Here is a 109,989-nt window from a genome sequence, read left to right as displayed (position 1 = left end):
GACATTTGTTTTGGTTCGTCCATCTGCCCACCTCGTGCGATACCCCACGCGATAGAAAAAGAAACTGTCATCCCTACGATCCCCGTCTACTTTGAAGGAAACACATCGATCACCTGAGGTCACGTGCATGGAAAGAACGGCTTACCCTATATTCAGCTTGTTCGGCTTCTTTTTTCAGCCGGAACAGTGTTTTTCTCTCACAACAATTCAGCCGGAACAGTATTTTTTAGCCACTTTCAGCCAAGTTTCAGACCAGCGAATGGGGACAATCATGCATGAAAGGAAACAATAATCATGCATGGAAGGAAACAATCATGCATGGAAGAAAACAATAATCATGCATCATGCATAGAAGAAAAACAATAATCATGCATAGAAGGAAACAATCATGCATGGAAGAAAATAATAATCATTTACTCTTTTTTCAAATAGTGGTCTTCATGTCGGAGCCCTTCATGCAGTTTAATAATGGCTGAGGAGCTAGGTTTGCGAGAACTTACTCTTAATTGGGTTGCGAGCTAGGGATGTAGCACTTCAATGGGTGTCTTGGTTGAGTTCTACAATTGCCAAAAATTGATGGTGCTGATAAGATTGACAATCATATAACTCTGCAGTACCTTTCTTTTTTTAAAAAAAAGGAGGACAAATGCTACTTGTGGTCGAATCCATGTTCTTTTTATGGTTTTGAGTTGATGCCCACAGCCCACATGTTAACTTTCAGATATATTTGTAAAGAATCAAAAGGAGTTGACCTAATGCCAATCTTTCTTGTTGTCTTTTTCATTCTTTATATTTATACTAGGTAGCGTGCCCGTGCGTTGCTACGGGATAACTAACAATTTATACTAAAAACATACAGATCGCACGATAAGATAACAATACTACAAAAATTAAATACCAACGTTAAAGTGACATTTAATCCAAAAAGCAAAGTTTATGAATTTAACACAGTCACGGAGTGCGCGGCGTCGCAGGCTCACAAACTCTATTTTATAGACCTTTCTGTGATGCGGCTAAGATAATATTTTATATTGGTAGAAAGAAATCTCTTATATCCATTTCTTTCATTGTAATCCATTTATCTGGACAATGTTTAAGGTGATAGCGCGGTTACAGTTTTTAGTAGCTTTACGATATTGTCCGAAGCTATGAGATGATTGATGTCTTGCAATGATCCTTTCATTAATTTAGTCTTCTATTTATGTTTAATTGTTTATTCAGTCTATTTTATAGACACGCCGGTAGATAATGGATGACAAAATTTAAGCACCCATAATTTATCTCTTTGACTTTGAGCATGAGTTTTGTTTTTATTTTTTAATTGATATATTGTCCTTTTGTTTTTACCGCAGCGTTAGCACGGGCATGTATGAAAAACGAAGATGTCTTTACACTGCAGAAATCTTTCAAGAAGATCATGCATAGATTATTCTTGTATTGAATATTATATATATACAATCACCTAAATATTCTAATTAAACTACAAAATTTTGAATTAGGATACGAGGTAAGACATGCAAACAGATATTTCAAAACTACCTGTAGAGTTCAAAGAACTTAATAAATAAATCTTTCTAGAGGCAATGCAAATTCTCTTTAATCTTTCATTTGGTATAGTTAGTGTTATCATAGTATCCGCATGTATGCATGGGAAATAAATCGTGGACAAAACATTGACACTTTTTTTGCGACATTCCAACATGGGTCCATCGTCCTGCCAATATCCTTAAGACAGATCACATAAAGAATGAGAGTCCCTCTATGAGATTGCTCACAAGAAACTCAAACTTATATCCGATCATGGTAATATTGAATTGCTTTGCATCAAAAGCATTGACAATGATAAACGGGGACATAGGTTTTAGTATGCATAGTGGAGGAAAACTCAACCTTGGTCTTCTCAGCAGCTTTTCTGAGCCTTTGCAGTGCTAACTTGTTATTACTCAGATAGTCAAGAGGTGCACCATAAAATTATGCACTACTAAGAAAAGTGTTAACATTGGTTACCTTGACCTAAAAAATATGTCAAAATTAAGAATTACAACACCTAATTCAACATCTTGGAATAGGCACTCAAGTAGATACCTTATTCTACAATGTATATCTGTGTGGAATAGTCCTAAAGCCACACATATTTATACGGTGAGTATAACATATTTTGTTTTAAAATTTTATGAGAGATTTTTTTAAGACACGCAGTATTATCCATGTGACATGCATTAATATTTACATATATACTCGAACCTATGTGTATAGGATTATATGGAGATGCAGCGGAACTTATTCATAGATTTATTGGTGCATGAAAGAAATAGATATCAGAAAATTATTTCTGTCGATACAAAATATTATCTTAGCCATATCACGAAAAAGTCTATATAGTAGAGTTTATAAGCCTGCGGCGTCGCGCTCTTCGTGGCTGTGTTAATTTTATGAACTTTGCTTTTTGAATTAAATGTCACTTTAACGTTGGTATTTAATTTAATAGTATTGTTATCTTATCGTGTGATCCGTGTGTTTTTAGTATAAAAGATTTAGTTGTTCCATAGCAACGCATGGACACACTATCTAGTTCAATTAAAAAGAGTATAAAAAACATAGTCCTTTTAGATCACCGAATACCACGTACAATCTACTCCCTGTGTCTCAAAATAAGTGTCACTATGGATTCCGTGCGGGACACATCTTCTTAAGTTTAACTAGGTTTATAGAAAATATTTGCAACTTTTGTATATCCAAAAAAGTTTATATTACAAAAATATATTCAATGATGAAGCTACTAATACTTATTACGCACCATAAATATTAGTATTCTTTTCTATATCTTTGGTCAAAGTTAAAGTTTTTTTACTCCTCGAAAAACGAGAATGACATTTGTTATGGGAGGGGAGAGTACTTGATTATATAAGCATCAATTTTATGCAGAAGTATCAAAGCAATGTAACTTGAAGAAATGAGTATTACAATCATAGACTTCAATCCAAATTAAGGGCCTGTTTGTTTCGGCTCCCGCGGCTCCGGCTTCCACTGGCACCGGCACTGTTCATGAAGCCACTTCTCTCGCTCCTACACCGCAGTAGCACTGTTCATGAAACTGTTTTCTCTCTCCTACACTGTAGCAACACTGTTCACTGAAGTCGTTTTCCTATCTCCTACTTTTTGTCTCACTGTTCACGGAGCCGACGGAGCTCGTTTTTCCGGCTCCTGCGGCTCCGACTACAGTGCGTGAACAGTGACATAGCCGGAGCATGCAGGAGTGCTGCCAAAGAGGCCCTAAAGAAAGCAAGCGATCATGGTAGTCAAGTTCGTTACGACTTCCCTTCAAATTATTTGACCCGTGAGACCCTATCGTCTTTGATCCATGCACAGCTACAACTGAAAATACATTTTTTCTCATTAAGCAACGTCCTTATAGTTTTTTTTCATGTGCACCATGGGATCCTTCTTCCTCACTGTTGAAAGGTCCTAATATGGCTAGAGGGGGGATGAATAGCCTATTTAAAAATCTACAAATCAACTAGAGCAATTTGATTAGTATGACAAATAGCGTAATGCAAACTTGCTCTAGCTCTACAAGGGTTGCAAGCCACCTATCCAACAATTCTAGTTGCAATGAATACTTAGGCACACAAACTAGCTATGTAATTACTCACTAAGAGCTCTCAACCTTGCTACTCTAAAGAGCTCAACTAGATGAATGTAAATAATAAAGCAAGCTCTCAATTCTAATTACACTAAAGAGCTTGTATCAACTAGTTTGCAAGAATATAAATGAGTGAGTAGAGTGATTATACCGACGTGTAGGGGATGAACCAATCACAAGATGAATATATAACCAATCACCGGGAGAATGACAAAGAAGAGAGACAATCGATTTTCTCCCGAGGTTCACGTGCTTGCCAACACGCTACGTCCCCGTTGTGTCGGCCAACACTTGGTGGTTCGGCGGCTAAGAGGTGTTTCACAAACCTCGTCCACACGATTGGACACCGCAAGAACCGACCCACAAGTGAGGTAACTCAATGACACGAGCAATTTACTAGAGTTACCTTTCGGCGCTCCGCCGGGGAAGGTACAACTCCCCTCACAATCACCGAAGGCGGCCATGAACAATCACCAACTCGTACCGATCCTTCACCGCTGCTCCAACCGTCTAGGTGGTGGCAACCACCAAGAGAAACAAGCGAAATCCGCAGCGCAACACGAATACCAAGTGCCTCTAGATGCAATCACTCAAGCAATGCACTTGGATTCTCTCCCAATCTCACAATGATGATGGATCTATGATGGAGATGAGTGGGAGGGCTTTAGCTCAGCTCACAAGGTTGCTATGTCAATGAAAATGTGCAAGAGTTCTCCCTTGAGCCGGCCATGGGGCTATAAATAGAGCCCCCATCAAAAAGAGCCGTTGTACCCCTTCACTGGGCAAAACACGCTCTGACCGGACGCTCCGGTCAGACTGACCGGACGCTGGCCCTCAGCGTCCGGTCGCTCGATGTCAGCCACGTGTCCAGATTCAACGGTCATCAGCCTCGACCGGACGCTGCTTCTTCGAACTGACCGGACGCTGAAGCCCCTGCGTCCGGTCGTTTACAGTAAGCTCCCGAGCATGACCGGACGCGTCCGGTCGTTTACAGTAAGCTCCCGAGCATGACCGATTAAACTGACCGGACGCTGAAGCCCCAGCGTCCGGTCGTTTCCAGTAAGCTCCCCGAGGCATGTTTTTTCGACCGGACGCGTCCGGTCCACCTTGACCGGACGCAGCCAGCGTCCGGTGCTCAACCCTAGCCACTGTGCCGTCTGACAGCTCGACCGGACGCAGCCTTTCAGCGTCCGGTCGCTGAGTGACCCAGCGTCCGGTTAGTAGACCGACGCCAGCATCATTTCGTCCAACTCCACTTCAACTCTAACTTCTTCACCCTTGCTCAAATGTGCCAACCACCAAGAATTTTGCATCCGGCGCAATAGAAAATAGACATTTCATTTTTCCAAAAGCGCCGAATGGCTCCTACCCTGCAAACACCTTGTGCACATGTGTTAGCATATTTTCACAAATATTTTCAAGGGTGTTAGCACTCCACTAGATCCTAAATGCATATGCAATGAGTTAGAGCATCTAGTGGCACTTTGATAACCGCATTCCGATACGAGTTTCACTCCTCTTAATAGTACGGCTATCTATCCTAAATGTGATCACACTCACTAAGTGTCTTGATCACTAAAACAAAATGGCTCCTACATTTTATACCTTTGCCTTGAGCCTTTTGTTTTTCTCTTTCTTCTTTTCCAAGTTCAAGCATTTGATCATCACCATGCTATCACCATTGTCATGATCTTCGTCATTGCTTCATCACTTGGAGTAGTGCTACCTATCTCATAATCATCTTGATAAACTAGGTTAGCACTTAGGGTTTCATCAATTAACCAAAACCAAACTAGAGCTTTCAACTGTTCTCATTGCCCTAGGCATCACACTTCATCGATGTAGCTTTTTGAATCTAAGAAGTGCTACAGTTCACATCAATGAACCTTCTTTAATCAATCTAAGTAAAAATTCATAGGAATCACTTGATCTTTACACATCGGATGATACAAATATACACATACCTTCTTGGAATGTTAGTACTTAGTAGTTGTACATGATCAATCATTACCGGTAGTTCCACATATGGTTACTTTCAATCCTTGCTCCTTGCGCTTGCGTGACAACATACCGGCACTCACATAATTACTCCTTGGGTTACAACCTATAAGAGACCAAGAACCACGAGAGATTTCATAATTACAACACCAAAATTCCAGCTAATAATATTATGACCCCATCCTCCTCTTTTTCTTATGTCCTTACCATTTGACAAGTTATATACCACATGCGAGTTAAATATTTCCAACAATTCACGGCATTGTGCGGGGAAAAGGATATTTATGCAAGTGTCTTGTTGCATAGGGTAGAAAATTCTCAAGTTATGAATCAAAATAAACTACATTTTGACAGTTTTTTCTCATATGAGTTTACCTCATCGTCGAGTCCGCAGGTATCTTAGTCTCATTATCACTATCATATTATGGATGATAGGTTTTTTCTCATTTGAGTTTACAATGGACAATAAATCTATATTATGTCATATCATTTATCATTATTTTTGTCACCAGATTTTTAAGGAGTTTAATATCATATCAATAATATTATTACCTCACCTGTAAGTTTTGGGAGGATTCCAAACATATAATTGATCACAAGATTAGATTTGATCAAGGGGAGGGGTGTCAAGCACCAAATCAACAACGGTGACCTCATCCAATAGTTTGTCCACAGTTTGGTGACGAGCCTTTGTCATTGTCACCGATGTTCGGTAGTGATGCCTCTGAACGGTCATGCATGTTCCTCATGTCTCTTCTCCATGTATAAATAATATTCCATCAGTTCCAAATTATAAGTTGTTTTAGCTTTTCTAAATCTAAATACATAGAAAAAGTTATGTATCTAGAGTTCTAGACATGATGTATATCAAACGCATAACAAAAGTTATGAACCTAGAAAAACCAGAACGACTTATAATTTAAAGTGGACTTGGAATGGAGGGAGTATGTAACAAACAAGATCAATCAATAAAGCAATAAGGCACTCTTTCTCTTATTCTTGTGTTCAATCTATGTCTCTAGTTTACATTCAAGCACTCAGATTTCAAACAAGATAAGTCTTAATTAGTAATTGTCGACTGAATACTATCTTCATCTCAAAATTATAAGACGTTTTGGTTTTTTCTAGATACATAACTTTTGTAATGCACTTAGATATACACAAGTCTAGATACATAGTAATAGCAATGTATCTAGAAAAACCAAAAGGTCTTATAATGCGGGGGCGAAGGAAGTAATATGCACCAAATTAAATAAGGTCAATAAAGCAATCAATCGCTCTCCTTCTCTTTCTTTTTTTTCTCGATCGGGCATTTGGCCTGTTTTCATTAAGATCGGTCAGCAACGGTGGCGAGGGACCATCATTACCGAGTCAAAGCTTCCCTAACTACCATATGTTCTTAACAGTGTTAATTACATTGTAGTTGAGCTTTCTTTTTATGTTCAATCTCTTTCACATTCAAGCACTTGATTTCAACAAGATAGTATTAATTAATTAGTAACTGTTGTCTGAATACTGTCACTTGAACCTTTTTACGTTGTATGGCCCTTAATTTATTGTCTCCCAACCACTAATCCTATACACAAACACGACATACGGAGTATAGTACTATACCAGAGATACCGGAAAGGTCCTCTAGAGATTGCCGTGTTCCATCTTTGTTCCATCCTCGTGAAGATGGAGATATATCCATTTTTACCATGTTTCATAGAGAGAAGATGGAGACAACCAATTTACCATGTTCCATATGGAGACCAACTTTACGTTGAAGATTACTAGCTAGCTACTCTCTTCACCATACGCCTGTTAAATTCTTTAGGACCATCCATGGTGTAGATCAGTGGGGTTTCATTGGGTTTCTCATAGAAATAGTGTGTACAGAGAGGGACAGAGAGAGAGTGAGAGTTAGGGTTAGGCACAGACCATCAGTAGGCTTTGAGGAGACGGATCCGGCCATCATAGGTTCGCCGGTGAAGATCTGCGCTAGGGCAGCGACGGGCGATGAAGGAGTGGTGCAGTGAAGTGGTGTTGGCGTAGTGCCATGGCGGCGGCGGTGCTTCTCGTCACTGGCTGCGCCCCTCTGTTTGATCGGAGTAGGGTTTGCCAGTGGGGCATACGGCTCAGGCCAACCTTGTACAGAGAGCCGCCGACCCCCACCTCTATTTATTGCGCAGTGTGACGGGGGGCCGCCAGCCATAGATGGACTGGGCGCCCCCGATCAGGACGCAAGGTCAAGGCCCAAGTGGCCGTTGGGCTACTGTGGTTGGGAGATCAAACCAACAATCTCCCCCTTGATCTCAACTCATACTTTAAACTTTGACTTTAATCCCTTTTACTTTTATTTGTTCTATCACAGATTCGTGCATAGAGCATGTTTCATCGTCATGGTCAATCGCCGATAGATTTAACAACTATAATACACGTCTGTGTTCTGAAACAGATTCTTTAACTTTGGGCCCTTTATTGTCTAGAAATCATAGGCTTTCCCATAAACCCATGTCGACTGTGTGTTCTCTAAACATATTGGGTGGTAAGCCTTTTGTACGCGGATCCGCAAGCACTTGCTTGTTACTTATATGTTCAATACTTTTAGTATGATTCCAGACTTTCTCCTTCACAACGTATAACTTTAACGTCAATGTGTTTGGCAGCACACTTGACCCGTTATCATAGGAGCGAACTACTTAAATGTTATTGCTGTTGTATACCATTATCAATTCCGGGTGTAAGTTCTTTTAACCATTTCACCTGTCCTTAAGCCTCATAACAAGCTATACTATAGGTATGCATCTTTAATGACATGAGCTTTTCCACAATAAAACTCCAACTATGAGTGTTAGCTACTATGTGGGTTTCATTAAATATCTCGCTAAAATTTAACATTTGTACCCACAACTATTTGAGAGTACTTATTCTTTCTTACTCACTATGAGGCCTATAAATCTTTGCACAATTACAAAACATTCTCAACTCTATTCCAGTGATCTATATCTGGACTGGACTTCTACCAAAACATCCCGGATACATAAACTATGTCAGGGTAAGTTCTTACTTATAAGCATTCATTAAGCTTCCAACAGCTGAAGCATATAGGACGTCCTTTTGATCGATCTCACATTGGTTCTTGGAACACTAGAAGTTCCCAAAACTATTACCCTTTACTATAGGAACAGGCGCAAGTTTACTCACATATATACTTTATTTCTTTAGAATCTTCTCTAAGTATACACTTGAGATAGTTCTAATACCCCTTTTCCTTTTGTCTCGGTAAGTTCCAATTTCTGAAACGAATGACGCTTTACCAAGATCATTCTCATTGAAACTTGAGGACAAGAACTGTTTCTTCTCCAACAGTAGATTAACACCACTACTAGCGAGTAAGGTGCTACCCACATGCAAAATTAGGAAAATAAATTTCCCATATTTAAACTTTGCATAAATACAATTTTCCTCTACATTCTCTTTAAAACCCAAACTTTCTTATTATACTGTCAAACTTCAAGTACCAATGTCTTGAAGCTTGCTTTAATCCATAAATGGATTTCTTTAGGCATCATCCCTTATGTTCTTTTCCTTCCACGATAAAACCTTTTGAGTTATGCCATGTAAACTTTTCCATACAAATCCCCATTTAGGAATGTGTCTTTACATCCTTCTGATGTAACTGTAAATCGTAATGTGCCACTAACACCATTATAATTCTAAAAGAATCCTTGTATGCTCATTATAACATATTCCTTCTCTTTGTGTAAATCATTTTGCCACAAGTGGCGCTTTATAGCTTTCCATATTCTCTTTGGAGTCACATTTGTCTTGCAGACCCATTACAGCCTACTGTTTTGGCTCCATTGGGAATTTCTTCTAAGTCCCAAACATCATTGGTATTTATCGATTTCATTTCATCTTCCTTTGCTTCTTGCCATTTAGACGAGTGAACGCCTCTCATGGCTTTTTCAAATGAGGTGGAATTACCCTCTATTTGAATTTCTTTCTTAACATTGACTCCTTAGTCACCAGAAATATCTGATTTTTTTATTCTTTGAGACCTTCTGAGGCCTCGTGGCACTTCTTTCATATGGGGCTATTGTTACTCTTCATTGCCAAAAGATAATTGTTCTATAGCCTCCTGTATCACAAGATCCTTATTTACTTATTCATCTTCTTTAAGAGCTAACATCAGGTGTTGTATATGTCATACAACATCAATATGTATTAAGCAATTTGTTGCTCTAAAACACTGTAGTGGATATGTAATCCCACTTCTATTCAAGCCTTAGGTATCTACATACCATGCTCCCCTAGATTGCTCTATCTTCTATAAAGATGGTGTATCTTCAAATTTCTAATTTTGGGTTTAATCTGCTAAAAACTTATATGGCACGTTTAGCACTGCCTTGATAACTCTGAACTCGTCCAGTATGAATACTAGCTGACTATGCTATCTTTCTATCGAAACTATAAAAGGTCTAGAAATTTAGCTATTTCTTTACTTTAGGGGTATCGTTATTATAACCGTCTTACTCCCTCAACGATCACATTCATCTTTTATAGATCACTTTTACCTTCAATGCATAGTATGCATTGCATTATCTGAAGTATGGTGAAGTATCTTTCTTAATTAATCTCACATTTCTCCCCCTCGAAATGTGGTATGAACTTTTCTACCACAATTTCAAAAAACATTCAGAACTCTTGTTAATGAGGAAACTTTGATTACTTACTTCATCCACATGATTACATCATGCAAACAAAATTCGTATGGGAGTATATTTTCCTCGTTTCATTTCAAAACTCAACATAATCTATTATTATCAATACTTCTGCAAGTCACGCTTGCATATCATTCTTATCTTTTGGTTCACATGCAACTTTCTTTTGTTTTTAAACTCATTGAGTACTTAATGACCATGACACAATCAGAGTGTACGGTCAATACTAGGATAGCATAAGAGCTATCCCAAACTTCTCTCCATGTGCGGGATACACTTAGAGCACATGAGTCATCACATCCTTCTCCCGCCATGCGGGATAAGTACTATACCAAAAACTTTCCTGCCATGCAGGATTGGTTAACATAAGTACTATGCCAACTTTACTCCACAATACGGGTATTTTCTCAATCTTTTCCCGCCATGCGGGTACTATCGCAAACTTTTCCCGCCATGCGAGATAATTCCCTTGAACGGACATAATTGCCAGGATTGGCTCGTGTTCAATCATCAAATTCAGAAATAAATCTGAATATTCTTTTAACACACATGTTTAATTCAATGTTGGTCAATTTAAACATGTATATGACTTTTACAACTCTCATAAGTGAAATTGAAAATAAATTCTTCTTTACAGAGAGTACATAAAAGACATTTCTCAATGAAGACTCTCATTGATCTATCTCTTTTCTTGAATCAATATCCTAGAATTCTTTTCTTTTGAAGCCATTCTTTAAAGAGAACACAGTTCCTTAAGCAATGGCATTCATCATCTGAGTCACAAGTACCCAGCTTATTTCTCTTACTGCCTTCAAGAATGAAAGCATGGAGGTCTTTTGTCTGAAAAAATATTCAACAATAATGCCCATTAAACTTTGAAATCTTTATGTTCTATTCTATATCACCGTTGGACAGAAATAGAATAAAACATCATTCTTCTACATTAATTCCACATCACCGTTGGGTAGAAATGGAATTAATGTATGGAACCTCAATAATCTTGAAAACATAGAACTGCTCCTCAAAAATAAATTCTCTCGTTGGTTCGAATTTAATTAGAAGACAATCAACTTCATTGCAGCAGAAACATGAAAATACATTTCTCTAGTTTAAGAGCATTCCTTGATCTTTATCTTTTCTCTGAAAAATTGGTCACTTTGATGCAAAATTTATCAGAGATTTAAACTTTAAACATAGAACTCATAGAATTATAATATTGTTATCATCAACGTTGGTCAGAAAATAACAATACCATAATTCAATTTTAACTACCAATTGACTATTCCTCCAATTAAAATTTTCCCGTTGGTTCCAATTTTAACTGGAGGATCAACTTTTCATCATTTATTGAATAACTATAACTGCTCTTCAAATTAAATTCTTCCGTTGGTTCGAATTTAATAAGAAGACAATAAACTTTAACTTTGTAGAGGAAACATGTAAATCTTAAACTAGTGAATTTTGCCCACAGGAAAAAATTCTCTTTTCTAATTTTTCTTGAGTCATTAATCATTTTCCAGGAAATAACATTTTACTAAAAAAAATGGACTCATTTGTTCACTGTCTGCTCGGCCCAGCAGCAAAACCGGTCCGGCCTTGTTCCCTCGCGCGCGCTGCCACCCAGGCCGCAACGTGGGCCTGGGCCGGCAAAACACCGCGGCTGCGCACCCCGCCTGGGCCTCATTTGGCCTAGTGACTCCTCGCCGTTGGATCAAATCCGACGGCCGTCCGGCCGTTTCGCTCGATCAAAAACGCGGTCGCGGCCTCCGACCCAAAAACCCTAGGTCATTTGCTCCTTTGCTCTCTCTCTGTCGTCGCTCTCCTCTTTCTTTCTCTCTCAGCCGCAGCGAGGTACCGAGCGATGCAACGAGCGAGAGTGAGCGAAGGTGGTGGAGCGAGGCGGCCATGGCGCCGTCGCCGCCCCCCTCATCGGCGCGCGTGTTCCCCAACGGGTGAGCACGCCGCCGTCGAGCGGCCTGGCCGCGGCGCCCCTTTGGCCGAGCCCGGCGAGCAGCTGCCCCCCGGCTCGGCCCTTCTTCTCCCGCGCCGGCAAAGGGCTTTCCCGATGCACGGCGAGGTTGGTCCGTTCCCCCTTCCCTTTCTCCTTTCCCATCCCCTTCTTCTTTTCGATTTGGATTGATCTTCTCTTTTCTGAACCGGAGGTGGGGATTAGGGTTTCTTTTCTAATTCGATCGATTCGGTTTTTCTCTTCTTTTGATTTCTTTTCTTTTTGGAGTTCATCCGAATCGGGGTCTAGGGTTAGGGTTCGGGTTCCGACCCCTGTTCTTCTTCTTTCTTTGGATTTCCTTTCTTTTCTTTTCGGAGTTCATCGGAGTTCATCCGAATCGGTTCGTGGGTTAGGGTTCGTGTGCCGAGATCCTTTCCAAAACCGACAACTTTCTCTTTCTTTTCTTTCTTCTTTTCTTTGCCCCGATCTAGATCACACGCTAGCAACCTGGCTCTGATACCAATGTTAAATTCTTTAGGACCATCCATGGTGTAGATCAGTGAGATTTCATTGGGTTTCTCGTAGAAATGGTGTGTACGGAGAGGGACAGAGAGGGAGAGGGAGAGTTAGGGTTAGGCACAGACCATCGGTAGGGCAGCGACGGGCGATGAAGGAGTGGTGCAGTGAAGTGGTGTTGGCGCAGTGGCGTGGCGGCAGCGGTGCTTCCCGTCACTGGCTGCGCCCCTCTGTTTGATCGGAGTAGGGTTTGCCGGTGGGGCGTACGGCTCAGGCCAACCTCGTACAGAGAGCCGCCGGCCCCCATCTCTATTTATTGTGCAGTGTGACGGGGGGCCGCCAGCCATAGATGGACTGGGCGCCCCCGATCAGAACACGAGGTCAAGACCCAAGTGGTCGTTGGACCACTGTGGTTGGGAGATCAAACCAACAACGCCAACTAGAGCATATTCTTTTATCATTTACATGGCGCTATATATACACACGCGGAGCTACAAAATTTATTGTCCCAATTCGAAGGTGGTGTTCAATGCACCATCCTCAGGCTGGGCATCATCTGGTGCGGCGAGCAGCTACCGATGGAACCGAGCTTGAACACCTCCTCGAAGCATCCTACGGAGGGCACTCGCGGCGGAGGCACCGCCGCCGGCAGCGTCTCCGCGGGTGCTGCCGCCACCGCGTCCTCTACGTGGCTCACGCCCTCTCCTGCACCCGGCGCGGCCGCGTCGTCGTCCGCCTGTGCAACATTAATAATCCTGACGATGCCATCTTCCGGCGCAGCGGTCGTCAGCTCCTGAAGCAGCGGCGGCGGCGCCACCATCGGAGGATCGTCCTCGTGCTCGACGGGGCGGTCGCGGCGGCGCCGGGCGCGGATGCACTCCGGCCGCACGACGGGCACTATCCGGATGACGAGCCGCCCATCGTAGGTGCGCGTCCGCCTGAGCGCGCCGCGGGCGACCAGCGACGGGATGGGCGGGGGCAGCCGGCGCCGCGGGCACCGCCGCCCGTACGACACCCAGAATCCATCCAGCTCATCTTCCTCTTCCGTTCTCGCCTCTTCCCTATCCTTTGCTTCCATATTATCATCCTCCTTTGCTGTCTCGAGATCCTCGCCGTGCCCAAGGCTGGTTCCGTCGTCGCGTCTCTCTTTGACGTCCTCACGATGATTGCAGCCGTGCGCGGCGACGGCCGCCCGCGTCACGACGCATCCTCCGCGGGTGCCGGCGGCATCGGGCACGACGAGAAGGGAGCGGAGGCCGGAGATAGGGGCGCTGAATTTCTCGGCGGAGTGGGGCGCGAACAGCAGCATCATCGGGCGGATCGGATAATGCAATCTGATCGGATAGGATGATTACTGGTGGATGGATATATAGCGCGCCGAAGCCGATCGGGCGGGCGGGCGGGCGAGGAGAAGAGAGCCCTCGTCGAGCGCGTGTTGTTGTTCCGAGGGGGTGGGAGGGGGAGATTGGCGCGCGTTTTATACGTGGCGTGGGCGGGCGGGGTCGCGACGTCGCGTTCACTCTTCTATCTCCGGGAAGGCAGGAAGTCGCGGGCGCCCGAGCGTCCGTGACGAGACGAGACGCCTCGCCGCGCGCTTTGCCAAAACGCCCGTGCATGCACCCGGCCAATTAATAGCCCGCCGGCCCGGGGCCGTCCCTCCGTCGTTTCGCACCTGCCCTCGATCGCCCGGACCACGTTGGGCTGGCTGGATCGCCAATTTTTCTAGTGGAACGGAAAGCCGAGCGGCATGGGCGCGTGGAAGGAACCCGTGGAGCCGCGGCCTCGTACGGATAACGCCCATCGGTTGTGGCAGCAGCCGTTAGATCGGATGGGATCCGTGGGCTGCAACATGGAATCGCCGCGCGTTACGTGGGCGGACGTGGCAGCTAGCAGGACACGATGCTGTTGATCCGCCCGTGCCGCCGGTGTGGCGGTGTCCAACTGTCCATCTCAAAAGGATCGGCTTCATCCGCCAGACCGCCACCAAAGTCGGCCCCTCATAGATGAACAAGAAGGGCTTGGATACTGAAACCGTCAAACGATTAGTGTCAGGGGCTACGAGTCAACCACCGCCCGGAGTCCCGCTAGGTGCGCTCTGTTCTTCGCTTTCGTCTGATCGCCGGCCTGGTTGCAGAAAACTACCGCAGCTCGATTTCTAACTAAACTACTAAAAAACATGTCCTAAACTAACACACTGTTCTTCAGCACTATCAGCATTTTTCAGCAAACGATTAGTGTTTTACTCTCACAACAGATCAGCATAAGTTAAATTTTAGCGAAACCAATAGGGTCTAAATTTCTGATAACCACTTGATCATGTCATGACACGTGGTTCAACTCAAATGCCACTATGTGTTGGACGCGACTAGAGCTGCTACGTTAGAACATATGCGGTGGTGCATTGGTCGAGGAGAGAGGTAATTATGTTATCATTCGGTAAAAAAAAAGGTAACCAAGCCTTGTTGGCTTGAATTTATCAGTTTGGCTTATGAACCATGGAATAATATTTTTCTCTCACAACAAATCAGCTTTAGCCAGTTTATTAGCCGCAGAAACCATCAGCCGAACAGCTCCGAGACCGAATCGCTGGCTAGTGGTCACCAAGACCGAATCACTTGATAGCAAGATGTTATGAACTAAGGCCTCGTTAGGATCTTTGGAATTAAATTCATTTTAATAATTATAATTTAGACATATATTAATTAAGCTAATATGATTGTATATGGATTGTATTTGTATATCATTGTTGGCTATACGAGAGAAATACTTATGTGTTGCATTTCTACCATATGGAAGTGAGTTGAAGAGCGTATTATAAGTTGCAAAGTAGAAATATACAATGGTGATATGTAGAATCAATTTTCATCTTCCACAGTATGAATTTGAGATAAGCTTGTATGTGAACTTAAAAAAGTGATGGAATGTTAAATTCTAAGTCAAATAACTTAATTTATTAAGTAGATTTTAATTCCTCCAAATAAAAAAATCCAAACAGCACCAAAGGTAATATTTAGTAGTTATGCCTATGCCAGTACTCTGTGTAAATGATGATCGATTATTGCTTGTACAACGCAACAACCCACGAATAATAAACTAATTAATTGGTTATTCCTTTTTTGCGAAACAATTAATTGGTTATTCCTTAGTGCTTACCTTCGTCTAGTTGCTGAGAGACTATACAATGTTCGTGATGTGTTAGACGGTACGGTAACCTTATATACATTAATAAGAAATAGTTGGAACGCTTGATAATGATAACATCATCATGAATTCGCGTCGAGTTAACTCTAAAGTAATAATAGGTTTGTTTTATACGATGAATAGTACTTTTGGTATGGTATCCCCCCCCCCCCCCCCCCCCCCCAATTTTCAATAATTATATTAAAGAGCCCTAATTTTAGTTTCGCTCAAGGCCAATGAAACATCCGGACCAGGCCTGGTAGGAAGAAGCAGAATGGACGACGTTGTGGCGGTTGCATATAGCCTATATGCACTACAGTCTACAGCCTACAATTGATGGCGCGACTTAGGGTCTGTTTGGTTGGGCTTTTGGATTTGGCTTTTTGGCCCCAAAAGTCAAAAACACAAACAAATAGGCTGTTTTTTTAGAAGCAGCTGTTTTCCGTAGTATATTTTTTAAAGCTGGTTTGACCCTGCTTTTGGCTTTTGGCTTTATGCTTTTTCAAAATTGGTGGAATAAAAAGCTCTTCCATAGTTGTTTTAAGAGAGATAAAGATAGAAGGTATATTTTATACTTGTTTAACCAAACAGCTTTCAGCTTTTCTATAGCTCACAGCCCACAGCAGCTTTCCCACAGCAGCTTTTTCCTACAGTCACAGCTCAACCAAACACACCCTTAGTGTGCCACGTCTCCGCGTGTCCGGTTCCGTCTTGAGAGGCCAATGTGGCATCTCGAGTCATGCCACACATGCAGTGACATGACTTAGGTGGTGAGTTGCGCCATAACGTATGTCGTGACTTAAAAGGTTAGTTCTTGAAATTTTAGTTTGGAGCATATTTTTAAAATTTAGTTTTTTTTATTAAAATAAGAAAAAAAATTTGGAGCCCGAAGGCATAATCAAGGTGCTAATGTTGAGATTACCGGACTACGTCACTACATGAGATGGAGTTGGGATCACACTTCAAAAGTTTAGAGGCTCGAGGGAAGGCCTGGTCAGCTGGCCTGGATGAAGAGAGAAGGGAAGGCCTGGTCAGCTTTCAAGGAGGGTTTATTGTTGAATTTGGGAAAAGGTCTACTATACCACACTGAATTATTGTCTCGGTCCGACTTTTCTTCTTAAACTTTAAAACCAAACAACTTAGCCCCCAACTTTTAAAACTGTTCAAATTACCTCTCTGTTGTGGATTGAAGTGGTTTTAAAGGTAGTCGTTCTTTTTTTAGTTAATAAATTTTTTTGATAAATACTTGATAATACTTTTACACCACAAAAATGTCTGTAAGCTTAGAAAAACTCGTGAAAGTATCTTTAGAAGTTAAAAAAGTTAGATTTAGCTATAATAAAATGAGAAAAATATCCCAAAAAACATGGTAAACTCCTGAAACATTGTAATAAATATATAACATGTTTTATAAACTTCCCACGCTAAAAATATGAGATACAACTAGCATGAATGCAAAATACATTAATGTGGGTTGCATCTTACGGTTTCAATGTTGGAAGCTTTCCAAATGCATTTAGTAATCAGTTAGGATGTTTTGCGAATTTTTGTATATTTTTTAGATATTTGTTCATTTTACTAGAGCTAAATCTAATATTGTAAAGCTTATAGATATATTTTTATGAGTTTTGAGTTTTTATTTAGATTTCTCGTATCCCGGTCCATCTCTATGATTTTTATCAAAACTTTAGAAGTTTAGAGACATTTTTCATGGTTTTAAAACCTTATCACACATTTATCATTTTTTAACTAGGGGGGGGGGGGGGGGGGGGGACGCCTTCAAAACCACTTCAAATCGGAGTAGAGAGGTAATTTGAACAGTTTCTAGAGTTATATGGATAGAAATATCTAGTCTTACTTTTAGAGTTTGAGGAGAAAAATCATACCACGACAATAGTTTATATATAGAGGTAAAGTGGACTTATTTTCCAATCTGGGATGCAAAATTGAACCCACTCCCTGACACAAGTTCCTAGTCCTAGCCCAAAAAAGGTTCTCTAGGCCTTATGGTGTGGGCTTCCCAAGCATTTGAGATCCACATTTTCGGCCCGCCTGCACTCGTTTCCCACGAACCTTTTTTTTTTCGCCGTGATCCCTGTAACTGATCCACTGATTCATCAGTCTATTGCTCTGCAGCACTCAGCCACTCGCCTAGTGGCATCCCGCACCTGTTCATGTGTAAACGAACAAGCAGAATGCTAACGATGACCTGGTTCAGGTCGGATCAAAATTGGATGCCGCAGCAGACAAACTGACGTGCCTGTAATTGCAGAACTCATTGGAAAAACAGCAGTGCCTGGCTGCCTGCCATTTGAGCCGTGGCACTTGCTTGCAGGAGCACTAGAAGTAACACCTCACTTTACCACCATCAAACTGATAGCGATTACTCCTCCTTTGCACCTCGTTTCGACACCTGGCCTGAAATCGCCAATCAAACATGCAGTTGCAAGCGAAGGGCTTTCCGTCGACAGTCAAATCAAGCCAAGCCAAGCCAAGCCAAGCCATTCGGACACATACATAAAGCGTTCCATCCACCACGAAACTTGCTTGCCGCAGCAGACAACATCAGGTCCGCGAGTGGATCACCAATTCCTAGCCTCCGATTCCTACGCGGTCTGCATCCTCCGAGGACTGAAACCTGAAATTATTTCAGAAGCGCAAGCAGGGCATTTCTTTTCAGTTCACCCCACTTTCTCTCTCGCGGTTTTCATCTTCCACTTGTCTGAAAAGTTTCAGTGTTCTCATGTCATCCTTGGCAGATGCATCTTTCTACTGCTCTGCTCATTGGCGAGCACTTGGCAGCAGGGAAGGGAACAACTGAATGGGTCCAGCTCTCAATCTCTCATCTCAGTAGGCCCATGCCTCCTCCACTACGGGGTAGCTCGGGGCAAAGGCATAGGCATAGAGGTGTGACGACAAATCAGTGGCGTATCTGCTGCACACACATATCTTCCACTAACAAACATGCAGATTAGCACAAGTGCGGCCCTGTTCAAGATAGAGATAAAGTGATATGTTAACATGTATGTGAAAAAAGGAATTACCTGAGGATTTTTTTCTTTTTAAAAAGGAAGTGTAGCGGAGTGCTGCATACATCCAATCATCACTTTATGCATGGGATAAGAATAGAACCCCATAATTCCTAGTAAGTTTTTCTCTTTTTCTGAAGGCATGGGGATCAGGTTCCAAGTTGCTCATAGAATAAACATTTGCACATACATAAAAAGTGATAGGCTGTTGGAACTTTTTTTTTTTGAGAGAGATGCTGTTGGAACAATTTCAAGTGCTTTTGGATCCTCAAACAGGCCAAGAGAGCCGCTCTGACAGGTCATAATATGACTTCGATTTTTTTTTTTTTTGGAAAAAAAAACAGCTCACAATATGCAAATCGAACAAGAGCAATATGATAGTACAATGAGGGCATAAACAAACGAGGGTGTCGTGATGCAGACGCACAAGTATTAGTATACTAGCATCAAGCCATCAACCAGCAGGTGTTCTTACCTGTAATCAGGTAGTTAGGTAAAGAGTCCTCCCAAACAACAATTCGAGCCGGCCTGTAGCTTATCCATTGCTTCTAGTAACCTTCTTCCTGAAATTTTCAGCTTCTTATTTTTCAATTAAATGATGGCATGCTGTATCAACTAGGCTGTCACATGGAGCAATTAGATCACTGAATATTTTTGACAGTGATGAACTAATGAATCGAGTTAAAAGAAGTTAAGAAGATAAGGTTAGGGGGAGAATTGGAAATAGGCGCCTGGAAATATTTGATATTTTGCTTCCTCAAAATATTCTTGACTACTTTGCTTTTGCTTGGCACACATTACATCCCTCTATCTATCATTGCTTGCGGAGGCGAAAGCAGCAGTAGCACGGAATCTAGAGCTAGCTCCACTACACGACACTTCGGTGGTCTCTGCCTTTTTGGCTGATGTTTCATCTGGTGTCGCCAGGCTACCATACTTTTCCAGTCCTAAAAATGCATAATCCATTTTCATATAAGACACTACTAGTTCTGAACATTTGGACAGCCTGAGCAAGCTGCAACGTAATCACTGAATTAAATGCTTTGCAAATTAAGCATGGGTCGCTTCTGAATTTTTTTCGCCTTGAAATTCATCTGGGTGCCGTATTCCTTTGACTATTTTCGCATTGTTTTTGCATGTGCCTGTGACTTTGTGCAGATCATTGCCTGGAAAACTGGATGTTGAGCTGTTCTGGTTGGTGTGCAAGTGTGTGAGTACATCGCGTGATCACCAAATGGCCGAAACTCTGCGTTGGTTGCCTAGAATAATAGCCAACTATCGCAGGCCAGCTCATGATAATTCCCCAGTGGAATGCAGATGTTGATTGAATGACTGGCCTTTGGCCAGCCAGGGAATATACACTGCTCTCGAGATAAAAAGAGCTGCGTCTGCTACTCCGTGCTCTTATGCCTGAAGTCCTGTAAACTGCGATCAAGAACGATTTTTTTTTTTTTTTGACCATTTCACTTTTCAAGGTATCCGTTGATAATTCAGACAGAGCTCATGTTGAGTCAACATAAGACAAAAATAAAATACAGTCTTTAAACCCAGTCGGTACATCCAGGTCTAAAACTTTCTCCCAGAGCAATGCATCATTGGATTGTGCTGTGTATTTGTTGACTGTTTCTTTTGAAATGAAAAACAAGTTGGACCTGTACCAGTACCACCAAAGAAGAGACAGAGAGGGGAGAGAGATATTTCCACATGAAATGCCAAAAAACCATGACTCCGGCGACTACAGCAGCAGTACAGAACAGGGAAGAAGACCCTCGACGAGACCCAGGCAGTCAAAATGCCCGAGATAGAAGCCATCGCCGACGTCGAATCCCGGCCGGCGATTTGTTTCCGCCTCGCACCTCGCATAGAATTCCCCGCTCCGCCTCGGCCTCGGCCTCGCCACTCGCTTTCACGCTCCATCATCACCATGGATCGATGCCAAAACCGCAATTAAAAACTTCTGCTTGGGCGTATCCGTCAATACACGCACCGAGAGGAGGAAGCCCACTACCGCGTCTCTCTCTCTCCTCCCTGGCTCTCGTCTTCCTCTCCTCCCCCACCGAGTCGCCGCCCCCTCGCTTTCACCCAACGCGGAAGCAAGAATTCGTCGTCAAATTCCCACCTTGCGTGTGTTTCTGTGGATTTCCTTTTTGCCGCTTCCTTGCTCCTATGGGCCTTTGATCCGGGGCTTCGTGGATCTTGGGAAGAGGAGGTGTGGTCGGCGGCCGGCGGCGATCTGGCGGGGAGGATATGGCCGGCGGGAAGGAGCCGATCGAGGTCAGGTTCCGGCTCTTCGACGGCACGGACATCGGGCCCACCAAGTACGATCCCTCCACCACAGTCTCCTCGCTCAAGGAGTTCATCCTCGCTCGGTGGCCGCAAGGTGAGGCAGTGAGGCACTGACGAGACTTATTGATTTGGTAGCGCGCACGCCTGTGCTGTCCCGATCTGCTGACAAGCGACGGACGCATTTGTAATTTAGGTGCAGGGGTAATCTCCGAGTCATGAGTTTCTTGGATCATGTATTGCTTCTTTTTGCGCTTTGTGCTCATGTTTCGCTAGTCTTCCTGCTACCTCCAGCTATTTTCATCCTTTAGTTGCTGTTGTTTTCTGGATGCCTGGTCAGTTGAGTAGCGGGAAAACTATGCTTTAGTTTTCTTCTTCAGCTAAGTCCTAGAACCGGCTATGCCTTATTCAATTATTAGCTTCAGCATTATGCTTCGAGTGGCTATGCCATATTCGCTAATTAGCTTCGGCAGTGTCATATGACTGGCTATTCCATATTGGTTTATTAGCTTTAGAAGTATCCTGTGACTGGCTATGCCATATTCCTTCATTTTTTTTGGGTGTATGCAGAATCCTAGTACTGGCTGTGCCATATTATCAGTTAGCTGATACTTTCGGTTCTTACTCTATGTGGTATGAACTTCTCAAACGTGAATACCAATTGCTAATTTTGCGAGTGAAAGTGCTTTTTTTGGAAACAGTTATATCACAAACCATAAGTGGAACGGATGGAAAAACAAGGTCTCTCTTATTTTGTTTGCTGTAATAAAAGAAGCAAAGTGCACAAGCCATGTTAATAACTGTAGACCTTTTGACTGATTATTTACTCTCTTCAAATCTGTAAAGGGAGTTCGATAGCACTATGAAAAGCTTTTAATGTTCGTCTGTTAGATAACCTGAGTTTCTCTGCAGAAGTGCAACAGCTCAACCTTTCACCATGGATAAACATTCTCATTAATAATTTTGCCTATCATGTGATTTGTTCACCTTATTAGATGAGGGCAAACAATTCATTCTGAATCCTTAGCGGTCTGGTATTCAAGTGAAACCGTTTGGACATTTGTGCTGTTTATGAATTTAACCTTGGGCTGTATTAAATATTATGGCAGAGAGATATGATTTGGATGTCAGCTCACTTATAAGCATGTTGGTCAGCAAGCCATAGTAGACGCTAGTCCCGTGACCCGTGTTACGTGAAAGTTACTGAGAAAACATTGTGTAAGCACTAAGCAGCAGATTGATCTACACTGTTTCACTTAAACAGTCAGAGCATCTTTTGTAAGCCAGCAGAAGTCATTTTAAAAAAAAATCTTCAGAAATAATTAGTTACTCTTGTACAATCGAATAATTTATCTATATTGGATAAAGAATATTAATGATTTGGTGGGTAGAAAGCAAATCTTTTGATAACGAATACTTGGAATGTTAGTAATGACAGTTCTCTGATTCTCCCACTTGGTGAAAGAACTTCCCTTGGCATGACTTCATGAAAACTTGAATGAGGTGCTCCCACATGAGAACTGGACTAGATCAAGTAAAAATTGAGCCTTTCTGGCTGAATCAACATGTGGAAAGTGGAAACTATATTGATGCTTTTGCCTGCATTCACAACATAAGCAACATGTACTTGCACATGCATGCATGTGTTGATCCGAACATAAGTATGCAAATCGTCATGGACATGATATATTCCTTCTGTCATCTATTTGAAGGGTGTCTGCATCTATTCTGCTAGCTTCGTCAGTTTGCATTTCAAAATTCAAACTGGGAATTGTGCAATAGCATATTGTATTTTCTGTCTCTGAGACCCCTTGGTTGATTATGCTGGAAACTTACTGTGTTGTCATATTGTCCTACACATTGGAACTTTTCCCGTGCAAATTCTCTGTTTTGCAATCCATGCCTGTGGTTCTTACTTGCTGAATGGAATTTGTTATTTTCATTTTTGCTAACAGATAAGGATATAGCTCCAAAAACTGTTAATGATTTGAAGCTTATTAATGCTGGAAGGATATTGGAGAATAACCGGACACTTGCAGAGTCCCATGTTCCAGTAGGAGAGATTCCAGGAGGTGTAATTACAATGCATGTGGTAGTGCGACCTCCACAAGCTGACAAAAACAGTGGTATTGCCGACAATTTCAGCCCTTTGTTCATACCATTTTCTTAGTTCCTATGACAAATAACTTGAATTATATTTCCATTTATTTAATCGAAGTGTTCGCCATGATCAAATCTTGTGCTGGAAACATACTGTTCCCATTCTTGTGGCAGTGAATGCATCTAGGGATGGCTCTCTGTTATCCAAATACCACAGCCTGAAAGATATTTCCAGTTACTCCATGGGAATTTAAACCTTTAGTTTCAGTAATTTTTTCACAATACATTGCAGGTCAAATACCTGTATTCGAGTTATGAGCTGAGCTGCTTATATACGGGAGTAGTTTTCTCATGTGTACCTACAATGTGTGTGTGTGTGCGCGCGCACTATCACCACCACTAATGATGCCCAGAGATGCAAACTTTCGAACACACAAACCATGACACAACTTTCTAATAGTTTTCAATGCAGCAAGTCTTGAGGTGCTTAGGTTTCTTAAGATAGAACTTGTGCCTACATGAGCATTTAGTTAATGTGGTGGAATGTCTGGGTGGTGATAGTGCGATACGTGGCCACAAGCATACTAAGTAACTTCTATTTGTGGTTTAATATGATTTTGACTATGATGCTGAAAGCTATTGTGATTTTCTTTTGGCACTTGTGAACATACCTCTAACATGTCGTTCACCTATACTTTTCCAGAGAAGCAGCTTGCCAATTCCCCCAAGCAGAACAGATGTGGATGCACCATTCTCTGATAAGACGCCTGCTTGTTGCTGTACAATCTGTGTAGCCCTAGGATTTTGTATCTGCTTTGCTGTGTTCACACAAGCGTGAATTCATTTTGATATCCAATTCTTGAAGCCATTCGAATCCCAGAAACATACACACTGAAAATCCATCAAATACGAAGATTTCTGGAGGCTGAATTTGGATCGCCTTGTTCTAGAGTGGAGGATTGGATGCTTCCTGCTGTATAAATTGTGTTGTCAAAACTGAAAAAAGCTTTTTTTCTTTTTTCTTTTCTGCTATGTTGACTTTATATCGATTCTTTTTAGCTCGGTTGCTTTGTCTCGTGTAACAGAAATATTGTACTCAGATATATGTAACTTGCAAAAGGAGTAATGTATGGTGTTATGGTAAAGGGGAAACAAAGAGGTGAAAAGAGCATGGCCGTGCAATGGTTTTACATTTGATTATTTGGTGAACCTGAGCTGACCGTGCATGCAGTAGATGAAGGAGCAGTGATGACCGTGCATACACAATTTGCTCTGATTCATACTTGCATCTGCACACAATTTTTAGTGTTTGCTTGCCATATCTTATTAGTCTTTGCATAGCCGGGCTTCGACAAGCATATATCCTAATTACTTCTAATATTTATAGTAATTATGGCGTTTTCAATGTTTCTACCTTAAAATAAAAGATACACACAAAATTAGGAAATTGTTGTAACTTTAGGGGAAAAGAATGTGCTAGCTTAAAACAATATCTTTCAACTTAAGATGATTTTTTTCTTATAAATTTAAAACATGTTGTAGCTTCCTGAAGAAATATTCTAGTTTTATGGCCAAAGTGTTCCATATTTAGGAAATTTATTGCAACATCCTGAGAAATTATGTTCTAACATCACGAGACCAAAATTCCACCATTACATGAAAAGAAGTTATAAATTTGTGATAAAAATTCTATAACATATTTATGTGAAATAAAAAAATTATAAAATTAATTATAACACAAATTTAAAAAGACCAGTAAGAATTTTTGCCTTAGACCAGTGGCAAAAAATGAAAAAATGCTTCAGTAGTGGATCTGCAAAAGGTAGAAATGATTATTAATACATAAGATTAAGATACTCCCTCAAGCAGAAACAAATTGGAGGCCTCCCATTGCCTCTGTCACTGTTCACCATGACAACAAACATTGTATGTCATTGTAGCATACACTGTTCAACAATATTTAGTACTTGTTGTTCACGTGAAAAAAAAAACGGCACGGCAGAGCGCGCCACCCGTGCTAGGATACCTAGTCACTAATTGATATGTTGGTATTGCCTTACCACCAAATAAACTGCCAGAACTATCTTTGACGTTTGAATCAACAATCGCTCTGTTCGTTTGGGCTGGTTTGGCTTATAAGCAATGGCTGAAAGTACTGTTGGCTGATAAGCCATGGCTTATAAGCTAAATATGACTAAGCGAACAGGCTGAATGTTCGTGTTGTGAAATGACGCCACCAACAGGCATCCTTCTACAAACAATTTCATCTGTACGGCGTCCGTACAAGCAGTTAGGATTAGAGATTAAATTAGTAGTTAACAGTGTCACCGAAGGAGCATGTCTCTTTGTGACGAGATGTAATTTCTCCTACTAGTTATGTCCTTTGGACATACCCCTTCACATGTATATATTCTACGTGATCAATAAAACACAACGGTTGTTCTCAAATTTCTGTTCATTTACATTCACATTCAACACGTTATCAGACACGTTGCTCTCAGAAACGGGAGGAAGAGAACGACAGAACGACAACAGAGGCACGTATGCCTCTGCACCACCATCGGTAAGCATGGCAAAGATCAACTTACCGTCACATCTTGTTCCTGGTTTGCTCTTCGCCCTTCACCGTGTCGTTGGAATTCGGCATGGCCCGATCCGCCACCACGGCCACCATGGACAGCGCCGCAGCATCTTCGAGCGCCTTGGGCCTCGTGTTCACCGCAACGCTGGCAATGGAGGCCATGGTTCTTTCGGTTGCCTCTTCGACTCTGCTGTTCGTGGCCTCCGTGCAGATGTTGTTCCTCGCCGTCAATAGAGTCCGATTCGTCGTGGCCGCCATGCTTCTCCGCGCATCCTCCATCTGTAGAGCTAGCCACCGTCCCCTCGCCTTGGCGTGGACGGTGTCGGCCCAAGCAACACTGCGCCACCAGTCGATGAAGCCCCGGCGCCACCAGTCGTTGAAGCCCCGGCGCTGTCCGTTGATGAAGTGGTTGCTGAGCCCGTCGCTGTACCCGCGTACGTCCGCATGGAGCCAATGTTGCCAGCACCAGCACCGCCTCGCTACTGGTGTGACTTCTACAAAGAGTACACGCTGATGCCGCACACGCTGGAGTACAACTAATCACTGCCATCGCCCATGCCGGTCCCTGAGACTCAAGTGGCGGCTGGCAGAAGCATCCCCGGCGACGCCCTCGATCCTTGGTACTTCAACACCGTCGCCGGGCCGATGCTCCAGCAAGTGAAGACCGAGGACGAGGACGAGGAGATGGTGGCTGCCCCTGGCGTCGGCAGCCTCTTCAGTCCTGGCGGCACACTCGCGGCCAGGTCCGGTGTCCCGCCGTACACCTTCCTCGACGTGGCTGGCCTTCGACGTCTCCTCCGACAGCGGCGCTGCCCCTTCCCTGGAGTATCTTCGACACACGCGCAGGCACGGCGACGACCACAACACTGGCGGCTGCTTCTCCGGCCACGACACGCGCAGAGGCCGCCGCCCGCATGAAGGCATCGACCCTTCCGACTCCTCCTCCGGCCAAGACGCTGCCAACCCCGACGCTCCGGCGCCTCCTTGGCCGCAAGACGGCGGCAGTGGACCAGCGCCCCGGCCTCCGACGCATCGGTGCCTAGAACCCGGCGGATCTTGGCCTTTCGAGAGCGGAGGCGCTCAACGCGGTAGTGAACAGCAGCGGCTTCTACTCCCCCGATGAGGGGGAGTCCTCCTCGGACTGAAGACGGAGTGCAGCGGTGGCGTAGTGGCGAATGGCGATGGCGGACTCATGCAGGTGCAGTTACAGTTGAGAAACCCGAACTGCCACTCATCCGCATTTTATAGGCCCACGCCCGCAAATGGGCCAGCCCATGGCCTGTGCCCTGCCATTCCCTTCTTGCTGTCCACTGTGCATGCCCGATTGGGCCTTCCTGGGACCGAACGTGATGAAGACTATGTTTCTAATCCCAATTGCCCCAGCAGATTTGTTATTCTATCTTATATTTTCAGCATTATTAATTAGTTAAGACTCTGTTAGTCCAGTAATTAACTCCTCCTATGGTGAGGCACCTTTGGTGTCCCAGCATAGCAGGTCCCAAGCCCTAATAAAGGAGGAGAGTTGTGTTAGATGCGGCGAGCTAATATAAAAACTTAGCCACTTTAATGGAGATGAAACCCAAAAGAATCCCGTTGGGGCGTAACCCTCTTAGCGACGCGCCATGTTGGAACTCGGGTATGGTGTTAAATGAGCAAGGGCCGGGTCGTCACCCCCGTGATGCACCATGTTGCGATCTAGACACGGTGTCAAGTGAGCAAGGATCGGGTCGTCGCATCCTTAGTGGCGTGCCACATTGGTGCCCGGGTGTGGTGCAAAATGAGCAAAGGTCTTTCAAACCAACCTCGGTGGGTGCAAAGGGTAAGGAAGCTAGTCGAGCCAACTAGGATCCATTTAGGTAGCTGAAATGTATGGTTTCTTACAGGTAAGTTAAGAGAGTTGGTGGACACAATGGTTAGGAGGTGTCTAAATATCTTATGCGTCCAAGAGACTAAATGGAAGGGGCAGAAGGCGAAGGAGATGGACAGTACCAGCTTCAAGCTCTGGTACACAGGGACAACTTAAAATAAAAATGGAGTAGGAGTTTTGATTGATAAGAGCCTCAAGGATGGTATGGTGGAGATAAGAAGGCAAGGGGATAGGATCATCTTAGTTAAACTTGTCATTAGTGATATGGTCTTAAACGTAATTAGTGCGTATGCCCCCCAAGTAGGCCATGATGAGAGTGCTAAGCGGCTTTTATGGGAAGACTTAGATCGCTTGGTTAGAGCTGTCCCTAGTAGCGAGAAGCTCTTTATAGGAGGTGATCTTAATGGCTATGTAGATACATAAAGTGCAGGTTTCGAGACGGTTCATGGGGGTTTTGAATATGGTAGTAGGAACCAGGAGGGAGATGAAGTCTTAGACTTCACCATAGCGTTGATCTGATGATAGCTAACACCTTCTTCCATAAGAGACATTCACATTTAATGACCTTTAGTAGCGGCCAGTACTCTAGTCAAATCAACTTTGTCCTTACAAGAAGAAGGGATAAACGAACATGCATGGACTGTAAGATGATACCTCGAGACTGTGTGGTCGCTCAACACAAGCCGGTGGTGACTGACTTTCGCTTTCTAGTGCAAGCTCGTGGGACCAAACAAGCTATAGTTGTTAGAACGAAGTGGTGGAAATTAGAAGAGAAGGCATCAAAGGTCTTTAAGGAAAAGGTCATTTAGGAGGGCCCTTGGAATGATGAAGGCGATGCAAACAACATGTGGGAGAAGATGGCAACATACGTTCGGAATGTTGCTTCAGAGATGCTTGGAGTGACCAAAGGGAGCGGATGTGACTCGAAAGACACTTGGTGGTGGAATGAAGATGTACAAAAGGCTATTAAGGAAAAGAAGTGCTATAAACGCGTGTATCATGACAGATGTGCAAACAACATAGAGAAGTACAAGGTGGCAAAGAAGAATGCAAAACGAGCGGTGAGTGAGGCAAAGGGATGGGCCTATGAGATCCTTTACCGATGTTTGAGTACGAAGGAAGGAAAGAAGGACATTTATAGAATGGCTAGGGCTCACTATAGGAAGACAAGGGACTTCAACCAAGTCAAGTGCATACAAAATGAAAGGGAGCAGCTCTTAGTGAAGGAGGATGAGATCAGACATAGATGGCAAGAGTATTTTGATAAATTGTTCAATGGTGAGAACGAGAACACCACCGTTCAGCTGGATAACTCGTTTGATGACACTAACAGGTGCTTTGTGTGGAGGATTCAAGAATCGAAGGTCAGAGAAGCCTTGAAAAGGATGAAAGGGGGCAAAGCGATGGGCCCTAATGGTATCCCAATCAAGGTGTAGAGATGTCTCGGGGATATAGCTATAGTATCACTAACCAAGATGTTCAACAATATCTTTTGATCGAACAAGATGCCTGAGGAGTGGAGAAGAAGCATATTAGTACCAATCTACAAGAACAAAGGAGATATCCAAAGTTGTACTAATTATTGGGGAATTAAGTTGATGAGCCACATTATGAAGTTATGGGAGAGAGTCATCGAGCAGCGCCTGCGAGGAACGACGCAGATATCAACAAACCAATTTGGTTTCATGCCTGGAAGGTCAACCATAGAAGCAATCTTCTTAATAAGACAGGTTATGTAGCGGTTTAGAGAACAGAAGAAGGACCTCCACTTGATTTTCATTGACTTGGAGAAGGCTTATGACAAGATACCAAGAAATGCTATGTGGTGGTCTTTGGACAAATATAAAGTCCCATCAAAGTACGTGACCCTCATGAAGGACATGTACAACAATGTTGTGACTAGTGTTCGAACAAACAATTGTAACACAGATTACTTTATGATTAAAATTGGACTTCATCAAGGGTCAGCCTTAAGCCCATATCTCTTTGCCTTGGTAATGGATAAGGTTACCAGGAACATACAAGGGGATATCCCCCTTGGTGTATGTTGTTTGCGAATGATGTAGTGTTAGTAGACGAAAGCCATACGGGAGTAAATAGAAAACTAGAGTTATGGTGGCAGATTCTTGAGTCTAAAGGTTTTAGATTGAGCAAAACTAAAACCAAATACATGAAATACGACTTTGGCGGAGTTGTATAGAAGGGGGGAGATGTGAGTTTGGAAGGTTAAGTAGTGCCTAAGAAGGATACCTTTCGGTATCTGGGATCGATGCTACAGAGGGATGGAGATATTGATGCGGACGTTAGCCATAGAATCAAAGCAGGGTGGATCAAGTGGCGACAAGCTTCTGGCATTCTCTATGACAAGAGTGTACCACAAAAGCTAAAAGGCAAGTTCTATAGAATGGCGATTAGACCGGCTATGTTGTATGGAATAGAATGTTGGCCTACAAAGATTCGACGTGTTCAACAACTAAGTGTTACAGAAATACATATGTTGCGATAGATTTGCGGTCACATAAGAACAGACCGAGTTCAGAACGATGATATATGTGATCGCCTAGAGGTAGCACCAATTAAAGAAAAACTTGTTCAACATCGGTTGAGGTGGTTTGGCCATGTTCAAAGGAGACCTCCAAAGGCATCAGTGCATTGTGGAGTTCTAAGCCAAGCTAATAATATGAGAAGAGGTACAGGAAGACTGAAATTAACATGGAGAGAGTCAGTAAAAAGAGATTTGAAAGTTTGGGATATACCTAGAGATCTATGTTTGAATAGGAGTACTTAGAAAGCAGCTATTAAAGTGCCTAAATCGTGACTTGGGGCTCTTGATGGGTTTCAACTCTAGCCTATCCCAACTTGCTTGGGACTAAAAGGCTATGTTGTTATTGTTGTCTGTTAGTCTAGTAATTATGTGCTATAAATATTGTATGACTATGTTTAGTCGCCGACTTTAATTACAGTTGTACTTTTGATGTTTTACCATTGTAAAATATCCGTTTGTGATATTATTCAAAGCATTTGACCTTGTATATACGACAAATCCAATAAATAATATCCTTGTTATTACGACCATTGATCTTGCAATATATTTATTTATTTATCTATATCGTAATCGATCATTTTTATTTAAACCCGTATACGCTTTTCAACTTTAAAGCACTGTGCACTTAAATAATAGATGCAACATTTTATGTGTAATTTTCTCACCAATTGTATAACGCGCATGTTCTCTATTTGTTTGTTGGCCATATATAAGGTAGCACCATAGTTGCTACTGTGGAATCTACACTAAGTAAACACCTAGTGACTATTCTCAACGTGCGTACCCAATTTCACAAATTAGAATATTTGGTATACATCTTTTCACAAAGATGACTACCAATAATTCGTATTCCTATTGGTCATACACAGGATAGCACCATAGTTGCTACTACGGGATCTACACTAAGTAAACACTTAGTGACTATCCTCAACGTGCGTACCTAATTCATTTGCGAATTAACTAAGGTCTACATCAACCTTGACGACTACCTTAAGACCCATTCATACAACTTGCATAAATCACTTGGCATCTACTGTTAACATAGTTTATGCCCTATTTGAGGTCTACACCTTATGGTGACTACCTCCATTTTATAATTTATGCACATGAGATCTTTACACCATTAATAATACAAGATTATTTATCTTGTCTCTATTTTGCATCCTATAATTACAACACATCATAACATTTTAATAACTTAAAATGTTGCGATGGTTTGCCTCATGTAGGATCAATGACCGTCAAAGAGTTTGAATTATTAGCTCTAGACGGGCACAATTATTCCACATGGGCTGTGGACGTAAAAGTTAGTCTTGCGTCTCGTGGACTTTATTGAGCTGTGTTACCACCCGAAGAGGGTGTTGCACCACTTGATGATCAACATGTATACACGACCCTATATCTCATTAGGAGCCATATTCATCCTGACCTTAAGGCTAAATATTTAATAGAAGAAAATCCACAAAATCTATGGAACTATCTTAAGCAATGCTATGAACAACAAAAGGCACCTGTCTTGCCCGCAACCAACTATGAGTGGACGCAACTTCACTTATAGGATTTCAAAACTATGAGTGATTACAACCATGCTGTTCACAGGATTTGCTCAAAGTTGCAATTCTGCGAGAAAGAATCTACATATGCGGATAAGATTGAAAAGACTCTATCTGCTATGCTTTTTTCTAAAAGGATTCTTCAACAACAATACCATGAAAGGCGTTTCCATATTTATTCTGAGCTTATATAAACTTTACTTGAGGCTGAAAAACATTCTGAACTTATGGTTTCGAATAATCAGCGGCGCCCCATAGGGTCTGTTCCATTGCCTGAAGTACATGCCTACACTCAGAATAAACCCAAATTAAATGATGGACTTTCGAAGACCCATCATTAGGGAAATTCCAAGAAGGGTAAAAACAAATGAAGACGCAACAAGAAATTCCAAAATCATGTTTCCAATAATGGTAAGAACATTTTCAAACATTGGAATAACAAACCTGTATGTCAGAAGTGTTGTTGTTATAGCCATGCTACAAAGAAATGTCGTACCCTAAGTCATCTTGTTGATCTCTACTTAAAGTCTATGGGTCGTGGACGTGCTGCACCAGGACAGAAGTATGAAGCCCACTTCAACATTCAACCTGACACCACCATAAATAAGGATGGTTGTTCGCAACAAGTTCCAATAGAACCAAGCAACAACAACATACGAGGAGACGAGGATCTTACTGATACAGGGAATATGATCATGGAATATGCATCCAACGACATATTTGGAGACTTTGAATAGGCTCCCAATCCCTTAGATTCTAATGTCTTTATGTCCTAGTGATTGTAATAATAAACACAATTTATGCCCTATGTGTTGTAAATATTTAATTATGTCATCGCTATTTAGTTTGGATATCCAATAAATATATTGTCCACATTTGATATTCAATAAATAAAGTGTGTATTCTATATATCATCAAAGAGTTTCATATTAAATTCTTTATTTATATATAGTTTCTACGGGGGTCGACTTGATGGAGGAGAAATTATGCCTAGTGGACAGTGGCACCAATAATTCTATACTTAGAGAAACAAAGTATTTCCAAACTCTTACAAAAAGACAAGGAAATATTTTGACAATCGCCGGACGCGATGCTACGATAGTTGGCTCTGGTCGTGCCACTATCGTACTCCCTATGGGTACCAAAATTATAATTGAGGATGCATTATTGTATCCCGATTCAAAGCGTATCTTGTTAAGTTATAGAGATATTCGTCAAAATGGTTTTCATATAAAAACTCGCAATGACAATAATGAGGAAATTCTCCTTGTTACTAAAAATAGCGGATATAGCAAATAAATTGTTGAAAAAATTTCCTCTTTTCTGTCCGGATTGTACTACACATGCATCAAACCTGTACCACATATTGCGTACAAGGTAATTTTTTATAATGTTGATGCATTCAAAACTTGGCATGAACGCCTAGTGCTAAAGGCTCCCACATGAGTGGGGTCTAGAGATAATGCAAAAAATTATTAGCAATTTTAATGGTCATGAGTTAAAAGCTGCTAAATTCCTAAAATCTTTAGATTTTATGTGCACTTCATATACCACAGGGAAATTGATTTTACATCCCTCGCATGTTAAAATCGAAAATGAGCCACTCAAATTTCTTAAACATATTCAAGGAGATATTTGCAGCCCTATACAACCATAGTCTGGACCGTTCATGTACTTTATGGTTCTAATAGATGCATCTACTAGATGGTCTTATATGTGTCTTTTGTCCACGCATAATCATGCATTTGCAAAAATTATCGTTCAAGTTATTAGACTTAGAGCACATAATTCTGAACATCAAATTCAATCAATTCGAATGGACAATGCTGCTAAATTTTCCTCAAAGGCTTTCAACGATTATTGTATGGCTTTGAGAATTCAAGTTCCGCACTCTGTCCCATATATCCATACACAAAATGGTTTAGCAGAATCTCTTATTAAGAGAATTAAACTCAATGCAAGACCGTTATTACAAAATTGCAACCTACCAACTTCATGTTGGGGTTATGCAGTCTTACACGCTGCTGACTTAATTAAATTGCAACCAACTGCATATCACATTGTCTCCCCAATGCAATTAGTACGTGGGAATATACCAAATATTTCCCATCTACGAAAATTTGGTTGCGCTATATACGTACCGATCTCACTGCCTAAGCGTACATTTATGGGCCTATATAGGAAACTTGGTATTTATGTGGGATATCAATCTCCATCGATTATCAAATACCTCGAGCCTCTTACAGGAGACTTATTTACGGCCCGGTATGCTAACTGCATATTTAATGAGGACCATTTTCCAGCATTAGGAGGAGATTTCAAGTACTAAAGTGAATGACAGGAAATCAACTAGAATGCCTAAGGCATTTCCTCCTCAGATCCACGTACTCAAGAGACTGAACAACAAGTTCAGAAAATCATAAACTTGCAACATATTACAAATAACCTGCCAGAAGCATTTACTGATTATAAATGTGTCACTAAATCCTCTTATCCTGCTCGTAATGTGCCTGAAAGAGAAGAGGTACCAATAAAAAGTATTCAACTCTCACTTTCAAAGAAGAGGGGGAGAAGTATGGCCGCTCCTAAGGATAATGCTCCAAGTAAGCGTCAAGGATATCGAGGGCTAAATCCTTCAAATCAGTAAATCCAAGCCAACCTCAAGTTGTAAAGACCCAATAGTGGATAAAAATCCAAAACTAGGACAAAATCCACAGCCCGGATCAACGGTGCATCTAAATTCTGATCCTGGGATATTAAAACACCATGACTCCATAATTTTAGAAAATGACGAGTCAATTAATGGGGTGAAAGAAATTTCCATCAATTATATCAATTCTGGAAAATCATATGATCGTAAGACTACTGTTGTCGACATCTACTTCTCCGTAGTAATTGCAAAAATTTTTCTCAATGATCTAGATCGCAAGACCATGGCAGAGTGCAAAAAGCGCTCGGACTAAGCTCAATAAAAAGAAGCAATTTAAGCTGAGATAGCCTCACTCACTAGAAGAGGGGTATTCACATCTGCAATACCTATACCTTCCAAAGTCTTTCCTGTAGGCTTTAAATGGGTTTTCTTCTGAAAACAGAATGAGAACAATGAGATGGTGAGATATAAAGCGAGGCTAGTAGCACAAGGGTTCACGTAGAGACCCGGCATTGATTACAATGAAACCTATTCCTCGGTAATGAGTGGAATTACTTTCCGACACTTAATATCATTGGCAGTTCAAAATCATCTATCTATGTAGTTGATGGATGTGGTGACAACATATCTATATGGGTCACTTGATTCGGACATATACATGAAGGTTCCTGATGGAATCTAAATTCTGAATCCAAACATAAATCGCAACATGTATTGTGGAAAACTACAAAAGTCATTATATAGCTTGAACCAGCCGGAACAAATGTGGTACAACCGGTTGAGTGAATTCCTTCTAAAGAAAGGATACACTAATAATGATGATTGCCCATGTGTTTTCATTAAGAAATCTCGAATGAGATTTTGCATTATATCTGTATATGTTGATGATTTAAATATTATTGGCAGTCCAAAGGATATAAAGGAAGCATGCAATCACCTAAAGATGGAATTCGAGATGAAGGATTTGGGTAAGACCAAATATTGCCTAGGCTTACAACTTGAGCACCGTCCTTCAGGGATTTTAGTGCATCAATCACTCTATATCTAGAAAATATTAGAGAAATTCAATATGGATAAATCATACCCTAATAAAACCCCGATGATTGTTCATTCCTTATAAATAGGAAAATATCCATTTAGACCATGGGATATTGGAGAAAAGATATCGGGACCGAAAATCCCATATCTCAGTGTCATTGGCGCACTTATGTATCTTGCAAATTGCACCAGGCCTGATATCGCATTTACAGTGAACTTACAAGCTAGGCATAGTGCGAACCCAACTCGCCGTCATTGGACGGGAGAGAAGTGTATCCTTAGATACCTTAATGGCACAAAAGATCTTGGTTTATTCTTCAAGAAAAATCATGATCCCAGTATGATTGGTTATACTGATGCTGATTACTTATCTGATTCTCATAACGGAAAATCCCAAACAGGATTTGTATTCCTGCATGGAGGTATAACTATTTCATGAAAGTCTTCTAAGAAGACTCTAACGTCGACCTCTACTAATCATTCTAAAATTATTGCTCTATACGAGGCATCATGAGAATATGTATGGCTTCGCAAAATGGTTAACCACATACAACAGTCATGTGGTATTGGTTCAATTGAATCACCTATAATTATCTATGAAGATAATTCTGCTTGTGTTAGACAAATGCAAACATGTTACATAAAGAGCAATATCACTAAGCACATTGCTCCTAAGTTGTTTTATCCCCATGAACAAGAAAGCGGGGAAATAAACATCTTGCAAATCAAGTCATGTGATAATCTCGCTGACCTATTTACTAAGTACTTACCAACTTCTGTGTTTCAAAAATTGGTACATGAAATTGGTATGCGGCGACTTCGAGATTTGCCAGAATCAGGGAGAGACATCTCCTAAATGTTGACCTGTACTAGCATCATATTATACTCTTTTCTTTCACAAGTTTTACTTACAAGATTTCTTGTTAAAGTTTTTAATGAGGTAATATTAACATAAACATGTGTCATATTTTCTATTTTTCCCATTGGGGTTTTTATGAAAAATATCAAAGACACATATTGTCCTCACAACTCATCCATGGTTTTTCCCTAAAAAATGTTTTTCATGTAAGTTATCCTAGAGGCAATACCAATAATATATCGTCATATTTTCTCCTAATTTTTTCACCGAGTTTTTATAGGAGTTTTAGCGGTATATCACCTTATATTGTTCCTCATATTTTTTTCCTGAAAAGGTTTTTAGAGGAGTTATCTATATATCGTATCTCTAATATTTTTCCCCACTAGGGTTTTTAATGGGATATCAATGACATATTGGTTTATTTAAATCACACATACATATGCTATTTTCTCCTTATATCCTATAAGGTTTAAATGAGTTTTTATAGCATATCTATACATATATATTCCTCAGATTTTTTTCACAGGGTTTTTCGAGGAATCTCAGCTTACAGCTGCATTGATCTCAAGGAAGATTCGATCAAAGGGGGAGTGTTGTAAAACGACGCCAATACACCAACATGCATCCTTGTACAGATGATCTCATCCATCCATATGGATCTGTACGGCGTCCGTACAAGCAGTTAGGATTAGAGTTTAGATTAGGATTAGAGTTTAGATTAGTAGTTAACTGTGTCATCGAAGGGGCATATCTCTTGGTGACGAGATGTAACTTCTCCCATCGGTTGTGTCATTTGGACACACCCCTTCACATGTATATATTCTATGTGATCAATGAAACACAACGGTTGTTCCCAAATCTTTATTCATTTATATTCACATTCAACAGTTCAGGCAACATAAGTTAAAAAAACATAACCTTTTATATACATGAGTTTTAGATGAAGATAATTTTTATATAAAAATTATATAGCTCGACGAGATTTACAACTCCATAGTTCATAACTTTGCTGTCTAAAGCTATCTTGATGCTAAAATAGTCGATACAATACTCGGATCTACCAATATACATTTGAAACTTGTATTGATTATTTCGGCACTAATATGACTTTTTTACATATAAAAATAAAATTTATATGACAATTGTAGAGGCCAATGAAATCTACAAAATTTTAGTTCATTATGTTTTCATTTGGAGTTATCTTATTCCGAAATATTCGATGCAGGTTTCTATCTGAGCATTGTACTGTATCAATTATTTAGACATCAAAATGGTTTCAAATGGAAAACATATGAACTACAAAATTATAGATCTCCAAGCTCGAAATTTTCATATAAAATTTATCCCCATCTAAGCTCATATAAAGAAAATGTTTTTTTAGACATGTTAAAAGATTTCCGCCATTTGAATATGCGGTAAAGGTAATTCTGCCGATTCACTTGGCGATAATAAGTTAATAATAATCGGCGATGGGTGTACAAATATACAATTCTTTGCAGGATATTTTTTTGAAAAATAAATTTATAAATTATATTAAAATAAAAACATTCCATGCGCGTGCTGTCTGCAGGGGAAAAAAATTTGTCGGAGCGGTTGGTCAGCTGAGCAGGGCTCAGGCTGCCCGCCCGCGGTTCGGGAGACTCCTCCGTGTATTAAAAAAAAAATTGTCGGCCAATTAGCCAGGGAAAATTGCACTCCCGTTTACGCACTTCCCCTGCTCACCTGCCTTAGATAGCTATAGGCTCGTCGTACGTTCGATTCGGCCGTTTTCTGCATCAACGGGCCGAACACGCCCTTGCCGACCGCCGCCGCCGCCGCCCTACTCCCCGCTGCCCAGGTCTTCGTCGGACTCTTTGCCGGCGACGAGCACTCGCCACGCTGGTATGCCCGCCCCTCTCTCTTCCCTTCCTTCTGTGCAAAACGGAGTTCCCGAACCCTGATTTATGCTATTTGGCTATTTGTATTCGGATCTGATCTAATCACAAGTGTAAGTGTATGCATGTATTATGCATTTATGCCACTAACTTTGTTTTTGTTTTTGGCAAAAATTATCGGGTGTACACCCATGCCCTTTATTGGGTCCGCCCCTGATCCGTCTAGTTAATCTCCATTAACTTGATTTCTTGAAGCTCAGCGTATGACTGTTTGAGGTGGACCATTGAAATACTAAATGACTGAAATTTGTATTCTGAAACTGTGGTCACTTGACAGATAACTGAGGGCATTGAGAACGGAAATATTGTATTACTTTTTCAGACTATGTTTATCTTAGAACTATTTATATTGTAATTTATGCAGGTTTTGAACTCAGTTTGTTGAATTCAGATATTATGAGACCTTCTAAATATATATGTGTATCATGCTTTTGATTAATTATTTGTATACTGGTTTCTTTGTCAAATATTGTATCTAATACCGAAATGTGAATATGGATTATACTGAATTGCATATGTTAGTGCTGGCTAGGACTAACAATAATCTAGGTTAAATCCTGGTTCTGTCACTACCATTGTTGAACCAAGCTAATCTGCTTTAGTTTCATCTCTTTATCAAGTCAGAGTTGTTGTCAACCACCTGCGTGGTTAATTCATATCTCCTCTGGCATAGGGCTTGCATGATACTAGTATTTTCGAGGACAACAGCAAGAAGCCTTCATAAAGCCATACCCGCTTCTCATTCACATTCTTCAATCTTTTGGATCAAAGAATTCTTTAGCTGTAAGCCAACATTTCAACATCTTAGCACTAACAACCTGATGAGCCCAAATGATCTGTTGGAGGCTCAGGATATGGTTCCTGCTGAGGGAAACCACAGTTGCTCCTCAAGTGTTCAGTCCACCCCAGAAATTGAGAAAAAGTATGTGCATCGTGTCTATGATGCCATAGCTCCCCATTTCAGTGCAACAAGATTTGCTAAATGGCCCAAGGTTGCAGGATTCTTGAATTCCTTGAGGCCTGGGTCGATTGTACTGGATGCTGGCTGTGGTAATGGCAAGTATTTGGGCTTCAACCCTGATTGTTTATTCATAGGATGTGATATAGGCCCACCGCTTATTGAGATATGTGCTGGGAGAGGGCATGAGGTGTTGGTTGCTGATGCTGTCAACCTCTCATACAGGAATGATTTTGGTGATGCAGCAATTTCGATTGCCGTGTTGCATCATTTGAGTACTGATGATAGACGGAGGAAGGCCATAGAAGAGCTAATACGTGTTGTTCGGAGAGGTGGTCTGGTGCTCATAACAGTCTGGGCTAGGGACCAGGAAGACAAGTCATTGCTTAACAAGTGGACTCCCCTCTGTGAGAAGTATAATGAAGAGTGGGTTGAACAGAGCAGTCCTCCAGTACGTAGTCAATCTGGAACTCTTCTGGAAAGCATTGGAGAAACTGATGAAGACACTGGTGTAATGAAGCAAACAGATGATCGATTAAAAAAATTTCATGATGGGGTGGAGGATAAGATCATTGACTTTAGTAATTCAAAGACTGATGAAAATGAGAAAAACCAGCAGGAGTACTTTGTTCCATGGCATCTACCATTTCACCGAGCTGAAATTGGTGCTGCATCTGCTGCTCTGGAGAATGGATTTGCAAAGAAAGATGAGAAGAAGGGTACAGTGGTCTACAATCGTTATTATCATGTTTTTGTTGAAGGAGAACTTCAAAGGTGGAGTATTCTTACTCAGCAACTCTACATTCACATGAAAAAGCTTACTTCCTTCCCCTTTTGTTTCTACCTGTATACCTATATAAAGTCAAATTCTACATTTGACCAATAAGCCATAGTATTGATGCCTCATAGAAGCTTCCTGTTTCATGGGTTTATTCTGATTTTTTCTGTCTTGGTCAATGTTAATATGTTTGTTTAGTCGCGAAAGATCAGAAAAAAATGGAATAACTAAAGATGGTAACTAGCTGTAGAAGGCAGTTTGATGCAGTTGACATTCTAGCGGCTATATTTACTCCTTCACTCAATCTTTCTTGATTAGAGGTTCACCAGAAATATTGCCTTTATACTTATAGATATCGCTACTTGTCACCTGATTGCCTTATACAGGTTATAGTTGCAAAAATCTGGTAACAATAATTATAGGGAAAGAAGAATATATTCTGCTGCTTGCACTTCATAAGCATGTATTACTTTCTTTTTGCTGAATGCCAACTCTTTTGATTCGGAATATCTCATATCATTAACTGTCTTAATTTCAGATTGGTTTCTGGCATAAAGAATGCTACTATTGTTGACCAGTTCTACGACAAATCCAACTGGTGCATTGTTCTCGAGAAGCTTTGAGCTGCAGGCAAAGGGATGTCACAAGAAGCCATGTGAAGCTGATATTTGGGAGGATTCAGTGGTAGGCAAGCCAAATGTTTTGATCCCGAAATGTATGATGCATTGTTAAGGCTTATGCGTCAGGTTGCCTGATATTTTGTGGGCCATCTGGACTTGTAGAAATATTTGCTGTCAATCTGGTCAACATTGTATATTAGATGATTGCTAGTACTGTTTTTGATACAAGTATGAGCTTTCATTTTTTTTAACGCAAAATGAAGGTGCCGTTACCCTTTGTTTGATCTATCACATCATGGACATACTAATCCTGCTTGGATCTGTTAGTGGCAACGATTAGTTTGGGGGCTCCAACAATAGTTCATTAGCTGGTGGAGGGATGCTTATAGTTCATTTGCACCTCTAGCCAACTATTCAACCACCCTATTAGCTGGTCGGGCAGACTCTTGCTAATAGTAGCTAGCTAACTAATCGATTCAAACATGGCCCTATGCTGCTTTGTGTTTCACAAAAGCAAACTTTTTTTGAAACAATGTGCAGCATGCATGCCATTCCAGTTCCCAGTTTTATGTATTGGGAGATGCTCAGGAAACAGAGATGACAGACCTGTCATAACAATCGAAGAGTACAGAGAGCCGGAACTTTTGTGATGCCCAACGATGACTAGAAACAAAAATACCTACTGCTAATAACAGAGTACATGTACAAGCAGATTTTGCCGAAGCACAAAAGGTCTCAGCATTCTTCAGTAGGGAAAGGAGCATCCTGTTGGGAGCAGAGGAACTCCTGTAGCACCAAGTACACTATATTAACGGCTCTGGTGCAGATCAAATGTTTTCTTCCTGATGTCAGGTAATTTGACGAGCTTGTTCAAACCAACAGCCTTATGTAGCAACTACTTGCCAAACGCTTACCTCTGGCTTGTTAGAAGTACCGGATTCTGAATCACCAGCAGAATCTGCACTTGGTTTGCTTGCAGAGTTTATGGCTGGTGATGTCCTGGGTTTCCTCTCAGAGGTGTCAAATGCTTCCAAAGCGTCCAGGAAGAACTTTTTATTCGGGACAATCCCCTGTTTATTCATTCTCTTGAGCAACTTCTGCACTAGTACCTTATCGTTCGCCTTGGTGTAGGCCTTGTAGAGCAGCTTGTAGGTGGAACCATTGGGCACAACACATTTCTTCAGTGCAGTATCCAGCAGCTGATCTGCTTCTGTGTGCAAGCCGTTCATGCAGTAGGCATCAAGCATCGAGTTCAAGGAAGAAAGGTGCACTTTGTTTTGTGAGCTCACAAGCTCATCAAACACTTGCCGGGCCTTTGAGACACAATCACAATGAGCATACATCATGACGAGGCATTCTTGTGTCACATAGTTTGGTTTGAATCCCAATTCTTCCATCTTCTCAACCACAGACTCTGCTTTCTCTCTGAGCCTTGCTTTCCCATAATTTGTTATCATGGAATTAAACGTTGGGTGTGTAGGCCTCTCCTTTGATCGCAGTAGGCTCTTGAACACCTGCTCCATCTTATCAAATGTCTGCTTTCACCCATATGAATCTATGAGTATGTTGAATGTGATCACATTTGGACGGCATTGCTTGCTTTTCATCCGCAGCAACACAGATTCCATCTCTTTGATCATGCCATTCTTCCCGTATGCGTCAAGCACTCCATTGTAAGTATATATGTCAGGGGAGACTACACTTTCATCCAGATCCTTGAACAAGATGTCTACCTGCTTTGTGTCACCAGCCTGCGCAAAAGCCCTTAGCAGAATGTTGTATGTCACAATAGTCGGTTGGCATCTCTCTATACACTTCATCTTCTCAAAATAGCCAAGAGCTTTGGCCAAAGCCTTACTCTTGTCCCGTGAATGCACATGTGCACCGATAAGAGAGTTATATACAGAAGTGTCCGGCTTGCACCCGCTGTTCCGCATCTGAGAGAACAGCCACATTGCCATCCGTATCTGGCCTTTCCTTCCCATCACAGATATTAACTTGGAGTAGATGCCGTTGTCAGCAACATACCACCGTTGTTTCTGCATCCATCTGAATACCTAGCAGAACATGAAGACATGTAATGAACAGAAAAATAAAACTATCCAACATGCTGAAATTTAGTGGGCCTCCTGTTTGGGTGCTGACATTTGCTGTATGTTGGAGTAAACTTTGCTTAGCTATGCTTTGTGAGATGGACATGTCGAGCATTCTGGTGTGTGCTAGACACAAAAGTTGCCCTGAGATCTCGAAGTACCACGGCTACAGGCCGTTTGGATCCTTGGAATTGAATTCATTCTAATAATTATAATTTAGGCACAAATTAATTAAGCTAATATGGTTCTATATAGAATATATTTGTATATTATTGTTAGCCATGCAAGGAAGATACTTATATGTTGCATTTCTACTGTAGGGAAGCGAGTTGAAGAACGTGCTATAAGTTTGAGAGTAGAAACATAGCATGGTGATCTATAGAATCAATTTTTCCATCTCCCACCCTATGAATTTGAGATAGGCTTATACGTGAACTTAGGAAAGTTGTGGAATGTCAAATTCCAAGCCAAATAGCTTAATCCATTAAGCAGATTCCAATTCCTCCTAAATGAAAGGATCCAAACGGCCCCTGAATGAAATGTGGTTGTACCTTTTTCCACAGAGAAGCTGCTGAAGATATAGAAAATGCAATGCATGATAAGATTCAATAATCAGTGTCAGTAGCTAGATTTTGTGCATCACTATTCACTGTTTTGGACGACGAAAACATTGGACTCAACTAGCACCAGTACTAAGGTATCTACCACACATGCAGGGAAACAAACAATGGCTCATAATTTACGTATATATACCAATCCTAATAAGTTCTTAACCCAAAGGTTTGTAATGCGCAAAGCATGCAGTCTCCATAGTCCACTCCACACCAATCCTAAGTCTACTGGGAATCAGGAGCGCACCTCAAGACACTGGAGCCAGGCGTCGCGGCGGCCGAGCTCCTCGAAGAGGAGGAAGCAGTGCTCGGTGCGGACCACCCGCACGTGGCGGTCCAGCACCGGCACCAGCCGCTCCTTGCCGCCGGCCGTCCTCCGCAGCAGCGAGCGCACCAGCTCCGCCGCCTCGTCCACCCCCTCCTCCGCCGCGGCGCCCGCACCCCGCCGCTTGCTCCTGGCCGCGAGCGCCACATGGCGCGGGGCGGCGCCGCCCGCGCTCGGGCACGGGGACGGCGGGTGCCGCTGAGGCCATGGAGTTGATGTGCTTGAGCAGGCAAGCATCGGGTTGGACCAAAGGAAGGCTAGGGTCTAGTGCTGCATTGGACTGCGCTGTGGATGGCAATGGAGAATTGCGATGGCAGCGCTGGGACGGAGGGAGGCGCTTTGCCGCTCTGCGTCTGGCCGCGGGTAGGGGAGAGGAAGGGGGGATAGGGGTGGAGCCGTGGATATTAGACGAATTGCAAAAAAAAATTAGCAGAAAAAAGACGAACTGCAGAAATTTTAGCAAAAAAGAGGATCGGCTGTTGGGAATGTTTTTTATAGTGGTAGATGAGCGGTGGAGATTAGACGAATTACAAAAAAATTAGCAAAAAAAGAAATCCGTTTGGATGGGGAAATAGTTTTAGCAAAAAAGGAGATCCGTTTGGATCGGGGATTTGAACCCGACGTGAATCGAACACGCAACCTTCTGATCTGGAGTCAGACGCGCTACCATTGCGCCACGGATCCTTGGTAGAATGAATCCACAACAATATTATAAATCGAATATACCAGTAAGGCCTTAATGCAGCCAAAGATGCCCTAAGCGATGACGCCCATGGATTTGTGCTATGTAAATCTAAAAAAAAGGATTTGTGCTATGTAATCTCATTGTGGTCCTCGTCGGCAAGGATCAGGTACGCATCACTCAAGCGGTTCGTCGGCAGCTCAGGGTTGTGGCAAAACGATGACACCCGGACCACGGGGCGAAACAAGACAGCAAGAGCAACGCTAATGACCGGAGAAGCGGCATGCGTCAGCTCAAAAGCTCGGTAATTTCAAACGAACATAAGCTGATAAGCAGCAGAGGGCACGAGTGAACTACACCCGATGTACTTTTCGTCAAAGTTAAGGGAACGCAAGCAGAATGCGACATGATCTTACTTCCCGGTGGACAACTGGACATCGTCCTATACAGATCTCCGCGACTCTATCAGCGGGGATATGATTGAGAGAAGAGGTGGAAACTCCGCTATAGATGATTGTTTTGAACATATTACAGTGTGTGTCAACCACAGCAAAAAGGAGAACGAATTACACAGGTTCCCGCCAAAAAATGGAAAACAGAAACGCAGAAACGAATGTCCGTTCATATGTAATTGGAGCCACCACCATTGATCTGCAGGTCTGAAGGAGACAGGACCGACATTCCCGCTTGATTCATGCCATTCGTTGAGACAGTAGCAGCTGCAAAGATGAAAAACCATTTCAGATCAGATTAATCAAATTGGCAATTCTGCAGCCCTAGAGAAGTTTGTAAATTTTGATAGCAAGCCTGGAATGTCCAAGAAAGAGAATCTTGGGTGTTTTGGCTGATATGGGTTGGATTACATGTGTGACCAATTCTGTTTTCTGTTTTCTGAACATTCTGCAACCTCCTTTGAAATGCAGAATTTTTTTGTTGCCTATGTTTTTTCTATAAAAATTGAATCGATTCCCATGAAATTCCTACACGATGAATGTGAAATTTCTGCGTTTCAAAGGAACGCTGGGGTTAATGAGGTCATAGACTATTTATGTTCAGAATTGGACACCAGTCTCTCTGCTTGAAATTATGTTGCGGGATTATACAAAATGATCGTGTTTTCCTCATTTCCACCACTTTCCCAACTTGAAACCAATTTCAAGCAATTTCTTTCTTGGACGCTCCAGGCCTCCAGCGAAGTCTCAACTTCAACTTCAAAGAACCTCTATCAACAGTGGGAATGACATGAAACTAAGCTATATACTTGTCTTCAAATTATGAACATTCCTCAGAAGCCACGACAAGCACATAATACGAATTCTGGACTCCAGGTATGCTGTATGCAGTATTCACCATTCATTCAAATATTCAATCAGAGAATGATACAAATGAAGAGCAGGGAGAGAGGCAGCAGAAAGCACCTAAGTTTCAGGGGCGAGGATGGACGCCTCAAGCCGGTCAGACTTCGAGCGGGACGTCGGGCAACTCGAACTCGGACGCGATCTCCTCGATCTGCTTCCGGACGCTCATGTCGATTAAGCTGGAGCCGTCGCGGCCGTACTGCACGGTGAAGCCGGCGATGAGCTCCGGGTCGAGCTGTGTCTTGAGGCGGACGTTCTTGGCGCCGGTCATCTTCTGGACGTGCTGCGCGATCTGCGCGAGGTCCTGCGACTCGAGCTGCACGACGGAGGTGACGGTGGCGACCTCGGTGCCCGTGAGCGAGTTGTAGACGTTCTCGAACTCGGCGACGATCTGCGGCACGATCGTCGCGCGGAAGTTGTCGACGACGACGTTGAGGAAGTTGACGACGTGCGGCTGCAGCTCGTATGACTTGGCGATCTCGTCGATGAGCTGGGTCTTCTCCTCGCGCGGGACGGTGGGGTTGTCGAAGAACTCGGCGACGGTCTCGTCGGCGAAGATCTTCTCCAGCTTCTCCAGGTCGGAGACCGTCTGCTCGAGGGTGCCGTTCTCGACGGCCACCTCCGACAGCGCGGTCGCGTAGCTCTCCGCCGCGGCCTCGGCTGCACGGGGCCTGGTGAGGTCCCCGCGGCGGCGGGGCGGGGCCAGGCGGAGGGAGGGGAGCCCCCGCGCCGGGCGGGCGAAGGAGGCGGACCGGGGCACCGCGGGGGTCACGCCGGAGGAGGCGGAGGCCGCGGCAGCGGCGGGGCGGAGGGTGAAGGAGGCGAGGCGGAGCGCGGCCATCGCGTCGCGGAGCGTGCGGTCGGAGTGGACTCGGGGGGGAGCGCGGCCTCGCTCTGGTTTGGAACTTGGGAGGTCTGGTCCGGGGGAAGAGGAAGAGGACAGAGGAGGGGTTTGGGGTGGGGAGCGGACGGACGGGATCGGGTGGCCGCCGGATCGCACGGCGGTGGGGCTGGAGGGCGTCGCGTGGCCGGAGACGTGTGGCCGGTGGTGGGATGAGGTGGATAAGAAACGGATGACTGTGCGTGTGCGTCTGATGGCGACACGATAGATGGCGGCTACGCTGCGCTGCGGGCCTGGGGATTGGCTGTGGTGGAAGTGAATGCGGAGAAAGTGTGAAGCAACTGTCTCTGTTTCAACTTTCAACTGTCTCTCTGTTCCACTTTCACGTTCACGTTGACGTCGGCCAAACTTCTGCAGTGTGAACCCGCTCCTGATTCAAATTGGGAAAATGCACGGCTCTGACCTGCAGGGTTAACACTGAGCAACTACAAGTTTCTGCTGACAAATGGAGAAGAAACGCAGAAACTCAGATGTCAAACGGGCCCTTGATCCAAAGTTCGTATCTGCCATTGCTGAGACAGCAGCATCAATATCAACAACATAACTTCAATTCGAATTCTCGTGTTTTGTTTCTTCGTATTATGATCAAACAGAGATTAGGACCACATCTGCACTAAGAAGAAAGAATTCCGATGTTTTGACACAGCTGCAGCAAGTCCTGCGCTAAAATAACTCTTCAACTTCTTTAATGAGACCACACAACTCTTAAACCTTGCAGACGGCACTGTTGCATTTGAGCTGTTCCCAAGAGAGACGGGGTTCAGGTTCAGGAATGAGTAAACGACGGATCACTAGATGATGACCTTGCACCCGTTCCACAGCGAAATATATGTACAGCCGAGGAGGTACCAAATCATGCTCTGTACCCCCTCGCATCCAAATTCCAGCGAAGATAACAGCCCCTGTAATTCAAATCGGATATAAAGTTCACAAGCATGATCCAAAAACTTGTACCAATTTGAAAACAAGTCCATGAGACGGCAAACAAACAAGTAAATAACAACTTGAGCTAACATATTGGTCATATTCCGTATATCTGCTGATCTGCTAAACTGCTATGGTTTAGGACCCAAGCACACCTCACGCTGTAGGTCTGATCAAAGTTCAACTGATGAAAAAATCAGTGAGTAATCAATGTCATATTCCAACCTACCAGTAGAGCTTCACCACAGACACAAAGCCCCTGAATCCTTGAGAACAGAAATATATCAAAACTACTGAACAGAGTAAAATGAAGCAAGGCACATGCAAAAAGAACATTCCATGATTACTAATGCAATAGTAAAACAATGCTGCAGGTACAGGAAGGTGTGCCAACTGCCAAGTCATTGCTCACTTTTACTAATTAGGAAGATGTAAATTTGGTCTCCTACAGAAATAAAGGTAGATCCCCCAGCAATGTTGCTACTATACAGTTGAAGAAGCATATTTCCATATCACTTTTTCTTATTTTGCAGTAGAGTAATGATTAAATATTTCTTATGCTCCTTATCCAAAGGAGCTGCCATAAGCTTAACTCACTTCACATCGAAAGTACTAGGTTGGGAGTTAGGTCCAAAGTCCAACCCAACTGTATGTCCAACCCAACTGTATTGTAAACTTTCCTTTCAGATACCCATAACTGTAGCCTAATATCTTCCCTCCATTTTTTCAGGATAGTGTACAATGGGTATGGGGCACATACCTCGTTTTGATCCATGTTAATCTTCAGCTCAATTCTTGATGAAGCGCTAGTGCCACAACCAGTCCATACACTGTTAAAGCTTCCCCTATTCTTCCGAATTATATGTATCCGCGAGATTAATTTTTGGTTTCGTGTGATAAACTGGCTGCTTGGATGCAGTAAGTACATGAAGCCTAAAACAGCTTCATTGGGTCTTTGCCTTGGACAGGAGCAAAGCAATGCCAAAGTCTTTCTTATTTTTATTCTGTGCAAAATGATTAATCATACCAATTATTTTCATGTCATCTAACATCTTAATCCTTTACACAATTGCACAAAAAGATCAATACATGCCCTTAATTCCTCCAACTTTTTCCTTCCTATTCTGATCCTTTCTTTCTTTTTTCTGAGTAGAAGGCAGGACGCACACACACTCACACAAAGCACATGCTGAAAATCGCCAACATGCTTATGTCCAAGCACATGTTGAAACCAAATTGGAGATCTAACCTCAAGTAGCACGAGCACACTTTGACAACTGAATGCACTCACAGGTACATATACAGCTCCTGCCCAAGTTTAAATCCTGGAGCAATGGCGAAGCTCCAAGCATCGAACCCTAGACGTGCTGGCAAAACAACCTCAGTCCACAGAAACCAAGCTAGGCTCAGTCCTCCCTTATTTCTGAGGGCGCTCAGCGCACTTGCATTTCAATGGAAACCAAGATTCAATAAATCCCAGGATTCACCAATGGAATAATGAAACTGTAACATAAAAACAGATTAACAATATCAAAAGTACTGTTCATACACAAAACCGCCCAGAAGGTTGCAATTTGAACTTTTTCAAGAGTTGGAGGGCCAAAGTTATCCGGTTTTGAAGTTTGAGGTTGAAATCTATACTTTGGCGATAGTTGGAGGGTGTAAATTATACTTTACCCATTTAACAAACAGATACACAATAGTGTAAGAACATCAGCAAGACTGAGAGAACACGTTCCTTTAACCAAATAGGGAGCAGGCAAAACCAGTAAAGTTTTGGGAGCAGGAAGAAATGAACATGGGTAAGCGGAATCAGGCCATCCAATCCAAATGCTTCAAAGACATGAAGGTATTAAGCACATGGTCTGTAATCAAATCACTAGAAAGTAGTCACATGAAGCAGGGTCTGAGGCATCAACACTCGACCTGGGAACCTCGACCCCGATCCAAGTACGCAGGTTCATTTTCCACCCTGCCTTTAAAAACTCCTCGCAGGTACCATGAAAGGAAAATTCAGATCACCGCTTCATCAGCCACAGCCAGGACCCCAGGAGGAGCACAGGCGCACAGCAGTTTATTATCATGGAACTATCTTTTTTATTAAAAAAATGAGAGGACTATTTCCATTGTAAGTGACGGCATCCGTGTTAATATACGCGTGATTTTACAATTTTGTTACATAGCCCTGTTCGTTTGTCTTATAATCCGTATTTTTCAGCTTGTTTTTTTAGCCAGAACAGTGTTTTTCTCTCACAACAAATCAGCCGGAACAGTGTTTTGTCTTGTTTTTTCAGCGAAGCGAACGGGGCCAATAATATGAACCGATGCAGCCGGGCAGAGTTTAATACAGCCCTGCTCAGTCTGAACACATATAGCCAAAAACACTACACAGCAGAGCAGCAAAGCACTTTCCTCTTAAAGAACAGCAAGAATATTCAGTTTCCGGGCCTGTGAGCAGGCAGCATCAACTCTGCACCCTGCCAACTTATGACAGCCCTTGCATTGTGGGAAGAAATAAGTTGCGACAACGATGCCAACTACTGCCAGAAAAAAGACGGTCCAAACATATAATAACAGAATCAACTCACTGAACAGTGACTAACAAGTACATGTGTACCAAAGCTGGTGCCTATCGATGGCTCTTGTAGCTGTCATGTGGATTTATAATAATGATAATAATGAAAACCAAAACAAAGTAATGAGAATACTGCATATACTAATGTAGGATGCTTCAACAAAACTGATATAGTTGAGACTAGAGAGCAGTGCCACATGTCTTAATTCATAAGATGTACTGAGGACTCTACCAGAATGACATTAGTCTTGTACAAACATAGTAGATTCATCATCTATATAATAAGTTAGCAGTGAACCCAAGCTAGATCTTCCAAATTCTCCAGAGATACCAAGGCACAATCATAATAAAGGAATGAATAATCAGATGACCAGAAATTGCATCTATAGTATGTCCATCTATTACATATATAGTATGTCAACCAGGAAGCAAAGGAATTCAGACACGAACCAGGAACCAAAGGACTGTTGCAGGAGCACTAACTGACAAGCAATGGATCTGAGACATCACTGGACCACCCACAGTTCAAGCCATTGCCCAATACTTTGAATTGTGGCAATACATTTATACGTCTACTATGTCACAGCATCGAAGACAGCATCACTTCATGATGGTTTTCTCAGCGACATACTCTGTGCAAACTGAAAACAAGGCTTTCTTCCAAGGTCCCATTGCCTTCACTAGAGCACAGCCGACTTAGAAAGGTTGGGCTGTTGGCCACAACTAAAAGTCAAATATTTATGTGAGTGATCAGATAACCAGATATCTTCTGAAGTGAAAAGAAGATAACATCTTCACTGCATAAACAGATTCAACATCAATTTGCAAGACAGAATAGACCTGCAACATTTCCAGTAAACATCTCACAGTTATAGTTCGAGGGTTACTCGGCCTCTGCAAGCAGCAGCATAAGCATCTATTAGCCCTGGAAAACTCTTGTTATAAGGGAGAATGAACTTTTCCAAAAATTTCTCTTCTGTTATACAAACCGCGCTATAAAAGTCAATCTCTTTGCTCAGCAATCCCTTTGCCTTCAGAATCCTTATTACATAATGCCGGGGCATTAGCCGTCTCTCAATGCTATAACTGATAAGTGCCGGTCTGTTCAGTACATATGACGGCTCCAATCCAACCTCCATCTTCAGAAACTCCATAGCGCGACCTAGCTTACTCTCTGAATGTACTAGAATTGTAGGCGCCTTGCACACCAGATTGCCCAGCTCAGCCTCAGAGCACCCAATAACATTCTTCAGGAAACCGAGCTTTGCATTCAGCCTCCCTGCATTTAAGCTGTAGACGGTGACCAGGGCGTGCTTGAACGCCACAGAGTTGCGCGACACCCCAAGCTCCTCAGCGCGCACAGCAATTTCCTTCACACGCTGTGGCTCTGCTAGGAGGATCCTCGAGCGCAGCAAACGGTGACGGCCAATATCATAGTCGGTTAGGCCGCACTGGCGCAAGAATGCTATGTTGGGCCTGACCACAGTCTGAAGGTCTAGGAGTGAGAAAATTGTAATTATAGGACGCGAAACAATGTGCTTCGTTACTATAGGACTCTAAACATCGACTTCGCTAAAACGACCCTTGAAACGTTGGCACTTTGTTATACATGACATTTGGTCTTTTTAATTACTTTTCTCAACAAAAATACATGTATTTTGTCATGATGTAACCGTATTGCCCTCGGGGCTTCAATTGACGTGGGATGGGGCTGCTGGCCGCTCGCCTGGCCTGCCTGGCTGGCCGGCCGGCCACGCCTGGGCATGGCTGGCCGCCGCCAGGGCATGGTTGGCCGGCGCCTGGGCATGGCTCATCGGCTCATCTCGACGCCACGCGCGGGCTCATCGGCTCCATGCCCGTCGCGCCAGACGCCTACACGTACACGCCATTGATCCGCGTGCTTTGTGACCGCGGCAGGGTCGCCGACGCGCTCAGCTTGCTCGACGATATGCTCCGCCGTGGGTGCCAGCCCAACGTCGTCACCTACAGTGTGCTCCTGTAGGCCATGTGCAGGAACAGTGGGTTCGCGCAGGCCATGGCAGTCCTTGACAAGATGCGTGCAAAGGGATGCACGCCCAACATCGTCACGTCATCATCAATGGCATGTGCAGGGAAGGCCGTGTTGATGACGCAAGGGAGCTCTTGAACAGGTTGCCCTCTTATGGGTTCCAGCCCGACACTGTCAGCTCTAGTGTACACAAGTTTGGGGAGCTCTAGTGTACACATGTAGTAAGTTGGCAAAGAAGAGAAGACTGCATTAGTGATCTGAAGTCTACCAGCTTGATTTAACATGGAGGAAAAATTGTCATGTGCAGATAGATAAGTTCAGGAAAAATTGTTTGTGGAGAGGGACTAATCTAAATGGGGGAAATCGTCCCAAAGCTGCCTGGGAAATGGTATGCAATTCAAAGGAAGAAGGAGGCATGGGAATCATTAACTTAGAACTTCAAAATCAGGCACTGTTAATGAATAATCTGGACAAGTTTTTTAACAGAAAGGATATACCTTGGGTGAATCTGGTGTGGGAAAAACATTACAGGAATGGCAGATTACCAGGTACAGTGAAGAAGGGGTATTTCTGGTGGAGGGATGTGTTGAAACTTTTAACATCCTTTAAAAAGATGGCAAACATTCAGGTGAATAATGGGGATTCATGTTTTTTCTGGAAGGATAAATGGAGCACACAGGCCCTTGATGAACAGTTCCCTCATGCATATTCTTTTGCTAAGAATAAACACATTTCTGTGAAAAATGCCTTCAGTGAAGGTGAATTCACTGAACTTTTTGCTTTACCTTTATCTCAAGTGGCCTTTGATCAAGTCTTAAGTATCCAGCATAGGATAGAGAATACAGTTATAAATGAGGGTATCAATGATGTCTGGACATACTGTGGGGGTGCATCTAAATTCAAATCTGCAGTGGCTTATAGAAAATTACTAGGACATCAAGAAATTGACCTAGCCTTCAAGTGGCTCTGGAAGTCATCCTGTCAGCCGAAGCACAAGGTATTTTTTTGGTTACTGCTAAAAGATAGGCTAAGCACAAGGAACATTCTAAGAAGAAAGCATATGGCTCTAGAGACATACAACTGTGAAATTTGTTCAATGCTTGTGGAAGAAACAGTGGATCACCTGTTTTGGCACTGTCCATTTGCTCAGCGGTGTTGGGGTCTCTTAAATCTGAATATAATTCAAACAGGAGGAACTTTTGAAAATGTAATGGCCATCAAAGATCAAATGCACAGTCAATTCTTCATGGTAGCTGTCATCCTTATGAGGAATGAGCTTATTTTCAATAATAATCAAGTTGGCATTTAGGAGTGCAAGATTTATTTTTTCAAAGAAGCAAAACTTGTGTCTCCCTAAGGGTGAAAGCAAGTCTGTCTGCAACTTATGACCAATGGATCTAGCAGCTATAATTGATCAGGGAGTTAGTTTTATTCTTTGTTTCCTTTGTTTCTTGAAGCTACTCTGTTTAGCTCTGTAAAGCTCAGTAGTTTTGGTTTGCCTTTCTTTTGTCTGTAATTTGTACTCTCCTTGTTCAGCTAATAAAAATTTTTGCAGGGGCCTTGGCCCCTTCAGTTTCCTAAAAAAAACTTATAAAGGCATCGTCAACCCGGCCTTGTTTGCAAATTGAGTTTATGACAATATTGCACAAGGTAGTGTTGGTGGCGCACCCATGCTCCGTCATTTGTTCAACGTCATCCCACCGCTTAGAATTGCACAAGCCCTTCAGGAGGGTGGTATAGCTGACAGTGTCGGGCTGGAACCCATAAGAGGGCAACTTGTTCAAGAGCTCCCTTGCGTCATCAACACGGCCTTCCCTGCGCATGCCATTGATGATGATGTGACGATGTTGGGCGTGCATCCCTTTGCGCGCATCTTGCCAAGGACTGCCATGGCCTGCGCAAACCCACTGTTCCTGCACATGGCCTCTAGGAGCACAGTGTAGGTGACGACGTTGGGCTGGCACCCGCGACGGAGCATATCGTAGAGCAAGCTGAGCGCGTCGGCGACCCTGCCGCGGTCACAGAGCACGTGGATCAGTGGCGTGTACGTGTAGGCGTCTGGCGCGACGGGCATGGAGCCGATGAGCCTGCGCGCGGCGTCGAGATGAGCCGATGCGCCATGCCCAGGCGCCGGCCAGCCATGCCCTGGCGGCGGCCGGCCAGCCAGGCAGGCCAGGCGAGCGGCCAGCAGCCCCATCCCACGTCAATTGAAGCCCTGAGGGCAATACGGTCACATCATGGCAAAATACATGTATTTTAGTTGAGAAAAGTGATTAAAAAGACCAAATGTCATGTATAACAAAGTGTCAAAGTTTCAAGGGTCGTTTTAGCGAAGTCGATGTTTGGAGTCCTATAATAGCGAAGCGTATTGTTTTGCGTCCTATAATTGCAATTTTCTCGTCGTAGGATCCCAAAACGAGATGTAAAAGGCGAGACGAGACATCTTGACGGGGCTAGCCACGATTTCAGGGGCAACGGTAATGAGACGGGAGATCTGGGGAGGTGAGAGGCCGATTTCCCGTAGCCGGGCAACGCGCAGGGTTAGGGTTTCGTCTACCTTGTAGCAGAGGAGAATCGGGTAGCTCATGACCGCGGCAACGATATCGGCTTCGGTAAGGCCGATGCTTACGAGGAAGGCGCGCACAGCGTCTGGCCTGACGGGGGAGCTAAGGTGGTTGATGTACTTGGAAGCCTTCCAGGATTGCGCTAGCGTGAGGCCACAGCTGGCGACGAGGTAGTCCTCGGCGAAGAATCCGGCGGACGGTGTGGCAGAGGCGGTGGTGGAAAGGCAGATGCGGTGGAGGGAGGCGGATGGGAGTGGAACCGCGGCGCGGAGAGCCAAGAGGAGGCGCTGTTTGAGGTGATTTTTTTTATTTTTGACACTTTTTAAACTTATTTTAAATCTAACACTGTTTAATTTTTTTCTCCAAAACTAACACTTTTGGCCGCGCCTATTTCCCTGACGCGGCGAAACACCTGTGCCGCGCCATGAATGGTGGCGCGGCGAGAGGGATGACGTGGCGACGACTGGGGCGCTAACCGGTGACGTGGCAGGGTCTGCCGCGCCACTGATATTGACGCGGCACTAACGCGCCATAGCCCACGGCGCGATACTGACGCGCCGAGGCACACGACGCGGCAGGACCTGGACGCAGACAGAAGCCGACCAACCTCAATTGCAATTGAACGGGAGCTGAACAACTACAAGTGTTGCCGCGACGCATTGAAACGAATATGAAGCAAATAAATGGAGTCCGTGCGCAAGTTAACAAGTTGCCACATAACATTTTCATTGGTTCGACATAAGTTCGACATAACCAACTAAGTGTGCAAGTTTCGAACGACAATATTCATTCGACATAAGTTCGACATAACCAGCTAAGTCCCAGGAGTGTAAGGATCTCTCGGACGCCTCTGTTTCTTTGGATTTATAGGCAACACATTGGGAGTGTAGTCAACGTCGGTGTGGCCACGTTGCCGGTGCGTACGGCTCGTACCCTGCAAGTATATGATATGCACGATTACTTATAATCTTTATGATCGTTAGTTCATGGAGCATACGTATTTAAAGAAACTACCTTTGTTACTAACTATGAGGCTCCTTGGGTACCAAGCGGGGCACCACCTAGCTGAGACATGCCGATCTCGTCCTGCTGGCAATGATCCCACTGGTGGTGCTGTATGCGGAAGCCCGGGGGGTCGTCATCGTTGTCGTCCTCGTTTGCAGGGTCCTTCCCAGCGCTATAATGTGGTGGTGTACGCACAGCGGAAGCGGCACCTATCACCGGCTGAGAAGAGCCGGCTGGTGTTCTCAAAGAGCCAGAAGACGTGCCACCCGACCGCGCCGGGTAATCAGGTTCCACCCAAGGAGTGTCCATGCAGCTCAACTTCTGAGCTACCTTCCTGCAGCAACGCTTCAACTTCTGCATAAATAGACGTTAAAGTTAGTGCATTTCTCAAACGCATATACACTAAAGAAACATTTTCGAAACGGACAAGTTTATGTTTATCTCGACAAAAGCCTCGAGAACGCCTGGCCCCTGTCCTCTAGACTCGTGAAGCCGAAACGTTGCTTCATTGGACAACCTTGACAATTGTGTCGCCTGGATACACAAATACGATTGGACAGTTTTAGTACACATACTTAATACCAAATGGATAATAAATTGTACCATTCGAGTATCTTACCATGTATCTTTGAAGCGGGACTCTCTGTAGTTGTGTATCATCCCTAGTGGCAACGCCGTAGACATTTTCGATCACATCATCCTCAGTGTACGGGGGCTTGATATATGTCCTCGTAGACCTGTGAAGCCACCGTAGGTACTCATCGAATGTGTGCTAGTCGTGTGGGGGACCCGCATCGACCGATTGCCGGTCCCTAGTCTACCACAACTGGATGTACGCGTTGTGTGTCACGCGTCAATCCTTGGTCTTGTACCTCTTCCTGCGGTCATACCTGCAACAAAACGATTGTTAGTTGTACCATACACACCTCTGAATTGTAGCTTTGTTATTAATCGATAACGCACCCGTGCAATTCTTAGTTGGTAGAGTAAAGCGATGGTGGATAGCCTATCATTCTTCCAAACTGCCTGCAAACCCTAATGGGCAAGTGAATCTCAACCACGTGGAAAAAAATAAGAGGGACGTTGCAGCAATACTCGTCTGACTCATCCCTAGCGACAGGACTCAGATAGTCCTAGAGCTCCGGAGCATCCCAAAGACACAAATGCACCTGGACATTTTGTAATTGAGTTAGGTTGTGATATAGTGTACATCGAACAAGACACATGTATGATAGTAAAGAGAGCGTAACCTGGTGCTGTGTCAGGACGTCGAGACAGTCCGTGTACTCTGTATACTTACGCCTCGTATTCCCTCTAACTAACTCTGCTTGTGTCCAGATATACAGAGCTGTAGGGAGTGTATCCTGCCCGTTCCAATGCTGCATTGAACACGATAAATGTATTAGTCATTAATAATTTCATCATATGTAACTGCCTCGAAGAATATAGTGAACCAAAGTACTTACAGGAAAACCAGTAACAAGGGGCCTCCCAACGGGCCATCGTTCCCAACACCAAACCTAGAGTAGGTAGGAGCAACCCCCAAGGTTCGCATACCCTGAGGTGCGACGGCAGGTAACGCATACGTCCATGCCAGGACTACGTTGCCGCAGCTGTACGCCGCTATGTTATCCCACGGCTGGCGTAGTATGTTAAGAAAGATCCAGCTGATGATGTTGTCCGAGGCGTCTGAGAATAGGAAAGCACCAAGAAAGTGCCAGAGCCACACTCTAGCGAACCTATCGATCTGAGCCTCATCAGCCTGTGGGTCTAAGTAATCAAAGCGCTCTGTGGTCCACGACGACGAAACACCGAAACTTTTCCTGAAATTCACCAAAGAAAATTAGACTCGATGGCTACAGAAAAGCAATGCAAGTATTAAATAGGCTTGAATTGCTCACTTATTTTTCTTGGAAACCTCGTCGTTCGGTGGAAGAAAGCCAGTGAACTGAGCCACCAGCTCCCTCCAATGATCGTTGTTAACTATACCTGTCACTGGAAGTCCACCCAACCGAAGGCCAAAGATAGCCTTCACGTCCTGCATGGTCAAGGTCATCTCGGCACAAGGTAGGTGAAACGTGTGGGTCTTAGGCCTCCACCTGTTATAAGAATAGAATGATTGTTAGGTACCTCAAAATTGTTATAAGAATATTTACGTGCAATAAAGGCACTCGCACATGTCTACAGCTGCGGTAAGTAGTGCTGAGTCAAGGGGTGGAAGACCGTAGTTGAGAACACGGACAAGCTTGAGGAAGCCGGCACGCCGTATGTACGGCGCGTAACGCTCGTCCCACTGGTGCGCCCTGATGTGCGTGCGGGGCCTCAAAGGAGGCAAGGGCACCTCTGCGTCGGTGTCAGTCAAGAAGTGTGCTCGGTGCAGGTCGTCGTACTCCACCTCAAGAAGGGGGCAAAACTGGTGCTGCGTGGGAGGGGTCATCCTGTTATAAATTAATAAACAAAGGGTTAGAGTATTCAAAATAACAATATGTAGCATTGCAAAATTTGAACTACTTGTTATGCAATAGGAACACAATATGAAAGCACATGTATATATTTAAAGTAACATTAACAGACATATTAAACAACTTCACTAGAAAAATAAGCAACTTCTATGTATGGACATGCTGCCCTCGTCTTCTATGCCTGCGGGCGTCTGTGGCGTGGCGGGCAGCCGCCGTGCGTGGCCGAAGGGCGCGGTGGGCGGCCGGAGGGGGTGGCGCGCCGGTGTGCGGGCGCAGCGAGCGGCCGACGACCGTGGCACGCCGGCATTCGTGGCGCGGCCGACGCGTGCGGGCGTGTGTGGGCGCAGCGGGCGCCAAATAATAGGGCGGCGGCATGGCTTCTTGATGCCCCAGTGGTGATCTGCTCGCTTTGGGGTGGAGACCACGTGCGCACATAGCAGGACGGCGTCGTGGCTCCCTTTTGTGGCTGCCGGCGAACTCGTGAAGGAGCCCGACGGCGCCATCTTAGTTCTTAAGGTAAGTGAAAAGCGCCTTACTGATCTTAGGGTTGGGATTGTTACCGGATTTGGGTAACTTGCATTCCTAGGGTTCGGATTTGGGCAAAAATTGGAGCTTAGTGTTGAAGTTGATTCGACTCCCCTCCTTCTCGGTGCTTAAGCGAAACCCTATATTCTGATTTGGCTTAAAGAACTTTGAATCGGACAAATCTGAAGCTATTTAGATCTTAACCAAACACTAATTTGGTCTTAGGGTTCAAGAATTAGGCTAAGCGGCTTCTCGGATACCAATTGTTAGAACTTATACTTAGACAAGATCTTAATTAACCTAATTACAGGAACACCTAAACCGAAATTAGCACTTAATTAGGACTTTAATCAATCTTACTCGCTCCCGGCGTGCGTCGTCGTCGTGGTCGTGCGGTCGTCGTCGTCGTGGTGGCGTGCGGGCGTGGCGGGCCCAACGAGCGGCCGGCGGCCGTGGCGCGGCCGGCGCGGTGGGCACGTGCGAGCGCGGCGGGAGTGGCGCGCCGGCGTGCGGCCGATGTGCGGCTCGCCGACCGGCGGCAGGCGCGGCCGGCGACAGGCGAGGCGGGCATGCGGGTAGGCACGGCGGCAGGCAGGCAGACAGAGGGAGGGCGGCGACTCGCGGGCGATATTTACCTGGGACTACCGCGCCGTTAGGGATGGCGCGGCACTGCCGCGCCAAGATCGGTGGCGCGACAGACCCTGCCACGTTACCGATCAGCGACTCGGTCGTCGCCAGGTCACCCCTCTCGCCGTGCCACCATGCATGGTGTGGCACAGGCGTTTCAACGCGCCAGGGAAATAGACGCGGCCAAAAGTGTTAGTTTTGAAAAAAAAAATTAAACAGTGTTAGATTTAGAATTAGTTTACAAAAAGTGTTAAAAAAACTTTGAGGTGGAGCATTTAGGCGGCGGCGCGTGCAGAGGCGGGCTTGCGTGTCTGAATCCGAACGCCTGGCGGCTCGTTTGGGCTGGGTTTTGGGGAGTTTTTTTTTTACAATAGGGAGCCTAATTATAGATGGTTTGGTTCCGGACTACTCCCTCCATCTAAAAAAGAGTGCAATTATGCGATCCATGCCAGTCAATCTAACTCAAATTTAACTAAGTTTAAATAATATTAGCATTTATGTCTCTAAATAAATCTATTATGAAAGTATATTCTATAACTAATCTAAAGATACTTATTTTGTATCATAAATGTGAGTACCGTTTTATATAAATTTGGTTAAATTTGAAACTGTTTGACTCTAAAAAATAAGAATAATTGCATTATTTGTGGACGGAGGGAGCAGTAGAATTTTTTACGTTGGATAACGAATATGCGCACCTCACTTTTTGAACATCCAATTTGTTTGTTTTCAAAATTAATTAACACTCCGCAGACGAATTCTTACTATTCATGATTTTTTTTAAAATATTTTCCTCGAGAGCTCTAGGCCCTGTTTGTTTGAGCTTATCAGTCACCATCAATCCTACTTTTCAACCTTAGGAACAGTATTTTTCTCTCACAACAAATCAACCGTAACAACAGTAAATTCTGCCAAACAGGACCCTAGATCTGGCCGCCCACGGCTCCGATCGTCACCCTGTTCGCTTGATAGTATCAACCATGCTTATCAGTTATGATACAGTATTTTTCTCTAACAATAAAACATCATCAGCCAACCAGGCACAGAAACGATAAGCGAACAGGGTGCGTAGCTGTACGCGCTGGCTCCGTCCACCCCTGCTCCGTCCATGTGTGTGCACGCGAGGGAGACGGGGCTGATGCCGTGCGAGTGGAACAAGCGCGTTTGAGCAATCCTTTGGAGCTCAAGGAATATTCTTAACTGGGGATAGCTCTATTCTTATGTCCATAAACCAAACACTAGAGAAACTAGTAATGTGTCAATCCTAATGTTACGGGACAGGGACATTCAAACATGCAAATTAAAACAACCAAAAGACAGCCTGCTCTTTGCTGCATAAGACTTGGCATTTACAACTTAGCTGGTTACCATTTAGCACTCAACAGGCACGATGCAAATTAACATATGATCAGAAATTCCTTTTTAGTGAAATTGACATAAACATATGTTTGTTGCACCTGAAACTTTCTGTCTCCATTCTCTTCATGAAACAAAGGTTTTTGGCAGGTAACACAAGTTAGCATTACCCATTTACACAAAACAGAGGCTATCAATACAGTTGGCTACTTCATTTCATCAGTAGATATCATTTTCTGAAATATGGTAATATAGGCAACCTGTTTGAATGGATCAGTTCCTTGGGCTAAATAGTGCAGCTGAATGAATATTATGTAAAATGAAGATGAATGAATATTAGTGCAGCTGAGAATAAGCAACGAGAAAAAATTGTTGGGAGGTCACTGATTTCTTTTTATATACTAAAGGAAAAAAATTGTTGTGAGAGCTTTGCTACTGAAGAAGCTCACTCTGTATAGTGCCGTAGTATTGATCAAATCTGCATGCGCCAAGGCCCTGACTGCAGCTAAGGTTTGAACCGATACTCCTGCTTGTAGTCTGGTTAGCAAAGAAACTCTTAGAAACAACTTGTTCCAGAAAATAAGACCATGGCTCGGAATATGAAGACAACTATCCAAGTAGAAATTTGTTGTTTGCAACATAGATCACTTTCACTGTGAAAATATAATCTCTATGAACAGATTAAACATGTTTGATGACCATAGTACTGAAAGAGTTGATACTGACTATTAGCAACTTTATGCATGCTGATGTTCATTCAAGGTCTTCGATCTGTGCACTACCCATATTGCAGATCCCTCAGCATCACTTGTGGGCCATACATGTTCATGCTGCCATGCCAGATCCAGTGCCATTGCTTAGCAGCTTACTGCATGATGACGGCTAGCATTAGCAAAGCTTAAGTTTGGAGGGAGATATGACATGCAGCATCTGATTTAACATTTTATATTCCGGCATCCTTGCGAATCACTTAAATAGGCTTTATGCTTATGGTGATATGGTCCATGAGACAACTTTTCAGAAATAGGAATGTCCACTCTAAAGTAATCTTAGTGTTACATTTTTTATCTAGAATAACCAAACTTTGTGAAGCCAATATAACTTAAGTAGTCCTTTAAATAGGTTTCATGAATCATATTTATAATATATCATCACTTGGAGCGGCTGTTCAGCATATATACATAGGACATAAAATGTTTCAGAAACATCCAAATTTTAGCAAACGAAATTTCGGTCCTGTAGGAACAATATTTACATATCTGCTTTGGTGGTAATCTGTCTACAACAGCCATTGGTTCTACTCATGGCCGTACTATTTCATAGCAACAAATTGTCGGGAGTTGTTCAAGGGAAAAAAACTGGGGAACTCACCTTCTATTTTTGAAGTTGCAATTCTCAGAAACGTCTGCAGAACCAAAGCATACTGTCAGCCTCTACTTTGCAAGCAAAAGTCTGTATCATAAGGGAAAGAATATTACCCCACTGAAGATGAGCAACAGGCGAATCGAGCAGAAAACGTCATCAAGAAAGACACCATGCAAAGGAAACACCAAAGATCCCATGTACCAGATCCAGATGTGTTAACCTGTTAAAACTAAAGAAATTAGTCCTGATTTTCATGCTTGGCCTGTAAAGTTCCCAAATCATCAAAACTTCTTCTGAAGCCCAACTACAGCCTCTTTAGCTATTCATGTCTTTAAAATTGGCCTCCTTTCCAGGTTTTGAATGTTTAAAGACAGTTGTTCTACTAAACCAATATTCTAAACCAAAATTGATAACAAAATTCCCATTCACTTGTACACACGTATTGTGGTATTAAATAAATAAATAACAGCCCGTGGCAGTATACATGTATATGTATCACGTATTGGTTCCACCTTCCACTGTACCCAAGCAACCTAATCTAAAACATTTCAGTTGCTAAGGTTCTATCCTTACTTGCATAAGTGTAAGCTTACAGAAAGAAACAAAATGCTGTAATGATTGATTGGTAAAGAGCACAGAGATAATTCTTTTACAGGGGACTACCTCTGGTTAATAAGTGTCCGCAACCTAGAATTCTTCAGGTCTGGAAAATGTAGCTTGTCACGGAACAAGGGGTTAGCTTCAATCAGCTTCTTCAGCTCAACAAGCATTATTGCTCTTGCAGATTTTCTATCTCCCGTTTTCACTAATATATAACAAGGCAAAAGTAGAAATCACTCGATGAGCAATCCAGAAACAGCTAAAAGCCATGATAATAATGACAGCAGATCAATGCATACAAAAGAAAATAAAGGTTGGCCAGTTAACTCTTAACCTAATGTTCTCCAAGATCAGAAGCTGAGTGATCTCCTTAAACAACTCCTTGAATATTGACAGCAATATCATAGTGTTTCTCAAGCTTCTTAAGTACCTCACAGCAGCGTTCAGATCCTATGTTATCAAGCAAAACCACCAACACATTACTGTTTTACCACATAAATGAAAAGATAATATAACTACAAAACAACACAATCAGTACCATTTTTGCAAGATTCTGACGTCATTATAACATCAGCTCCAAATCTTCGACAACATTTTGCAATTCTCTCATCATCCATTGCCACAACTAAGAGGGGAAAGGCACAAATGTGAACATGACAAACAAATGAAACCAATCAATGATTAATATTAGCAATCTTGGGCTTACCATCATGGTCCAAAGAAGAAGCTAGCATAACTCTTTCTCATGTTCTCTGTAAGTGCGAAACACACAATTTTTTAACTGGGGATAGCTCTATTCTTATGTCCATAAACCAAACACTATAGAAACTAGGATGGAATGGCTCCTCTTCCTCTTCCTTGGCGACTCCGTGCCAGGATGCTCTTCGAGCCATGGCCAACGGATTCTTTTGGCAACAGGACTATGATTGTGTAATTTAAAATAAACTAAGGGTTGTTTGGAACCCAAGAATTTCACAGGAATCACAGTAATTTCAATTTCACATGAAAAAACCCAGAAATAGATTTTTCCCCCCGTGTTCTGAACAGGCCCTAGAGTCTCATAATTGCACGTTGGCATTCTATTTCTAGCACAAAATGCCAAACACTTTGGATAAAATTCGATTAACATGACAGTATGACACAAAACAACCTTTTTCTTGGATAATCTTATAATAATATATGGTGGAAACCATCATGAGCTGTTTTTGCATTGAGAAAGCGATCAAATGCATGCAACATATAGGAAAGGCAGCACTTGATGCAGTGACTTGTGATTACATCCATAACTTAAAAACCTGATAACTGATACTCGATGTTCACCTAGCTGAGAAAATGCTCATATATTCATAGTTCATTGAAGCTCACCATAAAAACAGGACCATGACAGAAACTGAGATAAATTTCTAAACAGAAAAATCATTCTGCATACCAGAACTCCGGAAGCATGAGTTGAAACATGATAAAATTCATCATCAGAATCCAAAACAAGGTATATGAAAATGACAGCATCATGCTTTGGTCATCATAATTTCCTAAGCTTAGCGTTCTGAGTTTCTGCAATTTTGAAGCTATGAGCCAAGTACAGAGCTGCAGTCTTGAAGAGTACACATCAGGGCATCTGAATGTGTTAAGAATGAAATGCAACTGCAGTTGCTGCCCATATATAGCCAGTTTGCTGCAATCATTTCATTGCGTACCTCAGGTGGCTATTTTCCCATTGCAAGCAGATGCATATGCATCGGCAAGGCTAGGAAGAACATCCTTATGAGGATGTACAAACTTAGAGCAGAACACGTTATCACTAAGCGTGACCATGGAGTAGAAGCTCTGATCCTTTCGGATCAATCCTTTCTCCAGGAGCACCTTCATCACGTAATGCCGGGGCACCAGCCGGCGTTCCAAACTGTACATCAGGATTGTGGGCCTGTCCTGAATGTACTTGGTATCGACGCCAACCACATTGGTCAGGAACTCACAGGCGCGCTGAATCCTCTCCCTGGAGCGTGTCAGCACCAACGGGTTCCTTTGCACCATTCTGGCAACCTCAGCGTCTGAGCACCTGAGAATCTTGGCCATCATCTTGAGCTTAGAGGCCATGGTCTCCGGGCCGAGGCTCGCCACAGCGGTCACAGCCTGCCTGAACAAAAACGTGTTGCGGGGCACGCCCATCTCATCAGCACGCACGAGGATGGCCCTGGTGGTGTCCGGATTGCCGGTGAGCAGCCTCGGGTTGGCAACGCACATGGTGGAGCACTCCTGGACAGATAGACCGCACTCCTGGAGCAGCCGGATGTTGGTCTTCACCACCTTGTCGAGGTCGGAGGTGACGAGGTACAAGTTACGCCTGACGATGCGGAGGAACTTGTCGGGCGAGCCGAGTAAGGGCATCCAGAAGCCGAGCTTCTGGTCGATGTTGAAGGTGCGGAAGCAGCAGGGGGCCACGCGGACGAAGCTGATGATCTGCGCGGCGGAGAAGCCGTAGCTGTGGAAGCGGTCCACGCGGATCCGCAGGGTGTTGTCGACGCTGCAGCTGAGGATGCGCGGGTCTTTGGCCACGAGCAGCCTGATATCGGCCTTGGAGAGGCCGAGCGCCGGGCCGGTGAGGAAGGAGAGCACTGTGTCGGCGTGGGAGGACGATTTCCAGTGGGAGATCCACTTGGCGGCTTTCGCGGCTTGCTCCCGGGTGAGGCCGCAGGTGGAGACGAGGTAGTCATCGGCGGCGAAGTGGCCCGGAGAGGAGTAGGTCGCGGCGGCGGTGGAGAGGAGAGCGCGCTCGAGGGAGAGCTGTATGAGGGATGCGGAGCGGTGGACGGGAAGGAGATCTTGCAGGTGAAGGGAGAGATGTTTTTGGAGGCGGAGCATGGCGGCGGCGGCGGCGGCGGCAGTAGTGCCAGGCTCCGACCTCAGCCTCTCAGGCTCTCACGCATCCCTTACCCCTCAGCGAGTCACAAAACCTCCACCAGCGCGACCGGAGATCTGTTGGGCTGAAAAGCATTATTTGAGGAGTCTTTTACTTGTATGCCATTAAAAAAGATGGTCTAATCGTCTATGTCCCTAAAAAGTTCGATCTATCGTCAGTGTCCAAGCTCGAAAAACTTTTCTCTCTTACGCCATTCTGTCACTAACGGTGTGAAATATGGGTGGCAAAGGACTTGAATGCCCCTGGAACTTTTGTTTCTCATGTGCCACTGCCTGCTGGGCGGCACCGTCCTGGACCTATCCATCAACGGCCTCACCGGCCACATCCCGGCGTCGCTCGGGAACCTGACGTCGCTGCAGGAGCTTCAGCTCAGCGTGAACAAGGTGTCCGGCCCGATCCCGGCCGAGCTCGCGCGCTGCACCAACCTCACCGACCTCGAGCTCGACAACAACCAGATATCCCTGATGTGCCGCCTGTTCCCTCGAGCTCGCCGCCGACTTCATGCTGGAGCTTGCCGCCGAGCGCAACCTCCCCGCCAAGCCCTTCCTGCTGGCGCTGGCGTCCAGCGCCAACATCGGCTCCAGCGCGACGCCCATCGGCAACCCGCAGAACCTGGTGATCGCGTTCAACAGCAAGATCCCGTTCCCCAAGTTCCTCCTCGGCATCCTGCCCGCCATGCTCGCCGGCATGGCCGTCAACATGGTGATGCTGCTGTGCATGTACTGGAAGGACCTGGATGGGAGCAGCAGCCCCATCGACGTTGACGGCAAGCGGATGGAGGCCGTCGAGGAGGGTGCCGGGGCCCATGCCGGCGTCGAGCGGAGCCCCAAGCTGCAGCTGGGCAGCACCAACGGCGGCAGCGGGTACATGTCGCCGCTGATGACGGAGAACATCTCCACGAAGCACCCGTGGTTCATGCAGTGCACGGAGGAGCGGCGGAAGCTGTTCCTCAAGAGCTTCGCGTACATCGTGACGGTGGGCATGGTGATCGCCTACATGGTGGGGCTCAACATGTCGTGGACGGCCATCACCACGGCCATCGCCCTGGTGGTCGTCGACTTCCGCGACTCCGAGCCGTGCCTCAACACGGTGTCCTACTCGCTGCTCGTCTTCTTCTCGGGGATGTTCATCACGGTGAGCGGATTCAACAAGACGGGGCTGCCGGTGGCCATCTGGAACTTCATGGCGCCCTACTCCAAGGTCAACAGCGTCGGCGGCATCTCCGTGCTGTCCATCATCATCCTCCTGCTCTCCAACCTAGCATCCAACGTCCCAACAGGTACGTACGTATTTATACGTAGCTGCATGCGTGCTATATTAATTGGTTGGCATGCATGTTCCTCAGCACCTGTGCTAATTAATTATTAATTGTTTGGTCCGTACTGCGTGCATGCAGTGCTTCTGATGGGCGGCGAGGTGACCTCGGCGGCGGCGCTGATCTCGCCGGCGGCGGTGGTTCGGTCGTGGCTGCTGCTGGCGTGGGTGAGCACGGTGGCGGGCAACCTGTCACTGCTGGGGTCGGCGGCGAACCTGATCGTGTGCGAGCAGGCTCGGCGGGCGACGCGCAACGCCTACGACCTCACCTTCTGGCAACACATCGTCTTCGGCGTGCCCTCCACCCTCATCGTCACCGCCATCGGCATATACCCCTCATCGGAAAGATCAACATCTGACCAACCTCGATCGCTCACGTCGTCGTCGTCGTCGTACTCTCATCGGTATCATCATCGATCACTCCGGCCGGCCGGCCGTCGGTCGCCGGCCACCGTATCGTCGTCGTCTATCATCACTCTATCTTGATCTGCAGCTAGCAGGTAGCCACGCGATGCATGCGCATGCATGCAGGCATCAACGTAACGCCGGCTCATCGTGTGGTGTATACTTATATTACGACAGAGTATAATTGTACGTACGTACAACGTACAGTGCCCCTTCAGTTCCGTATATGTACGTGGTGTGTATTATATATTATTAATTATGGCTCTTTAAATTAAAGCTAGAATTCACTTTTAGCTTTATTTGCTCGTCATCAATCGGACTATATATTGTGATTTTGGAGCGAGAGGAGTAGCAAGTGCATCTGTGCGTGCATTCAGTGTACTTGTCGTTACATTATTGTATTTACAAACAATACTAGCTACACTCGGTGGCATCGGTAGAAAAGTGTTGGATGGAGGAGGCAGTTTTTTTTAAGGGGCAGTTGGAGCAAGAAACCTAGAAACTTGGAACTAGGTCCTTCGTATATTATCGCATCTCTTTCTCGGTATCTCACTGCCCTTTGTTTAAAAAAGGGGGCAATCATCAGACTACCATTAGTCATGCTCTGAAAATAAATCAAATTCTCAAGTCACTCATCTTAATTACAACATAGATCAACTACACAAGTATCTGCAAATTAAATGCAACACCTTAAAAAGTTCCAGGACGGTGCCGCCCAGCAGGCAGTGGCACATGAGAAACAAAAGTTCCAGGGGCATTCAAGTCCTTTGCCACCCACATTTCACACCGTTAGTGACAGAATGGCGTGAGAGAGAAAAGTTTTTCGAGCTTGGACACTGACGATAGATCGAACTTTTTAGGGACATAGACGATTAGACCATCTTTTTTAATGGCATACAAGTAAAAGACTCTTATTTGAGCCCACAAGTGTCGGGCCGAATCCAACAAGAAAACACTGTTGTTTTTTTGAAACACTGTTGAATTTACTAACGCAGTATATTTCCCTAAAAAAAACTAACGCAGCATATGCGAGCAAATGCCGGATCCCATGGAAAAACTTTAGCCCTGCACTTTTAGTCCTTTTTTTTGTCATGGAGATCCAAACAGGGGGTCTAAAAGTGAGCAAATGACTAAAAACTGGGCTAAAATCTTTTGCTCCCAAAGAGGCCCTAAACTAGGCTAAACTCCGCTCGCATCATGGTTGTGCATGAATAATTAAATAAGGATAAATCAGTCATTGTAGATTAGAGGACTAAAGTTTAGCCCCTAAACTTTAGTCCTTGGACTAGTGATCCAAACACCACCAAAATCTGGTCTGAAACTTGGCTGAAACTGGCTGAAAAACACTGTTCTGGCTGAATTGTTGTGAGAGAAAAACGGCTAAAAAAACAAGCCGAACAAGCCAAATATGGGGTAAGCCGAACGGGGCCTTTAGCCTAATCCGGCGAGTAATCATCAAATATATTTTTCAAGAAAGAAGTTTCCAAAATTAGGACTTTCAGAGTCGCCTCTTCATGCACAAGTTATCTGTTATCTGCTTGCTAGTATTTCCTTTGTCCACAAATAATAAGTATATATTTAGAAGTACTTACTCCCTCGAAAAAAGATACATTTCTAGGATAGTGCTAAGTCAAACGATCAAGTTTGATAACATTATTATAAAGATAATTATATTTATCATATAAAATAATAAGTATATAGTTACATTCTTGTATAGCTACATGGATCATGCATGTTGATACTATATTTTTATAAAGTTAGTTAAACTTAAAAATAGTTTGACTTTAAGTAGATCTATAATTGCTTATTTTTTGGATGATTTTAAAACATATTCCCAAAGTTTGACACGTGCCTAACTGAAGAAACCGAGTCCTTTCTTCAAAGTTACCTAACCTCCCCTCTGTTGCATTCTGGTGATACAAAGTTTCAGATGGGTTTCTTTGCTGAAGTACAACAATGTTTCTAATCCCTGTTATTTAACCCTGAAGGAACAAAACTGATTACTGACAAATGTTTTATATTTTGAACCAGTATTCAGTTAAGCACTTACCAGAACTTTTGGTGCAGTGTAGCTGATGTAAGGAAAAGATCTCCATCAGACCATCTTTTTGCCAAACAAAAGGTCATATAAACAGAATACAGGATAAGTTCTATTTAAACCACTTCAGTTTGGCACACGTCATGATGTATGCCACATTCGACTGGATGACAGTGTCAAGTTTATGTTAGCGACAAGCTGGCCACAGAAGGAAATACATTGCTCCTACATCAAGAGTCAAGACTGTTGTTAATCAGCAATGTTCATTTTCTTAGTTACAAACATCAGTTTCGCTGTCAACAGTACGAGACTTACAATAAACGATCACGAATCTGCTTGCTCTGTTTAGTTTATTAGTAGAATGAGCTTGCAAACTGGAGACGCACCCACACCTCCATTCCTCCAAGGTCCAATCTCTCCTTGCAGTCCAGTCAATGTTGAGATCCCTCCGGCACCTTCCCAGCATATCTTCTATTACCTCTCACAGAATCATCTATGAGAAAACTCTCAAAAAGGAAATTTTCCCATTCAGGACTGGGGTTGCACACAACGGTCGCAGACTCGGTCTATTAGCATGTCCAACTGGAGTCGCCTCTCAGATTCTACTGACGAGACCGGCATTCCTTCCATGGTTCCATCCAAATTCCAAACCTTGCTGTGTTACCTGTATTATGATATCTTCAGTGTGGACCAGCTTCCTACATCTCTTTGATGAAATATTTGTCAATGAATGACTAGGACCCTAGGTAAAACTTGAGCATTGTACAGAGCTTGGCTCAGATGGTTCACATCTTCAAAAAGCACTGTTTTTGTACTTCCCTAGCTCAAAGTTAATTGGATAACGCCGGGGGCTGGGCGGTAACGAAGTTGCACGGGCCCATATCTGCCATTAAGCATTAAGTAACAATGCCGATTACTTAAGACTTAAGAGTGATTTACCTGCCATTAAGCATTAAGTTTTCAGCGGTCTGGTCTCACCTGTGTTTGGTTTTTTATTAGTCCAAACCTTTTATGTTCCCAGCCCACCTCATAGCTCAGCCTGGAATGAGGTGTTCTTATTTGTAAGGGGCTGTTTTCTCTCTTGATACAAAGATATGCAGCTTTCCTGCATATTCGATAAAAAAAGACTTAAGAGTGATTTACATAAGAACCATGGCTACATTTTGAAATAGCTTTCAAAGCACTCGGCAGGCTTTTTCCTACAGTCTCTCGTGTTAGGAAAAAAATCTATCTACATTTTCATTCACTTGAATTCGTAGATCAATGGTTTACGGTTACCAACTCGCCCCGGGTGGGTTCTAGGAATGAGAGCACTTATGTATCGAGGGGCTTTAGCACAAAATGAAGTAGCTAGCTAGCTAACTAAGCTATGATGGAAGGACGGGGCTAGGGCAATAAAATCATTGAAATACCACTAAGGCTGGAAAAAGCAAGTGCAAGTCTTGATAACTGGAAGAAATGCCTACCGTGCGTAGTACCGATGTACAACCAAGACTAAAATTGGACTAGACCCTTTATCTTGGGCTCGTTCCGAGTAAGGATTCTTTTGCCTACCTCGATTCAAGTTCCGACAAAGACAGGGAGGGAGCTAGTTCTTCCAAGGATGGATAAGCACTTTCTTTTTTTTTATGTTGAGATCAATAGTTGCCATAGAGAGTCAGTCCATTTCGTCTGGGTGGAATTCATGTACTGCTATTATGCCGGATGAGGATCACTGTGTCTTGTAGAGTGTATACATAAACTGATAAACGGGCACAAGCACAATACAAGATGAGGCTCTGTTAAAACATCAGTATGGGTCTATGGGACACAACTAGGAGACATTATAAAAGATGATGATCTCATCATATGTTAACTAAAATCTGATAGTAAAAGGAAATATTGCTTGCACTTTCATATGAAAACCATCATTCAGTTATAACTTAAAAGTGAACATTTTCATGGCTATAACATGAATTTATGCTGTCACTTGTATGGACCTAAGTTAGATGTCCATGAAGCTGTTTCGTCTGCTATAGTTCATCAGTGGAATGATTTTTTATTGAAGCAAGATCAGTAGAATGAGGTATTGAGGTTACACAAGTACACAATGGAGGGAACACACACCTTCAAAATTCTCCTCGCGTTCCAGTCATAGACCCCGGGTCACTTTCCCCATACAAGCAGACTCATAAGCATCAGCAAGACCAGGGATGGATTCCTCATAGGGAGCAACGAATTTCTCCAAGAATTTCTCTTCTGTTGGCGCCACCACGTTGAAGAAGCACCGGTCTTGCTCAACCAACCCCTTGTCTTTGAGAACCGTCAGCACGAGGTGCCGGGGCACTATCCGCCTCTCGAGGCTGTACATGAGAAGCACCGAACGGCGGGCGATGTACTGCGGCGGCAGCCCGACCTCGTTGAGCAGGAACTCCGCGTTCCGGCGCAGCCTCTCCTCGGACGCGACGAGGATCCGCGGTGCCTTACTGATGGCCAGGTTCACCTCCTCCTGCGACCACCCGAGCGTCTCCTTGAGGACGGCGACCTTGGAGTCGACCTTCTCCTGGCCGATACATCCCGCAGTGGAGAGCGCGTGGCGGAACATCTGGGAGCCCGGCGCCACGCCGAGCTGCGTGGCGCGCCGCACGGCGTCCTGGACGTACTCCGGGGGCATGGTGACGAGCCGCGGCGCGGCCACGAGCAGCTTGGCGATGTCGCCCGCGCTGAGGCCGCACTTCTTGAGGAAGGCGACGTTGGGCTCGACCACCTTCTCGAGGTCGGAGCTGAGGAGCCAGTAGTTCCAGTCGCTGGCCTGGAGCAGCCGCTCGGGGGAGCCGAAGAGCGGGAGCCAGAACCGTACCTTGGAGACGAAGCTGCGGCAGAGGAAGTAGCGGCCAGCGATCTGCGCGAGGCGCGCGATCTGGGACGGGGAGAGGCCGAGCGCGCGGAGCTCCCCGGAGATAGGAGCCAGGGAGCGGTCGATGCGAGCGCAGAGGACGCGGGGATTGGACGCCACGACGGCGGCCACCTCCTTGGGGGAGAGCCCGAGGTCGGCGAGGAAGGCAAGCACGGCGTCCGCGTTGGAGGCCGACTTGAGGTGCGCGAGGCTCTTGGACGCCTTGAGCGCCTGCGGTGGGGTGAGGTGGCAGCTGGCGACGAGGTAGCCCTCGACGGCGAAGGTACTCGCCGGAGCGGGACCCGGGGTGGCGGTTGTGCTCGTGGCGGACGCGCGGGTGACGGTGAGGTGGAGGCAGGAGCGGGTGGCGAGCAGGGAGACGACGGCGACGGGAGCGGCGGCGGAGAAGATGATGAGAGGCATGGCTGGGAGCGGGTGGTCATTTTTCACTTGGGCCGTGTATAATCCGCACGCTGCAGACGACAAAGAACAACGACAACGACAACCGCAAAGGTGCCGCTGCCACAGACGACAACCGCACGCTGCAGTCTGCGCAGCGGGGCTGCGCCGTCCCCGTCCTCACTCCTCACCGGGCTCACCCAAACAAAGGTACAGCGAATATGGAATTGATCCTGTTCAACTGAATATTCGAACTCGTTCGGCAATAACGATCTTCAGGTTCAGAGTTTGCACCTGGCCAGAGATAACGTTAGCGAATTGCCTGACATCAGCTTGATATTGCAGTTAACAGTAGTTGATTGAATTATCAGGCAAGCTAAAGAACTGCAAAGGAGTCGGCTTTGCCATCTTGCCGTGAATAGCTACACATGGAGAATGCTAACAACAAATCTTTGTTCTTCAGTTCGTCGGGGTAAAATGCAAACCATTCTGGCGGGATGTGGAGTACTAATAATGATAATTAAAGAGAAAAGCTTTGCAGGAATGCAGGTCATTGAACAAAAAAACACAACGGAAAGATGAGGAAATCAGATAAATTTAGTACAATGCTATCAGAAAAAAATAGGAGATGAGAATCAATGACAAATTGGCTACACTGGTACGCTACAATTTGATCAAGTCACGGTTATACTTTGCATTTCTCTTATATTTTGGGTGTCTGTTTTTCATTTCATACGACAATATAGTTTTATCATTATTTGACTATATAAAAAGATTATACATTATCTCTTGCAAAAATGTTTTTTAATTGTACTATAATTAGCTATGTAACATTGTTGTCCGAAAAATGAAATATAGCAACTTCTTTTACCTTGTTCAGCTGTTCAAGTTATTCGTCCTGAATCGTATCTCTTTGTCTCATTGAAAGTTTGAAGCATGTAGCTCACACAGAACAACGTAGAACATGCACGTACTCTAACACCTATGAACACACGTACGTAAACTCTAACCCTATAAGCATCTCCGAAGAACTAGACATATTTATTAAGGCGTCTTAGACTCGAATCCGGGTGAGCAGGTTCCACCATAAGGAACCCAACCAACCAATCTATGATCAGTTCGCTGAGAAATTTTGATATTTAACCCTGAGTTCGCACACCCCTCAACATTTGACTCCGATTCGCATGCCTTTTGAAAATTAACCCTACACACGCGAATTGTTTCGATATAAGGGATTTCTCATATTTTCTCTCATTTTCTATTTCTAATTATTTTTTCCCACTCCTCTGGACACGGGAAAAGACCGAAATACCCCCACTCGTATCCTATCCTCAAACCCGCTCGCATCGTCTCCTTTTTTTCTTCGTCGTGACCGCAAATGGGAGCCGCCTGACGCCACCGGACGCCGCCGCCCCCGCTCGAGACCGCTCGTTGCCAGTGGCCACCCGCCCTGGTCGCTGGCCCGCCGCAGCCCGCCACTCACCGCTGGTGCCCGCCCGGCCGCGGGTTCGCCCTTCCCGGCGGCCACCCTTCACGCCGCAGAGGAGGATGTAGAGAATGATGCCCTTCACGCTGGCGCTCCACACGTCCACCTTAGTGGCCATGTAGTACGCGCTCCCCACCACCTACGTGCCGATCGAATAGCTCACCACCCACGCAGAGCTCCATGACGAGGTGCACGGCGCTACCGGCGTCCTCGCAACAGGCCTCGCGGCGCTGTACCATGGCGGCGCCGCCAAGGGATGACTACTTTACCATAGAGCTCGATCGAGGGCCCGTCCATAGAACATCTCTTCGAGCGAGGTGGCATCTTCTGTACATCCAATGTGACCGCCACGATCTTCATGGGCGCCACGGTCGGCGGCGGCTCGGCGGTGGACTGGTCAGCGAGCATCCACACGGCAAAGCGCAACACCGACACGACGTGGCTCGTGGACGCCATCGTGCGTGGCGCGGTCATAGTAAAAATAGCCGGCTCGAATTAGAAAATGAGTGAAATCCTCCAAAATCCCTCGTATATGAAAAAAAAATCACGTGCGTAGGGTTAAATTTCAAAATACCTACGAATTGATGATTATTTTTGTTAAAAAAATACTAATGAGTGACAAGATCAGTTACATGACTATACATTTGGCACGTATTATTCTGAGGCCGTGTACATTTTTATAAGATTCATCGTGGTTGAGCTTATGATTTATATGAGCCCCATCGTTCGAATATTTCTATTCTAGGAGATTAAAATAAGTGGAATATTTGATTTTAAGTTGTTGGAACGTATTTTTGGGGATTATGAGAAATTAATAATTACTAAAATAATTATGCCAAGAAAAACATCGTGATCTCTATGCGCACGATATTCACCATGTTTGCTTGATCGTTTCTGTGGCTTATAAGCCGGCTGGTGTTGTTTTGTTAGGAGAGAAAAACATTGTATCATAGCTGATAAGCATTGATATGATCAAGCGAACGAGGTGATTACTTTCGGCCAGGCCCGTCCTATGGGGAGGGGCAGCCTGTGCGATGCCCATGGGCCCATGAGGCTAGGGGCCCATGAGGGTACCCATGTGTATACTGTATAGTAGATGCTATCAGCCCATACGCCGGTAATGCAACAGTGCGTACCAACAGGCATGCATATCAATTGGCGGCGGCCGCTCGTATTCTCGTTCTCGATCGTGAGTGCGTGTTTGCGGACTGCGTGACGGTGTTGGCGTGCTAGGATCAGACACGAGCGCGAGCACGGACGTCCCTCCGGCGTGGCGGCGTGGCACTGCGGTGCGGCGTCCCTCTTCACGACAATTGATCTTGAAAGTGTTCTCGAAGATTTTGCATCCAGAAATGCCCGAAGACGTTTTTTTAAAAAGCACTGAAGCATCGTAGTTTTATTTGAGGTAACCATCATAGTTATTTTGCCGTTTTTTATCTTCTTTGATGTACTGTTACCTTTTTCAAGAAAAATTAAATATATGCTACAAGTTATATACTTTAATCGTCATATTCAAATATTACATTGTCGGACCCTTAGTGTCTTACTGGCCCAAGGGTCCATGAAATTTGTGGGACGGCCCTGCTTTCGGCTAGTTAGTTAGCTGCACGGAATGCTAAACAAATTTGGATATCTAAGGAAGTGATTAGAGAGAGGAAGGTTTTGCAAATCAAAGGATGAGGCCCATGGTTCAGTACGTGACTCAAGTGCACGCATGCCGGTACCTGGATTTCGGTGATATTTGTTGGGCAGATTCGTTCCAATCTGCGTACGTTCCTTGCTTGGCCAAGGAGTTGATCCCGACTCCTTAGTTTTGCCCCTTATATAAACCGACCCTGGCCAACAGGGGAGGTCTCTTCGGCTATACGCATCGACGCAACACGCCAACGCCCTGCTGCCCATCTCGCCGAGAAGTCACACGCGTGCTCCTGCCTCTCTCCAGCACTGCAGCTTCCAGACGCTAATCCTCTTCAACTGAGCCATGTCCTCCGGTTCACCTGCCACGTTTCCTGGTGAGCAATCAATCTAGAAGTGATAACAGATTCACGTGAATATTACAATATGGCAAGGGTCATCAGCTCTTTCGATCTACTACCGTGAGAAGGAGAAGGCCAGCAACTTACGACATCAGAACCCTCGCCGCGCGAGGTCGAGTTACTGATGATGAAGCCAAGTCTCGTCGCAGCACGCGAGACGAAAAACCTCCGCTCGACGCGATGACAAAAATGAAGACCGCGCGAGACGGGAAAACACCGCTTGTCGCAGCGCACGAGACGGGAAACCCCCGCTCGTCACGATGACAAAAATTATGATGCGCGAGACGGGAAAACTCTGCTCGTCGCAGCGCGCGAGACTACAAAACCCCGCTCATCGCAATCAAGATGCCCGAGACAGGAAAACCCCGTTCGTCGCAGCGCGCGAGACGGAAAACCTTCACTCGTCGCGATGACAAAAGGCAAGACGTGTGAGACGGAAAACCCTGCTCGTCGTGACGTTGAAAACAAAATCAAGACGCGCGATGAACGTGCGAGACGGCGACGAAGATGATCACGCTGTATGAGTCAGGAACTATCCGCTCGTATGCTCCTATGATTTGATTGGTTCGTGTTAGTTGATCTCCACCAATAGGTCCTGATCGGGGGAGCCTAACCCTAACTGATTGGTGGACCCCTGTCGCACAGCACATATATATAGAGGAGTGGGGAACTGGGCTCGGGTCATGAGGTTGAACGGAGCCGCCATCCCACCTACAGAAAACCCAGCTCCGATACCATTGTTAGAATCGATGATTACCTCTCTATGGGTAACCGTAGATCCGGTAAGTTTCCTCACGGCCGCGCCGAGCACCGACGTCCGCGAGGACTACACTGAGCCGGAGCTGTCTCTATACTGGACGCCTACTACGCCGCGGCACCGGCGTCTACGCGTCGCAACAGAGAAAGGTGAGGAGGCTTACCAAATCTACGGTTACACACAGAGAGGTAATCATCGATTCTAACAATTTTTGCCACAAGTCACGCTTTATATGTTTCTATATTCTTCTATTCATTTTTGGCCCAGCCTGTAGGAACAGTGCACAGCCTATCAGCTACAGTACACGACCACCGAGCTAAACAGCCTGGCCCAGCTCTGTGCGCGACGCCCGGCCGCACCCAGGCCGCAACCTGGGCCTGGGCTGGCAAAGTGTCGCGCGGTGCGCTCACCCGCCTGGGCCGAGTTTGGCCCAATAGCGCTCCGCCGTCGGATCACATCCGATGGTCGCCCGAAAAAGGTTTTATTTAATTTCAGAAGCGGACTTGAATGAATTCCAATGGTTTAAAATTTCTGGTAAAATTACACCAACGTGTTATTTTTCCAGAAAATAGATATGAACCAGAAAAGCTTCTGAAAAATAGATAATGAATTTTTCATGTTTTTTCTTTTTTTCAGTAAATGTTTATTTCCTGGAAAATTGAAAATGCAAATTGGCTCAAAAGAAAAATAGAAAAAGTAATTTTTCCCTGTGGGTAAAATTCAAGAAATTGAGCATACGTTTTCCGCTGCTAAAGAAAAAGTATATTCTCCGGTGATTTTGAACCGACGTGTTATTTAACGGGAGAAAAAGAAAGTTTTTCCAGTAAATGTTTATTTTCTGGAAATTGATTAATAGATTAAAGAAAATAGGAAAAGCAATTTTCCCTGTGGGTAGAATTTAAGAAAAAGAGAATTTTTTCACAGCCAAAGAAATTGTTTATTCTCCAGTTATTTTGAATCAATGTGATATTTAATTGGAGAAAAAGAGATTTTTTCTGCTGCTAAAGAAAATGTTGATTCTCCAGTTATTTTTGAATCAATGTGGTTTTTAATTGGAGAAAAAGAGATTTGTCAAGATTATGATGTTGTTATTTTCTGACCAACGTTGTTAATAACAATATCATAATTTTAATGATTTATGTATTAATTCTACTTCTGCCCAACGGTGATGTAGAATTAGTATATAAGAAGAATTATAAATTTTAATGATTTATGCATTAATTCTACTTCTGTCCAACGGTGATATAGAATTAGTGTGTAAGAACAGTTGTCAAAGTTAATGATTTATGCATTAATTCTATTTCTGCCCAACAGGGATGTAGAATTAGTGTGTAAGAACAGTTATGAAAGTTAATGAGTTATACATTAATTCTATTTCTGCCCAACGGTGATGTAGAATTAGTGTATAAGAATAATTGTATGTTTTGATTTTGACCAACGTTGGAATCAAGACATACAAATGGTGTTAATTTTATGTTAAGAAAAGTTTTGACCTGGTTTTCATCTTGTCTAAGGTGGACTGGGTAGTCACCTCACCATGTTCCACTGAATTTGTGACACCGGTGAGGAAGACAAAAGAGAATGATGCCTCTTGGGCAACTAAAGAAAGGGATTTTGAATCCCAAAAGATATCTTATGGCTTTTGAGCATAGGAAGTGGGTCACTGCAACAAGAAATATTTACATGGCACAATCGAAAGGTTTTATCATGAAAGGAAAAGAACGAATATGATGCCGCCTAAAGAAATCAATTTATGGATTAAAACAAGCTTCAAGACAGTGGTACTTGAAGTTTGATCAGACAATAAAGAATTTTGGGTTTAAAGAGAATGTAGAGGACAATTGTGTCAATACAAAGTTTAAGAATGAGAAGTTTATCTTCCTTGTCCTGTATGTAGATGATATCTTACTTGCTAGTAGTGATGTCAGTCTACTACTTGAGACAAAGAATTTTGATATGAAAGATCTTGACGAAGCCTCGTTCGTTCTAGGGATCGAGATTCACTGAGATAGAAGAAAAATGGTATAAGGACTGTCACAAAAGGCATACATGGAAAAGATCTTAAAGAAATTCAGTATGCACAAATGTAGTCCATTACCTGCTCCTATAGTTAAGGGCGACAGATATGGGGATTTTCAATGCCCTAGGAACCAATATGAGCTCAATCCATAAAGTGAAAGTTGTTCCATATGCTTCCGCTGTCGGAAGCTTGCAACATGCTCAAGTATGTACGCGCCCTGACTTGGCATTTGTTACTGGGTTTTACTTGACAGATTCCAGAGCAATTCTGGAATAGAACACTGAAATTAGTAAAGAAAGTCTTGCATTATTTGCAAGGAACGAAAGGCCTCATGATGACATATAGAAGATCTGATTCACTCCACATGGTGGGATATTCATATTCTGATTATGCGAAAGTGAATGCATATCTAGACGTGGATTTTCTATCATCTCGCAAAGGGGAGCTATTTCATGAAAAAGCTCAAAGCAAACTGTCACTACATCGTCCACAATGTGTGACAGTTTGTAGCATGTTATGAGGCAACGGGCAGGTGAACTAACTAACGAAGTTTATACCCGGTTTGAAGGTGGTTGACGACATCTATAAACCACTAAAGTAATACTGCGATTATAATCTGGCAGTATAAGATGCTCACAACATAAGTCAAATGGTGCTGCCAAACACATTGACATAGAGTATTATGTTGTGAAAGATAAAGTCCAGAATCAAGTCATAAGTCTTGAGCATATAAGTACAGAAAGGATGCTCATGGATCCGCTTACAAAAGGCTTACCACCTAACATGTTCAGAGAACATGGTGTTCAGAGAACATGTAGCTAGCATGGGTTTAAGAGAAAGCCTAAAATTCCTGAACAAAAGAAGGCCCAAAGATTAGTATCTATTTCAGAACAGAGTAGTGTGTTGTAGCTGTTAAATCTATCGGCAACGGACCGGGACGATGAGACATGCTCTATACGTTAATCTGTAATGAAATGAACAAAAAATAAATGATATGAAATTGAAAGATGGAATGAGATCAAGGGGGGAATGTTAGTTGATCTCCACCAACGGCCTATTGGGCCCTTACCTCTGCTCCTTGATCGGGGGAGCCCAACCCATCACATATATATAGAGGAGTGGAGAACTGGGCTCGGGTCATGAGGTTGAACGGAGCCGCCATCCCACCTACAGAAAACCCAGCTCCGATACCATTGTTAGAATCGATGATTACCTCTCTGTGTGTAACCGTAGATCCGGTAAGTCTCCTCACCGGCCGCGCCGAGCACCGGCGTCCGCGAGGACTACACCGAGCCGGAGCTGTCTCTACACTAGACGCCTACTACGCCGCGGCACCGGCGTCTACGCGTCGCAACAGAGAAAGACGAGAAGGCTTACCGGATCTACGGTTACACACAGAGAGGTAATCATCGATTCTAAAAGTTCCTTCTCATTAATGACAAGCTATGTGTTGCGGACATTATATAAACTCCTGAAATCTCTAAAAAGGTCTCACGGGTATATATGTGTGCGCCCTATACTTCAGCGAATTTTCATGCATGGCCGTGACATCCGGCCGACATACTCATTACTTTATTAATGGCGAGCTTCAGTACTTCATGTATTCTGGTTTTCGTTTTCAATATTGTGCAATGCTGGAAGGCTATTGATCTTATCAGACCAGCCAGCCGACTGATTCTCTCTTAATATACTGTTCATCAAACTAGCTAAACAGTATCTTTCTCTCACAACAAACCAGCCGGAACAATATTTTCAGTCAAGTTTTAGATCAGCAAACGGGGCTAGCAAACATAGTCTAAATGCTATGTCATGCTGCAAGTCACGACATATAATTTATCATTTGTCTAGTACCGCCGAGGCTAGAGGAATCATGGTCAAGTACCAACGAGGCAAGGTCACTGCTTCATATACACGTCCTAATTAACGGGATCGGACATCTTGTTACCGGGCATTAACGAGGCACACACGTTCATATTAACAAAGGACGGCGTACATGGCTAGACACCGACGAGGTAAAAGGCATCCCCTTCATCGACAACATATTCCATTTTACTCCGATGTGACGATGACGATGTCACGACCGAGCTTGAGCGACGTAAAGCCACCCATAATTACTACGCCATATATCGCATAAGGCTGATGACGAGCAATCAGATATATGATGACCATAAAGCGTAGCTTAATCGGAGGTTTTTCACGAGTTTGTCTTGCGGATGTAATTAACAGCATGTGCCTAACAGGCCTCGGGAATCAGCGAACTACACAATTTTCTACAAGTTAAACCTCTCCTCAAGCATGACGCTGAAGACGGAAGGAGATATTTTTTTCGTTGATCATGTATTTTGTATATTCAAGAAAGAATTAATGAAATATGTGATTCTCGAATATGTGTGCATGTGTCTCCTTTGCATTACATTTATTTTATTCATGTCATTGTTCGGTTTTCGACCAAATAGCTGGACAAATAAAGTAGAAGCGACGGTTAAAACAAGCTGATCCGATCCAGCTTCTGCTTTTTAGCACAAATGAAAGTTGTAAGAATAAGCGTGACCAGAATAAGCTATAGAAAAAAATAACGTTTGGCTATTGATTTCATATGGTAATCAGCTTATAAGCCGTCGAAGGACGTGCAAACACAGGGTTGAATATCGAAATTTCTCCACACACAACAAAACTCTCCAACCAGGTCGGGGTCGCCCGTCTTCGTCGCCGCCAGCCACGATGCTCCGCTTCCGAGTCCACCTCCTTGCCGCCGTCCGCGCCGCCTCACCTCTCCACGCTGGCTCCTCCCACCACTACCTCCTCTACAGCACCACCACCACCACGCCCGCCTCTCAGTTCGTCGTCGAGGACTACCTCACCAGCAGCTGTGGCCTGACGCCAGCGAAGGGCCGCAAGGCCTCCAGACTCTTGTCCCGCCTCAAGTCCCCCGCAAATCCAGACGCTGTCCGGGCCTTCCTCGCCGGTATCGGCGTCTCCAAAGCCGACCTCACCGCCGGAATGGCCCGGGACCCGCGGTTCCTCTGCTCCAATGTGGACAAAACCCTAACCCCCTGCATTGCCCAGCTCCGCGACATCGGCCTCTCCCCGCCCCAGATCTCCAGTCTCATCTCCGTCGCCCCCCGTGTCTTACTGTGTCCGGGTATGGTCAACCGCCTCGCATTCTACCTCTCTTTCTTGGGCTCCTACGACAAGTTACACACCACCCTCAGGAGGACCATGTACCTGCTCAGTCAAAATCTCGAGCGTGTTGTCAAACCTAATATGGCGTTACTGCGACAGTCCGGCCTAGCTGAGTCTGAAATTGCTAAGCTCGTTTTGCGCGCCCCACGCTTATTCGCATTGGAGACAGGCCGTGTCAAGGAAATTGTGGTGTGTGCAGACATGCTTGGTGTGCCACGCAGTTCAGGAATATTCAAGTATGCCCTTGCTTCCATCTCCAGCATAAGTCCTGGGAAGTTAAATGATAGGTCAGATTTCTTGAAGAAGACTGTTGGATGCTCTCAGGCTGAGTTGGGCGCTGCTGTGCGGAAGTTCCCAAACGTTCTGAATTTTTCAGAGGGCAGGCTGAGTCGTGTGGTAGATTTCCTGAAGACGGAGGTTGGTCTGGATTCCAAGTACATAGTGCGTAGGCCAGCAGTCATCGGCTATAGCTTGCCAAGGCGTCTTATGCCCCGGCATTATGTGCTAAAAGCTCTTAAGGCGAAGGGCTTGGTGGAGAAAGATGTTGACTTCTATGGAACAATTTCTCCAAATGAGAAAATATTCTCCAAGAGGTTTCTTGATCCTTACAAGGACAGTTTTCCAGGGCTTGCAGATGCTTATGCTGCCGCTTGTGCAGGCCAAGTTCCTCCTGTAATCCAACCGTGATAGACTGAAATGGAAACATCCTCTGACATTAAATCGTTCTCATTTCAATTTTATTTCTAGTGACTTCATTATTCATGACATGATTAAGCTTGTACCCTGGTGGCATTACAAGCATTTACCCAAAGTTTGCTTATCTGCTGCATGGCTTGCTCATCTTGTTTGGATAAATAGTGTTTCTTCCAGCCTTCTTATAGGCATGCTTCTGAATTATTTTCTTTTAGCTGGCGAATCTTTAGACTCGACTGGTTTCTAGTGCGTAGTTATGATTTATGTAATATATCCAATTGATTTCGAGATACTAGACTGCTTGCTAATATTTTCTCTCCCTGGTTGTGATGTCCTACTTCTATATGTTTGCTGGTCTCAATGCTTTGTTGGAACATATTTTTCACCATAATTCCAAAACTGTAATTGTCCTCTCTTTGTAGTTGTTTTTAAAGAACTTACTCATTTATCTCAGGAACAACTTGTCATCTGGCACAGTGAGATTCTATGAACTGCAGCTGGTGTATGATATGAAGTTCTTTTTTATGCTGCTGCTTTTCTACCTTTTTATTGTGCAGTTGTATGAAATACTTAAGTCCTCACTTATTGATATGTTAAGTTTTAGTTCTGCAATGGAATGACTACTTGGCACTATTTGTATATTGTCTTTGAGAAGCTGATAACTAAGCACCTGGTTTTTTTAGTACGTACTATTTTTCATTCCTCACCTTCTGTGTAGAGTATGGATTACTAGCCACAACCATAATTGCAAGAGTGATCCTGTAAGTCATTGAATTAAAGCCAACTAGTCATTGACTTAAAGCCAACTAGTCATTGAATTAAAGCCAACTGAAGCCAGTCAAGTTCAGCGCAATTAGAACAGTATAGCATGACAGAAGAGTTGAAGCAGACAACTCTGGCAAAATGTCAATACCTCAGTTAATGGTACCACACCACCAATAGCAGTATCATGTTCAATAGTTGTTCGTGACATGGTCCAGCAATTTCATTCTAGTTGTACGTTGTACCACACCTAACACTGTATTGGAGAAACTTATGCTTGTGTTGAGGCCTGATCTTAATTTCCTGCTCCATAATCCAAAGAATTCTAATATGATGGAGCTGATCCTTAAGCTGCTGCTTCAATACTCCGTTGGTACTTAATTGCGTGTGTGTGAGCATATTTTGTTTTATGTTTTTCTCTATCCACATATTTAATTTTAAAAAGTCTCTCTCTCTCTCTACTTATAATTATATAGCAAACTCTTGGTTGACCAAAAACCTCTCATATTGTTTCTATTGGAGATGACTAAAGATTGGATAATTTTGGAAGAATTTCATCTTTCATGATCATGTGGCTTGTTGCACACTTCCATGCTTAGCATATAGTTTCTATTTATTTGGTCCACTATTTCTTGAATTGCTGTGTATTCAAGCTAGGAATGTGCTGTGTATCTCTAGAGTAATGCTATGGTGAAACAACTTTTGCTACAGTTGCAACACGAGCAAGAGTTAGAACTGCTAAAAAGGCAAAAAGTTATCCATGCCGTGATTGCTCTTATAGCTTGGTCGCATCATCGAGGCATTTAGGACTTAGGAGACCTAACATGGGCTATCTGCTGCTTATACTTTTCTTGCTTTGCTCTGTTTACCCATTATGCTCGCTGCTTGTTTTGATAATGGGTGTTTCTTCCAGTCTTGTTCGAAGCGTGCTGCCAAATTATTTTGCATGCTATGAATCCCTCATATTGTATCTTATCAGTTTATAGTTAAGGCTCCAGGTTATTGTCTTGACTGCCCGCTTAGCGGATTTCTGGGCTATGTCCCGTTCTTGTAAGTTTAAGCCTTAAGCATTCACTTGTGAGTGTGAAGGCTGGAATGTTTTATTCCTTAATCTAAAAAAAAGGAATGATTGTTAATTTATCACCCAATGGTAGAAATATCCTGTGCTAGCATGTGCTATTTTAATTTCTCTGTTGGCACGTACGTTTCACCACAATTCCAAACTGAAATTTCCTTTTATTTGTTTTGTTAGAAGTTGTTAAACTGCATTTTTGTCATTGGGCACTGAAAGTTCCCCACGCATGCTGGATTGAAAAATGTCAGTTATTTGTGCTTCTAGTGTTCTGCCTTTGTTTGGGCAGTTGTATGAAGTGTTCAATTCCTCACCTTCAGTTTGTTAGCTTCTGCCTTCTGATACTGCAGTAGAAAATGTTTACTTGGCACATGCACTGATTCACTGAAGATATGCTTTTCTTTAAGATCAAACCATTAACAACCTGCCCCATAAGCCTTTTGGGAGTTGTCTGGTGCTTTTTTTTCCTCTAAGCCAAAAAATAAACTAGACAATCCTAACATGATCTAACGATTCCATTATATATATGTTGCTTTATATTTTGCTGACAATTAATTTAGGGTGTTCTAGCACATTTTTTCATTTATGTTTTAAACTAGCTCCAGTGACGTAGCTAGTCAACTCTATAACCTCCTCGGGGTTGACACAAAAGTTCAAGAAACTTCGCTTTCCTTGTTTTACTTACACCATCACGTGACTTGACTCGTTCTTGCTGAAATTCACTTCTATGTTATAGCATTGCGTTTCCATTAATTTTGATGTTGTTTCTTGAATCACAGTGCCTTCAAGGTTGGCATGCTTTTTTTTATCATGGTGTTTGTCATGTTAAACGTTCTGACGAAGCGAACGCTTGAGCTCATAAGACTTCTTGTGGCCAGGTCCGTAGCCAATTTCATTCAGTCAATGAATCCGGAGCTGCAAATTTTAAGAATCGGATAATGTTAGTTCCAATAGAAAACCCAACCAAATTGCAAGAGGAGAATCGGATCAGAAGAGATGACAAGTTGTGCAACGCTAGGGTGTTCACTATTCAGAAATGAGCTCCTGCCAAGGTCCCAACTAATCGCAAGGGCAAACATGAAGCTCTCTCTTCGAATGCATCAACCACCCTGAGGATTTCGCGTTATATCTGTGTGCATATGGATTCAAGAATTAAAAAAGATTAGGGGTGTTCGCTTAAGCTAAAAGCAGCGAGTGTAGCAGGTGCATTTTCTTCGAATAGCCTGAGCCGAACCAGACATCAAATTGATATTGCAGTTAACAGAAGCGGAGTGAATTATCAAGCTGAGGAATTGCATAGGAGTCGGCTTTCAGGCTTTGCCATCTTGCCGTGAGCGGCTGGACACACGGAGAATGCTAAGAACAAATCTTTGTTCTTCAGTTCGTCGGGGTAAAATGGAAACCATTTTGGCGGGATGTGGAGTACTAATAATGATAGTAAAAGAGAGAAACTTTAAACCGAAAGATGAAATCAGATAGATTTAGTACAATGCAATCGGTAAAACAGAAGATGAGTATTGGCTATACTAGTACGCTACAATTTGATCAATTCACAATTATAACTTGCATTTCAGGTACGCTACAATTTGATCGAGTCACAGTTATACTTGCATTTCTCTTATATTTTAGGTGTCTGTTTCTCTTTTCAGACAACATACAAATTTATCAATATTTTACTATAGAAAAATATTATAAATTGTCTCTTGTAAATTGTTTTTTACTTGTAATATAATTAGCTGTGTAAAATTGTTGTCTAAAAATGAAATATAGCAATTTTCTCTTAACTTGTTCAAGTTATTCAGTTGCCGTTTGAATCTTGTAGGATTATGAGAATCCGGATAAAGAAAATCTCAATAGTTTTATTGGATTTCAATATTGTAAAATGATGTGAGTTAAAATCCTGTAAAATCTAGACCGTTTCGATAAGCTACTAGATTTGTGGGAACTTTTCTATCCGGATTCTAAAAATCCGGAGAATTCAAATGCGCCAAGCTCTGAATCGTATCTCTTTGTCTCATTGAAAGTTTGAAATCCATCGCTCACACACAGAGGCCCTGTTCCCTTATCTTATAATCCGTCTTTTTCAGCTTGTTTTTTAGTCGGAACAGTATTTTTCTCTCGCAACAAATCAGTCAGAACAGTGTTTCGGCTTGTTTTTTCAGCAAAGCGAACGGACCAGAATCGGAACAAAAACAAGTTTAAAAAACGGGAAAATTAGATCATACCATTAAAAGATCCTGACTTTAGAAAAATACTATCAAAAGATTCAGGTTGAGAGAAATAGCATTGAAAGGTTAGTCAGTTGTTGATTTATACCATTGTGTTAACTTGCCGTTGATTTTCTCAACTTGCTCGTAAGAAAAAAGAATGCAGGACTCGCAGGAAGGCTGCCATGACCAAATCCACGGCCATCGGCTGTCGGCACCGCTGTTGCTCGCGTTCAGTCCGGCCGGCGCTGCAGTTCATGGCCACGGCCCACGGCCTATGGAGCTGCTCCTCTCTCTTTCACCACACTAAGCTCATCGCGCCATCTCTAGCTGCTGCTTGCCGTCCGTCATCTCCAAATTCTTTCTCCTCTGTTGTCGAGCACAGAAGGAGTACGCACCCGTCGATCCGCGACGCCGGACCGCCGTGGTCCGATTCCTTTGACTGTGAGCATCCTTAGGGCACGTACAACGCGTCCCTTCCATCCGTCTGTAAGTCGCAGTTTTTGCAAAAACAACCCCGTGAAGCCTGGAGACGGAGGGCGCGTCGTCTCGAGAGACGACGGGGAAGTCCCATGGTCCGAGGCTCAGACGGCCACTCCAGCAGCGTTGTAAGACAACCCTCTCCGGGTCGACGGCTCGCGGATCCCATGCGCGCGGGGTTCTGATTTCGGCGCGCGCGCTCACGGGCTTCCGTCGGGGGCCAGACACGGCCGGTGCCGGGTCGCCGGGGCGCGAACGAGCTCTGCCTCGTGTCGTTCTACCACCGCGCGCCTATGTCCGCAGCAGCAGGGGTGAGGAGGAGGCAGCGACGGGGAGCGTCGCGCTCTGGGACATGGCCGGCCGGAGCCGGAGAGTCGTGCTCGAGCTCATCAGTACCAAGATCCACCCTGTAAGCACACCGCTCCTCGCTCCTCGTCCTCGTCCTCGTCCAATTCACCAGCACATTGTCCGTCTTTTTTTCTCTCTCTCGCTACTACTTAAATTACTTCGAGTTGACCTGCTTGCTTATTCTTGATAAGTCCCCCGCAAACCTATCAAGCAATAGTATGAAAATACTCATCGCAGATATGAATTGATTTGTATTTGGCAATGATTCTACATGGATCCGAACAACTCAACTTATTCCTTTTCTTGTCTCAGGGATCTAAATGTTCTAGCTGATGAAAAGGTCCGATGACTGTCTGATGAAAAGGTCAATACAGAGTTATCATTGCCTTAGCAGAGTGGCTTCACTTTGAGTCCTTGACAGAACTATTGGTCGATGCCTAATTCCTGATATATGTTTCTTACTGTTGTTTTAGAATGAACTAATGCCTGGTCGTTGCTGTTGTTTGATGTTGAGTTAAACCAGTACCAATTTGTTGCTGAAAATTCGTTGTGTTACTGTGTGGAACTGAAGTCATTGCAGTGGTGCAGTCTGTTCCCTTTTCCTTACTTTGGCAAGGCATTATGCATTTGCAGAGCTATACTGTATTTTCCTCCTAGCAGTTACATGATCAAATTGAAGCATATAAGTTTTTAGGCTTCAACATCTGATAGGTTACTGTTATTAGCCGATTACTGATTCTAGCATATTGCAGTGAGTCTACACTCTGAAATTGTTCTCTGGTGCTTGGCGTGAGGAAGAGTAGAAGGATGTGCTGCTGGACTGTTGTAGCTTGGATGCTCATGTTTCATCTGATTTTGGCAAAAAATAAAGAGCAGGAAGGTGAGGCTGTAAACTGCATGCGTGTATTGATTTTTCAGTTCAGTGTGAATGTGCTGCTATTTTTCTGAAACTGTGAACATGCTGCTATTTTCTGAAAATTCAGCTAGTACTATTTTTTTTTTTGTTATACCATGGACAGGGAAGTCCTTAGATGACTTTTGTTATACAGAGCTAGTAAATCATTAGTTTGCAAATGATTTTGTCCCATATGTAGTAAATTGAGCAACCTGTATATGTTAAACAACCTCTTTCATATGTTGCCAACTTGACATACATGTATGCACTACTTTGTGTAGGTTTTTTTGGCGGACCTGGGTTACAAGGACTTGCAGCTATATATAATATGATTATTATATTGATGGTTTTTAAAAATATTGTAATCATATTGCTCTTATTTATCCTTGATGAATTTTCTATCAAATAGCCATACAGTGGTATATAAAAATTTATTTACAGTTGATCCTAGCTACATGCAAAACATTAAACAGCTTAGAGATGATCCCTGTCTATGGGTTGTATGACCCGTCTTTATACCTATCTGTACGATAGAATCGAGGCAGTTAGAGATGTACCCTCGTCTGTAGGTTGTACATGCGCTTATACCCTCCTCCACCTTTCCCAAGTCGTGCCCCTTCCATTTCTTGTCTGTACCGAACTGCTCTCGAGCTTCAGAGCCGCAACCATGGCCGCCAATGGTGCTCGATAGTCGATAACCCCTCATCCTCCCATCTCTCCCTGTACCCTCGGATTTAGGAATGGTAGCATAGAACTGGATTTCAACGAAGCTCCAGTAAGCGCCATGGTGAGCACGGGGCGCTCATGTCGATGGTCGTCGTCGTCGACTCAGCCTAGGCCGTACTGAACGGCAAATCAACAGCAAGTTAACAGAATGATAGAAATCAACAACGGATCAACCTTTCAATGCTATTTCTCTAAAGCTGAATCTTTTGATAGTATTTTAAAGTCCGGATTTTTTAATGGTATGATCCAATTTTCCCGACCGAAACAAAACTCTCCAACCAGGTCGGGGTCGCCCGTCGCCGCAGGTGACGATCCTCCACTTCCAAATCCACCTCCTTGCCGCCGTCCGCGCCGCCTCGCCTCTCCACGCTGGCTCCTCCCACCATTACCTCCTCTACACCACCACCACCACCACGCCCGCCTCTCAGTTCGTCGTCGAGGACTACCTCACCAGCAGCTGTGGCCCGCTCGCTGAAAAGCCAGGCTCGATGATTCGTTGTGAGAGAAAAACGTTGTTTCAGGCTGCTCAAGGTCTCCAGACGCCTGTCCCACCTCCAGTGCCCCGCAAATCCAGACGTTGTCCGGGTCTTCCTCGCCGGTATCGGCGTCTCCAAAGCCGACCTCACCGCCGGAATCGCTCGGGGCCCGTGGTTCCTCTGCTCCAATGTGGGCAAAACCCTAACCCCCTGCATTGCCCAGCTTCACGACATCGGCCTCTCCCCGCCCCAGATCTCCACTCTGATCACCGTCGCCCCCGGTGTCTTACTGTCTCCGGGTATGGTCAACCGCCTCGCATTCTACCTCTTTCTTGGGCTCCTATGACAAGTTACACACCACCCTCAGGAGGACGGAGGACCATGTACCTGCTCAGTCAAAATCTCGAGCGTGTTGTCAAACCTAATATGGCGTTACTGCGACAGTCCGGCCTAGCTGATTCTGAAATTGCTAAGCTCGTTTTGCGCGACCCACGCTTATTCGCATTGGAGACAGGCCGTGTCAAGGAAACTGTGGTGTGTGCAGACATGCTTGGTGTGCCACGCAGTTCAGGAATATTCAAGGATGCCCTTGCGGCCATCTCCAACATAAGTCCTCGGAAGTTAAATGATAGGTCAGATTTCTTGAAGAAGACTCTTGGATGCTCTCAGGCTGAGTTGGGCGCTGCTGTGCGGAAGTGGCCAAATGTTCTGAATTTTTCAGAGGGCAGGCTGAGTCGTGTGGTAGATTTCCTGAAGACTGAGGTTGGTCTGGATTCCAAGTACATAGTGCGTAGGCCAGCAGTCCTCGGCTATAGCTTGCCAAGGCGTCCCTGTTCGCGTGAACTTCTTATCAGCTATGAATCCTATGATACAATGTTTTTCTCTCACAACAAAACAACATCAGCCGATTTATCAGTCACAAAAACCATCAGCCGAACAGTTTAAGGCGAAGGGCTTGGTGGAGGAACATGTTGACTTCTATGGAACAATTTCTGGAAATGAGACAATATTCTCCAAGAGGTTTCTTGATCCTTACAAGGACAGTTTCCCAGGGCTTGCAGATGCTTATGCTGCCGCTTGTGCAGGCCAAGTTCCTCCTGTAATCCAACCAGATAGCCTGAAATGGAAACATCCGCTGACATATTAAATCGTTCTCATTTCAATTTTGTTTTCTCGTGACTTCATTATTCATGACATAATTAAGCTTGTACCCTGGTGGCATCACAAGCATTATATTTGGAAGACCCAAAGTTTGCTTATCTGCGGCATGGCTTCCTCATCTTGATTGGATAAATAGTGTTTCTTCCAGTCTTGTTATAGGCATGCTTCTGAATTCTTCTCTTTTAGCTGGCGAATCTTTAGACTCGACTGGTTTCTAGTGCGTAGTTATGATTTATGTAATATATCCAATTGATTTCGAGATACTAGACTACTTGCTAATATTTTCTCTCCCTGGTGGTGATGTCCTACTTCTATATGTTTGCTGGTCTCAATGCTTTGTTGGAACATATTTTTCACCATAATTCCAAAACTGTGGTTGTCCTCTCTTTGTAGTTGTTTTTAAAGAACTTACTCAGTCATCTCAGGAACAACTTCCCATATGGCACAGTGAAATTCGATGAACTGCAACTGGGGCATAACAGAAGAGTTGAAGCAGACAACTCTGGCAAAATGTCAATACCTCAGTTAACGGTACTGTCGGTGTTTCGAGTAAGCACCGGCTAGTAAATTTGTATATTGCGTGTCTGACCCGAATGGTGTGCTAAGAGGACACAAGGATTATACTAGTTCGGGCCGAATGTCCCTACGTCCAGTTTCAAGCTGCTCGTGTTACTAGCATTGAGTTTGTAGTAAGGGGTTACAAACTGACGAGAGAGGGATGTGATCCCAAGTCTCTGGTGTGATGCGGTGTGTTTGTTCGATGAATCGCCCTCCCAGTGGGATGCCCTGCTTTCCCTTTTATATATCAAGGGAAAGTGGGGGTTTACAACCGAATGGAGGAGGAAAAAGGAAAGAGAAATAAGGCTCCCGGATGTGCGCCGTCCTCCTCTTCGCATGGGTCCCGCTGACCCTGTAGATCGTGGTGGCAGCGGCGTCGTACTGGGGTTCTGTTGGCTGCTGCAGCTTACGTGCGGGCGTCGTGCGCCATTCTTGTCTTCCGTCCCATCCGAGCGGACGGAATGGTCAGAGGGTCCCCTGACAGAAAGCCATGCGGGGGGCTAGCGGTACACTGCCAGTCAACTAACGCCGGTTGACTGACGTTGAACGGTGGTCAAGCAGAGAGTTGGCAGCACAGTGACCACACGTCCATCATTGTGGGCGATGTGAGTTCCCCGGAATGATATGTCGTGGGGACGGGTCGTGCTGAGATGTGACCGCTCCCTGCACGATGCCAGAAGTTTGACCTTGAGTGGTACTTTCTGGGCCGTAGTGGTTGGCGGTGACGTGAGCTTATGTTAGGAACCGTGTTCGAGGGATCGGGCGTGGTAGAGCCGGCCCTTAGATGTCGGCCGAGGCGGAGCCTACCCTCGGGAATCAGTCGAGGCGGAGCCAGCCCTCGGACGTCGGGCGAGGCGGAGCTGGCCCTCGGACATTGGGCGAGGTGGAGCCAACCTTCGGGGGTCAGACGAGACGGAGCCCCTGGCCTCGGTGGTCAGACGAGGCGGAGCCCAGCAAGAGGTGTAGTCGCGCTCTTGACCGCTCGGATGAAACAATCGTTAATGGTTATTAGCACCTCCTCTTCGGGTACCCTAGTATTGGTCCCCGATAGTAGCCCCCGAGCCCTAGGCGATTCGGGTAGAATCACCTGGGGTTTTTTTAACTTGCCAGTAGGTGCGCGCGAGCGCACCCGGTGGGTGTAGCCCCCAAGCCTGCGGAGGAGTAGAATACTCCTTCGGAGGTTTTTCGAAAGGGAGGACTCTGAGGGCCCCGGCCTTCTTTTGTCGGCCACGGCGTGTTCTGGGAACGGTGATTCCTTCTTGCCAAGGTCGGACCCTTTGCGGGTATGGCTGTGAGTTTTGGTGGTTCGTTAGCTGGGTAGTTTGATTGGGGTCTAGGCATCCCGTTCACGGGGATCCAACTAGGGTCAGCCTGGCTGAGACCCGATCATGGGCCGAGATGTCCGTGGCACTCGTGCGCCTGGGTACTAGCTGCTTGCGGGGCTGATCCCTTTCCATCCCTTATCGTATGGGTGCCTGGAGCGGCTGTCGAACCCATTGATGGGCCAACCGTCAAACTCCTAGGCCTAGACGGGCTGTAGAGGTGTTTTTTGATCCGTATTCCTCTTAGTCGTAACGAGTCGTGGTCCGCCCGGGGAGGCGAAACGTCCGGCGTGTCTTCCGAGGGAAAGGATAGGGATTGCGTGCACATATCCCACGACGTGATGTTATAGCAGATCATGGCGGGCATGGAGATCTAGGCGGACGGTTGGTTTCCTTGCATCCGTCGCCCTAGGGTTTCATATCTTGCCTTCTTGCCTTCGCATCTGCAACCTCCGCCGCCAATCACCTAGGCTACCTACATCCGTGTCCCAGCCACCGTCAAGCTCGCGTCCACCCGCCCCCATCTTCTAATGGATCCGTGGTGCCGCTCTGACATCACGTTCCAGCATATGGAGGGCCTCGTCCGTCGTGGTCATCTCTGCGTGTGGACCGTAGACGAGTGGCTGCTGCCCGATGAGGAGGACGTGCTGTTGCCGCCCGCTGGCTATGTGGTGTCGTTCACGCACTTCCATGAGCGCGGGTTCACTACCCCTGCTCACAGATTTCTTCAAGGGCTGCTGCACTACTACAAGATTGAGCTACAGCACCTCAATCCCAATGGAATCCAGCACATGGCGGCGTTCATCGCCCTATGTGAGGGATTCCTGGGGATTAGTCCCACTTTGATTTGTGGCGGCACTTCTTCGTCGTTACCCTCCAGAAGAAGAGGGAGAAGAAGCAGGAGCTAAATACGCTGATGGGATGCACTGGCATCCACCTCCGAAACAACCAGGTCGGCGCGTACCTGTCGATGTGGCTATCGACCTCCAACAAAGGGTGGCATTCGCATTGGTTCTATCTCAAGGCAACACTGCCGCCCTCCTGCCGGAGTTCTTCGGGCGCCTAATCGAAGAGGCTCTGGATTCGTGGAAGTGGGGTGTCCTAGAGAAGGATAAGAAGAAGATCCGGGACCACCTCACCGCCATCCGCACCCTGAAGGAGATGGGCCTGAAGGGGTCAGGCATCATCGGGGCCTGCCATGCAAGAAGGGTGGCGTTGCTGATGAGGCGCGCGCTTCCATTGTATGCGATGGCGCACGAGGCGCCATTTGTTGGGACGGTGTTGGCCGAGGGAGCGCTCTCTCCCTTCGAAGTCGTGCAGCGCATCAAGGAGCCCATGGAGCCTTCTTGGGACGACGCAGGCATCCCTCTTGATTTCGTGTACCCGGTGCCGGGGCACCCACCGATGCGGCCGGAACCGGGCTACTTCGTCTTTGTAAGTTTCCTTTCCTCATGCCTCCTCTTCAATTGATCTCCCGACCCCTTGACACTAACATTGAGATGGGGTGACCAGCCGAGGGACATCGTCCTTACAGATCTCCCGGCTCCACTGCCAAGGGATCCATCCATGAGGGTGGCGAATCGCACCGAGGCCGAGCGGTAGAGGAAGGCGAAGGAGGACGAGAGGAAGAAAAGGCAGCAGAAATTGCGGGCGTGGGAGCGAGGGGAGGACACTGAAAGTGATGATGATGACGATGAGGAAGACGACGATGAGGTAGTCGACGACACCAAGCGTGATGACCTAGAGAGCGAGGATGTGCTGATAGGTATCCACTCGTCCTTATAGGGTCGGGGCCCTTCCCATTCCATGGAGGGAAGGGCGTGTCTGAGAGGCCGGCAGAGACAGGCCAGACCGTTGGCCTACCCCAGGAGCCAATAGGGGTGAGCAGGCCTACCGCCGCGCTCGAGGTGCCAGCGGAGGAGGGTGGCTCCGCCGTCGCGCCCAAGATTCAAGGGGGGTGAGCCCCTCTGCCTAGGAGCAGGGGGTGGGCTCAAAACGGCCCCGCCCCAATGAGGTGGAGCATGGATCTAGGGGTTCTCCCCCCAAACGTATCCGCCGCCCAACAGCGCCAATGTAAGTCACCAACTCCTCTGTTTTTTCTCTATTTTTCTCTGTTTTCATCGTGACTTGTGCTTTTCTTTCTCGTAGCGTATTGAGGCGACATAATCTTTTGGTGCTGGCGCCAAAGAAAAGCATCGCCCTCCGATCGGGGCGGCAACCGTCGGTTGGCGTTGTGCTCGTTTCAGGCGAGAGCGACGCCGGTGCGACTGCCTCGCCGGCCGGTCATGCACCGCCCATGGTGGCGCCCGTGCCTTCGGCGGGACAAGCAGGCTCTAGGGCTCGAGGGACACCCTCATAGGTCACTGAGCAGCTGGCGATGGAGGTGATACTGCTGCCGATGACAGGGCAGACGAAAGCTGGCGGTCGCGCTTGTGGCGCCGACCACGGCGGGCGCGACGCCGTCGGTCAAGGCCTCTCCAACACAGGTTTAGGTGGTAGCGGCTATGATAGGCGAGACACAACCGGATGCAGCCATGGTGGTGCCTGAGGCAGCGTCGCGACCCACGCCACCGGCGGCCCAAGCGACGGCACCCGATGTGGGCCGAACAGAGGGGGACACGGCCGAGGGGTCCTCGAACATCATGGTGGTGGTAGAGAGGACCGACAGGGAATCATCCCTGGCCCTAACATCAGGGGGCAGCCACTCGCCCACGCGGGGCGAGCCCCTGCTCCGGTGGGCGAATCCATAGGACCCGACGTCGACACTCTTCACCCTCGACGATGCCGCTGAGAGCATGGAGCGGGAGAGTCTCGACGAGGGGATTGCAGCCATGCTAGAAGCCTTGAACCATGCCAGGGGCGCCCTGCACGAAGTCATTGTTCCCACTGGCCGGGTATTCACTTGATCTTGCTCTCCACTCGCCCTCTTCTTTCTTCATGTATTTTTGTGTTCTAACCATTATCTTTTTTCAATCCCTTATCGCTCATAGCCAGGAGAAATTCTGGTTCCTTCATGAGCAGAAGGGAACCTAGGACTGCCTTGTTGAGGAGGCACGGTTGCACGGGGAGGTGACGGTCCAGCTTGCTGCCGCCCAGTAGAGGGTGGCCGAGCTGACTCCCGTTGCGGGTGGCCGAGGCCTGTCGGCATGTGGACGAGGCCGAGAGGGCATTCGAGGCTCTGTCGACAAGGTCACAGGAGGACTATGAGGAGGCCGCCAAGGTCAGGAGGCAGAGGGATGAGCTAGTTTAGAAGGACGTTGAGACCCGCCGATGGATCCTCGACCTTTTGGCCGAGGTTGAGAAGGAGCGGGAGCTGAAGCTGGGGGCCGAGGAGAATCTCGTGGCCGTGGAGGAGAAGGCGAGTCTGGATGTTGCGGCGGTCATCCAGCTACGCAAGGAGCAGAACAAGCTGCTCCAAAACCATAGAGAGGCTCCGCTCAGAGCATGGCATGGCTCGCGAGGAGCGCGACTAGGCCCTCCGAGAGCGCGATGATGCATAGTAGAAGATCGGCTCCCTCTAGGCCAAGCTTGGAACTACGATGACCCAGAGGCTGGAGGCCGAGGGTGTCTCTATCGGGCTGGCCATGGACCTCGCCGAGGCGAGGAGGAACCTTCAGGCAGAGAGCGACGAGCTCGGTATCCTGAGCGCCACCCTCAGAGTGGTCCATGATGACCTAGAGGTGGTGCGGTCGGAGGGGACCAGTTCGCTTGTGGCCCGTGCCATCGAGATCACGGTGCGGGTGCACCAGCTCAAGAGGGACGCCCTTAGTGCTAGGGTCCATCAATCCTTCGTGATTGCTCGTTCTCATTACGGGGACAGCATCGACCTAGAGACGATGAGCCTCGGCTTCGCGCCAGGCTACACTGACGTCGAGCTAGATGAGATAGAGGCGGCGGTGGCTCCTCTTTCATGGGACCTGGTGGACAAAATGGAAGACACAGTTCTACCCCAGAGGGGTTAGTTAGTCAGATAGGTCGAGTGATCGTTCAAGTAACAAGCAGACAAACTCCGACCCTTCTGCACTATCGACAATGTTATCATTTTGTTTTGTTTGACTAAGTTTGTTTTTCCTCCCTTTTTATGTGTGGAAAGGGGTTCGTGTGTTCTGACCCTTCCATTTGTTAAAACCACGGGGCCCGAGGTGTACGAGTAAAATTTGATCGTGTTGGTGAGTAAGAGTGTCATAGCCGTAGGGGCGTAGGTTTCTCATAGTCCAACCAGCGATGCTCAATCGCTTGTTTCCATAGACCTTGCCACTATATTTATCGTGAGGAACAGGTCGGGCACGGCGACTATTTTAGAAAGGGTGTATTTATACCCTTATCAACCCTCGAGTGAGATCTGACCCCTTACCGTTGCTGGGGTCAGGTGTCACTACAGATCGTGGAGAGGATAGCGAGATTAGTAGGAGAAAATGTCTCTTATTTTCGTACGTACCCCTTCCCTAGGATTCGAGCTATCGTTCTGTGACCACACGTTTGGTCTCCTTGCGAGTCCAACTTTCGTCGAGTCCCCTCACATAGCGGGGGTTCAATCAAGGGTCAGATTGACTTTGTGATTGTTGCCCCATCCGTGGTTTTCGCAACCATAGGGGTTCAGCTAACATTACTTGCCTTGATGGCTTGAGTGATGCGTTTGGTGAGCTCGCTAACGGGTATGTTCAAGTGGAATCCAGGTTCATCATTCGCGACAGGCTCAGCAGAGCCTTCATCTGATGTTCCACTGCTCCTTAACCCGCCTTCCAATAGATGCCCCCTCAATGGGGATTCTATGGGCTCGGTTGGAAGCTAGGATCGAATGAGAAGGTTGAGATGACCATGTCTGCTTCTAGGCAGGTTGGGCGAAGGCCGCTGGGGCTCATCTATGTTTTCTCCCTTGGCTCTTCTTTGATGTGAGGCGGCCTCGGACCCTCCGCGGGTCAGCCTTCGAACCCCGATCTCCCGATTTAGGGTTGGGCGGCTTGACCCTCGAGCCTTGTGAGGCTCGTTAGGGGTCGGCCGTGTTTCATACGTTACCACACACTCGGTTTCCATAGCCAGAGGTGACTCGTCGTCTGTCTGTGATCACGTATTCGATCTCTTTGCGATGCCGAGCCCCCACGTGGAGCAGGGGTTCGGCTGGGGGGTCGGTCCATCTTGCGATCATCGTCCCTCATGCGTCCATTCGCTAGAACAAAGGGGTTGAGCCATGCCATGCTTTCCTCACTGGACGAAGCACGGTGCTCGGTGAGTTGTTAACAGGCTTGTTCGAGTGGAGCCCCGGCATCCCCTTCGCGGGGCCCGGTACGAGGTCAGCTGGTGACTGACTCTAGATTCTTGGTGGCTAGTCCATATAGTTTTCGGATCTATTCAACCGGTCCGAGGGCTCGATGCCTTTCTTCGGGGAAAAACCATGGACCCTGCATCATCCAAGACTTGAAACGAGGTTCGGGACACCCAAGGTGCTCCGTGCGCTTCGTGTATTGGCCACTAGCGGGCCCGTCCTTAACCTTTCCTCACTCTAGGGTGCCCTAGAGCGTCCGTGAACCCACTGGTGGGCCAGCCTTCGAACTCCTGGGCGTTAATGGACCGTAGGAGCGTTTTTAGCTCTGTATCCCACTTACATGCAGTGACCCATAGTTTTGGAAGGTGAACCATCGCTCGGTGGATCCTTCTCAGGGAAGATTTGGATAGGCATGCGCTCGTCTTTCGGCAGCTTCCTGGAGCCGTTCGATCAACCTAGGCACAGGTTTTACCTTGATGATAAGAGTGATGAGTTTGGGAAGCTCTTAACAGATATGATTGAGTGGGATCTGGGTCCATTGTTTGTGATGGGGTCGGCACGACCCACATGGGGCATCCTGCTGCTCCCTACCCATTTCACGGCGTCGGTCAAGCCGTCCAATTGACTTGCGTTACCTGCTGGGACAAGATTTTCTTGTGGAGTAGAGGATGAGAACATCCCGCACGAGAAGTTAGTTTAGATAGAAAAACCAGGCGGGGAACTTGTAATAAATGGACAAGCTCTTAAATTTCATTATAGCAAACATTTTTTTAGTTCTTGTCCCCTTTTTGTATAAAAAGGTTAGTGCATTCCGACCCTTTTTGTCGTTAAGGCCATAAAAGCTCGGGATGCGGGTGAGCTAGTTCTGATCACGCTGGTGAGCAGAGACGCCATAGCTGCTGGGGCGTAGGTTTCCTGAAGCTCGACCAGTTATACTCAGAGCATGTTCCCATAAACCTAGCTCCAAGGTTTTAACATGAAAGGGGGTCAGGCACTGAGAATGTTTGCTAGGCGGATAGATTTTTAAAGCGTACCGGCCCTTTCCATGCCTAAGGCCAAAAAAGCCCGGGGTGCAGAAAAGAAACTATGATTATGCTGGTGAACAAAGGCGCCGTAGCTGCTGTGGCGTAGGTTTCTCATGGTCTGACCGGTTTTACTCAGGTTTATTTGTGCAAACTTCGCTTTTGGGTCTTAATCGTGAAAAAGGGGCAGACATAGAGATTATCTACTGGATAGATATGCCCTTATTAGCCCCCGAATGAGGCCCGACCCCCGCTGTTTGCTGGGGTCGGGTGTCACAAAAGATCGGAGAGTTTGACAACGAAACTAATAATAAGAGGAAGTGCATGTTTATTAGGGTTAAAAGTTACATAGCTGCTCAATGTTCCAAGCGTTGACGAAGATCTCACCGTCGAGTTTGTAGGCGCCTGGCCAAAGCATCTCCGTGATGACGCACAGTCCCTCCTACGGCAGGGAGAGCTTGTGGAGGTCCTTGCATACTTGGTCAAGGGAAGGAGGGCGACGTCGCGCGCTTTGTCTAGCTGGGCTCCGTCCTATGCTCCCCCTTGTTAGAGCTTCCGAATAAGAACCGCTTCAAGAGAACGCAGTCCTTGTACAGGTGCTTGACGGGGAAAGCATGGTTCTGGCATGGCCCTTCAAGCAGCTTCTTGAAGTGGCTCGGGGTGCCCTCCGCAGGCTTCCGGCCCCCCGTGCGGTCGACGTTGGCCGCTAGCAAGCTCCCATGCCACCGCTTGTTCTTCCTTTTGTTGGGAGGCTTGGAGGCGCCTTCGTCGGTGTCCTCATCCCGCTTTGTCTTGCCCTTGAGGGCGTGTCAACCAAAGGCCTGAGGTCCCATCAAGTCGGGGCTCGGGCTTCGGTCCTCACAACTGTCATAGCATCCGCCACGACGTGGATGGTAGCTGCGGCTAGCCCCTTCCTTTGCATCACCACTGGCACGCCTGCGGGCGTCACGGTAGAGGTCGAGATGCTCATGCACTGGAACCGCGGTGCGCGGCCCACCGCCCTATTGGGCCTGATGGACTGGTACGTCCTCGTAGGGTTGTTCTGAGGGCGCTTCGCGTATGTGAGCGTCGGGGGTGTCACGCGCGTCGTGGTGGAGCTTGAGACGCTCGTGCACCGAACCCGTGGTGCGCGACCTTCAGTAGTCGAGGCTGATGGGCTGGTTGTTTCTGGGGACGCAGACCTCCATTATAGGCAGCTGTAGCTCCTTGGGCGCCTCGGCGATTGCGTCAAGGCCGATGAAGAGGAGGGTTGTGTGGCAGCGGAAGACCGCACCAACTCTCCCTCGGTCGTAATGACGAAGTCTAGGTTCCTGAAACGCACGCGCGCACCCGGGACCCAGCTGATGTTGCGATTAGCCATCCGAGGCCTGGTGTTGATGTCGAGACGCACAAAAAGACCCCTACCTGGCGCGCCAACTATCGGTGTTTCGAGTAAGCACCGGCTAGTAAATTTGTATATTGCGCGTCTAACCCGGATGGTGTGCTAAGAGGACACAAGGATTATACTAGTTCGGGACGAATGTACCTACGTCCAGTTTCGAGCTGCTCGTGTTACTAGCACTGAGTTTGTAGTAGGGGGTTACAAACTAGCGAGAGAGGGAGGTTCTCCCAAGGCTCTGGTGTGATGCGGTGTGTTTGTTCAATGAATCCCCCCTAGTGGGATGCCCTACTTTCCCTTTTATAGGTCAAGGGGAAGTGGGGGTTTACAACCGAAGGGAGGAGGAAAAATGTAACACCCCGGTGTTACGAGCTCGTTTAGCACAGCGATTTAGGCCTAAGAAAAATTTCCTAAATAAGTTTCTCGGATTTTAAAAATTTAAATATTGCACTTATGTTTAAAATGCCATTTTTAGCAAACGATAGTGAGCAAAGTAATTAAATAGCGAACGGTGTGTTCTAGTAGATTAAGCAGGAAAAAGCAACTTTTATAAATAAAAATAGAATCCATTAATAAATAGAACGGTATACTTATATATATAGCGCAACCGTTATATATATATATATATATATATATATATATATATATATATATATATATATATATATATATATATATATATATATATATATATATGTATGTATGTATGTATGTATGTTATATATATGCACGTTACGACCGACGGACGCACATGCCAATATAATGGCTCCAGTGAGAGCGATGTAGCAACGTCATCGATAAAAAAATGGGATCTGGCTCTGAGCATCACTGTGCGTTGTAAATTGTCATTTTCTCCCCTGGTCCGGTCCGGCCGGTCGGCGCTGGCCACGTCGTTCTCTGCTTCGTCCCGCAGCGTGTGGAGCACGTGGTCCTGCTCCGCCACGCCCTGTCCTTTCGCTGCCTCCGCCTGCCTCTCGGTCTTGTCTGTCTATCTCTGTCTTGTTTTTTTTGTAGGCCGAGCTGCTACCACCGCTGCTTGCTTTTATTCTTTCCCTCGGCTTGCTACGCGATGTACCACGCCGCCCCGCGTTGCCTCGCAGCGCCGAAGCCGAAGCCCCGTCCGTCGTTGCTCCTCCGTGTCTTCCACCACAGCAGCGCCTGCTCGCCCTTCCCCGCTCCACCTCGCAGCCACAGTGCCTCCATCGTCCTCGCTCCTCTCGTCGCAGTGGCCGCGCCCTCCGGCGCCCGAGCCCCACTACGTCCCCTGCGCCACTGCCACGCGCGAGCATGCGCCCCGCTGCCGAGCCGACTCCTCCCCTCTCTCTTGCGCGAGCGCGCGCCTAGCCACGTTGCCCACGCCCCTCAGTCTCACGGCTGCCCGTAGCTACACGTCGGGCTGACGTGCCGCGCCCTCGTCCGTGTGCCCGCGAGCTCCGCAGCAGCCCGCGCGTCCCGCACCGGCGCCCTCTGTTTCTTCTGCCCCGCGCGCGCGTGCATGCTATGCCGCGCCGTCACCGCCCGGGCCGCAGAGCTCCGCCGTCATCTACACCCGGCTTCCCTTGCTGTCGTGCGCCCTGCACTCTGGCGTGGCCGTGCCCTTGCTGCCTCTGCGCGCGCTGTGCATCCGTGCACGCCGCGGTGCCTCTGTTCCCCATGCGGCCCGCCTGCTGTCGTAGCCAGTGGTGGCCCCCCCGTGGCGTCCCGGTGCCCGCGTGCCGGCGTATCCGCCACCGTGGATCTCTGCTCCGCATCATCCTCGCCATGCCGTCCCGTGCCAAGTCCTCGCTGCCCGTGCCAGCAACGCATCTTCCTTCCCCGCGCTGGACCGTAGCCATGCTCCTCCACCGGTGCAGCCTCGGGCGGGCGTCATCGACGCCTCCGTGGCTGAAGCCGCTGCGTCCTGCCCTGCGTGGAGAGCCATGCCGCCAGTGCCTGCGTACGCGGCCGGGCCCGCCGCTTCCCCGTGGCCGGTTTTCCGTTGTCGCCGTGCAGTCCCGGTCGGGATTGGCCGCCGACCGGTGCTCCCCTGTTCCGTCCTCTGCTTTGGGGAAAAACAGAAATTGTGAGCAAGGGTATAAATCCAAGAAAAGATTTTATACAGGGTTCTTTACGCAAAATACTAGACTCAAGTGAATAGTACATTAGTACCACGGAGTAATTTAAGGAAAGCATAGGGGCGTTTCTGCAAAATGATGCCGCCACCCGCGCTGGGCTGCCCGCGCCGTTCTGCACCGCGCCTGGGCCTTTTGGCCAGTCTGCTCGCGTGGGCCGGTCTCCCCGCTGGGCCGTGTGCCGCTCCCACGTCTGGGGCTGGCCTGCGTTGTCGCCTGGACCGCTGGCGCTGCGGGCGTGGGTGTGCTGGGCCACGTGCGCTGGGCTGGCCTACCGCATGCACCTATGGGCCGCCCGCTGCTGTGTGCCTGGGCCACGGATTTTTTGCCTTGGGCCGCTAGGCCGAATAGTTGGCCGCCGGCCATTTGGTGTTATGAAGCATGTGTTAATTAGTTTCGGTAACAAACTGTAAAATCAATTTAAAATTATGTAGGTGTCCAAAAATTATGAAACCAGTTTTGTTGAGTTCCTAAAATCTTGCTCTATCTGCTAGTATAATTTGTTCACATAGTTGAATAATATTCTTAGGAAACTATATAATTAATTAGAGATAATTAATATTGTTAAAAGGAGAACTTGTGGGAATTTCTATGGTAAAATGGTAATAGTGTTGGGTCTGAAATTTCTACAGTAGGTTTCTAGCAATATTAGCTGCTCACCGTAATTTTGTAGCTCTAGAATAATTAGTTTCTAGATAACTAATAATGTCCTATTGCGAATAAAGAAACACCGTTGGTTTATATAACTAAAATAATTATTGGAAAATAGTGTCTTATCCGACAACGTGTATATGTAGCCTAAGTACGGTCGTCGTTAGAACTAGCTCGTTATCTTGAGAGGCGTACGTCGTATTTTACAAGTCACGATTGCAGTTGATTAATTACATCTTTGCATTGCATCGTATGCATATCATATAGATACGATGATGGATCAACGGATCGATCAAATGATGATTGGGGATCCGAAGATGGTGTAATGGTATTCTCTCCAGGAGATGATGCAATGGACTTTCTATTCAGATGATGTGGATGATCTGAAGATGCTGATACTAACTTTTTAATATATCTTACCCAGGCAAGCCCCGGTGCATAACCCCTACTTTTCTGCAGTTTAAATTATATTTGTGCATTAAGTTTTAAGGAGTTGAATGAAACCCACCTACATATATATATATCCTTATCCTATGAGTCTTACTAGTATGACAGGATCGTGTAGATTGCTATGCTATAGGACTCCGGTAGAAGTCGAGTGATTGCCTGTCACTCGCGAGCTATCAGAAATATGTTACTATATCATTATCACTTAGAAAATATAAATGGTGGAAATGATAAATGGTGACCGGGCAGGGATATGGTTTGGGTATTGGTGGGTGTAAGAGGTTGTGTCGCCGTGGATGCGGGGCATAGCTTGGTTACACTGCTTTCCCTGTCTGTGTCAATTAAGGACCGATCGTTGCATAAGATTCTAGGCAAGTCATAGACTTATTATCCCGAGCACATACTTGGGTATGGGCGCTTGAAAGACTTATTGCTCTCTTGTCGCGGATCCGGCTCTTTCTGGACCGACTGTCAGGGTTTTTTTTGGTGGAGGAGGTCCTTGCACCGCACTGAGTCCGGAACTCAGGGGCGGGGGCTTGGAGTCCCAGTTTGGACAGGGACCTGGACACCCGGGACAGGAGAGTGATGGGTTGGTCCTGCCTGTGCCTAGGGTACAAGCGGGGCATGTGTTTTCGGGATACCCAGCTGGGGGCATTGATTCGTGAATCGCCGGGTGATCCGGTACGGCTTGTCTACGGTTTAGCATCGTAGTAAGAACTGGAAAGATGAAAGATGGAAGATGGACAAAGGAAACCTGATTGCTTACCACCTGCTTGAAAGTAGTACAGGTGCTTACATAGAATGGTAGTTAATGAACCAATGCGGCTATTAATAAAAATAAAAAATAAGGACGCATATTTAGTAATGCTTCCTGTAGATGCAATAAACCCATAAGCCAGATAGCCTTGCATATCCTTGGAGTCTTTTCTTTCCTCCTGTCGGGTAAGTCTCGTTGAGTACAATTGAGTACTCAGGGTTTTATTCCCCTTGTTGCAGGTGACAGGTGGATGCTAAAGCTGACTCTTGTGTGTGGATTCCTCCTGGTGGGTACAGCGAGGATTCCTTTACGCTGCGATCGTAGTTGTTATTTATAACTCTCACCAAATACTTTCATAAATGAAAGTTCCATAATCTGTTGCCGTAGTCTATATATCAATACTTCATCATGTCATTAATAGATGTTTATTTCCGCTGCAACTCTATTCACATGTTTCTATTCCGCTGTTTAATTAAATTGTTTATAACTCTGATAATATGATTTCGTTCCGCTGTCATAACAATAAATGTTATACTCTGATGTACATGTAAATATTATACTCTGATGTTGTATTAAAAGTGATGTAAGAAATAGTTACGAATGATGTAAGCTTTATTCTCTCATTTGTGATCCTGATGGCGAAAATATGGATTTTCGGGTTCTCCCCTGGGGTGTGCCTGACGGAACCGAGTAATTTAGTGTTCTCCCTCGAGTGCTTAGTGTCTAATGGAAGACAAGCACTCCTGTGAGGCATTAGATTAGGCGGTTCTGCCATAAAAAAGGAAAGAGAAATAAGGCTCCCGGAGGTGCGCTGTCCTCATCTTCACGTGGGTCTCGCTGACCCTGTAGATCGTGGTGGCAGCGGCGTCATAACGGGGTCCTGTTGGCCACTGCAACTTATGTGCGGGCGTCGTGCACCATTCTTGTCTTCCGTCCCATCCAAGCGGACGGAATGGTTAGAGGGTTCCCTGACAGAAAGCCATGCAGGGGGCTAGAGGTACAGTGCCAGTCAACTAACGCCGGTTGACTGACGTTGGACGGTGGTCAGGCAAGGAGTTGGTAGCACAGTGACCACGCGTCCGTCACTGTGGGCGATGTGAGTTCCCTAGAATGACATGTCGTGGGACGAGTCGTGCTGAGATGTGACCGCTCCCTGCACGATGCCAGAAGTTTGACCTTGAGTGGTACTTTCTGGCCCGTAGTGGTTGGCGGTGACGTGAGCTTCTGTTAGGAACCGTGTTCGAGGTATCGAGCGAGGCGGAGCCGGCTCTCAGACGTCGGCCGAGGCATAGCCTACCCTCGGGAGTCAGTCGAGGAGGAGCTAGCCCTCGGTCGTCGGGCGAGGCGGAGCTGGCCCTCGGACATCGGGCGAATCGGAGCCAACCTTCGGGGGTCGGACGAGGTGGAGCCCCTGGCCTCAGTGGTCAGATGAGGCGGAGCGTAGCAAGAGGTGTAGTCGCGCTCTTGACTACTCGGATGAATCAATCGTTGATGGTTATTAGCTCCTCCTCTTTGGGTACCCTAGTATTGGTCCCCGACAGGTACCACACCACCAATAGCAGTATCATGTTCAATAGTTGTTCGTGACATGGTCAAGCAATTTCATTCTAGTTGTACGTTGTACCACACCTAACACTGTATTGGAGAAACTTATGCTTGTGTTGAGGTCTCACCTTAAGTTCCTGCTCCATAATCCAAAGAATTTTAATATGATGGAGCTGATCCTTAAGCTGCTTCTTCAATACTCTGTTGGTACTTAATTGGGTGCATGTGAGCAAATTTTGTTTTATGTTTTCTGTATCCTCATATTTAATTTTAAAAAGTTGATCTCTCTCTCTCTCTCCCACCTCTCATATTGTTTCTGTTGGAGATGACTGAAGATTGGATAATGCTGGAAGAATATCATCTTTCATGATCATGTGGCTTGTTGCACACTTCCATGCTTAGCTTATAGTTTCCATTTATTTGGTCCTTTATTTCTTGAATTGCAGTGTATTCAAGCTAAGAATGTGCAGTGTATCTCTAGAGTAATGCTACGGTGAAACAACTTTTGCTACAGTTGCAACACGAGCAAGAGTTAGGACTGCTAAAAAGGCTAAAAGTTATCCATGCCTTGATTGCCCTTATAGCTTTGGTCGCATCATCGAGGTATTTAGGACTTAGGTGACCTAACTTGGGCTGTCTGCTGCTTATACTTTTCATGCTTTGCTCTGTTTGCCCATGATGTTGGCTGCTGCCGCTTTTTTTTTTTGAACTGAGGCTGCTTGTTTTGATAATCAGCCTGTTCGCTGGTTGGTTTCTGGGCTGATAAGCCCGACTGGTGCTGGTTTGCTGTGAGAGGAAAATACTATACCATGGCTGATAAGCCCTGACTGAAACCAACAAGCGAACATGTTGAATGGGTGTTTCTTCCGGTCTTGTTAGAAGCGTGCTGCCAAATTATTTTGCATGGTATGAATCCCTCGTACTATACCTTATCAGTTTTTAGTTAAAGGAATGATTGTTAATTTATCACCCAATGGTAGAAATATCATGTGCTGCATGTGCTACTTTAATTTCTCTGTTGGAACCTATGTTTCACCGTCTGAAAGTTCCCTTTTATTTGTTTAGTTAGAAGTTGTTAAACTGTACTTTTGTCATCGGGCACTAAAAGTTCCTCGTGCACGCTGGATTGAAAAATATCAGTTATTTGTGCTTCTAGTATTCTGCCTCTGTTTGGGCAGTTGTATGAAGTGTTCAATTCCTCACCTTCTGATACTGCAGTAGAAAATGATTACTTGGCACATGCACTGATCCACTGAAGATATGCTTTTCTTTATGATCAAACCATTAACAACCTGCCCCATAAGGCCATAAGCCTTTTGGGAGTTGTCTGGTGCCTCTAAGCCAAAAAAACTAAGCTAGACAGTCTTAACATTATCTGACGATTCCATTATATATTGCTTTATATTTTGCTCATAGTTAATACGTATAGGGTGTTCTAGCATATTTCATTTTATGTTTTAAATTAGCTAGTCAACTGTATAACCTCTTGGGGGTTGAGACAAAAGTTTCCATTGTTTCTGTTGGAGTTGGACACAAGAAACTTCGCTTTCCTTGTTTTACTTTCACCATCACGTGACTTGACTTGTTTTTGCTGGAATTCACTTCTATGTTCTAGCATTGCGTTTCCATTAATTTTGATGTTGTTTCTTGAATCACAGTGCCTTCAAGGTTGGCATGCTTTTTTTATCACGGCTTTTCTCATGTTAAACGTTCTGACGAAGTGAACGCTGGAGCTCATAAGACTTCTTGTGCCCTGGTCCGTAGCCAATTTCATTCAGTCTCAGGCTGCGTTTAGTTGGAGGAAAAGTTGGAATTTGGGTACTGTAGCACTTTTGTTTTTATTTGGCAAATAGTGTTCAATCATGGACTAATTAGGCTCAAAACGTTCGTCTCGCGATTTCCAACCAAACCGTGTAATTAGTTTTTTTTTCATCTACATTTAATACTCCATACATGTATCGTAAGATTCGATGTGACAGATACTATAACATTTTTTTTGAACTATTTTTTAGAACTCAACACGGACTCAATGAATACGGAGTTATGAATCGGAGCTGCAAATTTCATTTCATTCTGTCCTAAATAGGCCCCTACTCGAAGGGTTGAGTCTTTTTACTGGGCCGGCCCACTAACGAAACCCCAGCTGTGCTCAGGGTCTCGGCCGCACGCGAGCTAGCGCACAGCGGGCGTCGCGGCTGGCGGCGAATGGCGATGCTGCGCCTCCGAATCCGAAGCCTCCTCTCCGCCGTCCATGCCCGTGCACCCTCCTCGCTCCACCCCTTTCACCTCCTCTCCACCGCGACCGCGCCCCCTGGCCGCTTTGTCGCCGAAGACTTCCTCGTCACCAGCTGCGGTCTTGCGCCCGCCCTAGCCCTAAGAGCCTCCAGACACATCGCCCACCTAGTGTTCCTCAAACCCCAAGGCTGTCATCGCCTTCTTCGCGGATAGCGGCCTCACAAAACCCGAGGTCGCCGCTGCAATAGCCAGGGAGCCGCGCCTCCTCTGCTGCATGGAGAAAACCTTAAGGCCACGCCTTGCCCAGCTCCGCGACATCGGTCTTTCCCCGCCCCAGATCTCCAGTCTCATCGCCATCGCCATCGCCCCCAATGTCTTTCAGTCTCGGTTCATGGTCCGCCATCTCGCATTCTACCTATCTTTCTTGGGCTCCTGAGTGCCGGCCCTAGGGTTAGGGTACAAGATGCGACGCCCGAGGGCCCAAGCGGAGGAGAGGCCCAAACCTAGGTATATAAACCCTCAGGTCCTATAGTTTATTAGGTATTAGCAAACTAATGAGAAGAGAGACAGAATTTGTCAAGTCGTCTAAAAAGACAATATCGGCATTTTTTTTTAGTTTCCTTTCCTCACGGCCCTCGGGCAGAGAGAAGACGAGGAGTCACGCTGCACATAGCACACTCTGATCGTGAGTTCGCGACGTGCGCCTTACACACGCGGAGCTGGCGAGCCGCGCCGCCGTGAAGAGCTAGACTACCGGAGACACGGACATGGTGCACGAGGACGGCGACCAGGCAGGGCTCCACGACGACAACATCTTGATTCTTGGCTTCTTACGAATTGCGATCACCGATCAGTTGTTTGGGTCCAAGGTATTTTTTTCTTTTTATTTTTAATCCAATTTAATTATTTGTATAATATTTTAGATTTCTAGTACTTTGTATCCATATAGTCATATTTTTCTTCTAATTTAGGTGTTAGAATTTTAGAATGTTACATAAGAAACATTTGTAATGGGTGAGAAAAGAAAACGAATATATTGCTTTTTTAATCTACATGGTTCCTCGATAATTATCATACATCTACAAATATATTGTTTAATCTACATTGTTCCTCGATAATTATCAGACATGTTAAATTAAAAATATATTATTAAATTTGCTTTCGTTTTGCAAGTAAAATTAGTGTATATATATTATAAGATTTTATACATGATCAAGCGGGGCTGTTACGACGAGATCGCCAGAGGGCCCTTAAAATCCTAGACTGGCATTGCTCCTGACAGAATCTCGATCACAGCAAGAGCAAGAGAGAGTGGATGAACGCACGCGAACGCAGTTGGAACACAAGTGATTTTGGTACTGCAAAGCAGCAGCTTTTCTGTTGATTGAACTCGCATTAAGAAGTCATTACATGCAGGTTTACATGGCTAGCAATGGCCGAGTCAGTTGGGGCACGCTCGTGCTCAGTCACCGCCATCCCGATGGCCTGGGACGTGTCGCAGGCCCGCAGGACATGCACAGCTTGGTCACCGTGCGCACTAGCCACGCAACTAGCACAGCCACAGCGCTAGTCAGCTTGATCTCTATCCTAGCTAAGATTAGCCAATAGCTAAGTATAGACTATGTGTTCAGGAATTATTCAAACAATCTCCTCCTAAATCCTGAACACCTACGCTAA

At 45.3% G+C, this 109,989-nt stretch overlaps 10 protein-coding genes, 1 long non-coding RNA gene, 1 other non-coding gene and 1 pseudogene across 19 annotated transcripts; 5 read left to right on the top strand and 8 right to left on the bottom strand.

Moving 5' to 3' along the window:
* Positions 1 to 13,340: 13,340 nt before the first annotated feature.
* Positions 13,341 to 14,191, bottom strand: LOC136466150 (uncharacterized). The gene has a single exon (XM_066464604.1). The coding sequence runs from the start codon at positions 14,124 to 14,126 to the stop codon at positions 13,341 to 13,343; it is 786 nt and encodes a 261-aa protein (XP_066320701.1). The 5' UTR covers positions 14,127 to 14,191.
* Positions 14,192 to 20,989: 6,798 nt separating this feature from the next.
* On the top strand, positions 20,990 to 24,562 carry LOC136464517 (membrane-anchored ubiquitin-fold protein 3-like). Of its 2 annotated transcripts, none has more exons than XM_066463464.1 (3): positions 20,990 to 21,403; positions 23,262 to 23,429; positions 24,110 to 24,562. In XM_066463464.1, the coding sequence occupies exons 1-3, from the start codon at positions 21,271 to 21,273 to the stop codon at positions 24,163 to 24,165; spliced, it is 357 nt and encodes a 118-aa protein (XP_066319561.1). In that variant the 5' UTR covers positions 20,990 to 21,270; the 3' UTR covers positions 24,166 to 24,562. The 2 variants fall into 2 exon arrangements, with proteins under 2 accessions (XP_066319561.1, XP_066319560.1); XM_066463463.1 differs by having other exon boundaries at positions 20,992 to 21,403; positions 23,262 to 23,432.
* Positions 24,563 to 38,197: 13,635 nt separating this feature from the next.
* LOC136464516 (tRNA (carboxymethyluridine(34)-5-O)-methyltransferase-like) lies at positions 38,198 to 41,061 on the top strand. Its single transcript, XM_066463462.1, has 3 exons — positions 38,198 to 38,380; positions 39,107 to 40,165; positions 40,708 to 41,061. Exons 2-3 carry the CDS (start codon positions 39,114 to 39,116, stop codon positions 40,790 to 40,792), a joined length of 1,137 nt encoding a protein of 378 aa, XP_066319559.1. The 5' UTR covers positions 38,198 to 38,380; positions 39,107 to 39,113; the 3' UTR covers positions 40,793 to 41,061.
* A 274-nt stretch (positions 41,062 to 41,335) lies between these two features.
* On the bottom strand, positions 41,336 to 44,182 carry LOC136464515 (pentatricopeptide repeat-containing protein PPR5, chloroplastic-like). The gene is made up of 2 exons (XM_066463461.1): positions 43,741 to 44,182; positions 41,336 to 42,846 (listed from the first exon to the last, which is right to left on the bottom strand). Exons 1-2 carry the CDS (start codon positions 44,053 to 44,055, stop codon positions 42,331 to 42,333), a joined length of 831 nt encoding a protein of 276 aa, XP_066319558.1. The 5' UTR covers positions 44,056 to 44,182; the 3' UTR covers positions 41,336 to 42,330.
* Positions 41,525 to 42,312, bottom strand: LOC136466148 (pentatricopeptide repeat-containing protein PPR5, chloroplastic-like). The gene is made up of 2 exons (XM_066464603.1): positions 41,704 to 42,312; positions 41,525 to 41,575 (listed from the first exon to the last, which is right to left on the bottom strand). Exons 1-2 carry the CDS (start codon positions 42,310 to 42,312, stop codon positions 41,525 to 41,527), a joined length of 660 nt encoding a protein of 219 aa, XP_066320700.1.
* A 248-nt stretch (positions 44,183 to 44,430) lies between the features above and the next one.
* TRNAW-CCA (transfer RNA tryptophan (anticodon CCA)) lies at positions 44,431 to 44,502 on the bottom strand. Its single transcript has one exon. It is a non-coding gene; the product is annotated as a tRNA-Trp (tRNA).
* A 478-nt stretch (positions 44,503 to 44,980) lies between these two features.
* On the bottom strand, positions 44,981 to 46,775 carry LOC136464514 (ATP synthase delta chain, chloroplastic). Of its 2 annotated transcripts, none has more exons than XM_066463459.1 (2): positions 45,919 to 46,774; positions 44,981 to 45,219 (listed from the first exon to the last, which is right to left on the bottom strand). In XM_066463459.1, exon 1 carries the CDS (start codon positions 46,697 to 46,699, stop codon positions 45,956 to 45,958), a length of 744 nt encoding a protein of 247 aa, XP_066319556.1. In that variant the 5' UTR covers positions 46,700 to 46,774; the 3' UTR covers positions 44,981 to 45,219; positions 45,919 to 45,955. The 2 variants fall into 2 exon arrangements, with proteins under 2 accessions (XP_066319556.1, XP_066319557.1); XM_066463460.1 differs by lacking the exon at positions 44,981 to 45,219 and adding an exon at positions 45,598 to 45,833 and having other exon boundaries at positions 45,919 to 46,775.
* A 4,320-nt stretch (positions 46,776 to 51,095) lies between these two features.
* LOC136466147 (uncharacterized) lies at positions 51,096 to 58,800 on the bottom strand. Its single transcript, XM_066464602.1, has 7 exons — positions 58,457 to 58,800; positions 57,754 to 57,934; positions 57,086 to 57,214; positions 56,045 to 56,189; positions 55,755 to 55,764; positions 54,684 to 55,148; positions 51,096 to 51,812 (listed from the first exon to the last, which is right to left on the bottom strand). The coding sequence occupies exons 1-7, from the start codon at positions 58,798 to 58,800 to the stop codon at positions 51,128 to 51,130; spliced, it is 1,959 nt and encodes a 652-aa protein (XP_066320699.1). The 3' UTR covers positions 51,096 to 51,127.
* Positions 58,801 to 64,215: 5,415 nt separating this feature from the next.
* On the bottom strand, positions 64,216 to 65,734 carry LOC136464513 (transcription termination factor MTERF2, chloroplastic-like). Its single transcript, XM_066463458.1, has one exon. The coding sequence runs from the start codon at positions 65,630 to 65,632 to the stop codon at positions 64,469 to 64,471; it is 1,164 nt and encodes a 387-aa protein (XP_066319555.1). The 5' UTR covers positions 65,633 to 65,734; the 3' UTR covers positions 64,216 to 64,468.
* A 192-nt stretch (positions 65,735 to 65,926) lies between these two features.
* Positions 65,927 to 67,363, top strand: LOC136466146 (silicon efflux transporter LSI2-like; annotated as a pseudogene).
* A 2,176-nt stretch (positions 67,364 to 69,539) lies between these two features.
* LOC136464512 (transcription termination factor MTEF1, chloroplastic-like) lies at positions 69,540 to 72,776 on the bottom strand. 6 transcript variants are annotated; one of them, XR_010761203.1, is made up of 3 exons: positions 71,554 to 72,776; positions 69,763 to 70,552; positions 69,540 to 69,672 (listed from the first exon to the last, which is right to left on the bottom strand). XR_010761203.1 is itself a non-coding variant. In XM_066463455.1 (2 exons), the coding sequence occupies exon 1, from the start codon at positions 72,743 to 72,745 to the stop codon at positions 71,579 to 71,581; it is 1,167 nt and encodes a 388-aa protein (XP_066319552.1). In that variant the 5' UTR covers positions 72,746 to 72,776; the 3' UTR covers positions 69,674 to 70,552; positions 71,554 to 71,578. The 6 variants fall into 6 exon arrangements, 3 of the variants coding, with proteins under 3 accessions (XP_066319552.1, XP_066319553.1, XP_066319554.1); XR_010761202.1 differs by lacking the exon at positions 69,540 to 69,672 and having other exon boundaries at positions 69,674 to 70,330; positions 70,426 to 70,552; XR_010761204.1 differs by lacking the exon at positions 69,540 to 69,672 and having other exon boundaries at positions 69,674 to 70,330; positions 70,426 to 70,486.
* Positions 72,777 to 81,741: 8,965 nt separating this feature from the next.
* On the top strand, positions 81,742 to 82,890 carry LOC136466145 (transcription termination factor MTERF15, mitochondrial-like). Its single transcript, XM_066464601.1, has one exon. The coding sequence runs from the start codon at positions 81,742 to 81,744 to the stop codon at positions 82,888 to 82,890; it is 1,149 nt and encodes a 382-aa protein (XP_066320698.1).
* Positions 82,891 to 87,141: 4,251 nt separating this feature from the next.
* On the top strand, positions 87,142 to 89,116 carry LOC136464511 (uncharacterized). The gene is made up of 4 exons (XR_010761201.1): positions 87,142 to 87,826; positions 88,078 to 88,129; positions 88,518 to 88,645; positions 88,942 to 89,116. It is a non-coding gene; the product is annotated as an uncharacterized lncRNA (long non-coding RNA).
* The last annotated feature ends 20,873 nt before the right edge of the window (positions 89,117 to 109,989 follow it).

The sequence above is a fragment of the Miscanthus floridulus genome, chromosome 7 (genome assembly GCF_019320115.1).
Source record: "Miscanthus floridulus cultivar M001 chromosome 7, ASM1932011v1, whole genome shotgun sequence".
NCBI classification, from domain to species: domain Eukaryota; kingdom Viridiplantae; phylum Streptophyta; class Magnoliopsida; order Poales; family Poaceae; genus Miscanthus; species Miscanthus floridulus.
Note: the sequence above shows the minus strand (reverse complement) of the source record. Positions and strands in the feature narration are given on the sequence as shown.

Coding starts and splice junctions, on each gene's coding strand:
- LOC136464516 (XM_066463462.1), top strand. CDS start 39,114: ATGATACTAGTATTTTCGAGGACAACAGCAAGAAGCCTTCATAAAGCC. Junction 40,166..40,707: donor GTTGAAGGAGAACTTCAAAG/GTGGAGTATTCT, acceptor TCTTAATTTCAG/ATTGGTTTCTGGCATAAAGA.
- LOC136466145 (XM_066464601.1), top strand. CDS start 81,742: ATGCTCCGCTTCCGAGTCCACCTCCTTGCCGCCGTCCGCGCCGCCTCA.
- LOC136464513 (XM_066463458.1), bottom strand. CDS start 65,632: ATGCTCCGCCTCCAAAAACATCTCTCCCTTCACCTGCAAGATCTCCTT.
- LOC136464517 (XM_066463463.1), top strand. CDS start 21,271: ATGGCCGGCGGGAAGGAGCCGATCGAGGTCAGGTTCCGGCTCTTCGAC. Junction 21,404..23,261: donor CCTCGCTCGGTGGCCGCAAG/GTGAGGCAGTGA, acceptor TTTTGCTAACAG/ATAAGGATATAGCTCCAAAA. Junction 23,433..24,109: donor ACAAGCTGACAAAAACAGTG/GTATTGCCGACA, acceptor ATACTTTTCCAG/AGAAGCAGCTTGCCAATTCC.
- LOC136464514 (XM_066463460.1), bottom strand. CDS start 46,699: ATGGCCGCGCTCCGCCTCGCCTCCTTCACCCTCCGCCCCGCCGCTGCC.
- LOC136466150 (XM_066464604.1), bottom strand. CDS start 14,126: ATGATGCTGCTGTTCGCGCCCCACTCCGCCGAGAAATTCAGCGCCCCT.
- LOC136464515 (XM_066463461.1), bottom strand. CDS start 44,055: ATGCTTGCCTGCTCAAGCACATCAACTCCATGGCCTCAGCGGCACCCG. Junction 42,847..43,740: donor CCTGGCTCCAGTGTCTTGAG/GTGCGCTCCTGA, acceptor ATGTTCTGCTAG/GTATTCAGATGGATGCAGAA.
- LOC136466147 (XM_066464602.1), bottom strand. CDS start 58,800: ATGGCGCCGTCGGGCTCCTTCACGAGTTCGCCGGCAGCCACAAAAGGG. Junction 56,190..57,085: donor ACGTCCTGACACAGCACCAG/GTTACGCTCTCT, acceptor CTATTTATGCAG/AAGTTGAAGCGTTGCTGCAG. Junction 51,813..54,683: donor CGTCTCGCCTTTTACATCTC/GTTTTGGGATCC, acceptor CGATGTTTAGAG/TCCTATAGTAACGAAGCACA.
- LOC136464512 (XM_066463455.1), bottom strand. CDS start 72,745: ATGCCTCTCATCATCTTCTCCGCCGCCGCTCCCGTCGCCGTCGTCTCC.
- LOC136466148 (XM_066464603.1), bottom strand. CDS start 42,312: ATGGAGCAGGTGTTCAAGAGCCTACTGCGATCAAAGGAGAGGCCTACA. Junction 41,576..41,703: donor GTACTTCTAACAAGCCAGAG/GTAAGCGTTTGG, acceptor TTGGTGCTACAG/GAGTTCCTCTGCTCCCAACA.